Source organism: Lycorma delicatula, chromosome 12 (genome assembly GCF_047948215.1).
Source record: "Lycorma delicatula isolate Av1 chromosome 12, ASM4794821v1, whole genome shotgun sequence".
Taxonomy (NCBI): domain Eukaryota; kingdom Metazoa; phylum Arthropoda; class Insecta; order Hemiptera; family Fulgoridae; genus Lycorma; species Lycorma delicatula.
Window position 1 is genome coordinate 4290224 of NC_134466.1, and position 144179 is coordinate 4434402.

Here is a 144179-nt window from a genome sequence, read left to right on the forward strand (position 1 = left end):
AATGATATAGGACCACGTATTTCGCTAAAAATCCAGTGGTTAAGGTATGTAAAAGATGACCCATTTAAAATATTTTACAAAGAATCACCGAGCGATGAACTGGATTTTAATGTTCTAGATAATACACCAGCAAGGAGAGGAGAAGAAACCATTCAACTCTGTGTATAATTTTAACCTCACAGCTCTACTTAAAACATCACCCCATGCAAGCATAAAAAAAGAAAAAGAGATTGACCTTTTACCACTGATACCACCAACCATGAATTTAAAAAAAAATAATAGATGAGGACGCTAATAGAGCAGAAGGTAGATGAAGGTTATGGTAGATGAACATTCTGATGATTACTGAATAGGAGTATTTTATATTGGTTTACATTATCTTAATTTGATTATAGTACTTATTCTGAAACTTAAAATGTTGAAAGTCATTTTTTCCTGCAGTGTAAGTAAAACTGATGTAAGTCAGTTTTATGTTAAGAAAATTGAAATTTAAAAAAATAAATGAACAATATAAAACCAGTATTTTGGAAATATTTAAAATAAATAACAATATTCCAAAATAATTTTCTGATTTACAAAATTTTTTCTAATAAAGGACTATATATCTCAACCATGTAAGTGTGACTTACACCACGTTTCCTTCCACCAGCTCATACACACTCTTACAAAACAATATATCAGATTTTCTGGTTCAACTTCATTTAACATCACTTCTGAAATTTTTTGTAATTAAACTCTTCACTTTCTTGTGCAGTTTGTAAGAGAATCATTTTGTTCATGATGTTGACTGATTTACAAGTTAACTTGAATGAAAGAGGTTATTTCATTCCCTATCTGTTGCATTAAAATCATTTGACTTTTGTATTTTAAGGACAAAATTCATTCTTCACTTTTTAATAATTTTCAATTAGAAAGTTGAACGAGCAACAGAAAAGAGAAACATAAAAACATGTAGCAAGCACAACTGAAAATGTCACAGTAAAATATTAAATTTGATGTCTTATATGAAGAGGTTTCAAAATATATTAGGTAAGGTAGTCTCGTTATACAACTGAGTATAGTTTATACAATTAGTAAACATACATTTTACTCACAGAGACAAGCTAATTATTTGATCCAATTTTTTTCTATTTTCTCTGTTATTAATCTTAACTTTTACTTATTGCCTACATTCTAAAGTCTATATTATTTACTTATCAATTGATTTACATTATATTCTGGAAGTCTTCAAAAAACTAGCATACCTGCATGTTTCTTGATTTAAGAACCATTAAGTAAATCTATTTCATAAATAAATATATTCGCGTAAGTTACATGAAACTACTGATAAAAGTGGATATTTTTATTTTTTTTTAAATAAGTGACTAAAGTTTTCAGCAAAGGTTAAACATTTAAAAAATGCACATTTTTTATTGGCAGTGTTTGCAGTTAATTTCTCTCATGGAAAAACCTGCCAAGTCTGTTCTGCTGTTAACAATACCTATGGTTATTCTAATCTGTGAATAATAAGAGCGAAGTAAATTAACTCTCTAATTGCTGTGAAAAATTGTGTGAAAAGACATAATCAAATACAGTACTTTTTTAATTAAAAACATGAAATTGTAGAGAATTTGATTAGAGTGATTAAGTACACACAAATCTCTTCACATGTACCAAAAAAAGTAAATATTTAATTTTCAACTGAATGTGTTTAGAGGTGGAAAATTTTAAGAAACATTTTTCTAAAAATATTCATATACATCTTAAAATCTTAAAAAAAAGTAAAACACCCTGCTTGATTAGAGGCTAAAATAATTTTCAAAAAACTTCTGCATTTTGGGTCTGGGGTCTATAAATTTTTAAAAATTTATAGATCCCAGACCTAAAACGGAGAAATTTTTTTAAAGAAAATTTTAATGACTACTTTTTTTAAAATAGTTGTTCATTGAGATACTTCTTTGTATGAACTTGAAAAAATTCTTGAAAAATATTTAAACTGAAGGATATAGAGCAAAAGAACAAAAACATACCCGTATATTTCAATTTTAAGAGGTTAGTTTAGATTTGAAGGAATATTTATATATGCATTGCAGGTAAGAAATTTGCTTTAATAAATTTTTTCTCAAAAAAAAATTTATTAAAGCAAATATAGTATTAATTTAGTATAATACTATAAAATATCAAAATTGTTTTTTCACGACATACCCCACTCCTTGCAACTCATATATAGAAATATTTCAGCAAAATTTGAAGAAAATTTGTTCAGTCAATCTTTATATACAAGGCCAAATCAATGCAACACTTACCAAGCCAAGCCATCAGATGTTGGGGGGAGCGTGCAGTCCAACTATGCACTTCTACCACTATGTACAGCAGGCTTTATAAGCAGGAGCCCAGAACTGCAAGAGCATTCACTAGTGGACCACAACCAGGAGCAGAAGCTGGTCCAACATAGGATCTCATGGTGGATGCCGACATCCCAGCCGGAGTATCATCAGGCCTGGCTGGCCCGGCCCATTAGTGCCAGGAGGAAGTGATGAAGATGACCATCACTTGGGGAGAACTGCCGCGCCAGCAGAAGACATACTACAAGGCTCTGGAGGCCACCACTGCAGTGGGGACCCAACTGCCATTGAAGGTAAGTTAGGTGCGATTCCAATGGAAAACAGCCACAACTCTACCACGACCGGACTGGATCCAACATCCACCTCATCAGACACACAAAGACATTTTACAGGGCTACAACAAGGTTCTAAGATCCATATGTTGTCTGCGCAATTCGGTGACAGTACATACAATTGTTTTTTGGTCTAGATAAACTAGTTGATACCCCACTTTTGACATGATCTTCATACTTTTTCTTTTCTAGCCAGAAAAGTAAAATGGTTAAGTTTAATATTTTTCACAGCTTCAAAAATAACTCATCGTACATCCCAAGTAATCACCTATCTCATATTGGAAAAGTGATCATTTTGAGATCTATAAACTGTTGAGCAGCAGACTCACAGGCCATTTTTGTAACCATTATGGATTGGAAGGCCATTTATGTGTTGTCATAGCCGAACATTTTTTTACTTCAAAATTTTTGTTTTTCATTGCTCACAGTGATACTTCAGAATCATAATTTCTGTTTGAAATTTTTGAGTTGCTGCCCATAGAAGTCTCTCTATTATTAACACCGTACATGAAATAGTGCGCGGATAAGTAAATCAACGGTTACTATATTTTTTTTTATTTTTTGGTTAATGATTAATTCCCCACAGAAGCTCGGAGCTTTTGTAGGATAATACAGAATGGTAACTTTATAATGTCTTAACTGACTGAGGTTCAAATCTGAATCTGTCGAGAAGAAGAAAGGCTGATGTGCTACCATTTTGTCATGGAGGTCAATATAATGGCAATCATTATACATGTATTAATTAAAATAAATATAATAATAATATTAATGTTTTTTTTGTTATTTTTTTAATTTCGGATTTTATTTTCTACAAAGAAAATATATCACAGATATCTATATTTAACCTCTTCTTCAATCATACCTAATATTCTGATATGCATTCAACTCCTTGATTATTACAAATTCACCTGCACACACACACACACACTCAGAAACCACAATTTTTTAATACTAAAAAGAAATTAAGAAGAACTATAGTACATAAGTATATTCATGATACATGAGTAAAATTCAGTTTTAACACAAATAGTTGGTTAAATATACATGTACTTAAATGCAAAAACACTTTGTTAATAAACCAGTAACTTAATTAAATTACATTTGCTTAGCAATCTTCTGTAACATCAATGTATAATATAATACTAAGTTGCAACCAAACAAATATAAACCGGTCTTTCTACAAAAAAATTTTCAGTTTAAAAAATGCATTTGGTTACTCTTAAAAAAATGTTCAGCATATATTTTAATACTCTTGTACAAATAAGGAGTATTAGTGTACTACAGTAGAAGTAAAAAAAAAATTAAAAAACATCCTACATAAGAAAGAAAGCTCATGGGCTCCCTAGCCCCTTCATTCCTCCTGCACAATTTCCATGGGTTTTATTGTACGGAAGTTTAAATTCTCACATGACTTGACTGCCTATATGATAGCCTCTTGATAACTAAACCTGAAAAATATTTAAAGGTTACTTAGACTGCAATAATCACAATTATTTTTTATATTAATTATTTAATATATATTATTTTTAGTGAAATAATAGTAAACAATGTTTCAGTATACAATTCTTAATTTCTCACCAGAATGACAATATCAATTGATGCATTTAAAATGAGACAAGTTTTAAAGAAATTCTACATTTTTCATCTGAACATGACAAATTTCCACCATTAACATCACAGCTGTTGGTATTTTTGCAAAACTGTTTACCTTAGATAAATTTCAACAACACAGGTCATCTAGAAAGAGCGAACTGTTTGTGCATCACCTGCACGCAGCTTCAGTCACAACTGAGTAAGGCAGCTTGTCTCACTTTTTACTAATGCTGCATGAAATCTGACATACACACAAATAATTTTGTGTGTATAAGAAAATTGATAATCCTGTCGACTGTAAGATATGATCAGTCATGCTTTTTAAATGTCCAAGGTGTTAGTTTTGTGGAAATTTATCGTCGAATTACTGCGGTATATGGTGACAGTGTAAAGAATGACAGAGAACATCTTTTTATGATATTCTACCCTACAGCTCTACTACTCTCATTAGAACAGCTGAAAGAGCAGATTGACAGACAAGTTAAAGAGAACCGGTGTTTCATGTTAGACGCACTAAGTGATAAATTTGCTGTATGTTCACAATCTCTTATGTAATGCAAGACAGCTGTTAAGAGACTGGCTAAATGGAATGGACTGGACTGGACTGGTGACAGACTTGTCTGTAAAAAGTAGCTAAACTTGTTATAAAACAAAAACAATTACTTTCTGGACAACCCTTGTATTCTGTTTCATTTATCAGAAATAAAACAAAATATGATATTAAATTTAATAGTAGCATCACTTGAAATGCGGTATATTACAAGTAATATATTATTACCAAATAGGCACACGTTCGCTCTGCGAAAAAAATAAAATTATTTAATTATACATATTTAAATCATAGAATTTTAACAACAAAGAAAAAAATTTTAAAACTACCCAATTTGGTAAAGAAAGACAGCATATTTTGCCTTGAAAAAGAGAAAAGTATCAGATTTTTTTTTTTTCTAAATTGCATCTTAGAAAAAATCCATATTTAATTTAGGGTATAGTATTAAAAATTAAATAAAAAAATTCATTCATATTTTGTTAAGTGTTAACTACTTTATAAAAGAATAAAGAGATTCTGATAAAATTACAAAATAAAAATACTTCAAAATACATCAGAAAGAAAAGACTAATTAAAGAATTAATGAATGGATTTTTTAAAAAAGGTACTGTGCTACTATATGATGAAAAATCTTATTATGTAACATCAGAATATTGACAGCAAAATCTCAATGCCAAGTTGGCCATTTGATATCTAGGAAAGCCAACATATATCATTTATATTACATCAATTCTCAGCAACTTAATTTTTAATGAGCAAATATGTTTCTTTATTCCAGGTAACAAATTTTTGCAGCTAAATACATTTTTTCTAAGTAATTAAAATATTAGCATTCTTTTTTTTTTCTGTCTTCAGTCATTTGACTAGTTTGATGCAGCTCTCCAAGATTCCCTTTCTAGTGCTAGTCGTTTCATTTCAGTATACCCTCTACATCCTACATCCTTAACAATTTGTTTTACATATTCCAAATGTTGCCTGCCTGCACAATTTTTTCCTTCTACCTGTCCCTCCAATATTAAAGCGACAATTCCGGGATGCCTTAATATATGGCCTATAAGACTGTCTCTTCTTTTAACTATATTTTTCGAAATGTTTCTTTCTTCATCTATTTGCCGCAATACCTCTTCATTTGTCACTTTATCCACCCAACTGATTTTTAACATTCTCCTATAGCACCACATTTCAAAAGCTTCTAATTTTTTCTTGTCAGGAACTCCAAGTTTCACTTCCATATAAAGCGACGCTCCAAACATAAACTTTCAAAAATCTTTACCCGACATATAAATTAATTTCTGATGTAAACAAATAATATTTCTTACTGAAGGCTCGTTTTACCTGTGCTATTCGGCATTTTATATCCCTCCTGCTTCATCCATCTTTAGTAATTCTACTTTCCAAACAACAAAATTCTTCTACCTCAATAATCTTTTCTCCTCCTATTTTCACATTCAGTGGTCCATCTTTGTTATTTCTATTACATTAGCATTCATTATACTAGAAATTTTGACTCGACAAGACTTTATAAACATAATACACAATTTTCACAATTGTTCTATTTGCAACAATTGAGTCACAATTCTTGCACAATATGTACATAATTTTAATTTCTTTGTGGCTTTGTGGACACTCCTGTATGAAATTTTTATCTGTTGACTAGCTGCACAGTTTTTGTTCATCTTAACTACTGGCTTTTCTAAAACGAGCGACTGTAGTGAAGCTGACATTTGATTGGGAGTACACATTTGATCATGGAAAATCTATAGCAAAGTCCTTCAGGCACTTGAAAAATTATTGCAATTTAAAATAACCCTCAAGAATAAGTGCACATTGAGATTTATAAAATAAATGACAGCCTTTTAAATTACACCTGTCGCTAACAATCAAAATAGAAAAAGATTACTTTATTGCTATGTGAACGTTACGGCTACAAGGCCAAGCATTTCCAACTCGCCCATTAATGCCAGGCTGGAAGTAAATTTCCCAATTCAGTGGATTTATGAATTCAGGTTCCAGTAGCTTTCTGGCCAACCTGTATCTCAATGAACTTTTCTCAAAAAATGAAAATAATCTTTTGCATCGAGTCACATGTGACTAGATATGGTATTCATTATTACTTCGGAGTCAAAATTGATAAATATGGAGTAATGAAAATTTTAGTACCTTGCTCTATAAAACTAAAAATGAGACGGCTGGAAAAATCCTAGCAATTTGTTTTTTGGGAGTGGAAAGGCGTATTGCTTGTCAATTTTCAACATGAATGTTGCACTTTGAATGCTATGAACTATTGCCAGCTCTTGAGCGAAGTGAAAGCTGCTTACAGGAATACAGCACACCATCAGCCAATCAGAGATGTAATTCACCTTAACAACAATGTCAGGCTCGGAATAAACTGGATGAAACTTACTGAGAAACCTTAGGACAACCCTGATAAAGTCCAGATTTACCCTTACGTGATTTCTTTTTTGCATGAGCTATTGAAGGAGACAATGGGAAAACATCAATTTCAGAGCAACAGTGAAGCAGAGGAGTTGATGTGCAATTGGTTCCTGATATTCTCAAAAAGTGATCCACAAGCTTCCCATGTGTTGGAAAAATATGTAGAACTTCAGGGAAACTGTATAGAAAAGCACGAAATATGTTTTGTATTTTTATTCTGTACTAATAAATGATAAAAATAAAAATCTGGTTTATAGTGGTACAGTAATTTCAAGTTTTTGACATTTTCATTAACACAATCAAACCTATATACTTAAGATATAATCACTTGAAAGAAGTCAATCGATTGAAATAATTTGTGCTCAAAAATCAGAAAAAGAAATAAAACTGAAAAATATTTTTTTAGAAAAAAATTGATAAGATTACTTTCAACAGTACAAAAAAAAATTGTTTTGTTATAAGATTTAAAATTATTTTCAATAAATATACAATATATTTACCTTAATACAGCAAATGTCTTCTGATATATTAAAGAATTAAGCATTTACATTTTTAAAAATAAAACATATATCATTAAAAAATATCTTAAGAATTTATTCAGAACCTTAATAGATATTCAACAGCGATCAATATTGTTCAGGCTTATTTATTAAAGTAAGACAAAAAGTAAAAACATCATTGGGGTAAATTCATAATTTGTGGCTTAGAATGAAAAACCTCCATAAATATAAAACAATATTACTGACCGGTTAATAAGGTCTAAGTGTCAAAATGGTCCCAAGTATATATAGCAACAACAATCATTGGTATCTCAGTACTTCATATATCATCATATGTAGTAATAAGTTTAGCAATACACTGAAATTTAACTTCTACTACTGGTACAACTTTAGCTGTTGAACAAGGAATGAAGTAACACTTAACTAAAACAGAATTAAAAAAATATATATATATATAATAAATAATTTAAACTCTTCCACCAAATTCCATATAAAACAAGCATTGTAAGTTGACAGAGCCAGATTTTGAAATACAAAATTTAACTGAAGTACCTCTAATAAAGGAAGAAAATTCAATCTTTTGTCGAACATAATGTTGAACATAATTAATATATTTTTTCATGCATTCTAAATGCTAAGAAAATAGAAATAACACTAAATCTACTTAAAAAATAGGATAAATTCCAATTGTTTTTCTATAAAATACATATAAAGTCATAATCTCATCATTAAAACAAATCATACTAAAAAAGGATATTAAGGTTATAATATTACACACCTTCACTCATATTAAATTAACTCAAGTGATTTTTAGGTAAATACCTTAAATTACACTACTTTTAGCATCAGTCAATATCAATGTACATTTTATCATGTTATCACTTAACATAAGAGCCTCTACAGAGAAGATTAAACAAAGATAATACGAAATTGTTTTACTTTAGAGAGAAAAAAGATTATTTAGTTTTATTACTAAATACGGAAAATTCTCATTCCTGGAATGAGGCAACTTAACCACTTTATAACAATACAGCCATAAATGATATTCCTCCTAATTACCTTTCAGATAATACTTCAGAAGATGATATGTATGACTGCAAATGAGGTGTAGTCTTGTACAGTCTCAGTTCGACCGTTCCTGAGATGTGTGATTAATTGAAACCCAATCACCAAAGAACACCGGTATCCACGATCTAGTATTCAAATCCATGTAAAAATACCTGACTTTACGAGGGCTTGAATGTTGGAACTCTCGACTTCAAATCAGCTGATTTGGGAAGACACGTTATGTTGTGTACACCCCCCTGCCTTTGACAAACCTCCCAAAGTAAGAAATTGAATGGGGTAGTCAGCGAATCAAGATGGCCAGGGAATCTATCTGTCACGGCCGGTCCAGTGTTGAGCACTAACTAGCGCTAGTAATCATTGGTTCAGCAAAGAAAAGTAGTGATCGCTTCATAAGCAGTCAACGCCTACCAAAGCTTAATTTTCAGGCAATCAAATTGTGTAGAAATAAGAAAATACCCATTTTTTTAATAATTTTCAAAGGTATTTTTGAAAGGGCTGGTATTTTTAGAAATTTTGTGTGGATGTTCCTCTCCACTTGTGCCGTTTGGTGCTGCTACCTAGCGGGAGGTAGATAGCAGATACCCCACAGCAAGCTTGGTCAGGCAATCTGGGTCACGCCACCTCCAACATCATAATGCCGCAGGGAGTGGTCATTATGAGGTAGCAATCTTCTATTATTCTACATCAAAATCCGATCCAGAGCAGTCGTATGCACCTTCAGTCCAGATGAACATTTAGTTTATTAGTATAAGTTATATGTTATTTAATTTAATTATATATTATGTATCAAATTACAATTAATTTCATTAACTATCAAGATGACAATTCATTAAACCATTATTCAACAAGCAACAAGGTGTTGTCTTTATTCTTTACCTATGAACATATACAGTCCAACCTCGCTTTAAATTCTACCAGTGGGTGTTCTAAAAAATAAACAATATGTTCTGTATCTTATACGAAGTAGAAACAAGTTCAGATGTTGAAAATGAATGTTAAAAATAAAATAGTGTTAAATTAAGCGTTGAAAATATTAAAATTGTAATGTTACTGGTAAGACCACAATTTTAATATTGCCAATATTCAGGTTAAGAAAAACCTTCCATTTTAGAATTGTGTGGCACGGTAGTATCTATTTGAACTACAAATCATCAAACAAAATTCCACAGGTGGTTAAATTTTTTCTCTATTAATATGTATAATATATTAAGGTGTAGAGCCTTGTACAGACTCAGACTGACCTGAAATTGAAATATAAAAGTATAAAAATAGAAAATAGAAAAGATGACTGAAATATAGAATTATCTTTGGTCTATATACGATTAACTATTTTAGGAGTCTGGATAAAAATATTTAATGGGTCAACTTTGCATTTTGCACAATCCAGGAATGGAATAGGAAGCCTGAAGCATGTGTACAAGCAAGTTGTTTATAATTTAAAAAATACATCTTTTGCAACATTTATTTAAGCTGCATCATTTTTGCTTCCATTTTGTGTAAAAATATTTCCAAAGGGTTTAGGTAAGATGGGTACCTTTGTTTTAGGAGGGAATTTTCAGCAGAGCCGTTGCACTTCTCTTGTGGGCAGACTGTCCTTACTCACCATCCTTTTCTTTTTCTTATATTTCATCTCTTCTTACTCTATTTGGCTTATATGGATGATCTAGATCAGACACCCACTAGGTCTATGCACGGAAAGCTATCAATGCTTCCTCCACTTGGACAAACAGATCTAGTTAGGAACAGTTGCTTGTGGATCTGTCTTATCTGGTAATAACTCAATAATGTTAGTAGTTTAAGAGATTTTCTGTAGAACTGGATATCCTAATCTTTTTCTTAATTTTTAATGAAATATTTAAAATTAAATTAAATTCTAGTTTCTAATTAAATAAGTAAATACAATTTCAGAAAACTGCCTGTACCTGTTACTCGCTACACAGCTACACCACTACACTGTCCTGACTGCATAACACTATGCAGTTATATGCTGTGTGGTAATTGTACCAATGATCGTATTTTCTGATGATCCATTTGATATCTGTAAATAGATAAATAAAATTTGTATTATAACATTTTTATTACGATTTTATAATAAAAATATTTTTTTAATATAGAATTATAGATATTTTGACAAAACTCAAACTTTCTCATGTCAGTGATCATCGATGGACAAACAGTATAATTCCAATTATCTGAACTAATTGATACGGATATTTGTTTATGATGTGACAGTGTTAATACTTGTTAAGGTGTAACAGGACTTGAGCAACGAGTGAGATACAGTGAGTTGGGCCACTCCCAATGATGTGTTTATAAAGGTTTGGAGAGATATTGTGGTTATTTCCTGTATATCTGCTCTTTGAAAGAGATGTGACTTTTTTATAATGACAGATTTCTTGACATGGGATAAGTAAAGTAATTAATGAGATATAAAAGTCTGATTAAGGTGTTTTTTATTATCATAAGGACACAAATGAATTGTCTTTTATATATATATATATATATATTTTTTTCTCAAATTTCTTTCAGTTGCTTTTTTTTAAGAAGAAATGTAATTATGGGAAAATTATTGGGCAAAAAATCCCATAACTTATCAGAATTCAAATTTCAGAGCAGAGAAATTAAATAAATAAAAGATACATAAAAAAAATATTAATCTTACTTCTATTTAAAATAAATGAGGATTTTTTTCAAGAACAGCTGTGCATTCAGTAGTCTCTGTGAAACTATTATACACTTCTTTTTTACTCATTCCTACCATACATCTTTCTGAAAATATTACATCAACTCAAACAAGTATAACACATATCCAATATTGCACAGGCTAGCAATTCATTAAAAATAATAATTGAAGCCTACTATATTTAAATATCATTATAAACCATATATGGATTTCTGAGAAGATAAGTTTAATTTGGCCACTTTTACATTGAAAACAATGTCATATTTAATAATAATTTAATCTACTACTGCAGTAATAAGTATTAAATAGAATTATCTTATTGCATTATAAAATATTCAATTATTTTGAAGTGTAATTTATACAAACGACTGTAAAAAAAATTCTAGAACTATGTCCATGGGTTTAATTCTACACAACTTTAAATTCTCAAATTTAAATGGGTTTAATTCTTTACATATTCTGTGTATATGATGGCCTCTTGATTATTAAAGCTGAAACGTTTATACAAAATCACTTAGATTGCTTAAATTGAACATCAAAGTAATTAAAAAAATGTAATCAAATTATCTAAAAATCATGGTTTCTTTTCTTTGTAAAAACATGCATTAATTACTGTAAAAACTTATTAGTGAGCTGACATAAAAAAAAATGAACACAGTTATTATTGCAATATAATAATGAAAATAAATCAAGAAAGCATTAAAAAAATTGCTTTCTATTTCTGAACATACCAGTGTGATGACACAAATAGGTTTTTAGTATGGTGTTGAACTAGGAATAGTAAATGCTATTTTAAAACTTTAATAAAGTTTCTTTTTACATCAAAGGAAATACAAAAGTGGCTGTAATAGAAAAACTACACCAATGCAGGATTCGTTATTAGTCAGAAAAAGTAAACTTGATCCAAAATTGATATCTGTTGTGGACTTAAATCAAGAATTAACAGCCAGTGGAATAGATTTACGCATGGAAACTGTTAGACACAGACTTCTTGACAGATGAAAGTTTGTTGGCCAGCTAAAAAGAAGCTTTTAAAACCAGCAATGTGCAAAAAAAGGCTCTTGTGGGTCAAAGCAATTTTACGTTCAGTGGCATAATACTTCCAGTATCCGATGACAAAGTTAAGTCACCAAACACGGGCGTATGGCTATGACATCAAGATGATTATCCCAATGGAAGTTTTCTGAGGAACAAAGACCAAAAAAGCATGTCAAGTCCGATGAAATGTAAAGGTCCGTCCAACTGATTTTTTTGACTAAAATAAACTGTTCATCATGAATTCTTACTGCAAGATTGCATAATCAACAGGCGTACTACCTAGAAGTTTTACAAATGATCGCATGAGGAATGATCGGGTCGATTTTCTCTAATCTTAAGAGAGACAACTCAAGGATTTTATATTATGACAACACACTGATTTACCTATCCAACAGTTCTTGGCAAAACATAGCACTGTTGTGATGCCATAACCACCCTATTCATCAGTCATGGCTCCTTCTGACTATTTCCCAAACCTAAAAGGGCACACAAGGGACGATTTTCGACAGATGAAAAAGGTGAATTGCAAGCCAACCTCAAGGTGATACTCAAAAAGAGGCATTTCACCAGTGTTTTTCAAACTGAAAACTATATTTGTTAACGGGTATAATATCACACGCGGAGGGGGAACTACTCTGAAGAGGATGGGATAAATACAGAAGATTATTTCAGAGAAAATTAAAAATTCCTATTACTTTCTGATTAAACCTTATATGCTTAACTTACATGGAGTATTATGAATTTAAAGAAGGGAAATATAGTCATATACAGAGTGATTCAGGAGGATAGGGCAATACTTTGACAACTCATTCTAGAGGCTAAAAGTAAGAAAAAAGTTCATATAAACATATTTCCGAAAACGCTTCTTAGCGAGTTATACAGAGTGAAACATTTCGCCCGAGTTTCAGTTCCTCCGGGTAAATTAAGGCTTTCTGAAATTCTGGAAAGGTCAATTATGGAGCAAATTCAATTGTTTCTTATGGTTTTTGAGCTGGGAAATCGAAAAAAATAGGTCCCAGAATTGTATCTCTTAGTTTCTAAGATATCACATGTAAAACGACAAAAATAGGATAAAAAAACACATTTTTTTACGTTTGACATACAACAACGTTGTTAAATTTGCGATAAATCATACATTTATTAAACATAAGTTGTAGAGAATTTAATTATAAGAAGATTGATGTAAATAATGTCAACAGAAAACAAATAAAATTTTAAATATGTAGACTTTTATTAACAACAAAACGGATTAATTTTTAACATATTAAAAAAGCTTTTTCGTTATGTGCAGTTGAAAATAACTGGAGGAAGAAAGAATCCTTACTGTTTTTTTGATAACGATAAAATGCTGCTTCTAGTAGTATTTCATGTGGTTTAATAACTTTCAAAAATGCCACCGTTGTGTTCAATGCACTTTTCAACGCGTTGTACAAGATTTTGTGTTGCCAGTAACAGAATCATTGCGTGTGTCTACTTGTTGCTTGTAAACCTCATTTTTCAACCATCCCCACAAACAATCCAACAGAGTGAGGTCTGGGATTTTCACCTCAAATCAGCACGATTTGCTTGTCGTCCAGATAAAATATGAGCGCTGGGAAGTGCACCATTCTCACGAAGATTATTAAAAATTCTAATTAATACTTTACGATTTGTTACAAAACGACCAGGATACCTATGTCGATATTCCGTAACCGCTGCCGCAGCACTTCCATTGCAAAATCCATAGACGAAAATCACGTCGGCATATTCGGCATTAGTGAAGATACGCGGCATTTTTCAAAACAAAACTAAACAGAATTTCAATTTTTTTAACAGACTTGATTTTTATGCACTGTAAAATGAATACAAAATTACACTTCTTAACAGTTTTCTGAAATTTTTACGATAAGAATTCTACGTAATATTGCAAACACGATTGATCAGCGAAAAGTTATTTAACACATTACCATAATTAACCGATAACAATGAGTAGTATTTAAAGAAATTGTGATGAAAAAAATCAGTGTTGCCAACTTGTTTTCCGTAGGTCTAAAATTATTGTACCTACTAGACACATCTCTTTTCTTTTTTTTGTAACATTTTCTTCTAAGTTTTCGTCGGTTTTGTTGAGAGTCGACATGTTTAAAATTTCATTTCTTTTCTGTTGACATTATTTACATGAATGTTCTCGTAATTAAATTCTCTACAATTTCTGTTTAAAAAAATGTACGATTTATTGCCAATTTAACAACGTTATTGTACATCAAACATAAAAAAAAAAGAGTTTTTGATCCTATTTTTGGTGGGGATACAGTTCTGGGACCTATTTTTTTCGATATCCCAGCTCAAAAGCCATAAGAAACAATTGAATTTGCCCCTTAATTGACCTTCCCAGAATTTCAGAAAGCCTTAATTTACCCGGACGAACAAACTCGGGCGAAATCTTTCACTCTGTGTAACTCGCTAACGAAGCGTTTTCGGACATATGTTTGTATGAACTTTTTTCTTATTTTTAGAATGAGTTGTGAATGAACTCTAGAATGAGTTGTCAAAGTATTGCCCTATCTCCTGAATCACTATATATATATATATATATGTATTATATTAGTTAAAAAAGTGAAATCCAAATAAAAATTAACCTTAAATGAATATCTGTATCAGGTTGTTCTTGAATTAACCAAAGTAAATCAAATCTTGAAAGAAGTCTTCTGGTAACTGAACATTCTCTTTGACTGATTTATCAGGATCATAATGCCCATAGGCTGGGTTAGCTGCGACTAATATTCTAACACGAGCATTCAATCTTATCATTATACCGGCCTGAAATAAAAAATAACAAATAAATAGTCTCACCTTACAAAAATGTTTGTTAACAAAAAGTTAATCACCCTAATTCTTGATAAAACAATTCATCGTTTACAAACATTTCTATTAACGTACAGTTTACTTTAAGAATTATCTAATGTGTAAAATATTGTAATCCAGTATTATAGTATTTTAAGAACTACATTATGTAGACATATCTTGTACAAAATACAATTTAATTGCTCAATAAGTATCTATTAACTCTGTTATTAGTGTAGATTCGGTCTGCAATTACCTTAGCTATTGATATTCTTTGTTGTTCCATTATTTCACGAATAGCAGTTCAGTCACGGTCGGCTACTTTAACGAATTCATCAAATACCTTGATCAGCCAACACTAATGAGGCCACCTTCAACACCATTTCACCAATTAAAGGATCCTGTCGGTACGAATAAAAATTAATTTACAAAATTCTGATTACAAATTATTATTCCTTGCTGAAAGAAACACATTAATCATTATTTTCATAATTATTTACAACTTTTATATATTAAAAAAGAAAAATATTTTCCTATAATTTAGGTTTTAGTTGAATCACAACTAATAAACTAAAAAATTATTTATAATTTAAAAATAACAAGTAAAGGTGAAGTAACTACAGAAAGATTTTATTATTTTTTTTTAAATGACTTATATAACATTATTGTCCCGCTTTATATATTCAGTCTTGAGTTTCAACATAAATAGGTGAACATATTTGGTCGATGTAAGTCTCAATGCCATTACTTTCATAGATCTGTCCCAATTTCTTCTGTTTGCACATAATTTCATTTAAATGTGTTATACTGATACCTATGAAATTGTTTTCACAGTCTAACGAATATAACAGGTTAATATTTTCATATTTGTAATGAAACTGTAACTGCATAAACAATAGCGCATTTTTAAAATAACTATTTCAGTGCTTTTTTTCTATAACTAATAGTCTCATATGAGAACTCACCTTGTGGTTATAGCTGTTTCAAAGAATTATATTATGATATTGTTGTATTAGTAAACAGATTTGATCAGGCAAGAGTGTGTTGTCTTTAAGGCTTTTTCACCTTTTTAATTTTCTTAAAAATTCTTAAAATGTATTTTTATATTTAAAAATAAAATATAAATAAGAAAAATTTATACGCTTAAATGGAAGTTATACTACCAAAGTAAAGGTAAATTTAATTAATAATCAACTAAATTTAACAGATGTTCCCTTAGGAAATCTGAATTTCTAGAGAATTTCAAATCAATTTTGTTACAGCACGAACTTCAATTTGTGAACAGAAAATATTAACTAAAGATGTATTGCTTCTATTAAGAATAAATCTTACTTCTTATGGACGTGTACAGCCCAGAGGATGCCAAGAGGTAACTGGATAGGATTTCTGGTCTCATGTTAACCCTCTTATCCTTGCTAATTAATACTTCTTCATTTTGGGTTCGATTGATATAGGTCAAACCCTAATACAAACTTATTATTTTAATATAATTTTAATTCTAATTTAAAGTTTAATAGTAACAGTCTTAAATTTTATAAATAAATTTATTAAACTGGCTTTTCCCTGGTACCAGACTTATTAAAAATGTATAAACTTTATATGCTATTATAACATGGTGTATGTTTGGAGTGTCGCTTTATATGGAAGTGAAACTTGGACAATCGGAGTATCTGAGAAGAAAAGGTTAGAAGCTTTTGAAATGCGGTGCTATAGGAGAATGTTAAAAATCAGATGGGTGGATAAAGTGACAAATGAGGAGGTATTGCGGCAAATAGATGAAGAAAGAAGCATTTGGAAAAATATAGTTAAAAGAAGAGACAGACTTATAGGCCGCATACTAAGGCATCCTGGAATAGTCGCTTTAATTTTGGAAGGACAGGTAGAAGGGAAAAATTGTGTAGGCAGGCCACATTTGGAATATATAAAACAAATTGTTAGGGATGTAGGATGTAGAGGGTATACTGATATGAAACGACTAGCACTAGATAGGGAATCTTGGAGAGCTGCATTCAAACCAGTCAAATGACTGAAGACAAAAAAAAAAAAATAACATGGTGGTTCAGTCTCATATTACATTATAATTTACAGAGGACAATTTCTTAAAATTGGTCAGTTGAACTTTATCATAGTTTATCATTCAGCATAATATTTTTAGAATTTTTTAATATCGCATAATTAAAAATTTCAGGCAAGCGTATTCAAGCGTATTATTAATTTGTAAATAGAAAAAATATTTAGATAATGAATCTGATATCAAATGTTTTTCAAAACAAAAAATTCTACAGAAAAAGTTCTTTAACATTTGTAAAGTTACTTTGAGAGTGCAACTCAAAAGCAAAAAGTTTAATGAGAGTTTCACATGCGATTAATTTTTTTAAATTTTCTAGAGATAAATTCAATGCAGGTTTTATGTCACGTAAAAATATTATATTGTACTTGTAAGTAATGTTCATGTAGTAAATAAGTTCTTTTGCAATATTTATTAGAAAACTCACTTTAAGGACTATAAAATACTCCACTCTTACGGATTAGAATAAAATTACGAAATGATTTAAAATATAACCACTTCAAAAAATTCAAATTAAAATGACGATAGTGTCTACATTTTACTGCTCACCTAATAATACAATTATTTTGGTAAATTTAAAGACACACAGCCCAGCAGTTGTTGTATTTTAAGTGAGCATTGATGTAATAATTTATCAAAAATTTCTCTTTTTAATTTATCTTATCTTTCCATTTTCAATTTTATACAAAATTAATTTTCAATGTTTATCTGTTACATCTTTAAAAGCCTCTACACTTACTTTTTGGATACCTTATTGTTAATGTTTTGCTACCGTAGTACAAGCAAGAATAAAGATCTTTCATTTTGATGCATTTATAATACAAACCACTTTGAGGAATATCTTTGCCAAACAAATTACATCTCTATCATTCCAAGGAAAACAGGAGCAGATAAAGGTGAGAAAATATGTTTCCTTACCTCAGTTTAACTTATATAAAGAAAATACTAGGGAATTTACAGGTGAAAGGAATACGCTAATGAATATATTAGATTGTAACTAGTTTGGATACAGGAATGAGTTCAAGAGAAGTCATTCTGGTGTTCACATTATAAATTTACAAAGCAGAGTTAAGAAGAGCAACAGAGAAGACGTTTAATAATGCGGAATGGAAAATGTTTAAAATTTTAAGAAAATTTAGATGTTACATAAAGAGAAAAGATAAGAGTAGAAGCTGATTAAAGGTAAGCTCTATTCAGAATGATAAGAATGGTAGACACCAAATATAGAAGAGCAGTATAGAAATTGAAGGAAAATTTTAGTCAAGTAACTATTTAAGGAAATAAAATAATGTTAAACAAATGGATCCAGTAATTCAGACATCAAAAGTAAACATGACATACAGAAGGAGAGCTTTCATACAACAAATAAATCTGCTAATTATCAATTGTAGGTCTAAGAATTAAAAACAAAATTCTGAAAACATTTATGCGGCATGAGCATTTAATATTAAAATATCGACAACAGGAAAAATAGAAAAGAAAAGAATATTGAGAAATGCTGTATTACAGGAGGATGCTTTTGACAAAATTCAGAATGAAGAGATCTTAAAAATAAATAGGAGATGGTGGGTCATGTATTAAGACATCCCAGGTTTAGTTAATTTGGTTAAGTTAATTTATATACACTTGTGTATGTGTGTTTGCATGTGCACAAGTGTATGTGTATGTGTGTGTGTGTATATACGAGGGTTATTTTTTTTTCAAGGTCCGATCGGTCATGAAATTAAAACCAGTGAAAATAAAAAATGTTTTATTTGTAATAAGTACTTACACACAGTTACGCTAGCGTTTCAGTCAGTGTTTCACAAAGTGAAACACTGGCTAGGAGACAACTTTGTGAAAAAGCCACAATTCAGAATAAGCGGAGAGGAATGTTGTCATCAGGCATTGTCTTTCTCCACGACAATCCTCGGCCGCACACTGCAGCTGTAACAAAGAAGCTCCTGCAGCGTTTTTGTCGGGAAGTGTTTGATCACACCTATCATATAGCCCGGACTTGGCTCTATCCGATTTTCACCTCTTTGCTCACATGAAACGCCGGCTAGGAGCACAACATTTTAGCACAGACATCGAGTTGCAGACCAGCATAGAAACACGGCTGAAAACACAGGCGGGCTCCGTTCTATGACAAAGGTATTGGAAAGTTGGTACCACACTACGACAAATGTCTAAATCAGAGTGGCGACTGTGTAGAGAAATAGCGTAACTGTGTAAATACTTGTTACAAATAAAAAATTTTTTATTTTCACTGTGGTTTTAATTTCGTGACTGATCGGACCTTGAAAAATAAATAACCCTCGTGTGTGTGTGTGTGTATATATATATATATATATGTGTGCATCTGTGTTACTGGTTATTTCTATATGTTGAGGTGCCAGAAAGCACCTTCTTTGTACCAAAAGACATCTTATCTTTGTTATTTTATTAACAGTCAACACAATAGTCATAAACACCTACTAAATTATTAAAACAAGAGATATAAACAACGACAGTAATAAAAATAAAATGTGTTTATTTATAAAATATTTATAATTATATAATATATTAAAAAAAATATTATATTATAAAATCCTAATAAATATGTAATAATAATAATAATATAAACACTTACACTGTTTTTGCGGTATTAGAAAATACCACACCATCAATAATGAAATTAAAACACCACATATCACTGCACAAACAGTTGCACTTATTGTACAGTCAGGACAGTATAACTGTGTAGGTGGCACACGACGATAAGCTCTATAGCGCGTAACAGGTGTAGGTCTGAAATTTTATTTACTTTCATTAGAAACTAAAATTTAATTTAAGAAAAAGATTAGGATATCCATTTTTACAGTAAAGAACTTCAACCGTTAAGATTATATTGTGTAAATATCAGATAAATCTGATCCACAAGCAACCGTTTCTAACCAGATAACACAGAGTGGAGAAAGCATCAGAACTTTCCACGTCCTCAGCCATATATATCTAGCGGATGTCTGACCTAGATCATCCGTATAAGCCAAATGGAATAAGAGATGAAATAACAAAAAGGAATGGATGGTGAACTATTCATGAGAGAAGTGCAACAACTTTGGTAAAAAGTTATCTCTAAAAAAACAGGTGTCAATATCTTTAGAAGTATTTTTATGCAAAATAATTTTTGTTAATTTATAGTTCAGCTTGATACTCCCATGCCGATTCTAAGGATAACAAAAGGTTATTCTTAACTTGAATACTAACATGCCAATAAAATTCCAATCTTAATGTTATTTGCAATGCTTGATTCAACACCGTATTTTATTTTCAACTCTAATTTTCATCATCTGCACTTGTTTCTACTTTATATAACGTATGCACATTTTTTTAGCACCTGTACAAAATATTAACTAAATATAACCGGCTCTTTCAAATATCTTTAAAAATTACAAAAAAACTTTTTTTAGAATAATTAACAAGCTATTTATTATTCTTCTTTTATTTTAATATAAAAATAAGTTAAAGAATAATTTGTAAATGCCCACCAAACAACTGAAATTATAAATTAAGAATTTTGTCTTACTGAATAGGCTGTTTTTTCTGTTTAGCGTCTAGAACCAACATATGGTATTACTTCAAAGGATGAATGTAAATGAAGTACAGTCTTGTACAGTCTTAGACCAACCATTCCTGAGGTATGTGGTAAATTGAAACCAAACCACCAAAGAATACTGGTATTCAAATCTGTATAAATGTAAATCTTTGAAATCAGCTGATCTGTAATGAGTTCACCTCTAGACCAAGCCAGCGGGGTTTAACTAAATATGTTACACGTTACGGTAATTTAAATAGGTTACTTTTTCTCAATCTAGGCAATACACCATTATTGCTAATAAGAAAAGAAGCATAGACCTTTTCTTAGTTGAATCTTTATGTTTAGAGGTAAATCAATTTCACAGTTTATAAGAGAGTTAAGTTAGTAAAAGATTGTATAAATTAAATTTCCACTTACCAACAATTTAAAAAGTGTAAATCCTAGTACTTTAAAGTTATCTAAAAAGTGTTAATTAATTCAAATCAATAATCGTTCTTAAATTAAACTGTGATGTTCATAATAATTGTTTATAAATAATATCAATTATATATAAACAAATTATAAAATAATTAATTATTAACACGTTTGTAACATTTCATTTAATATTAAATCTATTTAATAATAGTCGCAAACATCTTACAAACATGACGTTACTGTTTTATTGACGTATGAATTAATTTTATACTTGACGACCAACTATTACGAACATTAACAGTTTATTTTAAAAACGTTTATCGATATAAATTTAAATTAACATCTTTTAGAAAATCCCAGAAGATAGAGTAACAGCTCCAAAAGTACAGAGTGATTTTTTACTCCTGTTACCCAATTTTAAATGTAATTTAAGAAAGGGAAATTAGGTGGAATAAAAAAATGTATTTGTTACTTACAAAAGAGATTTAATAAAAAGCTATTGCTTACATAATTGTTAAAGAATATGCTCAAAATGCCCACCCCTTACGGTTATACACGCACGGACTCTTTTCATCATATTAGCAGAAACCTTTTAAAGAGCAGCATTGGAAATATTCGCGATTAAGTCTGTAATACTGACTAAGTTCATCAATAGTGTAAGGATTGTTTTTGAAGGCCTCGGAACTTAATATAGCCCCACAGAAAGCAGTCGGGAGATATGAGGTCTGGGGACCTTGGAGGCCATAAGCCCTTGCTTATTATACGATCATCAAAGAGCTCTTACAGAAAATCCACGGTTCTCGAGACCTGTGGTATATAGCGCCGTCTTGCTGAAACCGGCAATACCGTTCTTGAGGTTCCAGGAGGGACACAAATCGGCGCACAATATTCCTGTATACTTCGCCGTTTACTCTCTGTTCGAAGAATATGGGTCCGACTATACGATGACGAGATATCGCACACTACACACCAATTTTTTCAGGATGCAAAGATTTGTCTTGTAAAGCGTTAGGATTTTCAACCGCCCAAATTCGACAGTTTTGACTCTTTGCAAAACCATCGAGATGGATCCTAGCTTCACCGCTAAAGAACACCGCGTTTAAAAATTCGATTCCGTTATCGTTTACGAGAGACCTAAACCGACGGCGATATTGCAATCGCTTGTTTAAATCTGGAGGCTGAAGCTCTTGGACTAATCGTACGCGATACGGATACGATTCCAATTTTTTTAGCGGCTTTCTGAACACTCGAATATGACAAACAGACTTGCGTGGAAAGTTTTCGTAAACATTTCCGTGGAGAATTGAGCGATCTTGTTTTCACTTTCTCTAAAACGTCATCTGATAAGCGAGTCGGTCGACCGCTACGTTTTCTATCCTAGAAATTGACATTTTTTCTGGCGGAGGAACACTAACAAATTTAATTTGAAATGATTCGTTTACACTCGCGTACGATTTCGTAGCAAAATATCGTTCAAGAATGAAAACTCGTTCTACGATAACAGATATTCTGTTCGTAACACGACCGGAAACGGCACAAAAGTCTATACAGCTCAAGGAGAATCAACTCACACTGCCGTACCGGTTGAAACCAACTTCGTGTCACAAAACAAAATTTCCCTTTCTTAGAAAAAAATTACCAGACATTAACAATCGGGTAACAGGACTAAAAAATCACCCTATACTAGGATTTAATCTTTTTAAATTGTTGGTGGAAATTTAATTTAAACAATTGTATTAATATTAACAGTGACAAACGCTTAGTAAATCAGTAAAAGATTGCCGATATTAATTTTATACTTTGATCCAGGATAAAAATACTTTGATCTAAAAAATTAAGGTTAAGAGTAGATTCTCTAATTATGAATTTTTATTATTTTATTTTAACAAAAATATATTTCAACACTCCACTAACTTCTTTAATGGCAGAGATGTCATTAATATAGATAATTATGAATTCAAATGCTGGTTATAAACAGAATTTCTCATACTTTGAATTCCCATACTCTACATTTACAAAAAGCCATACTTACCATAAGCGTAAGGTAAATACTAATCACGTGTACAGGCAATAATATTTAACATACGCATCTTCGGTAAATTAAATTGCATAACAAAACAAAGATTTTAAAATCAAACCATAATTAAATAAACAAACAATTGCACTTATTTATTAATTTAAATGGTAACGTACTCTTCATCGTCATCAAAGGTGGCCATTTCAACATTGTCTACTCGAAGGGTCATATCTATATCGTAAAAGATTAAAAAAAAATTAAAATAATTTCAGAAAATTAAATTTAAAATAGATTATAAAAATTTATGTAAAATACCTTTTTTTTGTTTTTTTTTTGTCTTCAGTCATTTGACTGGTTTGATGCAGCTCTCCAAGATCCCCTATCAAGTACTAGTCGTTTCATTTCAGTATACCCTCTACATCCTACATCCCTAAAAATTTGTTTTACATATTCCAAACGTGGCCTGCCTACACAATTTTTCCCTTCTACCTGTCCTTCCAATATTAAAGCGACTATTCCAGGATGCCTTAGTATATGACCTATAAGTCTGTCTCTTCTTTTAACTATATTTTTCCAAACGCTTCTTTCTTCATCTATTTGCCGCAATACCTCTTCATTTGTCACTTTATCCACCCGTCTGATTTTTAACATTCTCCTATAGCACCGCATTTCAAAAGCTTCTAATCTTTTCTTCTCAGATACTCCGATCGTCCAAGTTTCACTTCCATATAAAGCGACACTCGAAACATACACTTTCAAAAATCTTTTCCTGGCATTTAAATTAATGTTTGATGTAAACAAATTATATTTCTTACTGAAGGCTCGTTTCGCTTGTCCTATTCGGCATTTTATAACGCTCCTGCTTCGTCCATCTTTAGTAATTCTACCTCCCAAATAATAAAATTCTTCTACCTCCATAATCTTTTCTCCTCCTATTTTTTCACATTCAGTGGTCCATATCTTTGTTATTTCTACTACATTTCATTACTTTTGTTTTGTTCTTGTTTATTTTCACGCGTTAGTTCTTGCATAGGACTTCATGTATGCCGTTCATTGATTCTTCTAAATCCTTTTTACTCTCGGCTAGAATTACTATATCATCAGCAAATCGTAGCATCTTTATCTTTTCACCTTGTACTGTTACTCCGAATCTAAATTGTTCTTTAACATCATTAACTACTAGTTAATGATGCTAAGCGACTATTCCAGGATGCTAAGGCATCCTGGAATAGTCATTTTAATATTGGAAGGACAGGTAGAAGGGAAAAATTGTGTAGGCAGGCCACGTTTGGAATATGTAAAACAAATTGTTAGGGATGTAGGGTGTAGGGGGTATACCGAAATGAAACGATTAGCACTAGATAGGGAATCTTGGAGAGCTGCATCAAACCAGTCAAATGACTTTAGTCAAAAAAAAATTTATAAACTTTCTATTTTTGAATGAAAATATATTTGTCTTGAAAGTAGTAGTCTGTGAAGTGGTACTTAGTTTCACACGCCAAACCAGCAGTACAGCAAATGATACGGTTCGTTTCCCCTTCAACCATTCAATTAGATTTACTATGCAAATAATATGGGGCACCAGCTTTTATATTGATCCTAGGTGCACAATCATATTGTTTAAAAGTAAAACATAATATTTTTTTTATAATACTCATTTTTGTCAACTACTGGTTACCATTAAAGATACAATACAAAAATGGAATTTAAAATATAACTGTAACCAGTATTGATTAAAATGAGTTTATTGTAAAAAGATTTTACAAATTTACAAAAAACCTTTACGTGGTAACACATTCCCATAGCATATTTGAAACGAGTACCCAAATTACAGTTAAAAAAAAGTTGTGTGTCACATGAAAGATATATATATATATATATATATATATTGTTGACTAGTGTTATTGTATGACACTTGGTCCTATTTCATCAAACTATGACTTATTTATAGCATCCGTAAAATCAATAACAATAACACAATGTAATAAAAACCCAGATTATGCTGAGCTGACTGCAGACATATCTTCAAAATAAAAGTATAGACAACACTGTTAGTAGTAATGTTTATAAAATTTAACCAGTTTTACCGGTTTATAGTTGAAATTTGCTTAATACTATACTAATTAACGAGTTATCAAATAAAATAGTTTTATATTAATACATTATCAGTTATAGTAGTTACTTTTATTGGCTGCCAACTTCTAAAAATAAAGACATAAATAATATTATTTTATATAAATAAATGAAATTCAACCTTAACGACACAATTCTTCTATAGTCTCTTTCCTAGTACTTTCCGTAATTCAAACACCTTCAGGAAAAGTTATTCTTCAATATCATTAAAATTAAATTATGTAAAAAGTAATTTATAAAATGTTAAAATCACAACTGGTCAATTGGTCATAGTATAAAGTTAGTAATTTCTTTAAGAAGGTCCAGTTGTTATGAATATTAGTGGTTGGAGGGAGACAGTTTAAGCAACGAACATAAGAAAGAAGCCGTAATAAGAAAGGGAGTCCGACAAGGATGTTCCCTATCTTCGTTACTTTTTAATCTTTACATAAAACTAGCAGTTAATAATGTTAAAGAACAATTTAGATCCGGAGTAACAGTACAAGGTGAAAAGATAAAGATGCTACGATTTGCTGATGATGTAGTAATTCTAGCCGAGAGTAAAAAGGATTTAGAAGAAACAATGAACGGCATAGATGAAGTCCTACGCAAGAACTACCGCGTGAAAATAAACAAGAAAAAAACAAAAGTAATGAAATGTAGTAGAAATAACAAAGATGGACCGCTGAATGTGAAAATAGGAGGAGAAAAGATTATGGAGGTAGAAGAATTTTATTATTTGAGAAGTAGAATTACTAAAGATGGACGAAGCAGGAGCAATATAAAATGCCGAATAGTACAGGCGAAAGGAGCTTTCAGTCAGAAATATAATTTATTTACATCAAAAATTAATTTAAACGTCAGGAAATGATTTTTTAAAATCTCTGTTTGGAGCATCGCTTTATATGAAAGTGAAACATGGACGATCGGAGTACCCGAGAAGAAAAGATTAGAAGATTTTGAAATGCGGTGCTATAGGAGAATGTTAAAAATCAGACGGGTGGATAAAGTGACAAACGAAGAGGTGTTGCGGCAAATCGACGAAGAAAAAGCATTTAGTAAAATATAGTTAAAATTAGAGAAAGACTTACAGGCTCACTTATTAAAAAAGACTCGCATATTAAGGCATCCTGGAATAGTCATTTTAATATTGGAAGGACAGGTAGAAGGGAAAAATTGTGCCGGCAGACAACGTTTGGAATATGTAAAACAAATTGTTAGGGATGTAGGATTTATACTGAAATGGAACGACTGGTACTAGATAGGGAATCTTGGAAAGCTGCATCAAACCAGCTCTAAATGACTAAAGACAATTTCTTTAACTGTCTGGAAGATTGTAACTTCTAACAACAATAATTGTTATCGTAGTACGCAAAAAAAAATGTTAACTTAAAAACTAGATAGAAAAAATACGTATTTTTTGTTGTTTTGCTTAAGGTTCCAATTTGTTTGAAAACTCTCTAGAAATTACGAAAAAATCATAAAAAGTTCAGTGTACGCCTGGTAATGCAGTTTTTAATATTCAATTATGTTAAGTAATTTTTTCCCCTATCTATGTGTTTTAACAGCTCTATTTTGTTATTCATGTAGTTTAATAATTTTAATTACAAAAAAAGGATAAGTGTTTACAACACTTTTTACGTTGTATTTTTTTTTTTTATAAAATCAAATATTTTGAAATTTTAAGTAATTAACTATGATTATGCATTCTACAGAATGGCCGGGAAGTCCTGTAAAGTTAACGAAAAACATGAGTATATCCGTTTAGAACATACGGTATTTTCGTTGGAGTCGTCGGCAACAGTTTTATATCACACACTGACAAAAAAGAATTAAAAAATGTATGATTTATTGCCAATTTAACAACTTTATTGTACGTTAGACCTAAAAAATGTGTTTTTTGACCCTATTTTTAGCGTTTTACACGGGATATCTTAGAAACTAACAGAGATACAGTTCTGTGACCTATTTTTTCGATTTCCCAGTTCAAAAACTATAAAACTATTGAATTTGCCCCTTAATTGACCTTGCCAGAATTTCAGAAAGCCTTAATTTACCCGGAGGAACTGAAACTCGGGCGAAATCTTTCACTGTGTATAACTCTGTAACGAAGCGTTTTCGGACATTTGTTTGTATGAACTTTTTCTTATTTTAGAAATAAGTATTGGCCTATCCTCCTGAATCACTCCGTATAACAAAAAATGCGAAAATTAGACATTGCAGAACTGTCATTTCAGAAACCCTATACGGAGCGGATGTTTGCAAAATTTTTCAAAAAAAAAAGAAAATAAAGATAATATTAAGAAAACTTCACGGCCCTAAAATCGTCAATGGAGAAAATAGACGTAAAAGCTCAGAAGAAATTTACAGAAATTTGCAAATATAGTAACTAATACGTATAAAAAGAAGACACAAATTTTATGGAATCTATACAGAACCGTTAAGAACACAGACTAATTAAGAGGTTAATTACATACTTTAAAAAGAGAAAAACAAAAATCGCACGGTTGACAAGGATTTAAAAATATTAGATATCTCGGAACAAATAATTAAAAGTAGAAACGCATTTGGAAAAATAATAGAATATTAAAAATTAAACATTAAAATGGAATAAAGAGAGAAACACAAGGAAAGAACGATCATTTTGGAAAAGAATAAATAAGTTAAATCGATGGTCCAATCGAAGAAAAAACGCGGCAGCGTCTCTGTCTTTAATCCGGAGATCCCGGGTTCGAATCCCGGTCAGGCATGGCATTTTTACACACGCTACAAATCATTCGTCTCACCCTCTGAGGCAATACCTAATGGTGTTTCCTAAGGTTAAAAAAAAATATTTGCATTGTTAAGTCGTAAAAAATGTATTACTTTCATAGTTGACAGAAATTATAACCGTCTGTTGCTATATTTTATCAGGCAACTAAAGAAAAGTAGATAACTTATCCTTCGAAAAATTATTTGTTAAGGGATATGCAATACTATTTCTTTTACAACCGCTGTTAAAAATTAACGATAGAATTACAATTCATAATCTACGCGAATAATTTGTGCTGAATTTAAATGATAATTTAAACACGGTAAAATAACTTTCTTAATAATGCGTAAATATTATCATCAGAACTTAAATTTTACATAAAATAAAGTCTATGAAAAATCTTTTTACTTATTTTTTTTCGGTTGTAGTTTCCAGATTTTAATTTATATTCTTACCTATCTAAGAATTTTCCCGGAATGAAGTGTTTTCAATAATTATTTTAAACACAAACAATAAATAGAAACAATTTTTTTTCTGGTTCTGTTAACCTACTCACAATATAAAACAACAATACAAATTCAACCGTCACCAAGATTATGTCGACACAACGACTAAAAAAATAAATAAAATATTTATTACGATATAAAAAGAAAGACGTCTGATGGATTCTTTACTTTTATTAAACGTCTGATTGATTCTCTACTTCCGTTAAAGTTTTAATATTATATGCGAAATTCTACGTTAAACTTTAATTTAATTTACGATTTACGAAGAAAAAGGATTTCGTAAAATCAATATTTCCTTTAATTATAACATATGTTATTATTTTTAGTTTACAAATAAGTATGTTTTTTGTTCTTATTTTTACGATCAGATTTAAACATTTTTTTTATAAATTTCCAGTTGTTTAAGATATTTTACGCTCTACCATTTTAATTACGTATTTTTATCGATAAATTATATTTACGTTCAACTTCTAATTATTTTATTTTTAAATTATAAAATTAAAAACATAAAAATTATTTATAAATCTTTCATACGGACTTAAATACTAGTCAGCAGTGAATATCGATGTATTTAGTTGTTGGAGGTTCAATTATCTACATATCTCAGGAAAGGTCGGTCTGTAATTGTACAAGATCCAGCAGCAAGGGACTCTGTCCAGGTTCTGCGATCCGTAGGGAGAATCTATAAACTCCGGCCACCAACTTTGCATTCTATTCCATTCCACTCCGATTGTACAAGACTACAATTCCATGACATCGGGCCATAGTGGAGAAGAATAGCTTATTTTTTGCTTTCTTTCTTTTCCTGTTTAGCCTCCGGTAACTACCGTTTTAGATAATATTTCAGAGGATGATATATATGAGTGTAAATGAAGTGTAGTCTTGTACATTCTCAGTTCGACTATTCCTGAGATGTGTGGTTAATTGAAACCCGACCGCCAAAGAACACCGGTATCCACGATCTAGTATTCAAATCCGTATAAAAGTAACTGTCTTTACTAGGACTTGAACGCTGTAACTTTCGACTTCCAAATCAGCTGATTTGGGAAGACGCGTTCACCACTAGACCAACCCGGTGGGTTTAGCTTATTTTTTGCTAATTCAACAGAATGTAACGTAGAAATTATGAAAATAATGTTTAATCTCAAAAAACTTTGTTTAAATTTAGATCTTTAACTCCTGACCGTAGCGAAACGAAAGCGATTGCAGCTATCGACTTTGTTCTTTTACAAAATTATCTTTCATGTACCCTACAAATGTTGAGCCGTAAATATCATAAACTTTAACGTTTTTAATTTTATTTTTTATTATAATTTTTAACCTGTAACTTTTATTTAATTTTTTTTACGTCACGGGGTTTTTAAAGGTTATTTTATACTTGTTAATTTTTTGGTTTCGTATTAATTTTTTTTTAATAAACAGAACTTCTAATGATGATTTCGATTTATTTGTGAATAGTTTTTGACTCGCAAAAACTTTCCGGAAAAACTGGAATCCAGCGTATTGTATGACTTGACCGGCATAGCCGAAATTATGATGCAGGCGGTCAGGGAAGGAAGCGACTGTCGATCGATGATCTCGTTGAGCGAGTGGATGAGACGATTCGAGAAAATCGTCGGTTCACAATTTCTGTATCGAGCGATTCGTTTCCTGAAATTTCAAGGTCGGCTCTCTACATCATTGCGAATGAGAGACTAAAACTGTGTGCGAGATGGGTTCCCAAGATGCTGTCCGACCGTCACAAAACAATGAGAATGGACGCCTCCCTAACGTTTCTCCAGCGCTACCGCAATGAAGGAAAAACTTTTTTGAACAAAATTGTCGCAGGGGACGAGACAAGGAGCCAATTTGAAACTGAAGAAACAAAAGAACAATCCAAACGGTGGATGCGTTCTTATTCTCCCGGTAAACCAAAGAAGTTCAAGCGACCTTCTCCAACAGGATGTGTACGGCTACTGTGTTCCGGGACCGGAATGGAGTTCTCTTGGTGGATTTCATGGAACGCGGCACGACCATCACTGCAGCCTCATACTGCGTGACTCTTCAACGTCTACGAAGGCGATTCAGAATAAGCGGAGAGGAATGTCGTCATCAGACATTGTCTTTCTCCATGACAATGCTCGGCCGCACACTGCGCCTGTAACAAAGAAGCTCCTGCAGCGTTTTCGTCGGGAATTGTTTGATCACCCATCGTACAGCCCGGACTTGGCTCCATCCGATTTTCACCTCTTTGCTCGATGAAACGCCGGCTAGGAGGGCAACATTTTGGCACAGACATCGAGCTGCAGACCGGCGTAGAAACACGGCTGAAAACAGCCATGTTTCACAGCCACGGAGCACAGGCGGCTCTGTTCTATGACGAGGTATTGGAAAGTTGGTACCGCGCTACGACAAATGTCTAAATCGTAGTGGCGACTATGTAGAGAAATATCGTAACTATGTAAATACTTGTTACAAATAAAAACATTTTTATTTTCACTGTGGTTTTAATTTCGTGACTGATCGGACCTTGAAAAAAAAATAACCCTCGTATTAAATATATATAATTTGTTCATTTGGAATAACATAGTTCTAAAGTTTATAAACAGTATTTTCACAACCGAAACAGTATATTTAATGTTAATTTTATCCGTATAAAATATATAAAAGAATCTTTTATTTTGATCGATACGTACTAATACATTAAACATATCGCGTCAGGGATAGTTAGATAACAAAAGAATTAACCCGGTATTTTACAGGTTGAATTTTACAGAAATCGTAGTAAAATTTTGGTCAGAGCCGCATCACAAATTATAAATTAATTATATTAAAAAAAATTGTATTGACAACTATATTACTTATTTAAATTATAAATACACGAGAAACTAAATATTTACAAAATGAAAAAATAATTCAAATTCAAGAAATAATAACGAAAGTTATTTGATTTACACGTTGAACTTTTTTTTTTTTGTCTTCAGTCATTTGACTGGTTTGATGCAGCTCTCCAAGATTCCCTATCTAGTGCTAGTCGTTTCATTTCAGTATACCCTCTACATCCTACATCCCCAACAATTTGTTTTACATACTCCAAACGTGGCCTGCCTACACAATTTTTCCCTTCTACCTGTCCTTCCAATATTAAAGCGACTATTCCAGGATGTGGCCTATAAGTCTGTCTCTTCTTTTAACTATATTTTTCCAAATGCTTCTTTCTTCATCTATTTTCCGCAATACCTCCTCATTTGTCACTTTATCCACCCATCTGATTTTTAACATTCTCCTATAGCACCGCATTTCAAAAGCTTCTAATCTTTTCTTCTCAGATACTCCGATTGTCCAAGTTTCACTTCCATATAAAGCGACACTCCAAACATACACCTTCAAAAATCTTTTTCTGACATTTAAATTCATTTTTGATGTAAACAAATTATATTTCTTACTGAAGGCTCGTTTAGCTTGTGCTATTCGGCATTTTATATCGCTCCTGCTTCGTCCATCTTTAGTAATTTTACTTCCCAAATAACAAAATTCTTCTACCTCCAAAATCTTTTCTCCTCCTATTTTCACATTCAGTGGTCCATCTTTGTTATTTCTACTACATTTCATTACTTTTGTTTTGTTCTTGTTTATTTTCATGCGATAGTTTTTGCGTAGGACTTCATCTATGCCGTTCATTGTTTCTTCTAAATCCTTTTTACTCTCGATTAGAATTACTATATCATCGGCAAATCGTAGCATCTTTATCTTTTCACCTTGTACTGTTACTCCGAATCTAAATTGTTCTTTAACATCATTAACTGCTAGTTCCATGTAAAGATTAAAAAGTAACGGCGATAGGGAACATCCTTGTCGGACTCCCTTTCTTATTAGGGCTTCTTTATTATGTTCTTCAATTGTTATTGTTGCTGTTTGGTTCCTGTACATGTTAGCAATTGTTCTTCTATCTCTGTATTTGAACCCTAATTTTTTAAAATGCTGAACATTTTATTCCAGTCTACGTTATCGAAAGCCTTTTCTAGGTCTATAAACGCCAAGTATGTTGGTTTGTTTTTCTTTAATCTTCCTTCTACTATTAATCTGAGGCCTAAAATTGCTTCCCTTGTCCCTATACTTTTCCTGAAACCAAATTGGTCTTCTCCTAACACTTCTTCCACTCTCCTCTCAATTCTTCTGTATAAAATTCTAGTTAAGATTTTTGATGCGCGACTAGTTAAACTAATTGTTCTGTATTCTTCACATTTATCTGCCCCTGCTTTCTTTGGTATCATAACTATAACACTTTTTTTGAAGTCTGATGGAAATTCCCCATTTTCATAAATATTACACACATAAATATTACACGTTGAACGGGAAGCAGAAATATTCAGAATTTTTTTATCAGTATTATTTAAAAATTAATTTATAGAACAGTATTGTTTTTATTAAAGAAAATTTTTTAATTGTATTTTAAATAAATCGGTGTGAAAATCTTAGAAATGCTTCGGTAATTTATTAAAATGGTAACAGAAACATATTTTCTCGTAAGCCGAAATATTATACTGTATTTAAATCAGACATTGACATTGGCATTATCTGTGTATTAAATCGATGCTTGATGGTTGATTTAATAAAGTGGATATATTTTTACTTCCTTGTACGAAGTAAAGGAAGTATTGTGATCGCGAAATATTTCGGATTGTATCTCGCATAACTCAAAAACGATTAACTGTAGGATGTTGAAATTTTGGATTTACGATTGTTGTAACATCTAATTGTACACCACCCTTTTTTATTGCAATCTACTATCAAAAAGTGTTCAAAAAGCCCAAAATCCAAAAAAATTGGACCTTTTCTTAAATGCAATAATAAGCCCTAATTGAGAGCTTTTCAACGATATATCATGAGTGGTACTTATTTTCATCGATTCTAGAGTTGTAGCCGAATAAAAATTTAATTAATGAAATATTTGGATCTTAGGAAAAAGCACGTCGGTTCGAATCGGACTTCATCTCTTGATTTATTAACCTCTGACTGAAAAAAGAACTTTTACATTAATAATAATTCAATAATACCAAAACACAAATCATGAGCCTTCAAAACCTAGCACAAAAGATAGGGCTTCATATCTCTTTCGAAAAAACTGAACTGATGGCCATAGATCCTCTGGTAATAGAGCGCATTACGGTAAACAATCAGAAAATTAAAATAATAAAACTATTTAAATATCTAGGGGAAATAATAACTTATAATTTAAATGAAAAAGTGACATGGCAAAACAGGACAAATAAAATGATTAAATCCCAAAAATTAACTCGGTCAACATATAACAAAAAATGCCTTTCTGCTAAAACAAAACTTAAACATTATAAAACTGTAGTACAGCCAGAAGTCACCTACGGAAGCGAGACCCTTTTCAAAATCACTCAGAAAAACCGAATTGAAAAAATTCTGAAAATAGAGAGGAGAATTGTCAGAACGTGTATCGATAAAAAACACCAAAAAGAAGGCCGATGGTGGATTGTGCCAAACGAGGTGGTGTATCGAGAAATAGAGTCTGTTACTGATACTATGCGGAAAAAAAGAATCTCTTTCTTCGGTCATCTCATAAGGACACCGCAAACAAGACCGTCAAGAAATATCATTGAAAAGCTCTGGTTCCAAAAGCTAGAAGTAGGATGGATCAAAGAAATTAGAGAAGATATGAAAGAATTGGGAATTTCCCTGACTGACCTACAGAATAAAACTGGAAAAATTACAAAGCTAAAAGATAAGAGCATTAGATTTAAACAAAAGACAGACAAACGACAAAATACAACGAAAAGGGTGTTTACGGATGAAGAAAAGAAAGCAAGATCTGAACGGATGAAGAAATACTGGGCAGCTCGAAAGAGTAAAATAACACGCTTTTCTCAGAAAAGATCCAACTAAAATTGACTTAAGTGGTCCCATGTTGGCCGTGAAAGCACAATAATAATAATAATAATTCAATAATAAGGAGAAATTTATGCAAAACACGTGAGAGAAATATCGAGAAATTTATTGAGCATCATGTGGACTTCAGTTGTAAAAAAAAAGAGCGATTTTTTTTGTGAATATAAAAAAGACCTGTATGTTACGAAAACGAAAGAAACTAATAACATCGTTAAATATTAAACCGATAAAACAAATTATAATTTTTAAATTCTGAATTCATCTTACATTAAAGAATTCTACTATTAGTATCTTAAAATAAAGAAAACATGACGATCCAAATTCGGGAAAAAAGAAAACGCACTCAAAATTGTCTTTCGTACAATTAATAACAACTATTCATGTTAACCTCAATCAGATATTAATTCTTTTAACATTTTGTTGGTCAACAAATAAATTCAGCAATGGATATGCTTACACTTGATCTATGTTTGAATATATTATAGCAATTTAAAAATTCTACCACCAGTTAATTTGCTTATAAACTATTACTGTTAGTACGCCAGTATTAGAAGTTAGCGACAAATTTGTTTAATGTATTTTTTTAATTTCTTTTTAATATCTCGAACGATTGCTAACTGCATACCAAGTTAATTTTACTTTTAATTTGCCGCTCTAGACGGCATGTATAAAATAAAAAAAACGACAACCGTCACTCCTTTGCCACGATGAACAGTGGTCACGTACAAGGCTTTTTTTTGTATTGTTTTTTAATATACTATAATTTGTCTTTGAACTCCATACATGTAGCGTTTGTCTTTTTCTTTTAACTATTTCAGTTTTAATAAAACTTTCTTTTTTTTAGCACAAGTAACAGTGAATTTCAATAACAAAAAAAAAAAAACATTTTTCAGGCTTACTAGGGAATATAGAATGAGGAATTCCTGTCTTCACAAAACAGGAATATATATTCTAAATATCGATATACCGATTCAAAATGTTTATTATGATCGCCAAATGCATTGTCTAATTAATAAAGATCATTACTTTCATAGAAAATATTATCCTTAATTAGTAATATTAATATAAAAGATATTTTACATACATCACAGTCATTAGAAAAAATAGAAATGATATGTAAAACAACAAATTAATATAGGAATAACCGTAGGATGTTGAAATTTAGGATTGTTGTAACATCAAAACTCTCATCAAAATTATAATATTCCGATTCAAATAACCCTAACAACATTTGAAACAGCAATCTCAATAATTCAGGCATATGTATTTGCTACTCTTGTAACACTTTATTCTAGAGAAGTACCTTATGAAAAAAAATCACCCTACACCACCCGATTGCAATCTACTTCAAAAAGCCCAAAATAAAAAAAAGTTGGACCTTTTCTTAAATGCAATAATAAGCCCTAATTGAGAGCTTTTCAACGATATATCATGAATGGTACTTTTATTTTCATCGATTCTAGAGTTATAGTCAAATAAAAATGTTTAGTCTAATAAACAAATCGTTTATTAGACTAAATAATTTTCCGTTCGCATAATTATAAAAAAAAACTTTTCCAAGGATTACTAGAGGATTTTCCTATAGAAAATTCATGAAACTATAATTAAAATCATTCAATTAAGTGAAGAGTAAGCCTTGAAAATCTATCATTTTTACTTTTCCTGGGAACGAGTCAGATTTGAACTCCTTGAACAATTTATGTTTTTAATTTAAAAATAATGCAGTATTAAAAGCATTAATGTGAAAAAATAAATATATATTTGTAATAAAACATTTTGCGTCTCAGTTTATCTTTTTAACCAAATGAAGTTTTCACCGTCAAAATTAAATTGTATTTAGAATTTTTTCTAAAGAAAAAGCTGAAAACACAGTTTTGTAAGACTTTACCGTCACGCGGCTATTTTATGTTGTACGGCTTACACAAACAACTTAATTTAAAATATTTATCATTTGATTTAAATATATTTCTTTTTTTAATTAATTCAATTTTTTTTTTTGGCTTCAGTCATTTGACTGGTTTGATGCAGCTCTCCAAGATTCCCTATCTAGTGCTAGTCGTTTCATTTCAGTATACCCTCTACATCCTACATCCCTAACAATTTGTTTTACATATTCCAAACGTGGCCTGCCTACACAATTTTTCCCTTCTACCTGTCCTTCCAATAATAAAGCGACTATTCCAGGATGCCTTAGTATGTGGCCTATAAGTCTGTCTCTTCTTTTAACTATATTTTGCCAAATGCTTCTTTCTTCATCTATTTGCCACAACACCTCTTCATTTGTCACTTTATCCACCCATCTGATTTTTAACATTCTCCTATAGCATCGCATTTCAAAAGCTTCTAATCTTTTCTTCTCAGATTCTCCGATCGTCCAATTTTCACTTCCATATAAAGCGACGCTCCAAAAATACGCTTTCAAAAATCTTTTCCTGACATTTAAATTAATTTTTGATGTAAACAAACTATATTTCTTACTGAAGGCTCGTTTAGCTTGTGCTATTCGGCATTTTATATAGCTTCTACTTCGTCCATCTTTAGTAATTCTACCTCCCAAATAACAAAATTCTTCTACCTCCATAATCTTTTCTCCTCCTATTTTCACATTCAGCGGTCCATCTTTGTTATTTCTACTACATTTCATTAATTTTGTTTTGTTCTTGTTTATTTTCACGCGATAGTTCTTGCGTAGGACTTCATCTATGCCGTTCATTGTCTCTTCTAAATCCTTTTTACTCTCGGCTAGAATTACTATATCATCAGCAAATCGTAGCATCTTTATCTTTTCATTTTGTAAATTAATTCTAACTAACGCGCGCGCACTTACCGTATTTCATTTGCGCGGGTGTGGCGGTACTAGCGGCCATTTTAAATACTCTTTTTACAGTTTAAATATTATTCATTTATTTAATTCTACCGGTTACTTTTGACGTTGCAACATACAGACGACACCAGCAGCTCTACATCAGTGCTACATTAGCGCTCCTTGTGGTGAGAGAGGTACTAATGAGGCACTATAGTCACTTAGCCACTAGTTTATTTAGACGATTCATTTTTTTTGGTGGAGGGGGATGCAGTTTTGCGAATTTTTTTTAAATATTATTTTTTAATTAACAAATGTACCTATGATAAACCTTAATTAAGCGAAATATCGAGATACTGAGGGTTACCTTGCTCTAGAGCCTCATCCCCTTGATCTTTTAGGTTGAAAATTTATTGGCATCAAGTCCCATATATATATATATATATAAATACACCATTTACATTTTTGAAATTACATTTTTTACAAAAAAATTTCTCTATATTTTGCGATACTCTTTGGATTATCGGTAAATGTACCTTTAAAGGTGCGATGGTGTTAGGCATACATTCCTTTAGACTTGTCCTTTACATTCAAACACCTTCAGTTTTCAAATGTTGCTTTCTTTATGAAAATGAATAAGTCAAAAGAGCAGACACTTCGGCCGATCTCCTTTTACAGGGTTAATATGCTTTTCACAAGGGCAGCTGTATGTGACTTGACCCAGAATCTCCTGTAGGAACAATCTATATATGCATATTTCAGAGAGAAGAACTATAATTCTGTATGCGATTTCAGTGTTTAGATTACGATGTTTCAACATAATCCACAAAAGCAAACGAATGAAAGCGAAAAGGCGAAGCGGGTGAGATTTGACGAGTTGATTTTTAGCGGGCGAAAGTTGATTTATTTTATTTTTTACTCGGCGCTACTAGATTAAGAAAGAATGAGAAAAAATTATAAACCGATGTGAATGAATTGATAGCATTTAAACGAACAAGCGAAGGCGGGAGACTAAAAAGTAAAAATACATTAATTAAGAAAAATGGTGTTCTTTTAAAAATAAATTTCTCTTAAAAGTAGGAAATAATTTTTCATTAATTGTAATATAATCACAGTAATTTTCAATATTTGTAAAAAGAAAACCATTGTAGCTCACAAAATATTATTGAAGAATTGGAATAAATGTTCGGGGAGGATTAATAAAGCTAAAAATTGAACAAAAATTAAATTGATAAGACAAAGTAATATTTTATGAACGCAACATTTTTACAAATGTTGAAAATTGTTTAGATTATCTTATTATCACAGAAAAATTATTTTCTAGTTTTTAGAACAATTTCGCTTTAAACGAATCCCATTTTTTTAAGATTTTTTGTAATTTATTTTTTTACGTAAATATATCAAAAATATCAAATATATATAAAAAAATCCCCGTTACTTTTAAATCTTTACATGGAACTAGCAGTTAATGATGTTAAAGAACAATTTAGATCCGGAGTAACAGTACAAGGTGAAAAGATAAAGATGCTACGATTTGCCGATGATATAGTAATTCTAGCCGAGAGTAAAAAGGATTTAGAAGAAACAATGAACGGCATAGATGAAGTCCTACGCAAGAACTATCGCGTGAAAATAAACAAGAACAAAACAAAATTAATGAAATGTAGTAGAAATAACAAAGATGGACCGCTGAATGTGAAAATAGGAGGAGAAAAGATTATGGAGGTAGAAGAATTTTGTTATTTGGGAAGTAGAATTACTAAAGATGGACGAAGCAGGAGCGATATAAAATGCCGAATAGCACAAGCTAAACGAGCCTTCAGTAAGAAATATAATTTGTTTACATCAAAAATTAATTTAAATGTCAGGAAAAGATTTTTGAAAGTGTATGTTTGGAGCGTCGCTTTATATGGAAGTGAAACTTGGACGATCGGAGTATCTGAGAAGAAAAGATTAGAAGCTTTTGAAATGTAATGCTATAGGAGAATGTTAAAAATCAGATGGGTGGATAAAGCGACAAATGAAAAGGTGTTGCGGCAAATAGATGAAGAAAGGAGCGTTTGGAAAAATATAGTTAAAAGAAGAGACAGACTTATAGGCCACATACTAAGGCATCCTGGAATAGTCGCTTTATTATTGGAAGGACAGGTAGAAGGGAAAAATTGTGTAGGCAGGCAACGTTTGCAATATGTAAAACAAATTGTTAGGGATGTAGGATGTAAGGGGTATACCGAAATGAAACGACTAGCACTAGATAGGGAATCTTGGAGAGCCGCATCAAACCAGTCAAATGACTGTAGACAAAAAAAAATATATACAAAAAAAAAATAACAATATCCACCTTTACTAAACCAGAAAACGGAAATGTTTTCATTTATAACTCAAATTATGCTATCGTTTTAATAAATTTCCAAATCATTTGAAAAATCTTCCAACCGATTTATTTTAAATACAATAAAAAAATGTCTTTTACGGGAAGAATAATAATCTGTTCATGAATTTTTAAATAATATTAATTAAAAACAACAAAAAACACGATTTATTTGCTTCCCGTTCAACGTGTAATAAAAGATGTGCTCAAAATAATCTTTAACACCGAAATTGTGAAAAATTTTGTACTAATCTTTTATATTTAATGTATATACTTTAACATTATTTTATGAATTTGTATTTAAACAATCAATTTGGATTTCAACATTTTTTACAAAATTTTCGAAGAAAAGTACGGTTTTATTTTCGGTTATGTGGTGGAAGCGGGGTTGAAATTGAATTTTCTTTACGTTTTGAGACATCAGGAAATTTAATTAAAAAAAATAGCAGAAGAGAATAAACGTTAGAGAAGTCACAAGGACAGGAATGTACAGAGATATTCACAAAAAAAATATAACAAACTTACAGGAGATGTTCTAACGGTACAGGCACAAAAAAGACAAAAAAATTCAGCTTACCGGTCGCAAATTAAGAAAAAAATATTTCCAGAATATTATATTAAAAGGAAAACATTCAATGTAGTTCTAGCATTCCACATATCGGATATCTGTTTAATACAGAGTGATTCACGAAGTACGTAACAAACACTCAGGACGTGAAATACTGGTGAAAATGAAGAAGAAAATCATACAAATATAGGTTCGGAAACGCTTCGTTAACGAATATCGGCTGGCGAAAGATTTCGCCCTGATTTCTATGCCTTCGATAAAATTAAGCTAGACTATAATATTGGGATCCAAATTAAGGGAAACTTTGGTCGTTTTATATGAAATCTGACCTGAAAAATTGAAAAACGTAGGTCTCAGAATTGTATTTTTAGTAGTTTTTGAGAAATCTGGGGTAAAAAAACAAAAAGGTGGAGTTAAAAAAAACTATTTTACGTTTGGTGTAAAATAACGTTGTTAAATCGGTGATAAACACATTAAGGTTTTAAACAAAATTTGTAGAGAATTTGATTCCGAGTAAAACAGTATGAATAAATTACACAGAAACAAAATGCAAACAAAAGAATTTCGAGGTCTATTAAAAAAAGATATTTGAAAATGTGACAGATTTTATTGAGTATTCAACGAAACAAAATGTTCAAAATTACAAAACAAAAGAATTAAATATTTTAAAAAAATAAACGAAATTGAATAAAAAAAAAAAATACAAAAATATATTTGATTACATATAAAAAATTATTTTTTAAGAAAAGCTTTTATCGAACTAATATTAATATTAACATTAATAAAAAAAGGAAACAAATTAGAAAAACCCTCTAAAAAGTAAAAAATAAATTATATAAATATCTAATAAATAACCAATAAATAATTATTAAATTTTAAAATGAAAAGTAATGAAAATATTTAGTTAAATAAAAGCGAGGCGCATTTTTTATAATTTATTTAAAACAACACAACATTTATTTTTACAATTAATCTTCATTTTCATTTTGAATAACGACGCGAGGAGGCGGAAAGGTCTGCTGGAACCTCTCCAGTTGAGACTGACAAATAATAATCTGGGAAAATGCACCCGCTCGCTTTCTTTGTACGTGTTCTCACATAGTTGAAGTTCATCTTCGAATTGTGCTTGTAATCTTTCTTTTCCTGTTTAGCCTCCGGTAACTACCGCTTAGATAATACTTCAGAGGATGAATGAGGATGATATGTATGAGTGTAAATGAAGTGTAGTCTTGTACGTTCTCAGTTCGACCGTTCCTGAGATGTGTGGTTAATTGAAACCCGACCGCCAAAGAACACCGGTATCCACGATCTAGTATTCAAGTCCGTGTAAAAATAGCCGGCTTTACTAGGACTTGAACGCTGGAACTCTCGACTTCCAAATCTGCTGATTTGGGAAGACGCGTTCACCACTAGACCGACCCGGTGGGTCAATTTAAGTAACATGTAAATTATGCGACCCGGAGGGCTAAGGCCGCCAGAGCCTCGCTATACCCAGTGCTGAACAGTGCCAGCCCGTACCCACTGGCAACTAAGCTCCTCATTTTTCGGCTGTACGTACTGCCGATTCTAACATATGCTTACCCGGCATGGGGGGCAGTGTTGAGCTCCTCGCTTCAAAAGAAGATCGAGGCCGTCCAAAACATCGCGTTGCGGACGATCTTTGGAGCTCCGTGGTTCGTCAGGAACGCCACTCTCCGATCTGATGCGAGATTTCAATCCGTGTCCGAGGTGGGGGTGGCGCAGGCGCGCAGACTGTTCGGGAGGGCGGCTGTGTCCGAACACAGTCATCTTCGGGACATCTGCCGAGAGGACCCAACTCCGACAGTTGTAAGGAAGCGGCCTCACGCCGTACTGGACGAACCACCGTGATGGTGCGGTGCGGTAGCCGAAAATCGACAAACCAGGCTTAGGGGCCTCCATATCGCATGAGCCATAAACGGAATAGTGCGTCAGACGCGTTTCCGGGGTCGCGAGTTATATAGTTTGAAGACGTCAAACACGGTAAGTCGCGCATAAAACAAAAACGCGGTCTAAATTTAAAAAAAAACTTACAACAAGACAAAATATCCCAGCAATTGCGACTCCTCCGGAAAAGGGGACGCATTGCTCCCTCCTTATAGCTAGTGCCCCGTTGTGGCGTATTCCTGCTAGCCTATTAAAGAGTTAGCACCGAAAGGACTTCAGTGGACGGTCTGAAGGGGAATTACGTCGGGAGGACAGGCTTTATAAGCCTAGCCTTCCGCGGTCGGCCCATGAAATGGGTTCGATAACGCTGGTTTAACAACGGATTGGAATGCAATTAAATCCGTCTTAAATTCACTAAAATAATAATAGACAAAACTTGAAAAATTAGATCCGAGATTAAAAAAAAAAATAACCCTTTTAAAAACAAGCCCGATTAGAATGATCCAGCAGCAAGGGACTCTGTCCAGGTTCTGCGATAAAGTAGGGAGTAATAGACTCCTGCCAACTTTGCATTCCATTCCAATTTAAGTGTGCACCTAAATTCACATAAAGTTTGCAAGTCGCTAGATTTAATATATACTGTAAAAAGACGGTTTTAGTTATATCTTGAATTATAAAATTTCACTCTTCTGCGGAAGTACGAAAACGAGTAAGGTAAAGGACCTCGTTTGAAAAGTTACACGATGGAGACGCGATTAACACCATATACGACCTCCTTTGCTTCCCTTACTTGTGTATTATATTAGGTTACTTTTGATACATTTGATCGGGGAAAGAAATTATACGTGCGGTTTAAATTTAACCGGTCCAAGCCAGAATCAAATACGCTACCTTTAAAATAACCGATACTTTTTAACGCTTAGCGTTATCGGTTAATGGATTTTTATAAATATCAATTAGCTTATAAAACGCTTCCTCGACTTATAAAAAATAAGAAAAAAGTCTTTTAATTTTTTTTTAAATAGCCATTTCTGACTAAAATAGCCGATGTTCGGAAAATGTTAGGTCTAAAAGCGCCTAAATTTGGCTAGGAAAACGAGAAAGATTAGTTAATAGGGCGTATTTCACACGAAAAATCAAGTAACCTTCAAAAATCGATAGAAAAGGGGTTTTCTTCTTTTTTCCTACTGCGATTAAATAAGAACGGCTATGAAAAGTACAAATTCAACAAAATACAGGATTGCGATCACAACATATTAAGATAGCCGCCGTATCGCTCGACCCGATTAAATAAAGTCAAGTTGCCGAATAATATGTATCGGGTCAGAAAAATATAATTAAAGAAACATCTGAGAAAATATTTTCTGTACTGCCGGCTTAATTTTGTTAACAGTTATGCGAGCACGTCTTAAAAACGAAACAGAATTATTATGAAACACACCCGAAACGATTTACCGATAAGTAATCGGTCTGCACACCGTGAGCTCCATCGTCACTCCCCACTCTGAACAGTATTGACATAGTAATAAATAACATGCGTTACGTCGATGATGTAATTCGTGGTATGTTTTTCATAACAACGGGGTTTGTTGAATTATTCTAGCCGTATTGCGACATCGACTAAACTGTTGGTTCTCAAACAACGTTGTTACTGCGACCTTGACCGAAAACTGAACGCATAGTTTCAAATTAAAAATTTGATGTTTTTCTTAATTTTGTCTTACGCGTGGCCTAAAGAGTGAAGTAGAAACACGCATAAGAAAAAATCGGTAAAAACAACAAACTTTTAATTTGAAGCTATGACTTTCACTTAATCTTGCATATCATTATCAAAGCTTGTTGTCATATCCGTTCTCATATACCGTCCGAAAATTAATTTTTAACGTCTAGTGTGTTTAATTTAATAGTGGTACTTTAAAAAGATTTTTTCCGTATTTTTCATTTTCTACTTTTTAGTGTAATTAATATAAAAGTGTTTTTAAACATTTTTTTTTATATATTCCTTATTTTCTACATTTCATGTTCGTAAGTTTATACTTTACAGCTGCGCTAACGCAAAGGTTTGAGCGTATTTAGCAAAAGAACGTATCGGTACATTTTACGGTGGATGAGTGCAAACTAAACATAGGGCTGAACGATTTAATTTTCGGATAACTAAGATCCGGTCGAACAAAACAGTGTGCCCGATAAGTTACACAGTTAGCGTTTACAGCCTAGCAGCAGCAGGCTGCTGCTAGGAGATTGTTAAAAATCAGACGGGTGGAGAAAGTGACAACTGTTGGACAAGGTATTGCGGCAAATAGATGAAGAAAGAAGCGTTTGGAAAAATATAGTTAAAAGAAGAGACAGACTTACAGGCCACATACTAAGGCATCCTGGAATAGTCGCTTTAATATTGGAAGGACAGGTAGAAGGGAAAATTGTGTAGGCAGGCCATGTTTGGAATATGTAAAACAAATTGTTAGGGATGTAGGATGTAAGGGGTATACCGAAATGAAACGACTAGCACTAACTAGATAGGAAATTTTGGAGAGCCGCATCAAACCAGTCAAATGACTGAAGACAAAAAAAAATATATACAAAAAAAAAAATAACAATATCGACCTTTACTAAACCAGACAACGGAAATGTTTTCATTTATAACTCAAATTATGCTATCGTTTTAATAAATTTCCAAATCATTTGAAAAATCTTCCAACCGATTTATTTTAAATACAATAAAAAAATGTCTTTTACGGGAAGAATAATAATCTGTTCATGAATTTTTAAATAATATTAATTAAAAACAACAAAAAACACGATTTATTTGCTTCCCGTTCAACGTGTAATAAAAGATGTGCTCAAAATAATCTTTAACATTATTTTATGAATTTGTATTTAAACAATCAATTTGGATTTCAACATTTTTTACAAAATTTTCGAAGAAAAGTACGGTTTTATTTTCGGTTATGTGGTGGAAGCGGGGTTGAAATTGAATTTTCTTTACGTTTTGAGACATCAGGAAATTTAATTTAAAAAAAATAGCAGAAGAGAATAAACGTTAGAGAAGTCACAAGGACAGGAATGTACAGAGATATTCACAAAAAAAAAATATAACAAACTTACAGGAGATGTTCTAACGGTACAGGCACAAAAAAGACAAAAAAATTCAGCTTACCGGTCGCAAATTAAGATGTCAGGAAAAGATTTTTGAAAGTGTATGTTTCGAGTGTCGCTTTATATGGAAGTGAAACTTGGACGATCGGAGTATCTGAGAAGAAAAGATTAGAAGCTTTTCAAATGCGGTGCTATAGGAGATTGTTAAAAATCAGATGGGTGGATAAAGTGACAAATGAAGAGATATTGCGGCAAATGGATGAAAAAAGAAGCATTTGGAAAAATACAGTTAAAAGAAGAGACAGACTTATAGGCTACTTACTAAGGCATCCTGGAATAGTCGCTTTAATATTGGAAGGACAGGTAGAAGGGAAAAATTGTGTAGGCAGGCCACGTTTGGAATAAGTAAAACAAATTGTTAGGGATGTAGGATGTAGAGGATATACTGAAATGTAACGAGTAGCACTAGATAGGGAATCTTGAAGTGCTGCATTAAACCAGTCAAATGACTGAAGACAAAAAAAAAGAAAGGGATTTACGACAAACATTTGTTTTATAAGTCATTACTTACGTCTTAAATACGGTAACAATATATTTCAAATTTTATAAAAATCAGATGCCAGTCCATAACAACTGTATTATCATGCAATTCTAAACAGATATGAAAATAATCCCGTTATTTAAAGGCTATTCTGTGAAACGAGAATACAGATCTATGATAATTATGTTAATACATTAAAATATGTTTAGTATTACACAAAGTGAAAAGTAGAAAAATATTATTTTAAACAGCATTAATGAAAAAAGATTCTAAAATACGTTTCGCAAGCATTTATACTGTTTCGTTTACTTTCCTTTTCTATCTTCAACTGTGTTCATTTTCCTTCGGCTGATCATATTACCGTACGGAGTAAATTAAAGTTTGGAAACGGGTTGAAACCGTGGATGGTATTTACGTATTAACGCCACCGCAGCTACAGCTTTATTTAAAAACAAAGTATTGTTTTTAAATTTTTCACCGAAATCCGGTGGAAAATGGGCCGATAATGAGTTTAACATAGATTCAAAACAGTCTCTTTATTAATTTTAATAAATGGTTATTTATATTTATTTATTTTATAAATATATTTAACCTACGCTCGCTAACCTTGATTAATTTACAGGAGTGTTTTGATTATTTAAATAATAAATAATTGAAATAATTACTGAATTTATTAAATAAATACGGTGTTAATTAATCAAGGTTAGCGAGCGTAGGTTAAGTTTGGTTAAATTATATTTATAAAATAAATAACCATTTATTAAAATTAATAAAGAGACTATTCATTTTCCACCGAAATCCGATTGACTACTTTGTTTTTAAATAAAGCTGTAGCTGCGGTGGCGTTAATACGTAAGTACCCCGTGGAATACTAGCAGGTAGAAATAAATATGGATCTACGTAGTTAAAAAATTTCTACTTTATGAAACGTTTGAAATCTTTTGTCAGCCATCTTGAATCCGCCATATTGAATATATATATATATTTTAAACAGGAAACGATACGTGATTGTAATGTAATGTATTAAGGGAAAAACAATGGCGAAAACCATTTGTCGATCAACCCTCTCGCCTTTTAATTATGAGCAATGAAATTTTGAAAAACGGAAAAATCGCGATAGAAATAAAACGAGTTAAAATTCCCCCGTAGTAACTTTTTTATTACGTTTTACCTTCAGAATTACATCCAATGACAAACATTATTCGCTAACTAATTAATTAGATTCGCCTAATTAAGGTCATATTTTATTTAGGCACATTTGTTAACGATTAAAAAATAACAGTTGAATAACATTAAAATCTGGAGTTAAGCTTCCCTCATCGCCCCTAACATATGGAAAAAACATCAATCGGTAGGTAAGGATTTTCAAATAAAAATACAAATTGACTGTACCAATAATTTGATGTTTATAAAGGATTAGGACACCACACAGAGAGAGAGAAAGAAAGAAAGAATGAAAAAGAGAGAGTGAGAGAGAGTGACCGAGCGAGAGAGGGGTTTTAAACAAATTATTCAATACTACTTTTTAAAATATAATACAAAAACGTAATACTTTACATTCTATATTAACTATATAATTAAAAAACGAAACATAGGTGACCACTTAAAAATTAAATATATACGTATTTTAATTAAAATCCTTATGTTTTAATAATTATGTATTAGATAGAACAAATAAAATATGTAAAAAAAAAAATACATACCAAGATGTTAAAATAAAGACGTTAATTTTGTCTACACAAAGCAACACATTGATGATACGTAAATTTAAACCTCGACTGGATCGGGTGAGTTAGACTGTATACTGTATGTTCGTTCATCTCCGCGTACAATCGGTGATCTTCGGTTATACACGTCTTAACTTGAACAATATAGATTAATGTTACTGTTCTTGTGGTACAGTTTCATATGAATTACGTAACACACGTGCGCGCACCCTCACATATACACTTGAGATCTATTTAAAACATAAAATAAATGATTAAAATAAATCTTACAATAAACTGTTAAACATAATTTAAAATTCATTTTATGCGTAAATATTTTTATTTATTAATAACAGTTAAATAGCTAAATAAAGGTTTATTAAAAACAAAACAAAAATAGATTAATATCAAAAAATTAAATTAAAAAACCATTTAGAAATCGAACCCAGGTTTTAGAAAATATACTGATATAAATTAAGCATACCACTCTTCTGATCACCGTAGCGGAGTGGTAGCCTCTCGGCATTTCATCTGGAGGTCCAAGATTCGAATTGTAATCAAAATATATTTGATTACATATAAAAAATTATTTAAAAAAAAACTTAACTAATATTTATATTAACATTAATAAAAAAAAGGAGACATATTATAAAAACCCTGCAAAAAGTAAAAAGTAAGAATTAAAACAAATTGAAAATTTTAAACAAAAAAATATAAAATATTAACAAATATAAAAAATAAAAGAATACCTTGTGATCTGGGGGTGTCCAAGTTAAAAATCGATCCAGAGACCTTCAGTACATTAGTCATTTGCTGTACTATCTCTACTAACTGTGTTACGATAACAGTATATTATCAAAATGAAAATGAGACACAGTTAAATATTTTGTTCAATGTTAACAGCTAATTACTATATAAGGACGAAGTAAGACAAAATCTGAACAAACATAGATTAAATTTCAAACATTACTTTTTGTTAGATTAATAAAAAATAAATCTCTCTTTGTGTGTGTGTGTGTGTGCGCGCGCGCGTAAAGTAGTAATCGGCTACGATAGATAAATTTAGAAATAATGAAATCATATCATTACATCCTTATGTACCACTCGTTAATCTTTTCTATAATCTATAATAATTTGTAGTTCAGCTGTTTTTCTTTAAAATAATTAGCTATTGAAGAAGTTACAATCTAATTGTGGAAAATTTCTAAATCAATACCATTTTATTATGGTATTGATATTATAAAAAAAAAGTAAAAAAAATGAAAAAGAAATTAGAACAAACATTTTGGCTAAATTTTTGTCGAAAAAAAATTAATAATAAATCTGACCATGTAACATAAAAACCGACCGTTTTGATCTACAGAACATATCAATGTAAATTTCAAGAAAAGTGAGAAAATATTTGTAAAGTATTTCATATGAATAACAAAGGCAATTTATCTTTCTAAAATAGATAGCTAATTTATTAATTACCAAATGTAGACACAGGCAAACGGTTTTGTTGTTAAACAGAAATCTAAATTTTTAAAACAAAAAACAGAACTTCAATAGAATATTGAAACCCGAAATAATTAATAAGTATAGCACATTTAAATAGAAATAATACGTAAATAAAACGTTTAGTCTACAAAAGATTCAGCAAAACCCCTCTTATAGTGTATCGGTACTTACTCGAAAGCAAATTATTTTAGTTACATATTTTTATAAAGTAATCTGTACTTAATTTTAATTAAAATAACAAGAATAAAAATATATTTGGCTAACCTAAAAATAATCATTTTTGCCAAAATAAAATGTTTAGTTCATTAAACTCCCAAATTCCTCCAATATGTTAACCAATATAATCACATTATTTAATTGTGTACTAATTTCTTATTACAAAATATTATAATTTGAAAGAACTTACCTCATTTACACGTAGAATTATTTTCTATACGGTTGTCAGATTCACGTAAAATATTTAAATATACTGAATCCTCTAAATACAAATAATCAAATAAACAAAATTTGATAACGGTTTTAAAAACAACTACAAATCGTGAAGAAATAAACTTTATTTACTGTATGACAACGTTAATCTTTAATAACACTTGTAATATATTAATCACTTTTAATAGATTAATATCAGAAAGAAAATGTTAAGATAATATTATTATGTAAGATTTTTTGATTTTTTTACATCGCTGAATATAATGGAAACAGCTAATAATATTATAATCAATTATAATTTTTCATCAACGTAACACACATTTTGATCTACGTAGTTGTTTGATGAATTTCGACGCAAACCAACGGGAGAACGTGAGAGTCAAATGCATTCGCATTCTCTCTGCTCTCTCCCCCCTCTCTCTGTCTCCATACGTACAAACTAACCGCAGTAGTAATATTTTTCCTCCCTTCTATTGTTCAGAAGCCATCTTTTTTTTTATATTGTTAGGTTATTTTTACTTTTAATAAATTGAATCTCGTGTATTAAAAGTTATTAAATACGATGACTGAAGTTTCGAATTTTTTTAAAAATATTTTTTGTCCAGATAAAAAACAGTAAAAAATTACCGGATTATTTTATAAGACCACACCCTCAATCATCAATGACAGTAAAAGCCATGAACACTGACAAAAAATTTCCCATTAGAAGATCAATTTAAAAAAATTAATCTTGTATAATTTTATACCAGAAAAAAATCACAAGGAAATTTATACTGATATAGATTCTAACTTTTGGGGTATTCCATTTTATGTCTGCTGCATATACGATGGCAAGTAGCAGTTAGGCAAAGTCATTTAAGTCAAAATACATGAAAATGAAGAGGGATATCGAATACACTTTTTACATCCGCAGGGTCCTAGTATTTCATTCAAGAAATCGAAAGATAATAAAAAATGAGTTCAACTGAAAAATATTTTGCAGATTCTCATGCCTTCAGAGCTTTTTCTATCGACTACTGAAAGAGGACACAACAGTACACCAAAGATGAATGAGTACTTATCAGTTCTACTCGATAAAAAAATGGCAGGAGCACTAAGTTATGTTTGTTATCAAAAAGTGCAAGATTTATTCATAATGTCCATTAGCAGGAGTAAAAAAAGGTAAAAGTGAATTGATCTTGTTAATGTATTATTTATCATTTTGTAATCGAATATTTATTAATTATCAATTTATTCTTTCTAATGAGTTTAGTTGTAATTTTTATAATCTGAAAAAATACATAACATAAGTAATTTTGGATACGTTGTTTATGGTTAGAAGGAACAATGTTTTTAGCAGTTTTGTTAACTTCATTACTTGTCAACCCGTTTGAGTAACAAAATAAATTTTATATGGTTTTAAAGTAGGTAAGAAGTACTTGCTGCTGTAAACATTTCTGATTTTTGCCACCTATCCCACATGCGGTTTTTGGCCCCCAAAAATGACAAATTTTCAAGATCTTACGAATTGGTGGCCATTTTTTTTAATGAAAGACACTCAGTAACGGTCCAATTTTTCTTATGAGAACTACTAGTACCTAAGAGTTAAAAGGCAAAAAAAACAGGCGATGCTCTAAGCCCTTCATTATTTATTTTGGGTCCAAAATTTGAAAAACCAACACTTTGTAAACGTAACTTAAGTAAACATTACAAGATTTGTTTATGTAACAAAATGAATTTTGAGTACACTAAGATGAAGTTGCATCTTACTCTTTCCAAAAAGCCCTTTTTGACCTCTGTATGATGTAAAATAAGAATGCCACAGCTCATGGAAAAAGTGATGAAAATGTTGGAGATTTGAAAATAGTATATTACTCAAGAAAAATTTTATTTTAAATATAAAAAAATATTTTTTGGCTCCTACAAGATGGGTAATTATCATATAGCAAATATCATCAAAATCACAAATAGTGATGAATCATTTGTTGAATTAAAATGGAATACTGCTTTTTTAAAAAACTCATCATTTACGACAAAACCTACATTTTCCGGTATGGTCCTGAGACAAAATCACAATTAATGCCCAAAAAAACATTGTTTCTTCCACTTCAAAAATGGAAGAAAGTGTAAAAAAATTATCGGATTATTTTATAAGATCACAGCCTCAATAACCAATGACAGTAAAAGCCATGAACATTGACAAAAAATTTCCCATCAGAACATCAATGTAAAAAAATTAATCTGCTATAATTTTATACCAGAAAAAAACACTAGAAAATTAGTACTGATATGTTGGAACAACTTGATAGAGATTCTAACTTTTGGGATATTTAATTTGATTTACCCCTTTTGGGGTATTTTGATTGATAAGTATTTTTTAATCAAGAATTAAAAAATACTTGGCAAAGCGAGTCCAAATTTAAAGCCATGCTCAATGTATTTTGATATTAAGAGTATATTAATTTTTAGAAAAAATGGTTCTAGAAAACACAACAGGGAACAAGCATTATTAAATGGAAGTTTTGACAAAGTTTGAGAAAGAGTTGGAAAAAACGACAACTATGGAAACATAATTTCATTCTTCATTACAATGCTCACAGCACTCTGTGAAGCAGTTTTTTAACAATAGACATATTATAATACTGGAACATCTATTTGCTAGATTTGACATTATGTGACTTTTTTCTTTTAGACATTTTAAATCGGTTGATACAGTAAAGCAGAAAATGGAAAATGTGTTAAAACAGCCAACAGAAATTGATCTCTTTCATATCTTAGACCAATAGAAAACAAGATCTCTGGATTTGTATTCATTTTTAAATCAAAACTAAATTGAAGGGGTCAAGCATTAAATTGTAATACATACAAATATTTTATTATTTATATGTAGTAATCTATTCATAAATAAGTTATTTTATAGATACGCCCCTTATGCGAGTTACATGAATTACCATAGTACTGGTAATGGACACATAAGAAAAAGAAGGATGAATGAAATTAGATACTGAATTTTTTTAAAGTTTTTAAGAAACTACAATTTATTTCCACATGAATCCCATATGTGCTGAACAGCTTCCCAAAAGAAACACTTACTAATGAGGCTGGTAAAAACTTTTTTACCAGGCATTTAAATCACAAATACCTGCTTAACTATAATTTCCTAGGATATTTGTTTTTGGAGGGAAAGATTTTCCTAATCCAACTATCTTAATACCTTCTTTCTTATATATATATACACACACACACACACACACACACACACACACACGTGTGTGTGTGTGTGTGTGTGTGTGCAAACACAATCAGTTATTAGTTATAAGGTGTTTAAGGCATAAATTATAATGTATAAACATCTTACTACTAAGATGTTTAAATGCTACCTCATAATATTTAAATATCATATATATCAATATGTTACTGCAATTTTTTTTTTCTCAAGATACCAAGTAAAAAATCAATATCTGAATAGCCCTAATATTTTCTATAGTTTTATTTTTATAATTCCAAAAATACAACTATCATTAGAAGAAAAATCTTGGGAGGAATCTAATATGACAATTGAAACAGATAATACAATGAACAAACTATAAAAAATTTAAATAACATTAACTGTAAAATATGTTACATACAAGACAAAAATAATATAAATAATAATTCAAAAATTTTAAATTAGATAAAAATCAAAATCTAAATTGCACAAAACTCTACAAACCTATCACTGGACACAATTATTAAAATTCAAATAAGGTTGCAAATATTTTAATATCAAACAAAAAATAATAATAAAAAAACGATTTATATATATTTTAATAAATAAATTTATATATTTTTAATACATTTTGTTAACATTAAATTCTTCTGCTAAGTTTGTAACATAAAAGTTAAAACACAAGAGATAAACTTTAACTTTTATATACACAAAAATATGGTGCAATAACTATTAATAAAAACCCTTAATGTTTTTTTTTAATTAAACTTAAAAAAATTGTATATTTTAACTTTTTTGACATAAAAACTTGAAGATACTGTTTTGAGGTCTTAGTATTGATGAAAAAAATGCAATGAGTCATAGACAACTTACATTATTCAAAGTGTCTGTCATAGTTTACATGCCATGTTTTCCAAGTTATTTTTAATTATTATTATTATAATAATATTCTTAAAAAATTATTTTAATTGTATTACTTTAATTAGAGTATATTATGAATAACCTATAGAAAAGTATTTTGCTGATGGGTACATCATAATAATTTTAAAAAAACCATAGTATTAGATACATTTGGACTTACATTTATTTGAAGAGTAATAAGAAGAGAAAAGAATTATTCTTTCTCTAAACTAATTTTTTTAGGGTGGCTAGCTGCATCACTACCCACGAAGTACGGTTGAAATTAAAAGAAATCTGACATTCCTCTTGCCATGTACAATGAACTTCAAATGAAATGACACTCTTAGGCAAAACAATATATGAGGATGTTGTGTGCAGGGCTTTTACAAATATTGCCTCAAGAATTTTACCCCGTTTACATCACATGGCATGACTTGCCAACAGAAGATAAGACATGGTCTAAACTGCAGGAACGACTTTTAAATTATGAACCGAGGTTAAAAGGACATGAAACATCTTTAACTCAAGGTCGATTCTCAACCCAGGGAGCATACTTCTAGACCTAATTCTAGAAAGGGAAGTTATGTTAAGGCTAATCACAATGACAAGAAATGTTTTTCTTGTGAAAAAATAGGCCACCTCTCTAAAAACTTTAAAGTGGGGGCTTACTTGTCGTAAATATAGGTTAAAGGGCCATAAATCAAATGAACGTCCATCTAATGCTGCGGTTAAATCAGGCTTGGAAAAACTAATGGAAGCGTTAACATTTTACGATGGTATCTTATATTCCACAACAATCTGGAGTAGCTGAGAGAGAAAACATAATAGTTTGTGAGGTGGCAAGATTGTGGTTGCATTCTCCACTATATATATATATATATATAGTATATATTATATATATATATATATATATATATATATATATATATATATATAGTATATAGTATATACTATATATATATATATATATATAGTATATAGTATATACTATATATATATATATATAGTACAGAAAATATCCATATATATATATATATATAGATGGAAAAATGAAAATGTTCAGTTTAAATTTAAAAAAAAAATAACTGACATGTAATGAAAAAACAGATTAAACATTATTATACATAATATTTGCAAACGAGGGAATTTATACTCAGGTTATGGATAGAAGACATATTTGAAAACTTATTCTTACCTAAGAATGTTTTTTCAAGTTCATAAAATATTAACTTAATACTGTAAAAAATATTACTATAAAATATTCAGCAATTCAAATCTACAAATGAATCACCCCCCTATCCCTCTCTAGTGTTTCGGTACTTACTTGAAAGAAAATTATTTTGCTTTATTGTATATTTTTATAAAATAATATATATAAATTTTATTTTAGATAAAACGTTTAGTTCATTAAATCTCTTAATTATTGCTAACCTATTCCTAATCTTGTAATTAATATTAACATAAATGCAAATCACTTTATTTAATTGTGTACTACTTCTTAATATAAAATATTATTACTGAAAGAACTTACCTAGTTTACACGCCGAAATTCTTTTCTAATATATACTGAATACGCTAATTACAAATAATCATATAAACGAAATTTGATACTATTTTAAAAACGCCACTACAGATCGCAAAGAAAGAAATATTATTTACTTAATATTAATAACGGTAAATAGATATTATTTACTGTTAGATTTGACAACGTTAATAATACTTATATTAGATTAATAAATAGTTATCAGAAAGAAAATATTACTGACAGTTGTTTATTTTCATTACATCGCTTTATACATTGGAAGCAACTAATAATATTATAAAGTGATACAATTTTTCATCAATGTAACACATATTTTGACACTGTTGCCAAAACACATTCAATTTTGACACTGTTGTCAAGTTGTTTTGACGAACCAGCGGATGTACGAGGGGAACACTTCAACAGTTACGTTATATTTTTCCATTCTCTATACAATCACCACTACTACAAAGTTACCGCAATTTTAATTTTTTTCCACTATATCGTTCAGAAGCCACCTTTTTATTTTATACTGTTAGATTTTTTTTTTACTATTATTTCCTTATTAATCTGCATTAATTAGTTTTAATGTTCGAGTTAATAGTTTTTATATTAAAATACTTTTAAACTATTATCAATATAATATATTTAAAAATGTATTTTTTAAATGTATAATTAATAATTTTTTCACAAAAAAACAAAAGGATTTGTAACTGACAGTTCGATTTGGTTCGCTTTTAATTTAAAAAAAATCTTAACTAGAATTCTACACAGAAGAATTGAGAGGAGAGTGGAAAGAAGTGTTAGGAGAAGACCGATTTGGTTTCAAGAAAAGTATCGGGACAAGTATAGGGACAATTTTAGGGCTCAGATTAATAGTAGAAGGAAGATTAAAAAAAACAAACCAACATACTTGGCGTTTATAGACCTAGAAAAAGCATTCGATAACGTAGACTGGAATAAAATGTTCAGCATTTTAAAAAAATTAGGGTTCAAATACAGAGATAGAAGAACAATTGCTAACATTTACAGGAACCAAACAGCAACAGTAATAATCGAGGAACATAAGAAAAAAGCCGTAATAAGAAAGGGCGTCCGACAAGGATGTTCCCTATCGCCGTTACTTTTTAATCAATACATAGAACTAGCGGTTAACGATGTTAAAGAACAATTTAGATTCGGAGTTAACAGTACAAGTTGAAAAGATAAAGATGATACGATACAGGAAAAAATCGGAAAAGTAAAAAATCAAAAAAGGGAAGAAGGAGAAAAGGAGAAAAAGGAAGAGGGAGGGAGAAAAAGGAAAGAGAAACCGTGAAAAGGAAAATGGAACGGGGTAAAATTAAAATTGGGAAGGGGGAAAGGAAAAGTTATAGGGAGAAAGGTTAAAAAGGAAAGGTTAAATTTTGTGAATTTTGTTAATGCTTTATCTAACTTTCAATTGTATTCATTTATATATATAAGGAACTATATAAGGAGCTGATATATATATATATATAAATCTAGCGTATTGAAGCTTGCCGGGTTTGCTAGTTAAAATTAATACCTTATTTAAAATAGATAAATAATATTTGTTTTAATAATGCGTGATGGAAGATAAAAAAAAAGTTCTTTGCTGCCGGCTAGACAGCCGGCGTTTTGTAAACATTCCTCACTCCACCAACTATGAAAGTTCAAGGTTAACACAGAGTCTAGTGCTTTTATAAATCTCTTATGCAATAGCAGGATGGAGTGTTATCTTATAATACAATTAAATAAAGTCAAAAATTTTTGGATTAAATTGTTTTATTCATTGAGAGCCAAGTATTAATTAAAAACGACGAAATATATTTTTAAATATCTAAATAAAATAAAATTAGGCTTTACATGTATAATAAAGTGAATTAATAAATAGATCTACGGGTGTATGTACGCGCTTACACACCCATTAGATTTGGATATTGTAGACGGGCTGAACCGTGAAATATGGAGGTCGGCTAGATGCGATAACTTTGAAATTTAGAAATAATACTAATCATTCATTACCTCCTTATGTAACGTTCGTGGTTTCTATAATCTACATCATAAAACATGCAGTTCTGTTATTTTTCTTTTTGAGAAGATGACTGAAAGTCATTAGAGACTGCACTATTATATATTTCTTAGATTTTAACCGGGTATCGAATCTGGAACTTTTAGTCTAGCAAGTAAAGTAGCTACCTCTTTAATAGCATGGAGGTCATGTTACATCTAAAAAAGATTAATACTATTTTTTTTTTTTTAATTCCTGATTTGATATTTAAAAAATATAGTAACACTTAAAACAAAATTGTACGTGCGCGCGCGTGCGGGTCCGTATTTAGATGTACTATATCTTGAGCTTGATTACGTATATAAAATAATTATTATATGTAATTAAATAATAAGTAAAAATCTCGTTATAACCCCTTCGTGTATGGTTGGCGGTTGTAGTAATATGTCCATTTATAGATTAAGGGAAAATTTATTCTCTTTAATATTTTATCTAATTATAACTTCGGCAAGATTGATAGTAAATTTTAAAAACAATTTAATATTAGACGGCGTGTAAATTTAAAAAAAATTGATTGTGAATGAAACAGTTTGCGAACTAAATTTTAGATGGAATAATTTTTCATTATAATTTTCTTGTTTAAAATCGATGACGTCATTCCGCAGTGGGGGAAGAAGAGAAGCATTATGAGTGTAACTAAAGAAATTCACCGAGATGTTTTGTCTTGTAGTTAGTTATTGGCGGGAATTATCGGTAGATAGGCGACTGAATACGTACTGCAATTATTGCCTCCAGTTAACATTGTTGCTTAACCTAACTTGTAACGTCATCCAAATTTCATCTTTTTATTGAGATATTCTTTATTACTGATTAAGGTGAGTTTTATTTATTTTTTAAATATTAATACAATTTTTGAAACAATAATTTGCAGTTGTTTTATTCTTTGTTTGTATTACAAATTACTTATTAGATTGAAAATGTTAAATTCCAGTTAATGCCGATTGATTTTTACAGAATAAATTAATAATTTTAATAATAATAAGTAAATAAATTTGCTGTGTTTATCTCTTAATAATTTATCCAAGTAGTTCTAAACAATATCGAAAACATATAACATAAGTTTTATGTTCGGTTGTAATTTTAGGTTATTTGGCCATTATATATTTAACTAAACTGATATAAGCAAAATTTATTTCGTGAGTGATATATTAGATATATTTCGTTCTAGATATATTAAGTTTTAAGTCTGGTAACGAGAATGAATCGTGTTAACCAAGAATATAATTCGCATCTGTATCGTTATAAAGAATATTCTGATTGCTCCTGGGTTCGACACCCAAAATAGCTTACCGTTTCTTCACCGATCTCAGTTAATGTTAAATATTCATAAATGAATGTATAGGGAATAACATAAAAATTTGAAAAAAATAATTTTTGATAGGAAAGAAAGCTACAAATAATCATTTTAATAAATTTGTAAAAATATTTTTAGAAATCTATCGGCGTATTTTTTATTTAACATATATATTTAACAATAATTAATCGTAAGAAAGGAAAAAAAACATCGGTAGTGAGTTTGTAGAAGGCGACCGATATTTATAATTTATGTGAGGTTCTAAGTTCGACACCGAGTAATTATCATATATCTTAATAATTATGCGTACATAATATTTAAAGCAGAAATTATTCGTAAACAGTACGACATATATACAACAAACAGTTCATGACCAAATTTTTATATTTAACATTTCCCGTGTTTAATTTATATTTTTTAAGCTAAATAAAAAAAAATCACAAAATTGTTGAAAATGTATAGTCGATCGTTCTTTTAGAGGAAAACTATTTTTAAGAAATATATAACGACCCTCCTTAGATAGATCGGTTGATAAATTAAGCGACTGATATACCGATAATCCTGGGTTCGAAACTCGGCATCGTTTGGCATTCCTTATCGGTTACAGTTCATCTAATTCTTTATGTACAATTACAAACGATGCGAAAAAAAGAAATTACAAAAAAAAATTGTTTCTTTGGCTGTTCAAAGGAGCACTGAAATTTAAAAAAATTGAAGTAACATAATTTAACGATGTACTCGTATTTTCGAAATAAAATTCTATACGCGTAATTTTTTATTACTACAAACGACGTTATAACTTTTCTTCTCGTCGGGAAAAATATTGGGATCAGAAGTTAAATTTAAGTAAATTTTTAATTTGCAGTTACCGTTTTTTTGTTTTCAACGAGAAATTTTTTAAAGCTTTTTCACGAACGGAAAGGCATTAATAAATTTTAAAAGCTTCGAAAACCTTAACGGTCAATTTTTTTATTACAAAGTTTTTGTAAAAATGCACTTTGAGTGAGAAAATTGAAAAAATACAAACATGTTTAAGTAGCCCACCGCATACAGCGCGAGAGATTGACGGAGGGGGAGAGTGAGAGAGTGACTGGGAGAGAGAGGGGTCGAGTGAGAGACAGAGCGGGTAGTGTGAGAGAGCGAGGGTGATGGAGAGAAATTGTGAGAGGGGTTGGTAGGGGGATCAGTGATGGAGAGGAAGCGAGACAGAGGGTCTCTCTCTCTCTCTCTCTTTTACTTCTCTTCTCTTCTAATACTATTCTTAATACGGAGTGTTAAATAAACGCAGCTCTAACATTGTGATTACAACAGGTGCTGCTATGTTGCCAATTTACCTGCCTTTTCCTCCCCCCCTTGCCCTTTGGCCGCTAAGATCGGCATCATATAATTTGCTGCGTTGCGTCCCATTTACGTAGAATAAATCTTCCAACCTAAACTAGTAAGCAAGAAGAATACAAAAAATTATTTTTAATAAAATTTTTATTATTAATTTTTTTTTAAATTTAATAACGAATCATATTATTTATTATTTTACTATTATTTAAAAAAAAAAAAAAAAAAAAAAAATTAAAATCCTGTTAAATTCTATATTTGACAATATTGGTATTTATCGTTTGTGTATTAGTGTTAAAAACTTAAAAATCATACTTGATAACTTTTTTGTTTATTTTAATTTTGTTAGTAAAATTATTATTATTATTAATATTTATTATTATTATTAATTACTATTATTTTAGTTAGTCAAATAATCACTGATCTTATACATCCGACCTCTCAGTTAACAGGACTTAATATTTTATTTATCCGTAAAATTTACATAAATTATTGCTTGTTTTAAGTACTCGAATTATCAGAGAGATTTTCTTGTTACAAAATTGTGTTTCAAATTAAATATAATCTGAGATTAATGTTTATTAAAACGTCGATTATTCGGACCTCCATATCTCAAACATTTTTCGACTAATTGCGGGGCCTTTTATCCGGAGGTCCCGGGTTCGAATCCCGATGAGGCATGGCATTTTCACACGCTACAAAATTGCCATCTCATCTCATCCTGTGATGCAATACATAACGGTTGGCGCTGTGGAAATGAAAAAAATTGTAGATACTTTGTATGCTGTCAATACGAGTAAAATAAATTAATAAAAAAAAGAACTAGTTATAAATATTAGTTTAATTTCGTTGCTGCGAGAGGTACCCCCACCCTTCATAACAGCTGTGTTGAAGGTTAATGCCGTACACGCATTTACGTAAAGCAATTTTAACAGTATAACAATTAACTAATTTATAATACCGACTAAAATAGAGCCTTTCGGTTAATTTTTTTTCTCACACCACCCGGCTTTTTTATTTTTATTTTTTTATCATTTTTATTTATTTATTTAGTATTTTAAATACACGGATGTAAGTCAATAATATCGAACCTTAGCTCTCAATATCCTTTTTGTTTTTTTTTTTTAATTAGCTCTAAATAAATAAATTTAACTGTATGGAGACTAAATTAATTCTAGGCGAATTATTTTATAAATATTACAATTGCGATTATGTTTTGAAAAGGATTATGTTGTGAGAGTCGAACCCAGGATCTTGAACTTAAGCTTTTTTTTAATATTGATACTCGGATATACATTACGAATTGAAGCCTGATAGGGATATGAACCCGGAATCTTTTGGATAAGAGGGAAGACATTACTACTCCACCTCGGCGACTGGCGAGGTGATTAGTTGATAGGTGCTGAAGTATTAATTACCCGTTTGACTTTCAGTACGGTCAGTTTCTCTATTGCGTTACCGAGGTGACAAATCGATTACAAAAATGCAGTGAGACGCGAAAAATTATAAGTTACTTTGTAATATCTAAGTATAATTTTTGAGATAAATCCATACTAAATGTGTGTCTGCGCGTTTGCGTTCGCGCGCTTTTTTGTATTATAGACGGGCTGGGCTCTACTGTGAAATACGGTAGTCGGCTTGCTGAGATAAATTTAGAAATAATCCTTTTATATCATAACCCCCTTATGTACTCATTAATATTTCTTATCTATATTAAAACAAATGATCCTGTTTTTTTTCTCTCTCTGTGATTAGTTACTAAAGACGATATGGTCTTAAGTTATTGTAAAATTGTGTTCAGATCCTGATAGGGAATCGAACCCGACACCATTGGTGTAGCAGGCAAGCATGCTACTTTGTGACACTAAAGTGGTGACGTAACATTTTTATTTTTAATTACGCTATTACGTTTTTTTTTATAAACTTGTTTTTATATTAAAAGAAAATAGCAATATTTAGTAAAAAGATGAACGGGCGCTCTCTAGTTTTTTTTTATGTCCAAGAGCAATATGCTCTTGGACATAAAATATGCGTGATTGTAAATTATATCCGTAAATTGAATATTAGGTAAAACGAAATAACTGAAAACCTTAACATTACAGTTCAACGTTGGTTACGTTCCTTTGTTAACTTTGTATACATAGGTTTAAGCGAAAATTTGGTTTCAATTATTATTTTGTAAAATTAAAAGTTTTCAAATCTGTAAAACATTAATGTTATACTGTCGGTTGTTATTATGAGAGGAGAAACAGTACAGTGTAGGTAATACATTTTAGTTGGCGCGCTAATTTTCATAATTTATTTTGCAGATTTGTTGTTCGGATGTTGTTTGAATCTACAGAGAAATAACGTGCGTGGCAGAGAACTAAAGCTTATGGAATCTAGCGACATTACAGATGGCGCTGATATGCAGTTCAATTTGGATCCTCGTGTATGTTAGCTAAGTAAAGAATCTAACGGGAAACGGTTTCTTCCTAATTCTTTTTAAAGAATTTGCTAGCCGTAACTCGATTACAAACTGTTTTCGGACATATGTTTGTATGAACCCTTCTTAATTTCAAACTCTAAAATCGGTTCCCAAATTATTTCTCTTTCATCCTAAATCATCTTGTATATATATATATATACATATTTGATTACACAGATTAAAATATAAAGTAAAAATACGCAAATATAAAATGTATAGTTTACATTTTATAAAATTATCTTTTTAAAAACATTATTTATGATAAAATAATTTCTTCACTAAAAGTCTTAATAAAGTTTGTAAATTCGATGCGACGATCAACTTGAACGTTTAAAAAATTTAGACGGGATTACTCTCCTGTTACAGTGAGAAATATAATTTTTGTACTTACGAAATAATTTCATAGAATCGATACACATATATAAAAAAAATATGTCAGAGATTCGAATTAAATTTGATTTGGCTATATTTATCCTTATAATATTTAACAGAACTACGGTTAGGCATAAATATCCTGGAGGTTGGAAATTGAAAGCGCCCTTCAGAAGTTAGATCCGATAACGAAATTATTATGCAGTATAGTGCATCTTCGGTAAGAAATTAAACGATCTTTATAACCCTCAAAATTTACGCGCGCACACGCACCCACAGAGAGAATGAGAGAGAGAGAGAGAGAGAGGGTTTAGAGAATTTTCGCTCTCTCAGGGACAGAGTGAGGTTAAAGAGAGGCTGTGATGTTAGATTACTTATCAAGAGCGACTCTTATTCTGATAATCTTATTCTGTAAATAAGTATGTTTTCTTACCAAATTCTTACGGTATTTAAGTATTTCGTTTTTATTCGCTTGTGAAATATTAAATTTCGTATTTTAAAATGTTTGAAATTTATCGGTAATAAATTATTTTAAACATTATGGCGAAAGATACCAGAATTGGAGGTAGTATAGGTAGACAGAAACTTCTGTGTTCAAATTTCGGTTAGAATTGGCTTTTTTATACGCTTTATTAAAATTTGAAATAAAAGTAAGTGACGATCTGAATGTCGGTCGAATTGTAAATAAAACTGGAAAAATTTTATCTGTTATTATGTAATATTAGAATCTTTTGTTTTTTGTAAATTACTTTACAAAACTGATAAATATAATCGTAATATTTTTTTAAAAAAATATTAAAATTAAGGGAGATTAATTATTATTTTAAATAAAATGTAATAATAGATATAAAATGATCGACAAATCTTGATTTAATTTAATTATATCGAACGTCTATATAAGAAATAGAGATATTAATTTTGTTACTCGACGACAACAATACACACACGTACGCACGCACACATGTAAGCAAGTTTACATCGCGTGATACTGTACTGTCCGACGGTAGCCAATCAGAGCGAAGAAAGCCACCTGCGGTTTGTTCATTCCCCCTCTCGCCCTAACACCTTCCTCACAGACAGACAGATGTCTGTTACGTCATCCCAAAAAAATTAAACGAAAAAAGAATTACCTCTAAAATTCATCTTAGCAAAAATTCCTCAGTCAGCCTATGACCGTTACAGTTTTATTTTATCATCGGCTATCTTTTTTTTTTCTTTTTTGTTTTTTAAGCATTTATTACTATAAAAAAAGTTTACTTATTACTTTTATTTTATTTTATTTTTTTATTAAACTTTTCGCTTTTATCATAATCTATTTTTTTTTAAATCTAGCACAAATTATGTATTACAGTAAATAAAACTGTACCTTCAAAACTAGATTGAACTAACATGCCGGTGTACACAAGGGGTTGATGAAGCTTTCTATTATTTAATAAAATCTAATGTTCCAGCTTGATAAAACTATATGTCTTTATCGGTAATGCAAGAGTTTGCACACGCGCGCGCGCGCAAAGGAAGAAATCTGTTAATACATAATTGCAATTTTTTATTTCTAATAAAATATTAAATAAATTTACTTTTTAACAAATGTTACCATTCGTAATTGTAAATGCACGGAAACAGAATTTTTAATTTACTAAATTCACACGATTCGCATTTACCGGTACAAAACAAAATTCACTATTATTATATAAATTCATATTTTAATTTAAGCACGGTTTATCAAAAATCGGCCTAAAAGGAAAATCGGGTAATATTTGAATAGATTTATAAATAAATATATACACTTATGCAGACTTTTCAGAAAAGTACAAGGTCTTCTAAAGCGGCTTTTTCATTATTGCAATACCGGAAGAGCAACTTAAAATCGAACCTAATCGACTCGAACTGCATTTATTTTAGCGTCGCGTTTAACACTGCTATTACTAATCGTCTGTTTTTATCAGTTTTAACTGTTCCTGCTACAGTCCAGTTGTGTTATTTTTTTTCCTTGAATCACCACATAAACAAATTTGCATTTATTATTTACTGTAAATATTATTTTTTCATAGTAAATCTGATTTTTTTTTTAAATCTCAAGTTAAATAACAGTGATTTTAATTAGAAAAAAAATCTGTTTTCTATTTATACATATAAAAGAAGCATATTTAAGAAATATAAATACTGTAATACACTTACAGCACAAAACTCTTCCTAGCAAGAGAGTTATTTTTTAGATAATAAATAATAAATAAATTATTAGTATAAATAATATATAAGTCCCAGGTTATTTAATTGCTAAATTTAATAAAAAAAATCAAAAGATTCTTAAGTAAATTAAAAGAGTTTTTTGAAGGCACGAACGGGGAGAAAACGTTTTTGAAGTAATTTAGTAAATAATATTTATTTGCGATTGTTATTTCTACGGTTTGTAAAATTGATGTATGCTGTTTAATTCAGTTCCATCTGTTTTATAATTGGATTTCTAATAATGTTTTTATCGCTGTTCTTCTCTTTGTAACTTCGTCTTAAAGTGATGATGTATAAATCGATTACAGTGCTTATTATTGATGTATATAAATATGTTTTTATTGAATTACGATTTTTTTTTTGTCAGCATAATCTAATTTTTGATTACGAGCACAAAGATTAGAACGCCTAACAAATTCTTGCCGGTATCACTTTTGAGTAATAACTGTAAATTCTATTACGCTGGAATGAATCTATATTAACTTTATTAATAATAATTATATGAAACAAAAAAGACACGTATTTCCTTTAAATAAAAATGAACTGAACCGTCTCAAGCTTTTAAATATTTGGCCAAATTTTATAAAATCAGGATGAAATTATATTTAACACTTTCAGCGCCAGGCATATTTGGCAGTGTTATTGCAGTAGCCCACGATAGATTTCCCTTTTTTTTTTTTTCACCAGACCATGTGTATCAATGATATACCCGGTCACAGTTTCACCCCAGGCTGTGTGTATCATATCGTCTCACATGTGTTGTCCAAGTTGAGAAGGTTGTGTATCAATATTCTGCACGCTAGCAATGATTTGTGTGGGTTAATATGTAGGTCTGGGCTAGGGTAAAAGTTCTATGCCTTTGGGTTGTAAGATTTAACAAATCGGTAGCCCTGTCAGCCGCACAAAATCAGCTGACTTTTTGAGTCCATGTGTTTAGCTTGCTAGTAAAATTTATAATGAATTCGCAAGACATTATGGACTTCTTAAATAATAATAGCGATAGTGACTCGAGTAAATTTGCCGATATCTCAGACTCTGATGACCCGATATTTGATATTAACGATGCTGAAAGCGAGTCTTGTGATTTAGAAAGTGAATGTGATGTTTTTGAACAGGTTGAACTTCCTGAGAGAAGAGATGTTAGCAACTCTTCTAATTTTCAATCTAAAACCTCAAAATAATACACAGGAACCACCAAATATAATTCCAGCTGACCATCAACTTGTACAAATTAATAAAAGAGGAAAGCGTGTAATGTGTTATGCACATTTTGCTAAAATATTTGATAGAAATACTGCTGCTAACAAGACACCGCAAGTTATCTTGTGTATGCAGTGTTTTTTTAAAATCCATAAGTGCATAAAGAAGCACTGAACTTCACATTGTAAATACCAGAAATAATAGACTAAAGTAACACTTATACTTTAGAATAGTTAGGCCTATAGCATTTCTTAATAATTTGTATTTTTTTATAGCAGCAATCTACTGCCAATTATAGTAGAAACAATAACTAATAAAGTAACTTTTAAAGCGCTTTAGGGTAACTTACAATTTGTATTTTTCAGAGAATCAGTCGACTACCGATCATAAACGGTAAAAATAATAGTTTGAAGTAAAATACTGTACGTTACGTTTTGTTGATACGTCATGGTACATTGATAGGCCTATAATATTGCTTGTTATTTAATAATTTGTTTTTCTTGAGAAGCAGTGAACTTTAGACTATAAACGGTGAAAGTAATAGAATAAAAAAACTTAAAACTTTAGGATAGTTGGCCTTTGTCATTCGTCGTATCATTAATTAGTCGTGTCGGTTTCTGTATTTTTACATTAGGGAAGAATATTAAACATAATTGTATTGTAGAAACCAGTATACGTATGTTCTTAAATTTACAAGTACCCTGCTATATTTGTGGACCGTTTACCAATTTTTCTCCACAGACCACACGAATATATTTTATACACGCATTAAAACTGAACTTAAATTGATTAAAATGCAATTTTAAGTACATCAAACTACTTAACTTACATCAATATTGCTTGTTTTTGAAAATAATTTGCTTAGGCCCAAGGTAAATTTTTTAAGATAATGAATTGGTCTGACCGAAGGCTCGTTTCGCTTGTGCTATTCGGCATTTTATATCGCACCTGATTCGTCCATATTTAGTAATTCTACTTCCCAAATAGTAAAATTCTTCTACCTCCATAATCTTTTCTCTTCCTATTTTCACATTCAGTTTAGATTTCCATCTTCATTATTTCTACTACATTTCATTACTTTCATTTTGTTCTTGTTTATTTTTACGCGGTAGTTCTTGCGTAGGATTTCATCCGTGCCGTTCATTGTTTCTTCTCAATCCATTTTACTCTCGGCTATCATCATCAAGTCAAATATATTATGAATATGACACTATTTACATTCTTTAAAACTTCAAGATCTTCCAATAACAAATGAAAATTATCTTGTCGCTCTAGAATTATTAAAGGTGCGGTTTGACAATAAATATGTAATTGCTTTTCATAATGCTGAACGCATTTTAAAATCAGGTTCTGTAAAAAAAGAATCTGTAGATACTTTCTCCAATTTTATTAATGAAATATCCTCAAACGGGAACTCACTTAAAGCGATGAAACTTCCTATTAATAAATATGAATTTATCGTAGTTCAGTTTTTAACATCTAAATTGGATCATAACACCTCAAGATTATGGAAACAAAGGTTGTCAAATGAGAGGTTTCCCCACCTTTAGACTTCATTGAATTTCTTTATTCTAGATGAAAACTTTTAGAAATTATTAATTTATCCGTTTCCAACACGCAAGTGAATACGTCATAAAATACAACCAGATCTTTAACCAAATGTTGAACAATACAAAATTCAATTTGTATCGATGTTCATTTTTGTTAATGAAATCGTTACTTATATCGATGTAAAGAATTTTTAAATTTGTCCATAGATAATTGTAAAACCTTTTTGGCAAATAATTGCTGTTTAATTGTTTATGTAAAGGTCATTGTATTAATCAATGTTGTTCAAAGAGTCTGTAAGATTTGTGATAATAAACACAATACGCTTGTTCTTATGGATAAAATTAACATTCTAAGGTTGACGGCAATAAACTTCAAAGTATAACTTATTGTTTGTTTAAAAATCAGTCAAATGAAAATGTAATGCTGTCAACAGCTGTATGTAGTACTACTGATCTACGTGGTAATACGTTTTCATGTAGATTACTGTTAGATTCTGGTCCGCAAGCAAATTTTTTTCATTTAGTTTTGCCCGCAAATTAGATCTTAAACTTAATAAAAATAATCTACTCGTTTCAGGCATAAATAATTTATTAGTTCAATCCAAATCCAGTGTTAAACTCAAATAATAGAAACATTTTGTTCAAGTAAAATGCGTTGTTTTACCAGATATTACTGACAGCCTCCCTTCATCTCTCTTTTTCCTGTTTAGCCTCCGGTAACTACCGTTTCGATAATTCTTCAGAGGATGAATGAGGATGATATGTATATGTGTAAATGAAGTGTAGTCTTGTACATTCTCAGTTCGACCGTTCCTAAGATGTGTGGTTAATTGAAACCCAACCACCAAAGACCACCGGTATCCACGATCTAGTATTCAAATCCGTGTAAAAATAACTGGCTTTACTAGGACTTGAACGCTGTAACTCTCGACTTTCCGAATCAGCTGATTTGGGAAGACGCGTTAACCACTAGGCCAACCCGATGGGTTAGCCTCCCTTCATCTGTATTTGACATTTCTCACTTCAAATTACCTCATAATATATTTCTGTCTGATCCCAATTTCAAGATACCGAATAACATTGATGTACTAATTTTAGTTGAATTCTACTCGAGTCTTATTCTTCCTGGGAAATTCATGTGTAATTTCAGATATCCTATTATACAGGAAACTAAATTAGGATATATAATTAGCGGTCGTCTTCCTAATAACGGTGAGGACAACAATAATGTTACATTTCTTGTACATAACACTCATAAAAATTTTATGTTGATGATCTATACTCAAGAACTTCTGGGAACTTGAAGAAATTAATACTGATGCTTCACTTCAGGAAATGAAACCTCACCATGTTAAAAACATTTTCAAACCGATACTGTTTGAAATAATCAGGGCAAATTTGTCATGTCAAGAGTATTAACATTCAACTAGGCGATTCCTTTGTCTATAATAAAAATAGATTATCTTTGGAAAGAACGCTAAACAACTTTTCCAACCTTAAATATTCCGCTTTCAAACAAAAATATTTAGATTTATATCATTTATCACTACTCAACTCCAATGATTTGTTAATAAACAAATCGAATGTATGTTATTTACTTCACCATCCATTATTTAAACCGTAAAGTTTAACTACTAACATTCGAGTTGTATGACGGTTCAGCGAAAACCACGTCCGTCAACAATACTATAGGACCTGTAGTTCAATAAAATTTAATTTCCATATTGCTTAGATTCAAAGTCAGTAATTACATCGTTATTTCTGACATAGCTAAAACTTATTGCCAATATTAGTTAAATCTAGCCATTCCAATTTACAATGTATACTTTGGCGTGATTCTCCAGATCAGGAGATAAAACACTACGCATTACGTACGGTAACGTATGGGATCACTTGCGCTTCATATTTGGCCACACGGCCAATTCAACTTGCAGTGAAAATGAAAATGAATCTCCACTTGCATGTAAGTCCATTCGAATTTTTTTTTAACCGAATGAATTATCCAATTTTAAGGGGTTGTAAACGGGTAAAAAACCCCAAATTACAAAATAATATATTTCATTATATTTTTGGACAATCTAATGTTTTAAGTAGATTTTATAAGGAAGCTACTTATTGTAATGGATATATGATTAGAATTCCGGAAAATTTCGACATATTTTCGCATTTCACATTCTCCAGACCCTAAAACCATCGTCAGCTCAAAAGTTGATATATATATATATACTGATATATAATATATATATATTATTATTATTATTATTATTATGCTTTTACGGCCAACATGGGACCACTTAAGTCAATTTTAGTTGGATCTTTTCTGAGAAAAGCGTGTTATTTTACTCTTTCGAGCTGCCCAGTATTTCTTCATCCGTTCAGATCTTGCTTTCTTTTCTTCATCCGTAAACACCCTCTTCGTTGTATTTTGTCGTTTGTCTGTCTTTTGTTTAAATCTAATGCTTTTATCTTTTAGCTTTGTAATTTTTCCAGTTTTATTCTGTAGGTCGGTCAGGGAAATTCCCAATTCTTTCATATCTTCTCTAATTTCTTTGATCCATCCTACTTCTAGCTTTTGGAACCAAAGCTTTTCAATGATATTTCTTGACAGTCTTGTTTCCGGTGTCCTTATGAGATGACCGAAGAAAGAGATTCTTTTTTTCCGCATAGTATCAGTAACAGGCTCTATTTCTCGATACACCACCTCATTTGGCACAATCCACCATCTTTTTGGTGTTTTTTATTGATACGCGTTCTGACAATTCTCCTCTCTATTTTCAGAATTTTTTCAATTCGGTTTTTCTGAGTGATTTTGAAAAGGGTCTCGCTTCCGTAGGTGACTTCTGGCTGTACTACAGTTTTATAATGTTTAAGTTTTGTTTTAGCAGAAAGGCATTTTTTGATATATATTGACCGAGTTAATTTTTGGGATTTAATCATTTTATTTGTCCTGTTTTGCCATGTCACTTTTTCATTTAAATTATAAGTTATTATTTCCCCTAGATATTTAAATCGTTTTACTATTTTAATTTTCTGATTGTTTACCGTAATGCGCTCTATTACCAGAGGATCTATGGCCATTAGTTCAGTTTTTTCGAAAGAGATATGAAGCCCTATCTTTTGTGCTAGGTTTTGAAGGCTCATGATTTGTGTTTTGGCTTCTTGAATACTATTTGCTAAAAGAGCGAGGTCATCTGCAAATCCTAGGCAATTTAGTGTGATGGAGTTTTTCTTAGTACCCATTTTTATATTTTTGGGATTTATTTCATACCATTTTCTCATGACAAATTCAAGGGCGCAGTTAAAAAGGAGTGGTGAGAGGCACACACAATCCAATATATATATATATATATATATATATATATATATATATATATGTATAGTGTTTCTAAGATGGTGGGCTGGCTATATATTTTCGTAAACAAAAAATATCCTTTGAAAAAATGACGATTTTGCCTTCTTTCTCCCCCTGTCGGCCATTTTGTTATTTTTATATAAAAATTAGTATGTCGAGACAGTAAAGAAAGAATGCAACTCTATAAAGTTTCTTATGCGAATGTATTCACATCCAATAAGAAAGGGAAAACCGACTGGATTCCGTACATGGCGCTGTTTAACAAATTTCTATTTTTATATTATATAAATCGATGCTTATTTCTTCGTTTAACCCCTACAGGCTCAATGAACAAACTTAAAATTCTTGGTTTTTTTTTAATATGACAGTGAGGTAGATAAATATTTTCGTACGTAAAAAATTAACGGGATTCGTTATCAGAACCTTTCGGATATAAGTCGGTTACGTGATACATTTAATCTGATAAAGTAAAATGAAATGTACATTTTTTTGTCAACCAGAATGGTAGTACTAAAAAAATAACCAGAAAATTGCGTCCTGTTGCCATTGTAAAACGTATTATATGTTGACTGATAACCGCCTCGATTGACTTGACAGTTTCTAATGCAGTACATTTTCTGTAAAAAAAACTCCCTTACATTTTTGGGTCGATGAAATCAAAAGAATGGATCCGCGTTGTACAAAAAATATTTTGTTAAGTTTTGAGGCTGTTGCGTAATTAAAGAATAATGGAAGACGCGCGCGCGCACACACACACATTATTTTTATATAATTCTTACTCATATATATTGTTAAAACATTGAGGGTGACATTTCATCTGAATTCCTTCCTTTTGTACAGTAAATAATTCTGGGTTCGATTTCCGTTTACGCTTGGCATTATCTTACATTTTTATCAAAATTCAAACGTGAAAAAAAAATAATGTAAAAAAATGCACGAGTAGTAAGTAACGTTTGCGGCATCCGTGGCGTGAACGGTAATGTCTTGGCCTTTTATCCTGAGGTCCCGGGTACGAATCCCGGTCAGGCATGGCATTTTCACACGCGACAAAATTATCATTTCATCTCATCCTGTAAAGTAATAAAATAAATTAATAAAAAAAAGAACCGGTTAAAAATATTAGTTTAATTTAGTGCGAGATAACTCGGCTACGTGCTGTCTACAATGCTGTTGCTATGAGAGGTTATTAACCTTCTCTATCAAACAACAGCTGTGTCCAAGGTTAAACTGCAGCTGCCGTCCCATACACGCGCATGTGCGTTAAGCGCATTTTAACAAAATTCATAACTAACGAATTTACAATACTGAATAAAATAAAGCCGTTCGGTTCATTACTTTCTCACACCCTCCGGCCTTTTTATTTTACTTCTTCTTTTTTTTATTAATTTTATTCACAGTACTTTTGAACGAAACTGTTAAATAATATAAAACTGTGTTCTGAGTGTTCAAGTATATTGTTAACGTTTTTTAATATTTATTAACATTAAGTACGTAATTTTGTGCTGAAACCGAGAATCGAAATCGCGACTTTCAACTTGTCATTCTTTTTTTAATAGGTGATACCTAAATAAGTATTTTTAAAATCGAGAATCGAAGACTTTCATTACATCAATATTTTTGATGTAACGTCTAAATTTATTAATTAATTTTTTTATAACGATTACGCGTGCAATTAATAACATTTTTATAATAGAATCTTTAATTAATGATTATTTTTTTAATGCACAAAACTCAGACAAGTATTACACATATGGACTAATGCACTAACTCTAATCAAACCGTAAAAATTAAATTTAAATTTAATACAAAAAATTTAAACTTCTTTAAAAATAATTCCAACATTTATTTTTGAACAAAGAACGGTTAAAAAGTTGTAACGATATAAGAACCGGAAATTAATTAACGAAATTTTTAATTAATTTCGTCTTCAGCTCGACGAGTACAAACCCGACTTGTTCTGCTCGCAGAAACGATAATGCTATTTAAATTCGATAATTTATTATTGTTAAATATTCACAATATTAGGTCGGAGGTTGCGTATGGAAGTATGGAACTGAAATTTTGAAGTGAATTAAAATTTCAGGACTGACCGGGATACGAACCCGGACCTTTCGGATAAGAGAGTAAACATTACTACTCTACCTCGGCGAGGTGATTAGTTGATGCGAGCTAAAGTAGTAATAACATTAACTTATATATTTAAAAGAATCGAAATAAAAAAACACACGCGATAGAAAGTGAAAAGTGTGAAATTTTATAGGATGTGATTTTTAGTAAATTAAAAAAATAAATAAACAATTTAAAAATATTTAAAAAAAAATGCAACTTTACGTTTTCTCATAAGCATTAAACGTATGTAATTATTGAGAAAATACTAATTCTAAACCGAGAACTGAACCCGAGACTCTCAGTTTACTCTTATTTTTTAAATGTGAAACCTGGCTAAACAAACTGCGATCCGGTGTCCAAATCGAGAATCAAATCCGTGACTTTCAGTATCAGTCAGTCTCTACCGCGTTACCGAGGCGACAAAATCGATTATAAAAATGAAATGAGACGCGAAAAATTATAACTATAAATTAGACTGTAGAAATAGACTATAGATCCTCTGATCTATGGCCATCAGTTCAGTTTTTTCGAAAGAGATATGAAGCCCTATCTTTTGTGCTAGGTTTTGAAGGCTCATGATTTGTGTTTTGGCTTCTTGAATATTATTTGCTAAAAGAGCGAGGTCATCTGCAAATCCTAGGCGATTTAGTGCGATGGAATTTTTCTTAGTACCCGTTTTTATATTTTTGGGATTTATTTCATACCATTTTCTCATGACAAATTCGAGGGCGCAGTTAAAAAGGAGTGGTGAGAGGCCGTCTCCTTGCCTCAATCCAGTTTTTATGTAGAAGGGTTGAGAGAGTTCACCTCTGAATTTCACTCTGGACTGGGTATCGGTTAAAGTTAATTTTATCATGTTTACGTGTTTAGGGTGAAGGCCCAGGTTTCTCAGAATATTCAGCACGGATGGTCGGTGTATACAATCATAGGCCCTTTTAAAGTCGACGAAGGTGATTATTAGTTGTTTTTTCCGTCTTTTGTATAAGTCCATCATAAGTTTTAGGGATATTATTTGCTCCGGGCAACCTCTCCATGGCCTAAATCCCCCTTGGTATTCCCCAAGTTCCAGTTCAAGTTGGTCTTTGCATCGGTTGTATATGATTCTCGACAAGAAACCTTTCTTTATTAACTATTTTCTAATTAGTAAATAAAGATACAGAATTTTAGTCCACCCGGTATAAGATTGTTTCATACCGACAAGATGTATTTTTTACACGCTAAATAACACATTTCAGCTCCATTTCTATGTTGCTTACACGTACTGCTTGTAATTTTACGTAAAAAAATGTTACATCGCGTCGAATATTATATTCACCATTCCTGATACTGAGTATATGTATGTAAATTTGACTAAAACTTCAAAGAATGACCAAAAAACATATTTCTGAAAACAATCTTTAGATTCGACACGAGTGAATTTTAAAAAAGCTATACGTTTTCAGTCGTTTACACCTAATTTTCTACAATAATTAACTTAAGATTATCACAGGTAGTTGTTTTATTTTTTTAATTATTAGGCCTATTATTGTGAAAAAAATATTGCTTAATTTGATACTAGAATTAACAATAAATGAAAACAATATTTATTCGAATCGAACGTAAAAATAAACACAAAATTACAACATTAATTTTCTGTTATAACTCGGCTGTTTGTTAACCGATTTTAAAAAATAAAATGTAATTTTGTTCTAAATAAAAGACTTAATAATTTAGCAAAAACATAAATTTAAATAAAACTTATATTTACGGAGACATAACGAATTGAAAAATAAACGTGGCCGATATTTTGGTAATTTGCTAAGATATTTAATTCTTATTTTTTGGTAATTCTATAACTTTATTACCGAGACGCTTACCAAATATTAATGCGATTCGTTATCCGAACTTGAGATATTAATTTTTATATAAAAATAACAAAACGGCGGACAGGGTAAGAACGAAGGAGAAAACACCATTTTCCTAAGGATATAATTATCGGACTGAACTGTTTTAGATGTATGACCCCGCTTTAGAATCCTTATGTTACCGGAAGTGTCATAGGCTGTATATATTAAACATTTTCTAATTTATTTAAAAACTTTACGGTGTATGTGTGTTTATACATATACCCTAAATACATTACACTCCTTTTTGGTCGATCGTGTACAAATAAGCGATTCTTTTTATAAAATATTTTAAGTTATATGTATATGTATATGCTTCTGCTTCGTCCATCTTTAGTAGAATTACTAAAGATGGGCGAAGCGATATAAAATGCCGAATAGCACAGGTGAAACGAGCCTTCAGTAAGAAATATAATTTGTTTACATCAAAAATTAATTTAAACGTCAGCAAAAGATTTTTGAAAGTGTATGTTTGGAGTGTCGCTTTATATGGAAGTGAAACTTGGACGATCGGAGTATCTGAGAAGAAAAGGTTAGAAGCTTTTGAAATGTGGTGCTATAGGAGAATGTTAAAAATCAGACGGGTGGATAAAGTGACAAATGAAGAGGTATTGCGGCAAATAGATGAAGAAAGAAGCGTTTGGAAAAATATAGTTAAAAGAAGAGGCAGACTTATAGGCCACATACTAAGGCATCCTGGAATAGTCACTTTAATTTTGGAAGGACAGGTAGAAGGGAAAAATTGTGTAGGCAGGCCACGTTTGGAATATGTAAAACAAATTGTTAGGGATGTAGGATGTAGAGGGTATACTGAAATGAAACGACTAGCACTAGATAGGGAATCTTGGAGAGCTGCATCAAACCAGTCAAATGACTGAAGACAAAAAAAAAAAGTATATGTATGTTAATCGTTATAATTCAAAAGCTATTACGCTGCGGAACCAAAAAATTTTTTTTTTGTCTCGGGAAGAAAAATATGCGATTCTGATAGTATTTTATTCTGCTGAATTTAAATACGATATCGGATTTTCCCCGTCACCCAAGGTTTCCGACAAAGGCGTTTTTAATTTCAAACGCTTTACTACTTTCTACATTCTTAATTACACAATATTCAAACGTTTGCCTCGCCTAGAAAATAAGAAACGATGATTTTGCGCTTTATTTGGCCTGTGGCGCATCCTTCTTGATGGTCCAACAATAATCGGCCGGCATATTAGGATTCCATTTGCCTTGATACCTCTTTTCCGTACCTGAATTCTCCTGATGAAAGTGTTACCCGTGCTCGTCGCTCGCTGCGCCAAGATTTTCCGGGAAGAAAGCTATGTGCTCGTGCAGGAAGCGTAATTTTAAGGACGTATTACAACCCGAGTTTTTAAAAAGTAGGCGCCTGAATGCACCGATCGCTAGCGGAGAATCCTGATTCGTTAGTATCGATTTCTAGAATTAAATTTCCAATTTAACTTTCGTTATATCGATTTTCATCTTTAAAAAAAAATATATTTTTATACAAGAGGTATTTTGGACGCCTAATAATCCCATTCCAAGACGCCGCTCGCCAGAGGGGCCTGTGCCCACTTCACGCCTCTGCTGCAATTTAGTTAATTACTAGATTCAAATTCTCATATAACCCGTCGAAATAAGATTAAAAAAAATCAAATAAAAATAGATTAATTTTGTCGCTACAGAAACGTTGTTAATAAACTCTCATTTCTCTAATAGGAGTTACTGATGTTACACGTACAAATGCTTTTGTCATTGAATTTTAAGTTGATTTTACATAGGGTACCTCCCTTCCGATCCTGTTATTATGCCAGAAACATAACACAAATAAGTTAGTCTCCAGAACACGTGTGGGGATTTTTCGTTTTTTTTTCACGTCTTTTTCATTTTCTCATTTTCATTCAGATTTCCACGTATAAACCAACACAGGGTCGCGAGACGGGCGAGTATCGTACAAAACTTACACTTACATGGTAAAATACAATAACACACAAGAAGGAATTCACACGTAGGCGCTTGACTGTCAAATGATACCGAGTGTGTATTAGCAGGAAGAAGGGGGCGTATCCCTCACAGTAATATTAACTTACGCTTTGTTTCAACAAACAAAAACCAGTAGCACAAAAAATAAATAAATGAAATGATAAATTTGCACTTATGTGTTAATCGCATTTATAACGATAACTTTTTAAATAAATGCTTTTGATTACTATTATTAAAAAAACAACAAAAAAACGTAAAAATAAATCTGTAGTAAACTTGAGATGAACTTTTTCTTATTCCCTAGATTCAATAAAAATCCGAACAAAACAAAATTATAATCGTTTATTCAAATAGTTTTATATATTACTATAAACAATTACTCGTGAAAAATACACGGTCGATGTAGGAATAGAGTAATAATGTGAATTACAAGCGCCTTCCTCCTACAGCTAAACTCGTATTTTCGTTTGGGGCGCTGAACAAATAACTTCAGCACTGGGAATTTTTAAAAAAATTACAGAAGCGATCAAATTTGACGTACCTGAATGCCTTAAGAACTATTATGAAAGATACCTACGCGTGTAGTATTGCAATTTTTTTTTTTTTTTGTCTTCAGTCATTTGACTGGTTTGATGCAGCTCTCCAAGATTCCCTATCTAGTGCTAGTCGTTTCATTTCAGTATACCCTCTACATCCTACATCCCCAACAATTTGTTTTACATACTCCAAACGTGGCCTGCCTACACAATTTTTCCCTTCTACCTGTCCTTCCAAAATTAAAGCGACTACATTAAATATAATATAAGATTTTGAATTTTTAAATAAAAAAAAATCCCTTTCGGGACGCCGGAAGGCGGAGGTAGATTTCACCGGTGCTAAGTAGGGGATAAAAGAGATTTCTACCTTAACGTTAAGAAAAACTTCAATTTACTCAATACGACAACGGTTGCATGTGAAAAAAAGTTTCACATGTTTAGCGTACGATAAGCCCCATCTTCTTACAATTCCAAAAATATTTTAGTCGTCCTTTGTTGTAAGGGTTGGTCGTATCAAAAATTGTTTCCGCCAAAAGTTTTAGGTAATGTTTAGAGGACTAACGACCGGTTTAAAACGATTCGATACTGTGCCTATTAAGGGAGGTATAATTTTTTGTCTTCAAAACCCCATTTTTTGCACCCCTTGGGCCAACAGTGTTATATAAACACTTTACTTAGATAAGTTTATAACTTTATCCAAAGAATAGTAAGAACTTTAAACAAATTCGATATTTTACTTAATAAGAAACTTATAGCGATATTTTGTTTTTGTTTTTTCGAAAAATTCTCCCATTACTACTTCCACGGTCCGATTTTGCCAATTAATGAACTTGACCGAGATTTTGGGGCGTTATATTTTATTTATCAATTTGTAAGTGGTTGGCGCAAAATTACGGCAGTTAGCGTGTCCACAAGAAAGTGAAAAGTTCATATATATATGAACTTTTCAGCTGACGGTGGTTTTGGGGTCTGGGGGGATGTGAAACGCGTAGATATGTCGAAATTTTCCGGAAGTCGATTCACGGTACCCATTACAATGTAGCTTTCTTATAAAATCTACCTAAAAATATTTTTTTTTTTTTTGTCTTCAGTCATTTGACTGGTTTGATGCAGCTCTCCAAGATTCCCTATCTAGTGCTAGTCGTTTCATTTCAGTATACCCTCTACATCCTACATCCCTAAAAATTTGTTTTACATATTCCAAACGTGGCCTGCCTACACAATTTTTCCCTTCTACCTGTCCTTCCAATATTAAAGCGACTATTCCAGGATCCTCCTCTATGAATCATGAGACCTTGCCGTTGGTGAGGGGGCTTGAGTGCTCAGGGATACAGAGTAGCTGGACCGAAGGTGCAACCATATCGGAGAGGTATCTGTTGAGAGCCAGACTAAGGAATGATTCCTGAAAGAGGGCAGCAGCTCTTTCAGTAGTTGTTAGGGGCGTGAGTCAGGACGACTTAAACGGCCGTATCAACATCACTCAGTCCTCTGAGTACTGCGCAGCTGAAAGCAATGGAAAACTACAGCTGCTTTTTTTTTCCAAGAAAATGTGGCTCTGCATTTTCACATAACAATAATGGAGGCGCCTTCCTTGGTAAAATATTCCGGAGGTAAAATAGTCCCCCGTTCGGATCTCCGGGTGGGGACTACTAAGGAAGGGGTCACCAGAAAATTAAAAAATAACATTCTACGAGTCGGAGCGTGGAATGTTAGAAGCTTAAAAAAGGTTGGTAGGCTAGAAAATTTAAAAAGGGAAATGGATAGGGTGAATGTGGATATAGTAGGAATTAGTGAGGTTCGGTGGGAAGAGGAAGGCGACTTTTGGTCAGGTGATTTTAGAGTAATTAACTCAGCGTCAAATAATGGGCAGGCAGGAGTAGGCTTCGTGATGAACAAGAAGATAGGGAGGAGAGTGGAGTATTTCAAAACGCATAGCGATAGAATCATTGTAATAAGGATAAAATCAAAACCTAAACCGACAACGATTGTTAACGTTTATATGCCTACAAGCGCCCATGATGATGATGAGGTAGAATGTGTATACGAAGAGATTGATGAAGCAATTAAACACGTAAAAGGAGATGAAAATTTAATAATAGTTGGAGATTGGAATGCAAGCATTGGAAAAGGCAAGGAAGGAAATATAGTGGGTGAATACGGGCTGGGCAAAAGGAATGAAAGAGGGGACCGACTTATAGAGTTTTGCACGAAGTATAATTTAGTAATTGCCAACACCCAATTTAAAAATCATAATAGAAGAATATACACTTGGAAAAAGCCAGGCGATACTGCAAGGTATCAGATAGATTATATCATGGTTAAGCAAAGATTTAGAAATCAACTCGTTGACTGCAAAACTTACCCTGGAGCAGACATTGATAGCGACCATAATTTGGTGATAATGAAATGTAGATTGGGGTTTAAAAACCTGAAGAAAAGGTGTCAGATGAATCGGTGGAATTTAGAGAAGCTTGAGGAAGAGGAGGTAAAGAAGATTTTTGAGGAGGACATCGCAAGAGGTCTGAGTAAAAAAGATAAGGTAGAAAATGTAGAAGAAGAATGGGAGAATGTTAAAAAGGAAATTCTTAAATCAGCAGAAGCAAACTTAGGCGGAATAAAGAGAACTGGTAGAAAACCTTGGGTTTCAGACGATATATTGCAGCTGATGGATGAACGTAGAAAATATAAGAATGCTAATGATGAAGAAAGTAAAAGGAACTATCGGCAATTAAGAAATGCTATAAATAGGAAGTGCAAACTGGCGAAAGAAGAGTGGATTAAAGAAAAGTGTTCAGAAGTGGAAAGAGAAATGAACATTGGTAAAATAGACGGAGCATACAGGAAAGTTAAGGAAAATTTTGGGGTACATAAATTAAAATGTAATAATGTGTTAAACAAAGATGGTACACCAATATATAATACGAAAGGTAAAGTCGATAGATGGGTGGAATATATTGAAGAGTTATACGGAGGAAATGAATTAGAAAATGGTGTTATAGAGGAAGAAGAGGAAGTTGAGGAGGATGAAATGGGAGAAACAATACTGAGATCTGAATTTAAGAGAGCATTAAAAGATTTAAATGGCAGAAAGGCTCCTGGAATAGACGGAATACCTGTAGAATTACTGCGCAGTGCAGGTGAGGAAGCGATTGATAGATTATACAAACTGGTGTGTAATATTTATGAAAATGGGGAATTTCCATCAGACTTCAAAAAAAGTGTTATAGTTATGATACCAAAGAAAGCAGGGGCAGATAAATGTGAAGAATACAGAACAATTAGTTTAACTAGTCATGCATCAAAAATCTTAACTAGAATTTTATACAGAAGAATTGAGAGGAGAGTGGAAGAAGTGTTAGGAGAAGACCAATTTGGTTTCAGGAAAAGTATAGGGACAAGGGAAGCAATTTTAGGCCTCAGATTAATAGTAGAAGGAAGATTAAAGAAAAACAAACCAACATACTTGGCGTTTATAGACCTAGAAAAGGCTTTCGATAACGTAGACTGGAATAAAATGTTCAGCATTTTAAAAAAATTAGGGTTCAAATTCAGAGATAGAAGAACAATCGCTAACATGTACAGGAACCAAACAGCAACAATAACAATTGAAGAACATAAGAAAGAAGCCCTAATAAGAAAGGGAGTCCGACAAGGATGTTCCCTATCGCCGTTACTTTTTAATCTTTACATGGAACTAGCAGTTAATGATGTTAAAGAACAATTTAGATTCGGAGTAACAGTACAAGGTGAAAAGATAAAGATGCTACGATTTGCTGATGATATAGTAATTCTAGCCGAGAGTAAAAAGGATTTAGAAGAAACAATGAACGGCATAGATGAAGTCCTACGCAAAAACTATTGCATGAAAATAAACAAGAACAAAACAAAAGTAATGAAATGTAGTAGAAATAACAAAGATGGACCACTGAATGTGAAAATAGGAGGAGAAAAGATTATGGAGGTAGAAGAATTTTGTTATTTGGGAAGTAAAATTACTAAAGATGGACGAAGCAGGAGCGATATAAAATGCCGAATAGCACAAGCTAAACGAGCCTTCAGTAAGAAATATAATTTGTTTACATCAAAAATGAATTTAAATGTCAGGAAAAGATTTTTGAAAGTGTATGTTTGGAGTGTCGCTTTATATGGAAGTGAAACTTGGACAATCGGAGTATCTGAGAAGAAAAGATTAGAAGCTTTTGAAATGTGGTGCTATAGGAGAATGTTAAAAATCAGATGGGTGGATAAAGTGACAAATGAAGAGGTATTGCGGCAAATAGATGAAGAAAGTAGCATTTGGAAAAATATAGTTAAAAGAAGAAACAGACTTATAGGCCACATACTAAGGCATCCTGGAATAGTCGCTTTAATATTGGAAGGACAGGTAGAAGGGAAAAATTGTGTAGGCAGGCCACGTTTGGAGTATGTAAAACAAATTGTTGGGGATGTAGGATGTAGAGGGTATACTGAAATGAAACGACTAGCACTAGATAGGGAATCTTGGAGAGCTGCATCAAACCAGTCAAATGACTGAAGACAAAAAAAAAAATTCCAGGATGCCTTAGTATGTGGCCTATATAAGTCTGTCTCTTCTTTTAACTATATTTTCCCAAATGCTACTTTCTTCATCTATTTGCCGCAATACCTCTTCATTTATCACTTTATCCACCCATCTGATTTTTAACATTCTTCTATAGCACCACATTTCAAAAGCTTCTAATCTTTTCTTCTCAGATACTACGATCGTCCAAGTTTCACTTCCATATAAAGCGACACTCCAAACATACACTTTCAAAAATCTTTTCCTGACATTTAAATTAATTTTTGATGTAAACAAATTATATTTCTTACTGAAGGCTCGTTTAGCTTGTGCTATTCGGCATTTTATTACGTAAGAAAATCGACGGTAAAAACCGCGTCTCGTTAAACGCCTTGGTTTTCAAATTATAAGCAATAAATTTTGCAAAAACGGAAAAATCGCGCTAGTAATGAAACCAAGTAAAACATTCTGTAATAATTTAGTAGCGAGTTACAAACCGATTTTACTTAAGGTGTTTTACTTAACCTTTTCCCATCACAATGATCCGCGGTTGATTAGCGCTCCGCGTAAATATGTTGGTATCTGATCGCCTCCCTTCGTAGTCTTATGCTACCCTCTTGTGAAAAAAATTACAGTTTATTAAAGCGATTTAACAGATTTTGACAAAACAAAAACCGTTACGATTGGATATTTTTTATGCCTGTAACAACAAAACATTTGAAAAGGTAAAAAAATTACGATAATTTAATTGCAGAATTTTTTTGCGCATTTCTACCGCGTTTTTTATTAGCGAAATTTTTTTTTTGCTTAGTATTTATGAAACATAGTTTGCTGATTTTAAAAATAATACTTTCAAGCAAATCGGTTGAAAATGAGGCAAAATATGATGAAAAACTCGTGTCAAAATTCCCACCAGTCAAAAGGCTATTCAGATTGAGAAAAAACAGTTTTTACTGTATACCCTTATTCATTACGAATCGTTATGTGTTACATGTTTACCGATATCATTTGTCGGAAAAGATAGACCTCAAGTAAGTGACATATTTATGATCACAAATTCCTTTTTGTGTGTGTGTGTGTGTGTGTGTGCCGTAATCATAATTTATTATGTTTTTCAATACACTGTTATGTAGCTAGTAAGAGAAGCTATTTTTGTAAATAATAAATAAATCTGTAACCCTCATAGCAATTATAATACACAAGTCACACACACACACACAAGCACATTTCTGAGAAAAAAATGGTCATATTCTTTGTAGTCTAAATAAAACATTTTACATCGTTCAAATTGTGTAATAAAACTGATTCGTTTGTTTCGTTTGTAAAACAAAATAACCGACTTAGATAACATATAAAATGATTTTGTAACAGCGTTTTAAAACTGACGCTGTACATAGCCAGTTTAATGGCTACTTGATCAGAAAAGGTTAAAAAAAAATGAAACGCGGAGAGGGGAAATGCGGCGAGGACCTCACCCCCGGCAAGTGTAGGATTTATTGCGGAACGGAACGGAACGCAAGGATGTCGGAGGGTGCAATACCCTCCTATTTTTCGCAGTATACGGACTTTCGTCCTTTGCTGCTGGGTGATTCTATTTCACTGGCGGTTATTAATAGTAGTTGGCGCGTTTATTCGTTTGGTGAAGTTTGGATTGCGTTCCGATCCGATGGATGGTTTGTCGGTAGGGGCCCGGCGGAACGATTTGCTAATAAGCTTATCTTCCGTGACGCGCTCCATTTCAGCCAAGAGTTGGCTGAAATCCTTAGTTTAAGGTGGCGTCCTCTCATAAGGAAAGGACGTCGGAGGCGATTTTTGGGCCTACTCTTATTTATTTACTTAATTCAATTCAATTTAACTCGGTTTGAATTAAGGAAATGTGGTTGGATGGATTGCTCTGGGGCGTTGCGCCTCAGAGCTATCTCAGTCAGTAGAAGTATGATTTGTGGTTTACTATTCTGAGCGGGATATACCTCTATTAAGTATTAGATGTCTGCCCGCCGTGAGGGCAGGCAGGAGAGATATACATAACGCAGGTTTTATTGCATATCTTATTCTATGCTTTTATAAGATCGAACATTTTAGGATAAGCAAGTCGCATTTTGTGACGCTTGGGGACGGTCGAATGTGTTTATATGGTCCCGTCGTTTTAGTGGAAGCTCGATGTCATTTACGCAGATTTAAATGGATGTATTTCTAGGTCAAATTGACGTTTCGTACGATTCGCGTTTTGGTCTATCTATTAACGGTTCATTTCTGTGACGTATTTGGCTACAATTCCCCCACACTAACATGCTCGTAGAGCTATATACTAGAGTCGGTGGGTCGTTGAAGGACTTACCGTAATTAGGTCTACGATGCGACTGGTTTCCCTTAGTAGTTCCTTTCTGGTTACACGGGTATAGTATAAACGATGAGTCACTACAACGGTCACATATAGAAAGAGTACACAAATGTACAATTTGAAATTTATCGATTAATCGGTCTACTGCGGGCGTGTTGGTTCACTGTGTTTCGGTGTGGTTTAGCTGCGCTATAAATTTTATAATTTGCTCGTTTACGTTTAAAATCTGCAATAGATTTATAAAAATATATTGCGAGAACTTTTCGCGCCTGTACATTTTTGCGAGAGATTCTTATTCCGCTTAAGTACCTTTCGATTATTTGTTTGGAACTCAAAATTATCGGTTTGTTAAATCGCATCGCTTTACGTTCGATAGAATCGTACTCGATAAGGAGACTAGACGCGGGTTTAACTTTCACCCGGGGCCTAAAGGTGTTTTAATTTTTTTATCTAGACTAGCTTACGTGGAAGTCAACCTTGAAAGAAGCGTATCCTCAGTTCAGTTTATACTGTCTTTCAATTTTACCACTGCCGTAGTCTGTTAAGGAGATACATTTAGATTATTTTGTTGTAGAACGGAACGATTTCAAAATTTATTGTCTGAAATAATTTAGGACCGAAAACATTTAACTAAGTTTAAAATGAGATATTTTGATAATTAAAATAAATATCGGTACACCCACCTTTCTGAGAAAGTTTGATTTAAAATGTTAGATCCAAGGCGGATAAAAGAAAAAAACAAAAAAAACAAATAGTAGTAAATTTCAAACGTAACGCAGTAATCTCGTAATTACGTAGATTCACAGTTGTTTATACCTCCTATTATATCTAAGTTTTGAGTAACCAACAGAGTATTACAGATTAAGGTAATATTTCTGTTAGAGAAAATATTGTAATTATAATTTAATAATTGTTTTTTTTTTTTTTTTTTGTCTTCAGTCATTTGACTGGTTTGATGCAGCTCTCCAAGATTCCCTATCTAGTGCTAGTCGTTTCATTTCAGTATACCCTCTACATCCTACATCCCCAACAATTTGTTTTACATACTCCAAACGTGGCCTGCCTACACAATTTTTCCCTTCTACCTGTCCTTCCAATATTAAAGCGACTATTCCAGGATGCCTTAATATGTGGCCTATAAGTCTGTCTCTTCTTTTAACTATATTTTTCCAAATGCTTCTTTCTTCATCTATTTGCCGCAATACCTCTTCATTTGTCACTTTATCCACCCATCTGATTTTTAACATTTTTCTATAGCACCGCATTTCAAAAGCTTCTAATCTTTTCTTCTCAGATACTCCGATTGTCCAAGTTTCACTTCCATATAAAGCGACACTCCAAACATACACTTTCAAAAATCTTTTCCTGACATTTAAATTAATTTTTGATGTAAACAAATTATATATCTTACTGAAGGCTCGTTTAGCTTGTGCTATTCGGCATTTTATATCGCTCCTGCTTCGTCCATCTTTAGTAATTTTACTTCCCAAATAACAAAATTCTTCTACCTCCATAATCTTTTCTCCTCCTATTTTCACATTCAGCGGTCCATCTTTGTTATTTCTACTACATTTCATTACTTTTGTTTTGTTCTTGTTTATTTTCACGCGATAGTTCTTGCGTAGGACTTCATCTATGCCGTTCATTGTTTCTTCTAAACCCTTTTTACTCTCGGCTAGAATTACTATATCATCAGCAAATCGTAGCATCTTTATCTTTTCACCTTGTACTGTTACTCCTAATCTAAATTGTTCTTTAACATCATTAACTGCTAGTTCCATGTAAAGATTAAAAAGTAATGGAGATAGGGAACATCCTTGTCGGACTCCCTTTCTTATTAGGGCTTCTTTCTTATGTTCTTCAATTGTTATTGTTGCTGTTTGGTTCCTGTACATGTTAGCAATTGTTCTTCTATCTCTGTATTTGAACCCTAATTTTTTTAAAATGCTGAACATTTTATTCCAGTCTACGTTATCGAAAGCCTTTTCTAGGTCTATAAACGCCAAGTATGTCGGTTTGTTTTTCTTTAATCTTCCTTCTACTATTAATCTGAGGCCTAAAATTGCTTCCCTTGTCCCTATACTTTTCCTGAAACCAATTAATAATTGTATTATTATTTAATATTGTGTTACATCCGTTGAAATAAATGTTATCGGTAAGTTACCCGTTATTTTATATTTTTAATACATCGATTTCACGCCGATTACATTTCCGCTAATTTATAATTATATTATGTTACGATAATGAGACGTGACATGTATCGGTAGCAGTACTCACAACATATCCCGGGCGATGTTTATTAAACGACTTTGCCCGGCGACAAATATAACAACCGTTAGTTGTTGATAAGACAAAAATAAATTTCAATTCTAATCTTTTTTTTGTTTTAGTAAACTCGAATCAAAATGTGTCGGTACTTCATTTAATGTTATATACGCTGTTTGATTAGCGATTAGTATTTTAAACGAATTAAGTAGCTAAATTTATTTTTAGTTTTCTATTATAATATACTCGACATATATTTTTTTAATATATTTCAATACTGCAGAAAAAACTATATTTGTTTAGAAATTTTTTTTTTCAGTTATACAACTAGAGAAGGAATGTGTAAACTTTATTATCTTTTTGTTTAGTTTTTTCTAATACAGGTAGCATTTCATTTTAATAATTGAATAAAAATATTTTAATGCGGTTTGAAATGTGTTGTTATTATATGAGAATATAAATGAAACTCAAAATTAAAGAGAAAGAGATGAGTTCAAGGGTAATTAGAGGGTACAGATTAACAATATTTGTAACGAAACAAACAAGAAGTGTAATGAAAGCAGCCGGGGTTGAAACGGTACACTACTTGTAGAAGAGGTGTGAATAAAGGAGATGTGACGATGGTACTGACGCGGCAGCTCTTTCTTAAATAATACACCGACTGACGGTTCCAGGTTCGGTCAGGATTTATATTAACATTATTAAGAGAAGGAAGTTCTAAACTGCTGTTGCTTTTCAGACGTTTCAGCCACTTCTCTACTGTTCTCCTTACTTCAACGTTCTATTCGATCGTATTTCATATTTTAAGTCGGCTATTTCAGTAAGAAATATAAGTTGTTTACATCAAAAATTAATTTAAATGTCAGGAAAAGATTTTTGAAAGTGTATGTTTGGAGTGTCGCTTTATATGGAAGTGAAACTTGGACGATCGGAGTATCTGAGAAGAAAAGGTTAGAAGCTTTTGAAATGTGGTGCTATAGGAGAATGTTAAAAATCAGATGGGTGGATAAAGTGACAAATGAAGAGGTGTTGCGGCAAATAGATGAAGAAAGAAGCATTTGGAAAAATATAGTTAAAAGAAGAGACAGACTTATAGGCCACATACTAAGGCATCCTGGAATAGTCGCTTTAATATTGGAAGGACAGGTAGAAGGGAAAAATTGTGTAGGCAGGCCACGTTTGGAATATGTAAAACAAATTGTTAGGGATGTAGGATGTAGAGGGTATACTGAAATGAAACGACTAGCACTAGATAGGGAATCTTGGAGAGCTGCATCAAACCAGTCAAATGACTGAAGACAAAAAAAAAAAAAAAGTCGGCTATACCGACTGATAATGTCTTTTCGTATTGTCAGTTAAGATTTATTTCTTCTCGCTCGATCTTTACCCCGGCTATCGCTTTCAAATACTATTATTTTTTGCGTCGGTTAAATTGTAACTTCTTTTATGCGGCACTGTTTGTCCGCTGATGTTACGGTGTCCGATATTAACACCGTTGATTATATTGTGTCCCCGTGTCACCTGCTTTGAAAACCGTCCTGTGTTGAACGTGAACGCTGTTATTTGTTTGTAATAGGTGCTACCGTTTTTTTTAATTTCCGAACTAAATTATTAAAATCTTATGTTTGTAAGATTTAGACGACCGCTTTAAACGATTATTATTCGAATGAATATTATCGAACGAATATCTTCCTAGATTGATTTTTAAAACGATAATAATAATTACTGTTATTTTGAAAATTACGTTATTAAGATAAAAGTTTAATTATTTGATAATGTAATTTTGAAAATAAAATTTTTGGATTTTCTTAGATAATTATTTTTTTATCGCTTTTGTCTTGAAAAAAATTTCATGCTTTTATAGTATTAAGAACGGTTAGTTTGGTTAACTGGCATTTCTCCCGCTCTAATGTCAGTGCCAAGAAACGGCTACTGTACCTCTAAAACGGTTTTGCGACCTCGTTTCCTTTAAGCTCCTAGTGAGCTATCAGCGTGAGCGGATTAAGCAGGGCGGTATACACCACCCGCTTTGTGTCCCAACCGCTCACTTGTCAAAATTAAAACTAAATCGGGGAGGCGCACCCCTTGTTACAATTAAAACTGTCGAAGTTAATTAAATAAAAAGACAGGAATTTAAGCTGCCACGCCTCGGTCGCTGCATGCCAGCTAATTAATACCTGTCCACCATTAACAGCGCTTGGAGCTTATCTGGCTGGTGGCCAGTCATTATCTCAAAAAAGGGTTCCCACAGCAGCACCGTAGGAATCCGTATTACATTATAATAACCCTTAAAACTACCGATGACGGTTCAACGTCGCAACTTCATCGAGGAAGTACCACACGGTCCGACAATGCAGCCTCTCTCCACACTGACTCGCCGTTTGTGAGCGGCCAAGTTTCCCCCTGACCTCCAGGGTGGCTCGATCTCTGGCCCCCCAAGAGCGGAGCGGTCAAACATCGTGTGCACGTTCGACTGGACCTCCCCGTAGACACACAACTCATCAGCCGCTAGGCAAAACCGAAACAGATATCGTTTTAAATTTACACGGTTGGTGAGCACCTAGGCACCCGCTGCCCTTAAAAATGAATTCGAGGCATACCATTCCCCCAAATCCTGTATAAATCTATACAAGGATCTTCCCTTATTCGTGGTGTCCCATTCAAGCTGCCATGCCTTCATCGCGAGGCCCCATAGCCTCTTCCGCAGACGGGAGTTGGGCAACTGTACGAAATTTTGTTCCGGTGCACTGTGATCACCGTTCCGCTCCGGTTCTAGCCCGGCTCGAAACCGCATCCCAAATGCCTCGGCCTCCCGACCACTTCGCTACTTCCACATGACCGCTCGTACTTTCACCACTAAATCGATTGGGAGAGCCTTTCCCAATACGGTAGTAGCCTCGTAGGAAGTCGTTTTAAATACACCAGTGCATACTATTATGGCTCTACGCTGGGCACCTTAAATTTTGAAGCAGTGCTCTATTTGTTTACAACCTATGCGCCTAAACTGGCGCCGCGTATGCGATCATACTTCCGAAGACGTCTCGGTACACCATGTACAAATGACGGCCCGACAGCCCGTAATCCTTTCGAGCAATCCTACTAACCTTGTGCATCACAGAGACGGCATCCGCCGCAACTTGGCTAATGTGGTTATTAAAAAGCAACTTGTCATCAAAGGTTCTTTTATGTTCTGATTATTTGAGGATGTTTTTTTTTTATTTTGTCTTTTGATTTTAGGTTAATCCCTTTATTATTTTTTTTTCTTGTTTTTTGATGTATTAAGTTCTTTATATTTTTATTTTGGTTTGGTTTATTTTTATTTTTTTAGTTCTACATGGTTTTTGAATTTATATTCTTCTGGTTTTTTTTTGAATCGATTTTTTAAATTTTGTTATTTTAGATATAGATTGGTGGATGCTGGTCGATTAGAATATTTTGTTTCAGGTGGTTTAATTGGATTTTTGAGGTGGTTAGGATTTTTTTTTGATAGGTGTACTTTAAATATTCTTAGGGTTTCCTTTTTTGTTTTTTTGTTCGGGTAGCTTAATTTAAAGTTCAACATTGAAATTGTTATTATGAATTTTTTCTCTGGACATTTACAAAATTTATTTATTTATACATTAAAAACGTATTGTCTTTTTTAAACTGTATAAATAAGAATAAAGTGATTTCACTTGAAAGGTAGTTAGCGGCTCCTTTTTCTTTTTATTATTTTAACCGGATATTATCAATTTTTTCATTAACAGTGAATAGCTTCTACTTTAGCTTCAGATAATTTGAGTATGAGGATTATCCTTGATATTAAGTCGAAATTAATTATAATTTTACTTCTTTACTCTATTTTAGAGAAATTGATCTTTCAATAATTTTTATTTGCAAAGTAAATGTTATATTTAACTATTCTCCTTATTTTCTTCATTCAAGTATTTCTATTTTTCATTCGTGCATAAGACCTGAGATCAGGATTGTCGAAGACATTAACCGTTCGTCTATATTTACTATTTTTGTAGAGAATATAGGTATAATTATTGAGATTTCGATGTCAAAGATCAGGAAGATGGTTGGAACTAGAAAGAAGTGTGTGGAGAAAGATTTTCGTGTTGATGATATTTTAGAGAATCCACATTCGAATGGTGAATTTTTATCTCATCATATCGTAATATTATCATATTATTATAATGATAATTGAATTCAGTAAGGTAATTTTGATTATCTTTTTAATTTTTATTAATCTATTAGTCGGAGGCTAATTATACTTTTTGTACTAAAAAGATTTAATTTTATTTCCCTCATCAGTAAATTGATAGATAAAGGAATAATCAGATTACGTCCACAAAATGTTAGTATCAAATTGCCGCCTCTAGTCCAAGATGATGATTAGCTGAAAAGCGTATTACATCGTATTATTGAGATTGCAATGAATGTTGTTCCGACAATTACACGGATGCCATGGAACCCTGTTGTTAGAAAAAATGATGACCCGTAAATTGAGTCTGCTATTGTAAAGGTTGATTTTTGTAAAATTTTGAAGTATAATCCTAGCAAGATCGTTAATATTAGTGATTTATTTGATAAGATTCTGCGGTGAGCTCGTGTTACTATGATTCCTGATGAGATCAAAATAATTGTATTTAAGAGTGGGATTTCTATAGGGTTAAAGGCTTTAATAGATTTTGGTGGTCAATTTATTCCGATTTCAATTGACGGGGCTAATCTTGAGCGGAAGAATATCCAGAAAAATATTATTTCTGAGATAATAAATATAATTATTCCTATTTTTATTAATGATTTTACTTTATTTGTGTGGTTTCGTTGGCATGTTGCCTCTCGGGTTACGTCTTGTCATCATATTATTATGGACATTGTTGATAAAGTTACACCTAATATTATTAGTTCATATTCCTTTGTCTGTGTTCATTTAACAGTTCCTGTTAGTATTGTTATTACGTGTTTATCGATAAAATAATTGGTCGTGGTCTTTTTGTAACTATGTGAAACGGATGATTTTTTTTTCATAAGGTACTTCTCTAAAGTGTTACGAGAGTTGCAAATACATATTCTTGAATTTTTGAGATTGCTGTTTCAAACACCATTAGGATTATTCGGATATATTATAGTAAATATTACCTATATTCACTAAGGACCAGATTGAATTGGAAAGATTTCCTTGATCGGTTTTCATCATTAAAAAAAAAATTTATACGAGAGGTAATCGATTTTGGACACCACTGATTATGAGACAAGTTTTATAATTCTGATATCCAATGCCTAGCGTTGTGGAAAACCAGTTTTGATAAAGTTAATAAGTTTCAGTGGATAAATTTACGAACTGAAATTGCCTGGTCTGATTTAGAAGAATGCACAGGTTGTTAATGAAATTATAAAAGATTCTGTAACTATTGATGATCTATTTGATGAACTTACATTGTTGAACCAGGTAATTCAAAACCATAGGGTAGGTTGTGGTTCAAGTTCTGAAAAAGTACCAGATACTACTGAAGAGAAGTGGAAAGCAATTTTTAAGGTGTTTAAAAGACTGATATTTCATGTTACAACATTTCTAAAAGGTGAGTTTGTGATGTCTTTGCCTGGGAAATCTGCTCCAGTTGAGAGTTTTTTCAATTACGGGGAATGTTTGGTCTGCAGAAAGGGGTAGACTTTCAGTATCTAATGTTAAACATCTGCTAAATGTTAAAATTAATTTAGAATTTTCTTGTTATGACTTTTATGATGTAATTAAAACAAACAAACCATTTTTGAAAAAAGTCATGTCTAATGAAAAATACAACTGAATAAATATAGTTTAATGTTTCAGTAAACTGTTAAAACGTTTAAGTAATTTCAAAAATATGTCCTGGGTTGGACCCAAAAAAATATGATAAGCCTTTGTATACTTTATAATCTCATATACTGTCATATGACAGTTAATGTACTCGCATATACTGTCATATGACAGTATATGAGAATTTCTTATAAAGATTTCTCTTATTGCTATAGAAAGACACAGATTTTGTCCAGTACTACTGTACCAGTATGAAAACTTTTGCGGTATTTTAAAGCATAATCCTTTCAAAGTTCATAGATATTGATATCAATCATACATATCATCTCCCTATGCTTCAAACTTCATCCTTTGGTGGTACCCCTTTCAATATATATTAATAATATGATTAATATATATTTTGAGAAAACCATTTTTTTTCTTGGTTTTTCAACCAAGATGAAAACATTGTAACACCTTCAACTGTCTGATTTCATGGGGAAAAATAAAATATCATAGCATGTGAAATGTTCTATTTCAGAAAAAATTAAAAATCATAATAGGTCTAATGGGTCACCTTGTTCCTCCATGGGACTCTTGCAGGAGTCCCTAATCCCTTTAATTAAAACTACCTAGTGCCCTTAAATAACAAGAATTAAAATATTTGATGTTTGAATCATTCTCTTTGAAAATAATTTGTCTTAAAAAATATTTAAAAAAAAGCCAGGCAAAGTTTGCATATCCTAGGTTAACACTTCACAGGATATTTAAATATTTAGAGTACTACTGTGAAAAAGGTCAAAATGCTCATTAAAAAAATTTTTATTTACTTGATCAACTGATGATTTTACCTTAAAAATTATGCAGTGTTAAATGTAAAAAAAAATCAAAATTTTTAGTAAAAAATTTCCATCTTAGGAAAATAAATTATTTTTATTTTAGAGTATAATTGCCAAAAAAATTTGGTAATGTACCTTCAATGTACTAAAGATCAACTTTCCATAACCACCATACAAGAAGTCAAGAATTAAAAATGTGAAAGCTATTCCTCTCCATTTTTAATTTTGTTCAAAATTTAATTCCATTAATGTTCCATGTATAGAAATTGTTTGAACATTTTCATAATGTATATTAACACAGATTGGAGATATCAAAATACAGACCCACTTTCCCTTCGTTATGTTTTTGAAACTGCAATAAATAGTGCTCTAGCTGAAAAAGTAAAAACATTCAGATGTTAAATACATTAGCTCACCTTATTACTCAAGGGGCTCTAGCTCTTTGCCACATTCAACTACAAAAATTAAATAATGCAGTTTATTCAAATGGATTTTGTTAAAAAGTATTGACAATAAAAAAAATTCAAATCCACAATACCCATGTTCAGTCAATCTTGTTCCCTGAAGCTACCTACCCTAGCCGCTTAGGAAATACTGGTATTGAGAGCATTCTTCAAATTTATTTTATTTGAAGAAAAGATTAAAAGAATAATTATGGCTGGGAAGTCTAGATTACCTCAGCTCTCAAGGGTCTCTAGCCCCTGATTCCCCTAAAATAATAAAAATTAAAATATTTCAATATTTTAAGCATTCTTTACCGGTGTTTCTACTAAATAAAAAATTAAAATAATTGCATCCAAGATGGAAATATCCCTTTGCTCATAAAGAGTTCTAGTCCCTTATATACTTTCAAAAAATTAAAATTATTTTGTACAGTTTTTTGTCAAAATATGTTCAACCATATGAAAAAATTAACATTCACAATGATATTCATGAGGCTGAGGTTCCCTTAATCCCAAAAGAACCCAGGTCACTTTCCCTTCTAATTTACAAAGATTAAATTATTATAGTACGTGAGCTCTTTTTGAATTTGTGTTCTGTCTTAAGAAAAAGTAAAATAATGTAGTATTGTTCAAAAGGTTCAGGACCCTTGCTTCCAAGAAATTCAATATTCCTAACGCACTAAATTAAAAAACAAAGTTGAAATATTGCTAGATCTTAACCCCTTTATTTCAAAACCGTTCTAAATATTTAAATTGAAAAAGAGATGTACAAAAGTTAAGTTCCCTTTTCTCCCCCCCCCCCCCCAGTGGTCATAGCACTTGTCCCCTCATAATTCACAAAGATAGGAATAATAGAATAAGTGAGCTTTTGACAAAATGTGTTTGACCATCTGGAAAAATTGAAATAGACAATGTTATCCAGAAAGCACATGCCTCCTTCTTCTTCCTAAAGCCTTTAGCCCCCTTTAAGTAAATTTATAATATTGAGATGTTTATTTTTGCCTTTTAGAAATAGTCACAATTCTTTACGCCAGTAAAATTTTTAAGTATGTCGAACCCTATTGCCTTTTATGTTCTCTGTATTGCTTAGTCCTCTTCAAAATATACTTGTAAATTAAATTCTGTAATATTCAAAGTTTATTTTTCAGATCACACTATTTTTCAAGAACTTGAATAATTCTAAATCATGTCAAAGAAACTATGCATTGCTTCTGCCACTATCTTTTGATGAATTGAAATTTAAATAAATCGTTTCTTTGCTTCTAAATTACTAATTGTGAGTTTTCTCATTGTTTGCAATCTTTACATATCTAAGTGTAAACAAAAAAAAAAAACTCATTAATTACAACAGAATCCCACTATTATTACAGGATAATAATATTAAACAGTGCCTGATTGTAAAACACAGTAAATGAGTACTTTAATAATAATAATGAATGATGCTAGTTTTCACATCAGAAACCAGCATTCCTCTTATTATTATTTAAATTATTTGAATTCTCTCTATTTTGATTCCCATTATAGCTAGTATATTTTATATTATGAATTTATTTATTGAATTCATATTGGATCAATAAACAGGATCAAGAGAAGAGAGGGTACTTAAAACATTGGTTTGAAATGAATTTTCTTTTGTTTACTGTTAAAATTTAACAGGGTTAATAATTTAAATTATTTCATCCATTTTTATTTTGAGGTTTGATTTTAGTTATATTCTGCTAACTTTCTTTTTTTTTTCCTGTTTCGCATCCGGTAACTACCGTTTAGATAATTCTTCAGAGGATGAATGAGGATCATATTACGAGTGTAAATGAAGTGTAGTCTTGTACATTCTAAGTTCCACCATTCCTGAGATGTGTGGTTAATTGAAACCCAACCACCAAAGAACACCGGTATCCATGATCTAGTATTCAAATCCATGCAAAAATAACTGGCTTTACTAGGACTTGAACGCTGTAACTCTCGACTTCCAAATCAGCTGAATTGGGAAGACGTGTTAACCACTAGACCAACCCGGTGGGTTTATATTCTGCTAACTGAACATGAACATTTGGTTTCACACTTGGTCGCCCACAACTGTACAATTTACTCAGGATTGGCTACCTAATTTTAATAAAATGATTATCAAACAATCCATCTCAGTTATGTTTTTGACATTAGTCTGTTATTATATTTTAACACACATTTCATATATTTTTATTTACAAAAATATAAATGGCAATAATATTAGAAAGTAACATAGGATCAAAAAATAAATCGACCGCCGATTGACTTTTATGAATTTCGGAGTACGATTAATGTGATAATATTGGGAGGCTGGAATGCTACTCTAGGAGAAGGATATGGAATTGAGAATTTGGACTTAGTCAGCGTAGTAGGATGGAGGCTTTCAGAAATCTGTACAAATTGAATTAATGATTATGAATGCCCATTTTTCTAAAAAATGATTCACTAGGATTTGTTTTTATTTACTGGTTTTTTTTTATAATTTTTTCATTGTAACTATAATTCTATTGTCCGAAAAGTAAAATTTGTGGGTGTTTGTTATATGACAATTTAGTTTGCAACAGATCACACCGTTTTGCTTTAAAGTTCTTTAATAAGGTTCTAAGCTTTTCAAATACTTATTATGGTTATGTATATTTCCATCTGATAATATAATCTCTTGGGCCTCCCTCAAAAAGTCTGAATGAGTTTTCAGAATATAAAATTGGGCTGGTAAATCCTTGTCTGGCACCCATAAATATGAATCATGTAGATCAGTGATTCTCAACCACTGTGCTGCAACACATTATTTTGCCACCAAACCTTTGATGGTGTGCTGCAAAAAATGTAGATGGTGACAAAGCCATACAATTTGATTGGGTGATGCATCAAAGTGGTAACGGTAGAGTTTATTATCTGTGGAACACGTTATGTATTGAAAGAGGCTACCAATTGTCAATGTGCACACAAGTTTGTATGTTTTTATAAATATAATCAGTTCTCATTTTGTGTTCGTTCTGTTTTAAATACCGATATTTTTTCAACCTTTTTTGAATTTAATGCGATATAAATTCATACACCTACACATATTTTTCATTCTTGTTTTAGATTCCATATTTATATATTTGTAATTTTGAATTACTAATTTTTCAATATGTTAATATGGAGAAATTTGTAATTAAAAAACGAAAGAATGACAATGATGAAGAAAATACAACAAAAGAAACTAACAGTAAATTCAGATGACATAAGTAAACCTTGTACAAGTAATAAAAAGTGTATATAATCATCAATACACAGAAAATTATTTGAGCATTGGATTCACGTGGACTAGAGAAGAAAATCTATTCCTCTTTGTCATCATGTGAATAAAACATTAACAAACAGTGCAATGGTACCAAATAAATTAAAATGAAACTTTAATATTTAATATCTAAATATTTTTTTTTCGAAAGATAAAAATTATTACCAAAACAAGCCAAATTTTTTTAAAGAAAGTTAAGTGTTTCAGAAAAGGCTCAGATTGATTTTATAAAGTGTCTGAATTGATCGGTTTAAAAATGAAACCTTATAATATTGCCAAGTTAATTATTTTACTTGCTTGTTGAAAAATTGTTAAAATCATGCTAGGCGATGAAGCAGAAGTTGATATTTCCAAAATACCTATTTCCAATGATGTAGTAAATCGAAGAATTGTTGAACTTTCATGTAACATGAAAATACTGACAAAGTACTTACAAATAAAGCTTTTTTTGTTGCAAATTGATGAAAGTACAGATATTTCTGGAAAAGCTCAATTTGTTTTGTCAACATTTGTTTGCTCTGTTCGTGATAATACAATAATAATAAATTAGTTTTTTGTTGTTGAGAATTATCTAATTATACCATAAGAAAAAATATTTTTTATTCAATAAATTCATATTTTGAACAAACAGATATTTCATGGAATTTTTGTGTTGAAATTTGCACAGATGGCATTCTGTGTATGACTATTTTGATAAAAGGATTTGTAACAATTGTAAAAGAGCAGAATCCAAATATTTTACTTCCCATTGTTTTTTACATTGAAAAGCAATTATCAATGTTAAAAAGTATAGTCACCGATTCATAAATAATAACAATATTTACCTCTATCAAATCAGAAACAAAATGTTTTCATGTAATACAGTTCAATACTTAGGCTTACAAGAAATAATGGTTACATTGCCATTTTTAGTAAATTACTGGACCATTTAAAAACATTTCCCATCCATTTAATTAAAATATAATTAAAAAATTTTCTTTTACAGAAACAGTATTACTCTTGTTGATAGATTTTTAAATAATAATTAATGAAAAATGAAAAAACTTGAATTTTCTGCATCTCTGTTCAACATATACATAAATGTAGGCACATATAATTTTCATCACCTTTTGACTTTTGTTTATACGTAAATATTATTTCATGTGTTTATAATTTTAAAAATACTGGCAAAGTATAACATGACTTTCCTGGCTGTTAATAATAAAAATTAAAACAGAGAAAAAAAAAACATTATATATCTTTTAGAGTTGGGAATAAAATTTAAGGAAAGGTTTTCTAAAATTATTCATATATAGGTTAAGCTTAACAAAATTTACTTAAAATAAAGTTTTCTCTAAATCTAACACCTTTTACTAAATCCTATAATAAGAAAAACATTTTTTTCATTTTTTTTCTGCATTTTAGATCCAGGGTCTAATTTATAAGAACAATATAGACATTTCTTGATGACTCTGTGTATGATATATAAGTTTATAACATTTTTTGAAAAACTGAAGTAAGTTTGAGCAAAAGAACAAACTTTCAATTTTAATTTACACAAAATCTCAATTTTAAGAGGTAGGGGTTGATTTTTAAAAAAAAATATTTTTTGGATTACTCATATATGCATTGTAGGTAATAAATTTACTTTAATATATTTTTCTCTAAAATGCTTTTGAAAAAAATCAAAATTGTTTTTATTGCAACCCCCTTAGAGAAATTAAAAAAAAAAAAATCAGTATATATATATAGAAGGAATATTTGACCTGATTTGAAGAAGATCTGTTTGATCAGTCCTGAGAAGGTAGGTCAAAAGCGCATAAGTAGGTTTTTTTGGTTTAGATCAATTAGTTGGATCCTAAAATGTAAAAATTCACAAAAAACCTGATGCTCCATTTTCGACATGATTGCCATACTTTCTCTTTTAATAAAGTAATATAAACTTTATGATTTCTTTATTTTTATTTTTAACTTAATTAAATTAATTTTAATTAAAAACACTTGAATCGCATTTTTTTATTTTATGAATTTTTTATTACTCCTCTGTTTAAGGCTTATCATGGATTCCCTTGATCCATTCAGGCAAGTGCTGGGGCTATTTATTTTTTTTACACCGACAGCTGTCGGTTAGTATTTTCAGTCTAGATATCAGCTGACAAAAGTGAGTGTATTAGGCAATGTAACATACATCAGAAAGCTGCATGTTTTTGCTAAATCTCAGTATAATATTTTTTAGTAGTTCCTGATATTTATTGAATTTCCAATTGAAGTATCCAGAGATAATGGTGGTTATAATAATTTTGATGATTTTAATGCTTTGGTGGGTTCTTTATGGTGCGATTCAGTGTGCATTTACTTTTATCTTATACCAAAGATAATCAAATGTACCGAGTACCAAATATTTATTAAATAACAAAATGTAGTTTAATTTCAGTTTTGGGTTTTGGTATTTGTGTTAACTATGCTCATAAGTCAATATATCAATATGCACATATGAGTCAATATGTGCATTTGTGTTCAAGAATAGTTCACTAAACCTAAAAAATAATTAACTTTTATTTGCAATAATTTGTTAATTGACGATATTGATAATACATTTTTTAACTGTTCATATGACAATCTATTTATGTTTTATCATTCTCTTTACGGCTTCTTGTTGGTAAAATGTTTTATTTTTTTATTAACTTTCTTACTTTATTTTGTTAATTTAAAACAGAAGTAATTAAATAAAAATAAGAAATCTGTGAATTCTAGTTTTTTTTTTTTTTATTTACCAATTTTCAAGTAAAAATTTTGGTGATTTCAACTTATCAAAATTTTATTCTGAAGTGGAACTTCAGTTAACACCAATTCCAGTCTTCATCGAGTCAAGTTATTTATCTTACGGTGTTCATCTAGTCAAGTTATTCATCTCACTTGATAAGTCATTATTTTTCTTAACTTGTGTAATATAATATTCAGTTGTAATAAATGGATGTAATGTATTCATTTGTTTGTTAACAAATATGTTTATTTTGATTAAGAGCAAAGTATTTTTATGTAGTTTTCTTCATAAAGTTGAAAAAAAATTCTGTGTATGTACTAAAATATACCAGCATGTCAATTCCACTGAAATGCTGGCAATATTCAGCGCCACAAGTGATACATTCACTCTCTTTACTGCAGGGACTGTGTAGAAACATTACTAGTACCAGATAAAGAAACTGATTGAAACCTGGTGCACTTTAAAATGTTTTATTTGTGTTGTAGCCATAATAAATGATGGGATGAATAATGTAAAACAATAAATTATAACCTTTTCTGTGGAAAAAGCAATGGATCGACACTATTTCCATGGAGGGAAAATTACTGAATTACTTAAGTAATGGGGAAGTAAGCTTCCCCTCATTACTTATGTATTTGTGTATTCAAGAGTACATGGCTAATTATCTAGTGTTCTGTTGGTTTCTGAGTAAGAGAATATTTTGGATAAAGAATTTAATAAAATGAAACTTACATATATATCATTATTGTGAATGCATAGTAATATATTTACGTACAAGAAATTACTGAATAACATTGATTTGAAATAGATTACCAAAAATAAGATAGAGTGACAATGTAGTCATACCAACAATCAGATTAACTAACAATATAGCATTCTGATAATTTTTAAATCGTAAATCCAAACATACAGCAAATAGAGAGATAGAGAGAGTGAATTTTAACATGGAAATTATTATTAGGCTATGACTAAAATGAATAGAGCTGACCGTTAATTTAAATCAGTTTAATCAACAGTAAACATGATTGAACACGGTCTAAATTTTATGATATGCTTAATAGTGTTGTAGTGTTATTAATTTTAAAAATATATTCATTATTTTATTACAGGAAAACTGCTATGTTACTGATGAAGATTGAGATATGTATGACCTGACTCCATTAGTTAAGTATGTAGACTTTCCAACTTTTTAATAGTTTCAGTATAATGTGATTTGTCCAACTCTGCAAAATAAGCAGTTGTCTCTGACTTGACATCATGATTTGATGAGAATCTTTCTCCTGCGACACATCTCTTCAGGTTCAGTAAGAGGAAGTAATGTCTGAGAGCTAAATACACAGAATACTGCATATATGAAATTCCACCTGAGTGTCACGTGGAATTTGGCAGCAACTATCCAAGACATGTGTGCAGGCGCATATCATAGTGAAAGAGTACTTTTTGGCCAGTCATGGATGTTTAGCTTGAATAGCACCCTTCAGTCAGTCCAGTAGTGAAGCTTACTACTCTCCAATGATGGTCCTGCCGTTTTCTATGTAGTTATGAACTTCCCACCACGAGAATTCCAAGAAACCATAGCCATGATTTTTCCTGCAGACGGAACCGTTTTTGGTTTCTTTGGAGCACTTTTATCTGTTCTCGCCTGCTATTTGATCTCTGTTTGGTTTCTGGTGTGTATGGTAAATCCATGTTTAATCTATTGTTATAAAACTTTGAAGAAACTCAGTGGAATTTCATTTAAATAATTCTAAATACACTTGAGAAATGTTCAGTTGAATGCCTTTTTAGTTGACTGTTAACAAACACAGTACCCGTTGAGTTACAAGCTTTTTCATACCCAAAACATAATAAAAAATAGCGGACAAAATTTATTAAGATGTTTGTGATCTCAGCAAGGTCATGTACCTTCAGTCGGCAATTATTAAAATTGCATTTTAGATTTTTCTATTGATTTCATTGATTATACTGGTTTTTGGGTGTCTTGAGCATTTATCATCTGGAATGGATGCACAACCTGATTAAATTCAACAGCCCAATTTTCACATGGAAAATGAAGAGGAAAAATCTTTTAAAGTGAAATCTTTTTGTTTACTTTTCTGTTATTTGTTTTTTAATTTTATTATATAGCAAAAAAAAGCATAAATGCTAAATTTTATTACCAAACATATTTACAAAGAAGGGGAGGCATGAAAAAGCATAGGATATCCAGTTATTACTGATTTTATTCACTTAAACATTAAAAATCTGTTTAGGTAGACTTATTAATGTGTTTTTATAATAATGGTAATATAAGTATAGACTTACATTTATCATGCATTTTTATCCATCACCCTTTTTACATGTACTTGGTAACCTTAAATTCCTTCAACACAAAAAAAGAAATGTTATTGTGTTCAAATTTTATATTAAATCTACATCATTCTTCAAATATAAGTAAAAACCTCAGTGATATCAAAGAGGTCAGGGATCCCATTCTACAGAATTAAGCTTTAATGAATTAAAATTGAAATTGTTTTCCGCCTTCAAATTATGAAAATTTAAATAAAGTATTTCAATCAAACCAGTCTTTTTTTATTTTTTATTTAAAAAGAAATGTTTATGATTAACTTTCTCTTGTCCTTTAACTTCTGTTATTAAAATCTGATCGACTCACATTTAGCGTAAAATAAATATTCCGCAAGTTTATTATTCTTGAAATCTATACAAATAAAGTTAACCTTTTATGCACGTAATCCCATCATTATGGCTTTTTGATGTTTTAGTGTTAAAGAGAAAAACTAATCAAAATAAATCCACCCATTAGTTACCTCATTTTTTCATATTTCTATCAGTTATTTTTATTTACTCGGCAAATACATCTAGAATAGCTAAATTAAAGGGAAAAATACGGTAATCATGTCAAAAATGTAAGTTTTTGCAAATTTCTAAGTTTCAGGGACCAACTAGTTCATCTAGACAAAAAAAAAGTCGTTTGTATGTATGTATGTATGTACATGGGTGCATATGTTCATAGGTGTGTTGCATTATTTTTGGCCAAACCAAATTTCTTAAAACTTGGCTCAAATATTTCCACACATGGAACATTAACCGTATTAATCTTTTTTCAAGATTTGTTAAGGGGTGGGGGTTATTGTAAAAAAAAGTTTTTTTGATTTTCTTTAGAGAAAAATCTACTAAAGCAAATTGTTGCCTGTAATGCTACATAAATAATAAAAAAAATTTACCCCAGCTTTTAAAATTGAAATAAATGTTTTTTTGTTCTTTTGCCCTATCTTCCTGGGGATTAAATATTTTTTGAAAGTTTATACTTCATATAAAATTATGGATTCCAGAACTAAAAGGCAGAAAGTGTATTTGAAAATTCTCTTTTTCATGTCTTTTTTGAAGGAGGCGTTTGAGAAAAATCTTTTTAATTAAAATTTGTTAAGCTTAACCTATATATGAATATTTTTCGCAAAAAACCTTTCTTAAAATGTATTTCCCGCCTTTAAGAAATATATATTCTATTTTTTGGCTTTTGACTTTAATTTTTATTCTCAAAAGAATTATTTTTTGTATTTTTCTTCATCGCTAAAAAGGCTATTAGAATTAAAGTAGCTTTGGCATCTATGTTATATTTCAGACCCAAAGCGAGAACCAATTTTTTTTATTCGTTTTATAAAAATTATATTTTATTTTTGCAGTATTTTAAACAATTGTCTTTTAAATTAATTTTTTTTTTTGTTAGAGATCACTTCTTTATAAATAAATGTTTTCTAAATTTTCCTCGCAGAGAAAGGACGCCCCTGAAATCAAAAATTTTTTATTTTAAAATTGGGAATTTTGATGCTTAAATTTTATTTTGGAAATCGTCACAATCAATAAAAAAAGCCCCTCCTCCTACTTGGTCTCCCAGATTTTAAATTATGCAAGAACATATAATGACCGACTTTTAACGCTATTTTAATTTACTTTCAACTTCAAATGTTATTTTATTTTACAATTTTAATCAAATTTACTAGGGATTTAATCATAAACCATGATTGAGATATATTCTATCTTTTATCATGAAATAATTTTGGGAAGCTGTTTATTTATCTAACAGTTTTCAAATTATCCCTCTTGCAGAGTTGTAAAATTTGCATTTTACATCTATTTGGTCTTAGAAATTTTTAATAGGAACAATATTTATAAATTCTGTTAATGACAGTACAAGTAGATGCCCATTATCTGGTTGAAACTAGGGACTCCTGTTAGTAATAATAATGTTTGCTGACCAAAGATTAAGTATCAGATTAACATTGTCAACTATTACTTTTTGTTTTCAGATAATAATAATTAATAAAATAATGATCTAAGAATATGAATAACACGTAAATAACTCTTAGTCTTTTAATACACATAGTTTGCATTTATATGTCCGTCGGTTTAATATTTACATTAGATTATATTAATACATGTTAAGTACCTAAATGAATAAGTACCTTCGTTCTCAAAACTACTTTTAACATTTTCTTTTTCAGAATGGAAGTACTCTGAAACATGATAACTACAAATGTTAGAGCGACAGTACTAGGAAAGCAAAAAATAACACCAAATCGATTATGATAATCCTAGTGGAAACATGAAATATTGCGAAAATTTTATTCATACCTACCTCAATCAATGTTTTATAAAATCAGTACATTCCTTAGGGATCAGTAAATCTTGTGGGGAACTAACGGGTTATATTTCCACTTAGCCAAATGTCTGCAGGTGGATGGTTTCTTTATGGAAATCTGAGTATCCTCAAATGGATCTTTAGTATCTATGTGGAAGAAGGAAAGTGTACTCTGATATTTGCTACTGCAGCATACATTTCTACTGATCAATGTAAAACCGATCAATAATGTGCTGCTTCTATCTTCAGTGAAAATACTGAGATATGAAAAGCTAAAAAGAGTAGAGAAGTCATCCATTAGGTGGAGAGACTTCGAAGCACTCTTAATAGATTTCTTAGTCCTCAAATTACTGTCTCTCTACGGGTAAGTCATCCCTTTCTCACTGTTCATCCCTTGCCTTTATCCTTTCTCATCTCTTACCTGGGGTGTTCTGTGAGTTGCGTGGATTAGATGCCAACTCATAGAGCTTACAGAATTATCAGATAAGGAAATTCCACCATCATTTATAATGAAAGATTAAACGTATTTCAATCATGATTAAAAATTACTATCCGTGTAGGTCTCAACTGGTAAGTTGTAAATTTTATTCCTTTTTACATCACATTGTAACTCTTGAATTTAATGTTGCTTGCTTCAATTCTCTTTCATGCTATTAAAAAACTAAAATTTAAAAATTCAATCTACTGTTATCTAATGCAAAAAATTATATTTTTACGCTTGCTGCTTTTGTTTATTTCTAAATGTTAATTTTTCTGAGTTTTCTGCTTCAACATAATATGCATTTTTTTAATGAAATTTAGTTAAAACACAATTTAAAATATGAAAATTAAATTCTTCTGATGCTTGTAACCAAGATACAAGACCAAGATATAATTCTGATGAAGCAGAGATGTAGGAAATATAATCATTGTAAAATATTAATTTTATAAATAATTATTTTCTGCTGCTAGGATTCAATTTGTTTAATTGTTTATTAATACTGTACATATTAATATTACTAAACATATATTTGTTTATTACTTGCATTAGATTACAATTACTTTCACAGACTGTCAAAAGCTTTCAGTGATTTAAACAATAGTGTAACTTGACATTGCAGCTGCTACGGGGGTCCTTTTACTAACCTTTTCCATGCAGTTGGCAGAGAAGTTAGTTTATGTTGTTGCAGTGAAGAGTGTAGTAGTGTATATGCCTTGAAGTATTCATTTGTTTTTCAGACTACAGTTTTAGATTTTTTTTAAATTTTGTATAACAGAAGATAATTTTATGATTTCTAATGAATGGTCTCTTCACAATTATGCTATATTTTATGTATAAAAGAAAGTTGAAAGGTTAAAGTTGAAATTTTATGTATACAAACGGGTCTGAAATGGTTTTCCTCATCATTATTTATAGAGCTTTCTATCTGTCAAAAGAAATACTTATGCCTTGATTTTTGCTTTGTTTATTTATTATTTTGGTTTTCTGACCTATTTTCAAGGCATTTGCCTTTTTTTAAAGTATAGTTAGAATTTATCACGCAAGAGGAGGTCGGTGGTTTTTTCATCATTTAATTGTTGAATAGTTACCGTTAACAACGTAATCTGATTTAATATTTTTTATGACTGAAGTTGGGGTACAGAATTTTTAGTTTTACACACTGCCCTAAAAACAAATATTCATCGGTGCAATATACTAATATATATATGTTCATACAAATATATAAAATGCATCTCAAGATATGAAAATAGTTCCACGATATCTCTTTTTCTTTTTCCTGTTTAGTCTTCAGTAATTACCTTTCACAAAATACTTCAGAGGATGATTGAGAATAATATGTATGAGTGTAAATGAAGTGTAGTCTTGTACAGTCTCAGTTCGACCATTCCTGAGATGTGTGGTTAATTGAAACCCAACCACCAAAGAAGACCGGTATCCACGATCTAGTATTCAAATCCGTGTAAAAATAACTGACTTTACTAGGACTTGAACGCTGGAACTCTCGACTTCCAAATCAGCTGATTTGGGAAGATGCATTCACCGCTAGACCAACTCGGTGGGTTCCACGATATCTTCTATTAGCCTAAAAGCTGATGGATATATGATCAAAAAACTTACAAAATCACCAATTTTAAAAAATTGAATTAAAAAATTTTAGAAAAATTGAATAAACTACTGTGTCCTGCAAAAAATTAGCGATTGATTATGAGTTTGTGCATATATATGTCTGCCAAGAAAGAAAAAAAATTTTTGTACGTGTTAAAAATGTTGGGAGAGGAAAGAGTGCAGAAAGTAAGAGTTTGAGGCAGGGAGAGAACTATCTGGAAAAAAAAAATCACCCATTGTGCTTGAGAATGTACTCATGGATATTTTAATGAAAAATTTTTAAAAGAACGATGCCTTTGATAAAGAGCTGCTAAATAGATAATTGTTTTGCAGAGTTTGTATTTAAGTTTCTAATTCAGCATCTTTAGTCTTGGAGTATAGCTAAAAGTGTCGCTTATGTTGTGCTTACAATTTGGATAACCAAGATAGATTTTCAAAGCAGAGTTTTACAACTCTGGAGCTTGTAAACATGAGACTATTGCTGAATCTCTGATCTTACAAGAACAGATAATTTTAAATTAGGTTAGAGGTGTAGAACTGTCAACTGTCATAAAGCAGTACTGTCTGTTACCATTTCCCAGTCACCATTTTTGTGGAGATAATGTATTAGTAGTCAACTCTGTATAAGTTTTTTGTCAAACACAACACCAAAGATCTTGGCATTTAGATTCTTCCAGAGGCCAGAGGTTTTTTCCTCTCCTACCTGATTCAGGAAAAGAATTCTTCTGCGGTCGATCTTGAAAAGAAATTTTAGAGAAATTAAAGGGATAGCTTAGATTTCACTTTTTTTGTGGAATGCCCATAGAAATGTGAATTTTAAAATATATCCAAATTTGACATCGTCAGTGAAATTTATGCTCCTAATGTTAAACAGCTAACTCAAGTGCAAAGATATTAAAGAATAGGATTTGAGTGAAAGAGTAGTATCATTTAAAATACCACTTTGCATTCCTTGAATGTTGAGCATTGTAATATTAATTTTTACCTTTATTTTACGGACTTGCAAAAAATTATGACAATGGTTCTAAATGAAGACACTTTTGTCATCATTTAGTGGTGCAATATTTTACCGTTTTTCCAATCGATTGCTTGGATTCATTCAAAATCATCTTGTTCAAAAATAGCTCTGATAACAGGGATTATCTATACACTGGAGTAAGGATTCTAACATAGATTGGTTCATACTCAGTTATCGCACGGTATTGTTGGAATCCCTTTTTCAATAATATGTCTGTAATGCTCTCCAAATGTTTACATTTTTCAATTTGTAATTTATATAATTTTCATTTCTCTCTTAAAAACTTCCAAGTTTACTTTCATTTTAAAATGACAGAAGTGTTCCCTTGTTTCATTTGTAGAAGGAAAGTTAAACGTACTAGAAAATGGTTTCTTGAGAGCTCTTTACCTACAGTCAACATGCGGTAGGTGAGACAATGATTAAATTTAGTGAAATAAGGGAGCCAAAAGATGTAGTTTATTAAGTTGTTGTTTTATCCTTGTTATGTGTACTAAGTATGCCTTCTAAAAGCTCTTTGAAAGTGTCTGGTATTAAAATTTTTTCCAGCAGTTATAAAATATCTGATATCAGAAACAACTGTGGCAAGTTCTCGGCCTGTAATGCCCTGGGACTGGACAGAAATATTTTAAATCTTTTCAAATGAAAGAGACATATCGATAGTTTATAAGTTGTGCTTTATATTTGAGTAGTTTTAAATTGTGTGTTGTGAACGAATCATTTTGTGTTGAGTTGGACACAGAATGTCATTAAAATTTTAATTATTTACTGAGAGCCTTTGGTAAGAGTTTTTCTTGCTTGTGTACAATCTCAGTTTTGTTCTTTTCAATTTCAATTTTCTTTTCATCTGAAATGAACAAAACTTTTAAATTTTCTTGTTAAAAGACTTTAAGTTCGTCCACATTACTGAAAGATTTTCTTTTTACAAGTTATTTTATTCTTAGCTAAGCCACTGACCTTTGTTTCCTTTCCTCTTTGTCTTCAAGTTTTGTTTTTGCTGAAAGAAGCATGTAATTTCTTCTTGTATATATTCTCTTTGTTTTATAAATCTGCAGCATTAGTTTTAAAATTATATCAAACTTCTATCTTTGACCAGTATCTAGGCGATGTTTTTTTATAATAATATTTTATCAATTTCATAAGACACTCTTTAGTGTGTTTGTTATTGTAATTCTAAATGTTTAATCTAAGTCTGTTAGGATGATTTTGCTTCTTTAATTCTGAAGTTGAAGTTTTGAAGACTTTCTCATTACAGAAAGCTATGTAGTTCATGTTGAGACTGTAATATCAGGGGCACTGTTGGAAGAAGTTAGCAGCAATCCCAAATAAAAAGTGAATTATAACTTTTTTTTTTTAAGATAAGTGAGTGAATTGCGACTATAGTAGATTTTAAATTCCACATTTTTTTTACTTTCTCCCGTATCATTTTTTGATAAAAGTGAAAAATATGATTAAAGAAGCAGATAGCTCAGAATATTATTGATGACTTAAAATAATTTGAAAGAGGATATTGTTCTTCCGGAGGAAAAAATTAAAGTCAAAACAGATCTTAACTTCAGAAAATAATGATGTTAATGTTTATTGTTTATTCAATATCTTTGTATTACAAATTTTACAAAGAAAATGAATTGCAATGTTATCAACGTACTACATTTTTCTGTCAAAGCTGTATGATGTTTTGAGTATTTTTATACCAGCAGTGTTTTTAAACTGCAACATATTGGTTTTGTAATTTATAACCACAAAATGACATTTTCATCAATAAACTGATCATATAAAAATATGGAACATTTTCCTCTTTACCTTTCATCATTAGTGTTCTACTACCTTGCATAAATTAGTAGTAGCAATACCTTGTTATTCTCATTTAAAGAATCATCTACTGTAGTGTAGTTTCATCGGACAGGGATCTAATTGCAATAAATAGTACTTGTTCCAAGTTAAAATATTTCCTTCATCGTTTAAAGTAGAGATTACCTTGTTCAAGTTGAGACCTCTGTTAACATTAAACAGTGAAAATATATTTTTCATTTGAAGACTAGCAAAAGACTTAAGTTCTTTTATTCTAATAATATGTATTGCAGTATTACTAAAAGTGATCCGTAATTTTTAAAAATAGAAAATTTAAGACAAAAGATTACATGATCGTATATAGCAAGTGTTATTTTAAAGGAATGTTAAAGTGGACTGCCATTTTGTGTAGCAGATGTATATTATAATAATATTACTATTATGTTATTTAAAGTATTACTAGTAAAGTATGTATGTTCAGATATGTTTGAACAATAAGAAGTTTAACTAATTGCTAAGTAAACTTAATAATTAAATATTTTATTTACTTAGGTAGTTAAAGTTCTGAATGACTTCCGACATGAAATGTTTATAATGATTAATTAGCAGTGATGCTAACAACTTGCCTATTTCATGGATTAAGTTATAACTAATTAGTGATATTGCAGGATGCACATCCAAATTCAGTTTGTATCCAGTTTAATATATCATTACTTTTCTATATTCATGTTACCAATGTTCTTAAACTGTCACGATTCAGTTAATTGCTTTACATAACAAATGTCAACCTGAGAATTGGTGGCTAGCAAGGTGACCAACTGTTTTATTATAACTAAACAATGCGTTGCTGAATAATCTTAAATTTAGAAAAAATAAAAGTGTAGTTACATGAGCTAAGTAATTTACATTTCTTTAATATTAATATAGTATAAGGATTCATTTATTTAGCTCGTATTATGTGAAATAATTACTATTGATTATAGTCATATGGCTTACAGTTAGAGTAGATCTTACTATTGCACAGATACTGGAAATGATTCACACCATCGCTTTTGGTGATGGAAATAATATATTGCTTTCAATCTTAATGTAAATTAGTAATAAATTAAAGATTTGCAGGCTGGGAATTGTTTTATTTATAAAGCAATGTTAAAAAAAGGGTTAAATCTTTATTATTGTAATATTCTAGAATTACATTTATCATATAGTAGTAAGTAATGTGAAGATACCGAGCATTCTCATATTCTCATTCATATCAACCATTCCTATCCTATCCGGCTTCAAATTGAGAAAAAGCTTTTTAAGATCTTTACAGGTTTCAGAAACTTCCATGCCAGCATCTGAATAGAGGCAGTATTGACCTCAGGACGTTTCCTAGAAACAAATTAGGAATTTCCTGCTCTCCAGAAAATAAATGATTTAATGTATGTAATTCTGCAGTATTTGCAGTACAATACTTCCAAGTAAGATGTTGTCAGAGAATATGAGTTATTTTACACTTGGTGACCTTCATGTAACAAACCGCTACATTATCCTCAACTGAATACACTGTGGATACTGAAAGATTCATATTTCCTTATGTATTAATAAAGCAAGAGTACTTTAAAGTACAATGATGTGCGATTTTTAGACATGATGGTGAGGAATAATTGCATTATTTAATAAATAGGGGCTCTTAATAATAAAATGGCCGTCACATATTTGTTTCTAGAAGTAACAGTTACTACTGATAATTAATATCAACTAATTAAAATACTATTACTAATAATAATAGTATCAGTGTTAATTAAGTATTTAAACATTTCACATATTTAAACATACAAAGTTTAACTTGATCGGTAAGTAAAGTATTTAATTATTATGTTTAATTAAATTTCCTGTTATACAAACATATTCAAACATTACATGTTTGAATTCAGTTGAATGGAAATTAGTTAATAGTGACAGGATTAAACTGGGAAAAAAAAGCTTAGTTTTTCAACTACTAAAGTATTGTAGTTAATTTTTTCCAAAGATGTGTTGTTTTCTTTACCTAAATAGATGAAATATCAAAGTATTAAGAAATGAGATTTCTGGGATAAAATAATATTTTTTCTGGGTGCTGCCCCAGGACTCATAGTTTGATAAATCAGATACATAAAGGTTGTAATATTTTGTTCCTGTTAAGCAAATGATCCCAGATATTTGGAGTCGGCATTAGTTTTGCTAGGTTAATTTTTCTGCTTTATGTCACCCTTTCTCTATGGCTTGTAATAGTTGATTAAAGAATAAAAAGTGAAATATTGACAGCAATTTTATTAGAAATTTTACAATTATGTTTCATTTAAGTTCTAAAATGAGCACATCGTATTGTATTACTTACATAAACAATTATTATTTTAAACTAATCAGTCTTAAAATAAATTTTAGTTGTAAATTACAAGAATGTATCTCATATTTTTAACTTACAGTCAGGTTTAATTTATCCACTTGCAGACTGACAATATAAAATTAAAACAAAGTATACTTTATGCCTATACTAAAAACGTGGCTTATCATAAAGATATATTAAAAATTATGATTTACAAAACTAAATAATAAATTACTATACATATGTAATAATTAGATCTAACTAACATTAAGTAAAATCTTTCTTTCTTTTATTTTTGTTTATATTTGTACGAATGATTAAATCTAAAATTCCTAAAGTACATCTATAAACATACTTAAATAAAACTTAAAAAGTTGTTTAATCTAATTCCTATCTTAAATCTTAAACTTTATATGAGCAGCATTCTCTAAATGATGTACTTTACTTATTTTTAATTTATTGGAGAATTATGGTACCTAAACACTAAATACTATGCGCACCGACTTATGATTTCTGCTGATTTTGGCTGACCATTTTGTTTAAATGATGGTGTTTGGTCAATGAAACTGTTTGCTGGTGGGGATGAATTAGGATCTGAATCTTTTATGAGATCATCTTTATCGATACTTAGTACTGGTATATTTTGCTGCCTTGTTAAATTTCTTTGGAAAAGAGGAAAGAGGTATTCCTTTTGATAAGTCAGGAGGATGAGGTAAAGCAAATCGAAGCTTATCCCAAAACCAAGGATCACCCCATTTTAGGCATGTGTTCATTGATACATATGCTTTAAGTTCAGGATCTAAATTATAGTTATACGTGAATCTTCAACTGACCGTGCTATTTGACTTGGTATATAATCACTTATAATCCAATCTCTATAATGTAAACGTAACTTAAATTTAGGTGTGCCATTCTCCAGCCCTGGAACCAAATGTTTTATCACAAAATCTTCATCTCGGTGAGAATAACTTATGAAAGCATCTTACAGCTTATCACGATCTAGTTCATCTTCAATAACAAACCAAAGAAATATCTGATGTGCATAAAGCCAAACTTTTATTTCTTAATTATATTGATAGTAGAGAGCTATAAGAACACCTACTATGAGCCCAAGAACAGCTATAAGAATGCTAATAATTATTACGCCTGCTGTAGATGTAGGACAAATTTCATTTACTGTTAATTCGGGTATAGATTTTCCTCCCAAGCAAGTTACATTATTCAGATTGTCGATCTGAAATATAAAAACAATAGACAGATTAATAATCATATTTAAAAGATATTAAGACAGAAAAAAAATCTTGTAAATTAAGAAGTCGTTTAATAAAAATCAAGTTCATCAAATGCAAATCGCTATAAATCTTAGTTATTTTCAAAAGATATATTTTGTGATTTTTAAATATTTTATTTTTAAAATTATTCTTTGTAAAAAATAAACATATACTTACTAGAAAGTCACTACAAAGGACATTAAAGTTCAGTTTTTGACCATTTTAGGAGATAGTCTGTTTAACACTAGTAAAGTGCATTCTACGTTTTACTAATGTAAAATCATTTTACATTTATAAAACTTCCTATGCATGCACTGACTTATGATTTCTGTTGATTTTGGCTAACCATTTTGTATAATTGATGGTGTTTAGTCGATGAAACTGTTTGCTGGTGGGGATAAATTAGGATCTGAACCTTTTATGAAATCATCTTTATACTTTAAACCGGTGTATTTTGCTGCCTTGTTGAATTTCTTTGGAAAAGAGGTATTCCTAGGCAGTGTATGTTTCTATTTGAACTCTCCATATGTGCCATAGGTTTGGGGTTCATGTCTAAGCCAGCTATACATTTTGAAAATCTGTACCTATAAAGCAACTTGTCGTTATTGACTGATAACTGATTTATCAATTCCCAACAAAAACTAGTGAAGATAAATTAATGAAAAATTGTATTCAAGTTTTTTTTATACTGTGCAAGTGCACATTAAGAAAGGATTTTTTGAAATTCTGTGTTTAAAGGGTTAAAATGGAGTAATGAAATTTACAATTTTTTTAATTTCTCAGTAACAAATGAAGATATCAACTTGATTTTTGGCATGTGCGCTTATGTGTGTGTGTAATAATCTTCTCTTATCTAAAATCCAATGTTTAGATTTTTTGAAATTCAATCTTCAAAGGGATGAAGAAAGTTAAAAAATTTTGAAAAATGATTGCAAATTTTTCCCATTTCTGATTAGACAATATATTAAGTAGATTTGGGCTTGCAATTATTCTTCAGATGATTTCTAAAGACCATTTTTGTTTTTTTTTTTATTTTCGATTTTTTAAGGGATTTGTTCGTGTACTATTGGTAGCTCAACCAATAGCCACGGTTACTGTAGTGCAACCCAGCTGGCTGCACCTGCCTCCAGTTACTTGACCAAAAAACACATAAGAAAAATAAGAAACAAAATATGATAACCTCGTAGTGGTGCTTGTAGGGTAACACTAAGAACCAGACTAAATATGGATGGACATAACTACTGTTTTTAAGATGAAGGCTGATTATTTTGAAACCTGCACTCTTCAAATCGCTCAGAGTATTGGGTCCTGTACTGACTAAATTGTGCTTTGAAGAAATTTACCTACTATATAATGATATTTTTTTGTAAACTGAACGAGGTTTAAGTTTTATTTATCAGTATTATTCTCACAAGCATGAGGAAATCGAAGCACATTGGGGGTCCTGACTAAACGGTTGGGTAAGAAAAGTGAGCCCTGACCAGCTAGTTTTTTTTTACAAAATCTTATTCCAACTTATACCCGAGTAACTAATTGCAGTTAATTTATACAGCCCAGTAAAAATGATGGTGTCTTTTCTTAATTTGAAGTTTTAGTCCAGTACCTTTGATTTCCTATGTTAACTAATGTAAGAATTCAATTTTTATTTGAAGTACATTTTCATGAAATTCTGTAAATTTCAATATACTGGTATAAAATTCTCCAGGCTAAAGGAAATATTTTTTAAATATAAGGGTTCATTATGAATTTGTGTAATTTTTAATTACTGATATGGTGATACTAACCAAATCTATTGCTTCTTAATGTTTAGAGACTGTAACCGACTCTACTTCATTTTATAATGGTTATTTTTTTATTTGGCTTTTTTCTGGGTGAAAAATGCTTCGGCATTATCATCACCTGAATTTTATAATGATGAGTCGATTCTGTTCTCATATGCAATATTTTGATCAAGGACTTATAATTATTTTTATAATATTCAGTACTATTTGTTGAAAGTTTTATGTAACTAAGATCAAACTATGAAAAAACATCCCCTATTACCATCTTTCTCTATTTCATCATATTCTGTTTTCAAATAAAGTTTTGTTGTTATTAAATATTTTTTGTAGCTGTAATTATTGTGATAGTTTCAGGAAAGACTTCTTACATTTCTGGCCTCAGAAAATATGCATTATAATTTATTTTTGTATAAATTTACCTTAATGTTTGGTTTTGAAGTAGCTGAATGATACATATTCAATATCGAGTGTGTTTTCAGAAGTTTTATGATAAATCCGTGTCGATTACCACGAACAGTATGATTAAGAAATTTATTCCCTCTTGGTTATGTCAATCAAGAAATGTCAAGGCTAATCCACCCTTTGTTTTCTTCATTCATTGATCAGGGAAAGACATCATACAAAATTTATCGTACCGATAATGTTCAATAAAAATTATGTATATGAGAAATCTTGAAATCTAATGATTGAGATGACCTTCAAATTTCATCAGTAGTGATTTGTCTAACCTTACAAATTTCAGTGTTGATTTCTTGCTTCAGCTCTTTAGTACAAGGAAAGATCATCCAAAACAATCTCTTTTCAGTCCGATAAATTTCAGTGTAGCTTTATTGAATATGTTTTATTAATTCTCACATTTTATTTATAAATATTCTTATCGCCATATACTTTACCTACAAATTTTTATAGTGTGAATTTTACTTGCGTTAAAATTTAATTACAATTCACATTTGGCCAAATTTTATATTTTCAATAAATTTTAAACTCAAAGAAAAAAAAGCAATAACATATTTAATCATAAAAGGTTGAGCTAAACGGGAAGTAATTGAATTATTTCATTGGTGGAAGCATAACCAACAAGTGTAAATGTTATTTTCTTTCTAAACAGCTTTCATTTTATACAAAATTTCTAATTTCTCCCAGCTTAATTGTTTTTAATTATTCAAAATTTAATTTCTATGATTCTCACATTGCCTTTTATTCAGAGTGAAGACAAGTAATTCGTTAGTATTAAAATCCATATCAATCATCCATGTGAAGTTTTTTTCTTCACTTTTTTAGAAACGTAGTTTATTTACCATAATATACCACATTACAATATATATATATATATATATATATATATATATATATATGTATATATTACCACAATGTACCATATCTACCATATAAATCTTTAAGATGGGTAATAACTAGAGATCGGATTATATGCACTTGCATATTAAGCCCATTTTCACTGGTTATTGCATATTTTCCTTAAAATCTAGTGATGATGCATATTTTTAGTATATTTACAATATTTTTCATTAAGGTACCTTTGTAATAAATGAAATCTTATGTTGTAGCTGGCTAAACCTACTAGTGACGCCTCTTAGAGCGCACTTAGCAGCTGCAAAACAGTACCTCAGATTATTTGTGTTTACAAAAGTAACAAAATGTTAAATAATTGTTAATTATTGAATTTATCGATATGTTATTAAACTACTTACTAATTGTATGCTGACTTTGAAATAAAACTAAAAATTACTATTTTTTTTATTATTTAAAGTCGCATATTTTAAGCATTTTTCATGCATATTTGCACGCATACTTCAAGCTTTTTATGTTGCATATAATCCAGTCTCTAGTAAAAACTAGTCGGTCTGAAATCACTAACTAGTAAGATAAATACTGACAGAACCTGCTGCAGGTAACTTATGGTATTTTAGGACTTTATGATCTATAATAATTGTTAAAATTATTACAGATAAAAATCTGAAATGATTCTTACTTTTTCAAAATGATTTTGAATGAAGCTTAAGAAGTCCTTTGACTGACAGTCACAGGCCCAAGGATTGTTACATAAGGAAATTCGTTGTAATTGGTGTGCATTCCTTAAACATTTTATCGAGTCTGCTTCCAGGTACGTCATGTTGTTGCGGTCCAGTTCTAAGATCTATGAACAGAATAAAAATAGTTTTTAATAAAATAATCATGTGATCGGTTGAAATATCAACCGATTGATGATTAATTCACCATTTAAACCCAAAACTTTTACGCTGGAGTATAAAATGGAAATTCTTCTTTCAGATGAAAGGCTCAGATAAATCTCAACAATAAACACATATTTGTCCTTGAAAACAACGTAGTTAACATAATAGAGACAAACATATACCGGTATAGCACTAGCGCATAAGAAAGACTTTTTAACTGTTACAAGCTTTCAACCTTGAGTACAGTGTTGCCAGCTGTCATATAGGGAGAAATAAAATTTACCTATGCGTGACTTCTACTGTCTTAATTTTAGGATTGCGTCCTTTTTGAAATATCAGTTACACGAGAAAGAACAAACTTTGAAAGGTACGGCTGAAGAGAGCTACTAATTGTACAAGAAACTCTCATGCGTTCAAAAAATAGTAAACTTCTAGTTTTGTAATTTTTATTTTTCAATAAAAGATGTACTTTTTCTATCTTAAATAAACATTAACATTCATTTTCTCATGAAATCTGAAGTCCATAAAAAACCGAAAAAAGTGGCGGTGGGACAAACAAGTACCATATTTTCCTTTTTTAAACAAATTAAATAATTAAATATCACTTTAAAGAAAAATAAATAAATTAAGATATTTTCAAACGTACAAGTTCCGCTTCAACTATTACAGGTGACAAACCTTTCCATAAATATTGTTGATGTCAAGCTGTTGACATAACTTTTAAAAATCGTTGTACTTGATTATTAAATTATTTTTAAAACTCTGAGAAAATACAGTTAATATTATCTAGCACAGACCGAATGAAATTTTCAATAATATATTGGAACTAAGAATTCACTTAATGAAAAAAAAAATTCTCAAGATTAGAAGTAAAGATTCAAACAGTATGGAAATACGCCCAATAGTATAGTTAAATATTGATTAATATTTAAACATTATTGTTGAGGCAATATTAGTCGCAGAAAGATGAAAAATGTTTTTGAAATAAACCAGGTTAAAAGATATTAATACAAACTTGTGAACAGAACTGAAATTACACTCGTAGTTCTTAAGGTAATCACTAACTTCTGTAAATGTAAAAGCATAGTACGGTGGTGAAGATATTTTTGTTGGAGCTTGTTTGATCTCTCCCTTTCCCCCTCCCACTCTGCCTGTCTCTCTCACTCTCTCTCTCTGTCTGTCTGTCTCTCTCTTTCTGTGTGTCTCTCTCTCTCACTCACTCTCACACTCAGACTCCCTCATTCTCTCTCTGTCAGCCTTCATCATCAGCAAATCGTAGCATCTTCATCTTTTCATCCTGCACTGTTACTCCGAATCTAAATTGTTCTTTAACATCATTAACTGCTAGTTCCATGTAAAGATTAAAAAGTAACGGAGACAGGGAACATCCTTGTCGAACTCCCTTTCTTATTACGACTTCTTTCTTATGTTCTTCGATTATTACTGTTGCTGTTTGGTTCCTGTAAATGCTAGCAATCGTTCTTCTATCTCTATATTTGAACCATAATTTTTTTTTAAATGCTGAACATTTTATTCCAGTCTACGTTATCGAATGCCTTTTCTAGGTCTATAAACGCCAAGTATGTCGGTTTGTTTTTCTTTAATCTTCCTTCTACTATTAATCTGAGGCCTAAAATTGCTTCCCTTGTCCCTATACTTTTCCTGAAACCAAATCGGTCTTCTCCTAACACTTCTTCCACTCTCCTCTCAATTCTTCTGTACAGAATTCTAGTTAAGATTTTTGATGCACGACTAGTTAAACTAATTGTTCTGTATTCTTCACATTTATCTGCCCTTGCTTTCTTTGGTATCATGACTATAACACTTTTTTTTAAGTCTGACGGAACTTCCGTCAAAATAATGAAATAATTGCCGATATTGACACAATTTTTCCCCTTAATGGTGTTTTTCATTTTTTCATTTATCAATAATCTGTTACCCATAAGTGCTAATACTGCAGTAAACATTTCAGCCGCTGTATTACATTTACTCATGTTTGAATATTAAAAAAACTTACGTTGCCTTCAAACGATAAAAAAAAAAAAACAGAACGATTTATATATTAAATTTATCAGTAAAAGTTTTAATAATATTGTAAATCTATAAGAAAATCGGATAATGTTAATGACGTGTCGTAGAAAAATTTTTATACGAATATAAAAAACAATATTTTATTTAATTTTTAAATAAATTATTGGGCATTTCATTTTTTTTTTAAATTAGAGATATTTAGTTTTTAAATAAAAACTGTTTATTTAAAGAGTTACTTAAAAGTTACTTTACGAATATTTGTGAGTAGATATGATGATATACGTCATCGTTCTTATTTCGTTTTTATCGTAATTAAACTATACAATTGCATTCTCAATGTATTAAGATTCTCAAAGCGTAGTCACCTACGACACTTACAAATCTTTTTCGTTTGAGAACGGAGAGTTTAAAAAACAGATAATTATAAAAAAGAAAAAAAAAATTATTTTTGACCGTATAATTTCAAGTTTCAGAAAACTGTAGGCCAATTAATACGTAATTCAAAAAGGTATCAAGAAGGTTACGGCTGAAAGAGCCATTAGGGCTTACATATATATTTCAGAGATATATTTATTATTTATTTATTTTATATATGTATAAATTTCTGAGCGTCGTTACTTAACGGTAATAATTTTTGAAACGTAAATAGGAAAATGTACGTTTAAAGTTGAAAATTAAATTTGTGGTTTACGTACTCGCAGGGTGATTGAACGAAAGAAGTTTTAAAGATTCGAAAGCGGTTAATAGTAAAACGTGACAAATAGAATTTTATTTGCGGATGTTGCAACAAATTGTATTATATTTTGAAATAAAATATTAGATATTTAATTTTTAAGTAAAAATTATCGTATTTAATTTTTAGCCGAAGCGTTGGGATATTGAATTTTTAAATAAAATATGAAAACGTTTGATTTTATCGTTAAAATTATAATAAGTATTAGTAGGTGCGAATCTATTATCTTTGTTATTTAATCGATAGAATTATTTATATAAAAAAAGGAGGTGAAGTCTGATTCGAACCGATTTGCCTTCCTCTGTAAGATCTAAATATTTAATTAAACTTTTATTCGGCTACAACCTGGAACCGATGAAAATAAGTACTGCTGATAATATATCGTTGAAAAGCTCTCGATGAGAGTTTATTACTCCGTTTAAGAAAGTCCAAAATCCAATTTTTTTTTGGAATTTTGGGCTTTTTTGGATACTTTTAGTTCAGTCGATCGCAATCAAAACGGGAGGTGCACAACTAGATTTTATTACAGCCCTAAATAAAAAAATTTCAACTTACTACGGCTAATCGTTTTTGAGTTAAGCGTATGTACGTATTGAGGTCGCGCCGAAACTAGTCAAAATGATTCAGGGATGATCAAAATTGATATTTCCGTTGAAATCTGAAAACCGAAATTTTTCGCGATCACAATATTTCCTTTACTTCGTACAAGGAAGTAAAAAGTATAGAAAATTTAATTCGAATAAAATTTACGTAAATATATAAGAGTTTCAGAATTAGATTTTTATTTTTTCGCATTAGATTGTAATGGTTTATAATGGTTTACGTAAATAAAAGGAATTACCTAACAAAAGTTACTCAGATTGGAAAGAGACATCTCATAGTAACCTTGAACGTGACTTTTACCTTATTTTAAGGTTAACATGATTTTTTTACACGGAATGACCTATTTTTGATCCGCCGATGAAAATGTTACATTGAAATATATAATCACACGTATCACCTTGGACCTTTTTTGAAGGTCATACGGCTTAACATCAGAGCTATTGTTTTAGTGTAGTCATTTTTATGGTCTTTTCCTTTGGAGCATAAACGTGTAACTCGTCAGGTCCACCGTTCCTGGGATATTTGTTTAATTGAAACCTAACCACCAAAGAACATCCAAGATCTAATATTAAAATCGTATAAAAGTAACTGCCTTTACTAGGTTTTTAACCTTAGAATTCTCGACTTCGAAATCAACCGATTCACCTTTCTTTCTTTTTCCTGTTTAGCCTGCGGTAACTACCGTTTAGATAATTCTTCAGAGGATGAATGAGGATGATATGTTTGAGTGTAAATGAAGTGTAGTCTTGTACGTTCTCAGTTCGACCGTTCCTGAGATGTGCGGTTAATTGAAACCCAACCGCCAAAGAACACCGGTATCCACGATCTAGCATTCAAATCCGTATAAAAGTAATTGCTATTACTAGGATTTGAACTTTGGCCCGCTCGACTTCAAAATTAGGTGATTTGCATGACGAATTCACCACTATACCAACCCGGTGGGTTTTTTGTAGACGACTGTTATGTTGTGACGTTGCAGGTGAGCGGTAGAATTAAATAAATTAATAATATCTAAAGTATAGTAAAGTATTTAAAGTAGCCGCTAGTACCGCCACATCCTCGCGAATGAAATACGGTATGCGCGCGCGCTTTAGTTAGAATCATCGAATTAAATTAACGGAAAAATATTATATTTACATAAAATGATAAATATTTTAATTAAGTTGTTTTACCTTGCATCAGAAAAAATTCGTGTGACGGAAAAGTACTAAAACTGTGTTGTAAGCTTTGTCTATTAATTTTTAATAGAGCGATTTTCTCCGTAGATGTTTACTAATAATAAAATGGTTTTTGGTCTGCTTTAATAATATTATAATAAAATTTACTTATTCCACGTTTCGTTCTATTTTGTTCGGTCAATCTTTTTATACTTTCCTTTATTATGTTCAGTCGTTTACATAAATTTTCTTAAAATTAATTAATCTACATATATATTTTTTTCGAAAGTTTATTTCTTTTCCAGCACTTTAACGTAAGACTTATAACACTGTGTGTTGCGATTTAAATTTTGTATTTTACATTACTTTTCTAACTGTTACGGTTAGGGAACATGTTTTATTAATTTTTGAAGTAAAAAAATAGTCTGAACCAGACTCCAATTTTCGCTTCGTGTAATTCACCGGGGTTAGTTGCAGGCCATGGTAATGTATTTTGTGAATTAATATGAAACCACGCTTCTTCTGTAAAACATGTCGTATCGAGGATATCAACGGGTGTAACTATTACCAGTAATTTATCCTTCGGTATGATCTGTAGGCTTCAGTTGTTGAACACACATTGGTTTGTAGGGGAGTTGCAGTTCTTTTGTTAGATTTATGATCGGTAGCAAGTCCGATTCTTGCTGCTGCGCTTACTTACACGTTGACATCGATGGACTTTCGGCTATAACGTTCGAAATATCAAGCGGTTTCTGTTCGTTTAGTCTAGGTGATATTCCACTTCGATCAGCGTCTTTCAATACATCTTCTTGCCCGTAATTAGTTATGATATTTTACAGCTCTACTATTTTTTCTGCTGTTTGTCAACATAGACAACTCCTGCTGATTTGGAAATAATATCAGAAGCTACATATACAGCCCGTTCATAAAGTCACGCTTTAATCCCCCATCTACGAAAATATTACACGCGTGTACTTTTTGCAAGCCTAGCGTTTATTTATTGTGACGCGTTAAATAATTATTCGATCGTATTCCGAGCGACAGAATGTTTTTACCGAACAAGTCTGTTATTTTTCGTTTAGAGTCGTAACTTTTTTAACGGGGGAAGTATCCGACGGTAAATTTAATGTTCGTTTGTCGTTATTAAATTGCAGGAAATTCATTACGCGTTTAATCGCTTTTACGTTCTTCGATAAAAGGAATGTCGCTCTGAAAACCGGACTATTTTATAAATTGAGGCTACAAAAACATTCCGAGTTACGTTCGTATAGATTTCTAGTAATGCAAGAATTAGGAGAGCCTGAAGACTTAAACGGTGACCTGACTGCTTCAAATATTTCATTCCAGGTGGTGCGCATGTTCTGGACAAAATTTTTTTATTCCCGTTTCATTTTGGATACATCATCAACCGAAACGGTACGGTATGGAATTCTGAGAATTTTCACGTGTATCGTCGATGGCCCATCACATTCTTAAAAAATCGGTGCGCATTTCGTGAAAAAGTGAAACCGGACGAATCTTCTTTTTCTTTCCTGAAATCGTAGTTTTAGAGCTGTGCTGAAAAAATTAAAGTACGGTAATTAATTAAAAAAACGGGGTAAGGTTTTTTGCATTTCTCTAAGTTTCACGACCGAAGGACTCCAAAAAACAAACTAATTTGAGGGTAATGTTCGTACTTACGTATCTAAGGTTGTTGTCGGGGTGTTTGAAGCTAAATAATTTTTGACTGGACTGGATTTTTGTACAGACTCGTGTATATGAGGCGATTCTTCGGTAAAAGTTTGAGGGCAATATCTCCAACGGGTGGAAAAAATATTTTATCGGACTCAAAATTTTGCAAATGTACCTCTACTTTATATTAAGCTCAGTACTTGCGCGCGTGCTTCTCTTACCGTTTAAAAAAAGAATCGAAAAATCTATCTTTTTATTTATCGCATTTTTATAATCGATTATTTTTTTTTATGTTTTCCTGGGCATAAAGTAGTGCAAGCGACTCGAAATAATACTTTGGAGTTAATATTGCGGCTGGGAATCAAACTTTAAAAATATCAACTTCTTTTAATTTTAAAAAACTGTTTTTTATTTTCACGTATATTTTATCTGTTATATGATAATAAACTGATAACCGATAGCAGAAAACGTATTACAATTTTGTCGTCGGATTTTTCACAGAAACATTAATTGTAAAACGGTATTAAGATACTATTGTAGATTTCATAACTTTGAGTGAAAATAGTTGATTACAGGACAGTTATACTGCCATCTAATCTCACGTAGACTATGATCTTCATGAATCTTTCACCACCAGATTATTATTTACAAGGTCGCCTTAAAAACGTACTTTTTCAAAAGAAAAACCCGCACGCTTCGAACGATGTATTGAAAGATAAAATATCGAAGAGAAATACGGTGAAGCAATTCTAAGGAAATTTATACCAAAAATGAAGAAACGTGTCGATCAAACCGAATATTTTGAACGTTTACTGCTACATATAAACGAAATAAACTAAAAATTATGGTCCGTTTAGTTTTCTATTGCGTACAATTGAATCGCTGTTTTTTCCTTTTTCATCGGGATGCACGACTTTATGAATACTCTGTATAAATTATAAAAATAATAAATTTAATGCGTTACCGCAGCGAAATTTCTTAAATTTAGAACGATTAAACCAAACGGTTTTATTTCAGTCGGTTTGTTATTTGCGTATTGTTATAATTAGTAACGCTTATTTAAACCAATCAGGTTTATTTATCCAACCGCATGCGTAAAAAGCATTCCTAAAATTCTCCCGCTGTAAAAAAAAAAAAGCCACAAAAAGGTGACATATAGGTATGTTGACGGTAGCGTCTCGGCCTTTCATCCGGAGGTTCCGGGTTCGAATCCCGGTCGGTCATGACATTTAACACTTCATACAAAATTTATTTATCATTCATAGTTAAAAAAAATTATAATCCACTTTAAAACTTAAAAAGCGTATACGCGCAGATGCGTTGAATTGTACTATGTGCTGGAACTGTCAATAGTATGGATGGAGAGGAGATACTGTGCTGCACTCTGCAAATCGACTCGGTACATTAAATTTTAAAGAGTAATACGATCTTATGCTGGAACTTTAATTTAATTTTGAATACGTTTAGAATCGTTTTATTATTAATATTTTTTTTTTAAATGTTAAATTTTTTTTGCTTTGAAGCATTATGAATGTGTTTTGCCGTCGATTAGACCATTTAATTTTTTAAAACGTCGCGACTCTTACGGGTTTTATATTTTGTAATATACATTTATTTTCCTTCGTTTAAGTCGGTGATTCTCAACCTCCAAACCTCCACGATCCCCCCCCCCCAAAAAAAAGTTTCTAACGAATACTTCGCGACCCTGGAATCCCTGCTTAATAAAATATAGTTAAAACTATTTATCTGCGTCGATAGCGACGCGTATGAACATCCGCATATGAAGTATACAAATGCGAGTAAATTTCAGGTTCTGACTTGATGCGTTCGTGTTCCTTGTAATTTGGTCTGCTTCCGTAATATTCACAGCGAGAGCGTCATGTTGAAATACGCGTACGATACATCTGCACACGTCATGCTCTCACCGGTATAAAAGAGGCGTAAGGAATTGCAGAACGCGATTGTAGTTTCGAATGCGAAGCGCGCGTCCGGTGCATTTATTAAAATTTTTAAAAGCGTAGTTTCATTGAAGATAATAATAATAACTGACGGTGCCGTTTTTGTTTACCGTGCGGTCAGACGGAGTAAACTGTTCTTTTTTTCGATTAAATTCTTACGCAAAACGGATAAATTTGTGAAAAAACTAAGTGAACCGCCTAAATCCCGTGAATCGATCGGTAAAAAGACAAGATGGTACAACGAGAGTTATTTACAGGCTTCTAGACAACACCGATAAATACAATTTTATTTACTGACGAAGCTACTTTTACGATAAACTGAGTCTTCAATTTTAAATGTTGTAATTTATAGAACGAAGACTGCTCACTTGGTACTGTGGAAACCGGTTTCCAACGTAGATTTCACATTAATGTTTAGCGCGGCATTATTTATGACAAAATTTTGTCGTTCGTTTCTTGAAAAATAATTTGCCGGCTCTTTGGAGAAACATTTCCAAACTAGATCGTAAATGATTTTCCAGCACGACGGTGCAACACCGCTTTTTTCTTTAGTAGTTAGAAATCGATCGAACGCTAATTTCTTAAACCGGATCGGACGCGGTCGACCGATCGATTGACTACCACGATCTCCTGACTTAACGCAACAACATTAATTCGCTTGGGGTCATATGAAAACGATAATATACCGACAAAATGTTAAAAGAATTTCTCGTTAAAATGCGAAATTATATTGAATTTATACTAAACGATCCGGAGATGACACGGAAAAACATCGGAAATAAGTTTGTCGATAATTATTTAAATAATTGTTTGAGAGAAATCGAGAGTCCGGTTTTGGGTAGTGATTTTAAAACGTATTATAAAACACGACAGAAGTACAGTTGTAAATGTGGAAAAAACAGATTTATATATACGTTTGTAGGTGGGGTGTCATAGTGGCCGGACGGGACAGAAACGAAGCGCCTGACGGTCTCTACACGGCTTGGCGTGACAGGTGGCGTGACTTGGGGCAAAGGCCTTCCGTTCATCCGTATTCGGATAGTAGAGTGCCTGAGGATCATGCCAGGCTGTACATACGGTACGCGCACCCAGCGCCTTGCGCTTATCACAGTGTGTAAGTCATACAAGACTACATCTACTGCGGCTTTGCCTGTGCTGTCGGGGGTGATCCCGATGGATTTCCTCATAACTGAGCGTTCGGAAATTTATCGGCGTGTTAAGAACGGTGAGCGTAAGCGTGTAGTTCGAAGAGAACTAAGAGAAGCTACGCTAAGAAATTGGCAGCGACGGTGGGAGAACGAGACCACGGGCCGGGTCACGTTCGAGTTTTTTCCTAATGTTGCCGACCGAATGAGCTTGGAATGGCAGGACTGGGACCATTTTACATCCCAATTCCTGTCAGGCCACGGGAACTTCGACAAGAAGTTGTTCGACCTTGGGCTTAAGCAGAGTCCGCTCTGCGGCGAGTGTGGGGTTAATGAGACGTGTTTTCATGTACTGTTTGACTGCGGGAAGTATGATGTTGTTCGTACATCAGCGCGCGAGAAATATAGAAATATCGGAGTAAATTTTGGGCAGGCCCGCGATATGGTGGGCAGTAAGGCAGCGTGTCGGATTTTCACCGAGTTCGTCCGCGAATTGGGAATTCTCCGCAGTTGAAGGGGGTTAACCACGGCCTGTCTTCTCTAGTTTTAAGTTAGGTTAAGGACTTTTAATCTATAAGGTTTTAGTTTTAGCACTACCGCTGAGGCATGCAGGACAGGATGAATCGCTGTGGACGACAGGTCGGGTTTCCACGCTTTAGAAGACTTCTGGGCCTGATGGTTGAGGTGGTATTACATACCCGAGCGGACTACACCACCATGTATACGAACACATATAACAACACATATCGTACTTGTCTGCTAGTCCGGTAGAACTCCAGTCCGCCTGGACAACACTACACTCTTCCCCAGGCCAGAACAACACGCAAAAATTAAAATAGAAAAACCCAATTTTTTTTTTGTCTTCATTCATTTGACTGGTTTGATGCAGCTCTCCAAGATTCCCTATCTAGTGCTAGTCGTTTCATTTCAGTATACCATCTACATCCTACATCCCTAACAATTTGTTTTACATATTCCAAACGTGGCCTGCCTACACAATTTTTCCCTTCTACCTGTCCTTCCAAAATTAAAGCGACTATTCCAGGATGCCTTAGTATGTGGCCTATAAGTCTGTCTCTTTTTTTAACTATATTTTTCCAAATGCTTCTTTCTTCATCTATTTGCCGCAGTACCTCCTCATTTGTCACTTTATCCACCCATCTGATTTTTAACATTCTCCTATAGCACCACATTTCAAAAGCTTCTAACCTTTTCTTCTCAGATACTCCGATCGTCCAAGTTTCACTTCCATATAAAGCGACACTCCAAACATACACTTTCAAAAATCTTTTCCTGACATTTAAATTTGATGTAAACAAATTATATTAATTACTGAAGGCTCGTTTAGCTTGTGCTATTCGGCATTTTATATCGCTCCTGCTTCGTCCATCTTTAGTAATTTTACTTCCCAAATAACAAAATTCTTCTACCTCCATAATCTTTTCTCCTCCTATTTTCACATTCAGCGGTCCATCTTTGTTATTTCTACTACATTTCATTACTTTTGTTTTGTTCTTGTTTATTTTCATGCGATAGTTCTTGCGTAGGACTTCATCTATGCCGTTCATTGTTTCTTCTAAATCCTTTTTACTCTCGGCTAGAATTACTATATCATCAGCAAATCGTAGCATCTTTATCTTTTCACCTTGTACTGTTACTCCGAATCTAAATTGTTCTTTAACATCATTAACTGCTAGTTCCATGTAAAGATTAAAAAGTAACGGAGATAGAGAACATCCTTGTCGGACTCCCTTTCTTATTATGGCTTCTTTCTTATGTTCTTCAATTGCTACTGTTGCTGTTTGGTTCCTGTACATGTTAGCAATTGTTCTTCTATCTCTGTATTTGAACCCTAATTTTTTTAAAATGCTGAACATTTTATTCCAGTCTACGTTATCGAATGCCTTTTCTAGGTCTATAAACGCCAAGTATGTCGGTTTGTTTTTCTTTAATCTTCCTTCTACTATTAATCTGAGACCTAAAATTGCTTCCCTTGTCCCTATACTTTTCCTGAAACCAAATTGGTCTTCTCCTAACACTTCCTCCACTCTCCTCTCAATTCTTCTGTATAGAATTCTAGTTAAAATTTTTGATGCATGACTAGTTAAACTAATTGTTCTGTATTCTTCACATTTATCTGCCCCTGATTTCTTTGGTATCATTACTATAACACTTTTTTTGAAGTCTGACGGAAAATCCCCTTTTTCATAAATATTACACACCAGTTTGTATAATCTATCAATCGCCTCCTCCCCTGCACTGCGCAGTAATTCTACAGGTATTCCGTCTATTCCAGGAGCCTTTCTGCCATTTAAATCTTTTAATGCTCTCTTAAATTCAGATCTCAGTATTGTTTCTCCCAGTTCATCCTCCTCAACTTCCTCTTCTTCCTCTATAAAACCATTTTCTAATTCATTTCCTCCGTATAACTCTTCAATATATTCCACCCATCTATCGACTTTACCTTTCGTATTATATATAGGTGTACCATCTTTGTTTAACACATTATTAGATTTTAATTTATGTTCCCCAAAATTTTCCTTAACTTTCCTGTATGCTCCGTCTATTTTACCAATGTTCATTTCTCTTTCCACTTCTGAACACTTTTCTTTAATCCACTCTTCTTTCGCCAGTTCGCACTTCCTGTTTATAGCATTTCTTAATTGCCGATAGTTCCTTTTACTTTCTTCATCACTAGCATTCTTATATTTTCTACGTTCATCCATCAGCTGCAATATATCGTCTGAAACCCAAGGTTTTCTACCAGTTCTCTTTATTCCGCCTAAGTTTGCTTCTGCTGATTTAAGAATTTCCTTTTTAAAATTCTCCCATTCTTCTTCTACATTTTCTATCTTATCTTTTTTACTCAGACCTCTTGCGATGTCCTCCTCAAAAATCTTCTTTACCTCCTCTTCCTCAAGCTTCTCTAAATTCCACCGATTCATCTGACACCTTTTCTTCAGGTTTTTAAACCCCAATCTACATTTCATTATCACCAAATTATGGTCGCTATCAATGTCTGCTCCAGGGTAAGTTTTGCAGTCCACGAGTTGATTTCTAAATCTTTGCTTAACCATGATATAATCTATCTGATACCTTGCAGTATCGCCTGGCTTTTTCCAAGTGTATATTCTTCTATTATGATTTTTAAATTGGGTGTTGGCAATTACTAAATTATACTTCGTGCAAAACTCTATAAGTCGGTGCCCTCTTTCATTCCTTTTGCCCAGCCCGTATTCACCCACTATATTTCCTTCCTTGCCTTTTCCAATGCTTGCATTCCAATCTCCAACTATTATTAAATTTTCATCTCCTTTTACGTGTTTAATTGCTTCATCAATCTCTTCGTATAGACATTCTACCTCATCATCATCATGGGCGCTTGTAGGCATATAGACGTTAACAATTGTTGTCGGTTTAGGTTTTGAATTTATCCTTATTACAATGACTCTATCGCTATGCGTCTTGAAATACTCCACTCTCCTCCCTATTTTCTTGTTCATCACGAAACCTACTCCTGCCTGCCCATTATTTGACGCTGAGTTAAATACTCTAAAGTCACCCGACCAAAAGTCGCCTTCCTCTTCCCACCGAACCTCACTAATTCCTACTATATCCACGTTTACCCTATCCATTTCCCTTTTTAAATTCTCTAGCCTACCAACCTTTTTTAAGCTTCTAACATTCCACGCTCCGACTCGTAGAATCTTATTTTTTACTTTTCTGGTGACCCCTTCCTTAGTAGTCCCCACCCGGAGATCCGAACGGGGGACTATTTTACCTCCGGAATATTTTACCAAGGAAGGCGCCTCCATTATTGCTTTTGAAAATGCAGAGCCACATTTTCTTGGAAAAAAAAACAGCTGTAGTTTTCCATTGCTTTCAGCTGCGCAGTCCTCAGAGGACTGAGTGATGTTGATATGGCCGTTTAAGTCATTGTGACTTACGCCCCTAACAACTACTGAAAGAGCTGCTGCCCTCTTTCAGGAATCATTCCTTAGTCTGGCTCTCAACAGATACCTCTCCGATATGGTTGCACCTTCGGTCCAGCTACTCTGTATCCCTGAGCACTCAAGCCCCCTCACCAACGGTGAGGGGCCTCCTCTCTTTTGTTTCTATTTCTTCCTGTCTGGGACTTCGAAGCTATACGTGCTTGCTCTCGAGCGGGCCGGGCTAGTTAGGAGCCCCTGGGGAAGTTTTTCCAAGCCTCTGGTCATGCTGAGAGGTACCTCCACGTGGTCTCCGCTGGGCAACGGCGTCTCCCTTCTTAAAGTAAGGTTAGGGACTGTCTTTGTTTTGTGTGAGAAGGCCGGCTACTTTCCTAGCCGGCCGAGTAAATGTAGAATCGTGTAGTTTTGATGTGGCAAGCCTAGCTTGCACTTTGCTTGAGACGACGGCTAAACTTTGATGAGGCATGGCTGGCGAATTGGTAGTGGCGTTCGCTGGATGGGGTGTAATGCTCTTGGCCCAACGCGGGAGATGAGTTTCGTACTCAGGTGCCCGGGGGTCAGGAGTGCGCACCGGGTCGAAAGACGTGTACATACGGTACGGCTTAGATCCGGTCCCTGCTTGATAAGAGGGGAGGTTTGTTAGCGGGTGAGAGCCCTGCACTCCCGTTAGTGCGGGCCTGACGGCGGCTGGCAGAGCTTTTTCCTCCCCCTACGGAAATATTACGAATAAATACACATAAATAAGACAAAACAATAAAAATCACGAATTAAAATAAAAAATAATTATAGATCAAATTACAAAACCGAGAAGATTACACATTAATAGATAACTCAGCGTACGTATTTATAGCGTATTAAGAAAACAAAAACCGTGTAACCGTAAGAAAAGAATCGAATTCAGTTTTACATCTGCTAAAATAAAGGGTCCACCGATAGATCGACACCCGAACGATAATAATAATTAAATTTTTTTTAAAAACCCGGAGTTAACTGTTTTCCGTTCAACGCGTACATAAATATCTGTTTAGAAGGCATTAATACAAATTATAAAATTGTGAATCGTTTTATAAATATTTTTTTTTATTCCGTATTTTCATGTCGTATTTATATTTTAAATAATAAATACGGGCGTTAATGACACCTATTATTTATTTTGTAATTTAAATTTTGATTTTTATAATTCATATTATAATGACGCGATCAGTATGTACCGATTAAAATAAAAGATTTTTTTTTTTTTTTTTTTTTTTTGTCTTCAGTCATTTGACTGGTTTGATGCAGCTCTCCAAGATTCCCTATCTAGTGCTAGTCGTTTCATTTCAGTATACCCTCTACATCCTACATCCCTAACAATTTGTTTTACATATTCCAAACGTGGCCTGCCTACACAATTTTTCCCTTCTACCTGTCCTTCCAAAATTAAAGCGACTATTCCAGGATGCCTTAGTATGTGGCCTATAAGTCTGTCTCTTCTTTTAACTATATTTTTCAAAACGCTTCTTTCTTCATCTATTTGCCGCAATACCTCTTCATTTGTCACTTTATCCACCCGTCTGATTTTTAACATTCTCCTATAGCACCGCATTTCAAAAGCTTCTAACCTTTTCTTCTCAGATACTCCGATCGTCCAAGTTTCACTTCCATATAAAGCGACGCTCCAAACATACACTTTCAAAAATCTTTTCCTGACATTTAAATTAATTTTTGATGTAAACAACTTATATTTCTTACTGAAGGCTCGTTTAGCTTGTGCTATTCGGCATTTTATATCGCTCCTGCTTCGTCCATCTTTAGTAATTCTACTTCCCAAATAACAAAATTCTTCTACCTCCATAATCTTTTCTCCTCCTATTTTCACATTCAGCGGTCCATCTTTGTTATTTCTACTACATTTCATTACTTTTGTTTTGTTCTTGTTTATTTTCATGCGATAGTGCTTGCGTAGGACTTCATCTATGCCGTTCGTTGTTTCTTCTAAATCCTTTTTATTCTCGGCTAGAATTACTATATCATCAGCAAATCGTAGCATTTTTATCTTTTCACCTTGTACTGTTACTCCGAATCTAAATTGTTCTTTAACATCATTAACTGCTAGTTCCATGTAAAGATTAAAAAGTAACGGAGATAGAGAACATCCTTGTCGGACTCCCTTTCTTATTATGGCTTCTTTCTTATGTTCTTCAATTGCTACTGTTGCTGTTTGGTTCCTGTACATGTTAGCAATTGTTCTTCTATCTCTGTATTTGAACCCTAATTTTTTTAAAATGGTGAACATTTTATTCCAATCTACGTTATCGAATGCCTTTTCTAGGTCTATAAACGCCAAGTATGTTGGTTTGTTTTTCTTTAATCTTTCTTCTACTATTAATCTGAGGCCTAAAATTGCTTCCCTTGTCCCTATACTTTTCCTGAAACCAAATCGGTCTTCTCCTAACACTTCTTCCACTCTCCTCTCAATTCTTCTGTATAGAATTCTAGTTAAGATTTTTGATGCATGACTAGTTAAACTAATTGTTCTGTATTCTTCACATTAAAAGAAAAAATCTTCACATAAAAGATTTATTAACTTATTTTTACGTGTACTTTTATCGTACGGTGTCGACGATTATAGAGATTTAAATAGCAGTTAAAAAAAAAAAATATAACCTCACCGGTAAAAATTATGTTGTTTAATAAATTAGGATCTGCACAAATATTGTTCATTGTAATTTTTTACGACTCAAATCTACGATGACAATAATCTTCATTAAGTTCTTGCACCGGATGAATTTTAAAGCGTTTAAAATGTTCACTTTTTGATGTTCAAATCGCTGAACTTATGTTCTCGTGCTTCTATTCGAGTCGACGAATGAGGATTCTCAATAAATTCTTAAATAATCTCTAACGATTTGTTATTATTTGTTTTAGATTTAGCCCTCCCTGGTTTTCTTCGAATCTTTTGATGATTTTTAATACTGGACCTTTGGAAATAGGGTTACGACTATTAAATATTGGATTGGAATGGAATGGAATGCAAAGTTGGCAGGAGTCTATTACTCCCTACTTTATCGCAGAACCTGGACAGAGTCCCTTGCTGCTGGATCATTCTAATCGGGCTTGTTTTTTTTAAAAAGGTTATTTTTTAATCTCGTTGTTATTCCAATCCGTTGTTAAACCAGCGTTATCGAACCCATTTCATGGGCCGACCGCGGAAGGCTAGGCTTATGAAACCTGTCCCGACGTAATTCCCCTTCAGACCGTCCACTGAAGTCCTTTCGGTGCTAACTCTTAATAGGCTAGCAGGAATACGCCACAACGGTGCACTACCTGTAAGAAGGGAGCAATGCGTCCCCTTTTCCGGAGGAATCGCAGTTGCTGGGTTATTTTATCTTACTGTAAGTTTTGAAATAGGAGAGGTTGTGTAGAAGCTCTTCATCCGCTTCTGGTATGGCTGCCCTTCAGGACGCATCTCTGCTGGGCTCTGTTCCGGACTCCAGTCCGTGATGTTGAGGCGAGTGGTTGGTATTCCTTCTTCTTCACCCTCTTCTTCTTCCGAAGACCTCTTCGTTCTTCTTTGGCCTGCACTTTCCAAGAATTGGTAGTAACCGAAGTTACATACCATTAACCTTGAAATTCCCGATGCCCCGAAGGGCTGAACGGGGGAAAGTGCAGGTTTCTTCGCTCTTCTGTGCTGTCAGTGGCTGCTGGGCTTGCGACTGCTGGGCTGATGGCTGCTGGGCTCGTTCCCTCTTTCTTCTTTCTTGAAAGGAAAGGAAGGTAATAGGGAACTTACAATGGTGACACCTATTCGCGATCGCGGTTTTGGGGCGGCGATTTTCTGGAAGAAGTAAACAGCAATTATTCACTCCACGTAATCATTAACCTTCAGACACACGTGTGTCTGAGAAGGGGTTGGGGGGGACCGCGTGGCCGCAGTGAAGAAACCATTTGTTTTTGTGGTGGCTGTTGGTATCTGCAACAAAAGAAGCAGAACACACAACCGAAAAAAAAAAATAAAAATTTAATTTTTACTTTTCTTTCGACTGGCAGGATGAGACGGCACGTCGAGTCGTTCCACATCCACGTTTCTCCCGTTTCTGAAACAAGAGAAACAGAACAAAACACACGCGGAAAAAAAAAAAGTTTTGACCGCGTTTTTGTTTTATGCGCGACTTACCGTGTTTGACGTCTTCAAACTATATAACTCGCGAAAACTATTCACTCGCGACCCCGGAGACGCGTCTGACGCACTATTCCGTTTATGGCTCATGCGATATGGAGGCCCCTAAGCCTGGTTTGTCGATTTTCGGCTACCGCACCGCACCATCACGGTGGTTCGTCCAGTACGGCGTGAGGCCGCTTCCTTACAACTGTCGGAGTTGGGTCCTCTCGGCAGATGTCCCGAAGATGACTGTGTTCGGACACAGCCGCTCTCCCGAACAGTCTGCGCGCCTGCGCCACCCCCACCTCGGACACGGATTGAAATCTCGCATCAGATCGGAGAGTGGCGTTCCTGACGAACCACGGAGCTCCAAAGATCGTCCGCAACGCGATGTTTTGGATGGCCTCGATCTTCTTTTGAAGCGAGGAGCTCAACACTGCCCCCCATGCCGGGTAAGCATATGTTAGAATCGGCAGTACGTACAGCCGAAAAATGAGCAGCTTAGTTGCCAGTGGGTACGGGCTGGCACTGTTCAGCACTGGGTATAGCGAGGCTCTGGCGGCCTTAGCCCTCCGGGTCGCATAATTTACATGTTCGCCGAAGGTAAGCCGCCTGTCCAACACCACCCCAAGGTACTTAACTGTTTTCTCAAAAGGGATTTTCTCCCCTGAGATTTCCAGCTCTCTGGTCGGTTTTCTTGTCTTGCATGTGAACATCACGGCTACCGATTTTTCACCGTTGACCCTGATTCTCCACATGTCGAGCCACGGTTCCACTAAGTCCAGCTGCCTTTGGAGCCTCCGGACCGCGTAATCCACATTTGCGGATTCGTAGAAATATGCCGTGTCGTCTGCGTAAAGGGCCGTTTTGACCCCTTCCGACAGCGGCATATCGTTCACGTACAAAGTGTACAAGAACGGGGAAAGTACTGCTCCTTGGGGAAGCCCAGCGGCTATTTCTCTGGTAGAGGAAATCGTTTCCCCTACGCGCACGACAAAATGTCGGTCTAGCAGATATGACCGCATCAGTCTGACATAGCGGTACGGGATCGCCATATTGGATTGAACGATTCGCAAACAATACGACCTAACTATATCACCAAAACCCCTCGTGGTTAAAAATGACCTCTCTTATTCACTAAGTGACATGTCGATAGGCAAAGAAAAAACCATTTCGGTAAAAAACAATTATAAGAAAGTTAAAAAAGATGTAAATAACAAAATCGGCTTAGAAATGCGGTAAATTAAGACAAAATCGATTAGTTTCTTATGAGAATTTATTACGATCTGTCGGCTAACAGTTTATTAATGAAACATTCAACGTGGAATATTACACGACACTGAAGTAAGCTTAATTTTTGGTAAGAGACCATCCATGATCGGCTGATTGGCTCGATTAGGTGAGAATTTTTTTAAATTTATTTACTCATTAAATCGGAACGAAAACAATTTTAAAAAAACTTTTAATTTTTTTAAATTAAAATTTAACTTTTAAAATAAATTTTAATTTAAATCGGTTTAATTTCTTTTTATTTAATTTTATTATTTGATCTCGTTAAATTTAATAATTTTTAAAACCCAAACTTTACCCCGCCGGCATTTTGGGTACAATTAACGTACCGATTTTTTATTTTATACCGTTTTTCTTTTCTTAAAGAGACCTTTAAAATGATTATCGCACAAAGGGTGTTATCGTTTAAAATATGTGACCCTTCGGTCAAGGGGTTCAAACTTTGTTTCACATAAAAAAAGTATAGCAGTGCAAGATTTGTTTCGCCATAAGTACCCGGATAAACCGGCTCCTAACAAAACATCAGTAATTAGGTCAGTCGCAAAACTTAACGAGACCGGTTCTGTTAATAACAAGGAACACAAAATATATGCGTCGGCGTTGAATACTGATACAGTCAATGAAATCAAAGACCGATTACTCGCCTCGCCAAATAAATCGATCAGACTTTTGTCTGATGAAATTAATTTGTCTAAATCGACTGATCATCGGGCGACCGAACATTCAAACGGTTCATCGACTTCTTGAGCCCGGCAAAGAAAAACGGCTACAATATCGTCAACGGTTCCGTCGATTTTTGCGCGAGGGAAATAACGTTACGGATTCGTTATTTTTCACAGATGAAGCACGGTTTCATTCGGACGGCTTCGTAAACAGCCAAAACAGTAGAATTTGGAGCGGTGAAAATCCCCACGTTTATCACGAAAAACAATTACACCCGCAGAAATCGGGCGTGTGGTGCGCGATATCGCGGACGAAAATAATCGGTCCTATTTTTTTCGAGTACACCTTTAATGCAGAGCGATATCAGGATATTATATTTCAGTTCATCGCACTCTTGGAATAGGAAGACAGATACTGTTGGCTACAACATGACGGTGCGACATCGCGCTACGCATTCTGATTTCATCGAGGAATTCTTCGGTAATCGTGTTATCGGCCGAGGCTTGCGGCCACCAAGATCTCCAGATTTGACTGCGGCGGATTTTTTTCTACGGGGTTACCTCAAAGAAAAAGCCTATAGCGACAAACCACGAACACTTGAACGATTGAAAGTCGATATTGAACAAGCTGTATTAAATATTCAGCCACAAACTGAAAAAAGTTGCAAGAAACGCTGTAAAAAGAATCGAAGTTTGTATTCAAGAAGATGGCGGCCACTTCCAACATTTACTCTAAATGTAAGGTAATGGATGGTAATAATAAAAATTACATTTACATTTACACATTCCTTTTTATTATTTCAATACCTACCAAAATAAGGTTGGGTTGCGTTTTATACGGGACACTCTGTATATTGTAGACTGCCTTAACCGTGAAATGTGGTCGGGTGGTCGGGTAGATATGAAATTTAGAAATAACACTAATCATTACCTCCTTACGTACCATTCGCGGTTTCTATAATTTGCATCATAAAAGACGCGACTCTGTTATTTTCTTTAGAACTGATGACTATTGAAGCCATCAGAGACTGCGCTATTATAAATTTTCCAGATCCTAACCGGGTATCGAATCCGGAACTTTTATTGTAGCAGGTAAGCAGCTGCTTCTCTAATAGCGTGGAGGTAATGCTGCATCTATAAAAAAAATAATAATTTTATTTCTTTTTAATCCCTGATTTAATATTTAAACTAATATAATAATACTTAATAACAAGATTATATGTGCGCGCGTGTCCGGGTCTGCATTTACATGTATTGTATGTTGAGCTTGATTACGTAATAAGTTGATTATTAGTTGTAATTAAATAAGCGTAAATTTTGTTATAACTCTTTCTTGTATAGGTTAAATGGAAATTTATTCTCGTTCATATTTAATGTAATTATAAGTTCCGCAAGATTGATAATAACTTATGTGATTAAATTAGACAACGTTTGATAAATGGACAACGTATAAAGCGAAAAAAATTTAAATGGAATAATATTGTTGTTTAAAAGTTAGCGGTGTTGTTGTAAGATGTCGTGACGGTCGTTGCCATAGTGGTGGGAAAACAGAGAAATATCAATGCAAGTTACAATTTGTAAGACTGTAACTGACTCGAGCGAACGCTGTTGTTTAACTAACGTCATCCAGTTTACTTCTTTTTGTCGAGATATTACTGATTAAGGTGAGTTTTAATTACTTTTTTTTATTTTATTACAATTTTTAAAACAATAATTTGCAGATGTTTTTTCTGTATAAATAATAATAAAAAGACATGCCTTTTTATTATTTCAATATAAGTTTGGGTTGCGTTTTATACGGGACACCCTGCTTAAAGATTCGTACGTTATATTATATTTTTCAGCATTATATATTTAAAACTCGTGGTTATAAGTTTAAAAACAGATTCGCTTATAAAATATTTTGTATGAAATATCAGTCGTTTCGTTTCAATACTTCAAATTAATTATTAAAAAGGCGAAACAAAATTATAAATGCGTATATAAAAGCACGTGCAAGAAAAAAAAAAATTTTCGTCTCATATACTTATTTATATATAATGTATTGTAAAATTGATGGATTCTATTAATTGTGATTATAAAAAATTAATCGTTTCTTTTATGTGCTATTCTGTTTGCGGAAATGTAATAATAAAATTTCCCCTACGCTCGTACAATATATGTTATTATAGGCTAATTTAATACATCGATACTGCAAACGTAATATTTTTACCGTCATCTATTATATTATGATATTTTTGTAGGACATATGTACAAAGAAGTTCGCGTAAACATCGGTTCAGAACACTTAGTTTTAATTTCATAGCTCTGCTGTAAGGTGAAAGTTACGGGGTATAGCGATAAGTGAAAAAAATTAGGTGCGGGTTTTATTTTGCATTCTTGATGTTTCATGAACCAGGAACCCCAAAACACAAAACAAATAAAAGCGGGGGGGAAATATTTGTGCGTATTTTACGTACCTATGTCGGGATATTTGATGCTTATTAATTTTTGAACGGATGAACCGATTTTGTACAGTTTTGTATACGGGGCAATCTGTTGATAAAATTTTGGGTTCGATTTTCTCAATTTTGCAAAGGTAATTAATTCCACTTTATCGTTAAGCTCAGTACGTGCGCGCGCTTATTTTATAATTTTTTCCCGAAAAATAAAAAAACGGCGAGTTTTTCAAAAATACCGGAACGGGTCTGGTATGAAATCCCGAATAAAACAACGTGTTACTTCCTTTGAATAATGGAGCATCACCAATACACGGATGGATGGAACAAAAGGCGTTCTAATATGGGCTCACAATTACGACGTTGACACCGGTTTCAGTGAAATTAGCGGTAAGTAAAAACCAGTGTTTATCTGCTTGGAATTTATTTATTCGTTTTAAATTACCCGTACGGAATATTTTATGTATTTACTGTTTTTACCAAACGATTTAAGAAAATGTAAATTATATAATCTGCCTGTAATCGACTTTAAATTTTTTGATCGCGATCAGATATTATATTTATTTAATCGTTGTGACGTTCTCAACGTTAGGAAATTTTCTAATTTTTCAAGTTTTCTGTAATTAAAATCAAAATTCGATAGATTTGACTAGTATTATTCGATAGAAAACTAATCGAAACTAATCCGGTACGCTTGTCTGTTCACTTCATGAGAATTTTACTGAATTTTTCTGACATTACTTAAACTTTTTAACCGTCGGTAAATCTTTACGCGTATTATGAAATCGATTGACATCCCTTCCCGTGTATTTTCAGCGTATACCGACAGAAAAAAAAGAAAAATTAACCTTCGACAAGTTTTGATGTAATTTCTTCCGTAAATCTTTTTATTGTTTCCTTACTCTCTGAACTCGCGACCGGGATGTTTTACACGTATCCGCATTTTTTGAATAGAATTTATATAAAAATCATCATACGCTTCTTTTTTCGTAAAAAAATTCTATAAAAATCAAGAAAAATAAAAAGTTGTTCCAGCGAAAAATAATTCTACATAGAAACGACGACTGAAATATTTTAATATGTTATTATTTCCCGAAGAATATAGTATATTAAAGGGGAAAGTAAGATCGTGTCAAAAATTGGGTAACGGGTTGTTTACAAATATTTACGTTTTACGGTCCGACTAGTTCATCTAGACCAAACAAAAATATATATACACGTATATAATTGTGCGTTTATGTAAGTTTGTGTGTTGCACTGTTTTTATTCTTATATTTCAGGATTCACCGACAGATTTCATTAAAATTTGGCTAAAATATTTCTAGAGGCATTTTTATCTTTTTTTCAAAATTCGTTGAGGTGGGATATCGTGAAAAACCCGATTTACATTTTCTTTTTAAAGGTATTTTACAGAAAATTTGATTAAAGCGACTTTGTTAACTTCAATGCGTATATGAATCTCAACAATATTTTTTCAAAAAAACGAACCCCCATCTCTTAAAAATGAAATGTATATTTTTTATTCTTTCGTTCTATTTCTTTCAAATAGTTTTCTTGAAAGTTTATTCTTCATATAAGCAATCTGTCGAGAATTTAAAAAAAATTATTGATCCTAGACTTAAAATGCTGAAAATCTTTTTGAAAATCTTATTTCTTTATTGAAGGGGATGTTAGTTATAGAAATCTCTACTCAAGAAAATTAGAAAAAATCTGATGTGGACACCACATGACTTCCTTGTACGCCCATTAAATTACATATATTTTTTATTTGTATTAAATTTTTTTTTGTACGAATTATTTATTGTAATTTTTTTTTTTATAATCGGACGTTAATAATTGTTAATAAAACAATATATTTAAATTACAAAAAAAAAAGTTCAAAAGAAAGGAAATGAAGTCGGATTCGAACCGATGTGCCTTCCCCTTGTAAGAACCAAATATTTCATTATTCAACGAATTTTTATTATTAACATTTTATCGGGTTATAACTGTGGAACCGATGAAAATAAGTACCGCTTATGATATATTGTTGAAAAGCTCCAAAAGAAAAAGTCCAAAATCCAAATATTTTGGATTCTGGGCTTTTTAGGAGACTTTTATTTAGCCGATAGCAATCAAAAGCGGAGGTACACAACTAAATGTTACAACAGTCCTAAATCCATAATTTCAACATCCAAGGGTTAATCGTTTTTAGTTATGGGGGATACATACGTACGTACGTACAGACGTCACGCTGAAACTAGTCAAAATGGATTCAGGGATGGACAAAATGGGTATTCCCGTTGAAATGTGAAAACCAAAATTTTTCGCGATTACAGCAGTACGAAGTAAATATATTTCTTAAAATTTACTATTGTCTGGTCGAATATAGCTAGAATAATTGAATTTGCTGTGATAATGTCGAAAATCTAATAAAGGTTTTTTTTTGCAAATATTTACGTTTTAGGACCAAATTTGTTCATATAGACAACAATCATATATATATATGTTTATATATATATATATATATATATATATATATATATATATATAGGTCAATCGAGCGAAATCGACTCGTGTGACAATCGCGATGAAAAGAGGTGACTAGATCGAGGTTACTTCCCGCAAGCCGAAAGCGTACTTAGTTATGTATTCATGTAGATCCTCTTTTGACACGGAGAAGGTTCATATTAAGGAAAAAAGGAAACCACTAGATATCAGATTTAAGGAGCTGTATCGGTTATCAGGCAGGAAACCGCAATTATCCCTATCAAACAAGCTGCTTCTGCACAAAGTAATTCTATAACCGATTTCAACGTACGGAATTCGACTCTGGTTACAGTAATATAGAGATTATTTAGAGTTTTCAGAATAAATTTGTGAGATCTATTGCACAGTCGCCACGGTTCGTATGGAACAACAAAATGTACGAGTATTTAGGGTTACCGGGCGTTCGTGAGGAAGTCGATTTTTTTCCCCGTACGGAAAACAAAAGTTCTTAGACAACGTGGAAGATGTAAGACGGTTAAAGGGGGTTCATGTATCGGATCTGGAACCTAACCGTGATACTCAGGACGAGGTCTCTCTTCTCGAATGATTTCTAATGTTATTAGTTCCTACGATACTACTTTCTGTCGTAAGTTATATTTCTTTTTTTTTTTTTTGTCTTCAGTCATTTGACTGGTTTGATGCAGCTGTCCAAGATTCCCTATCTAGTGCTAGTCGTTTCATTTCAGTATACCCTCTACATCCTACATCCCCAACCATTTGTTTTACATACTCCAAACGTGGCCTGCCTACACAATTTTTCCCTTCTACCTGTCCGTCCAATATTAAAGCGACTATTCCAGGATGCCTTAGTATGTGGCCTATAAGTCTGTCTCTTCTTTTAACTATATTTTTCCAAATGCTTCTTTCTTCATCTATTTGCCGCAACACCTCTTCATTTGTCACTTTATCCACCCGTCTGATTTTTAACATTCTCCTATAGCACCGCATTTCAAAAGCTTCTAACCTTTTCTTCCAAGTTTCACTTCCATATAAAGCGACACTCCAAACATACACTTTCAAAAATCTTTTCCTGAGATTTAAATTAATTTTTGATGTAAACAAATTATATTTCTTACTGAAGGCTCGTTTAGCTTGTGCTATTCGGCATTTTATATCGCTCCTGCTTCGTACATCTTTAGTAATTTTACTTCCCAAATAACAAAATTCTTCTACCTCCGTAATATTTTCTGCTCCTATTTTCACATTCAGCGGTCCATCTTTGTTATTTCTAATACATTTCATTACTTTCGTTTTGTTCTAGTTTATTTTCACGCGGTAGTTCTTGCGTAGGACTTCATCTATGCCGTTCATTGTTTCTTCTAAATCCTTTTTACTCTCGGCTAGAATTACTATATCATCAGCATATCGTAGCATCTTATATTTCTAGTTATATTTCTAGTACTGCATATTACTACGATTTCTTGTTCGTTATTGACAGGACTTTATCAGTGCTTATGCTAACTTTGATTTACCGTTGATGTTAATAATAACCGAGATATTTCAAGGGAAACTCCCTTATATCTTGATTATTGTCACGAAATTTACTTACGGTTTCTAATCAACGAAACCGATTGTAATTTTAATTTGAGATATATAAATAAATTCAATATCCGGGGGCGTGGATCGTATTTATCACTTCAAAATTTGTTAAGGAAGCGGGGGGGATATCGCAAAGAAACCTGTTTTGATTTTCTTAAGATACGTTTTAGAGAAAACTTTATTAAAGCGAATCGGTTACCTATAACAAATAAATAAATAATTCCAAAAAAATTAAAAAAAAAAAAAAATCAATCCCTACGTTTAAAAATTGAAATTCAAGTTTTTTGTTCAATCTCTTGTACGTTTGAATATTTTTCAAAATCTTTTATACTTCGTGTAAAGTTTATTTTATGTATAAAGCTATCGAAAAATGTCTGTTGATTTTTTAAAAATTATACACCCCGATGTAAAATGCAGAAAATTCTGTTTTTCTTATTTTAACCTTTTTTGAAAGGGGCGTTAGATTTAGTTAACTTTTTTACTAAAGCAAAAAAGTTAAGGTTAACCTGTATTGGAATATTTTTTGTAAAATTTCTTTTATTTATTATACGTTAAACAGTTCTTGTTTTATAATCGTGTGACTTTCCTTATATCGTACTTAAAAATTAATCTTTATAATTTTTTATTAATTTATCGGTCGCAAATTAAAAAAAGTATAAACTTGAAGAACATATAAACGTTTAAAAGTTAGTATTAAACGTAAAAAGCGTTAAAGCTTTTCATTTTAAAGCTGTGATTTTATGTTGTAATAGACGAAAAAAATTTCTTGTAGGAGTAAATTTATAATTTTACATTAAACTGTAGCCTATAATGTCTTTTTAAAAACCATTTACCAAGAAACGTTTTCTAACGTGTCAGTACATTTTTGTTACCTATATATATATATATAAAACACATCGTGACTGATTCATAATCAACGCCCAGCAAAAAACCACTAAAGATAAATTGATGAAAATTCGTATACACGTTCTTTTTAAAGTATAAGTGCACACTAAGAAAGAATTTTTTGAAGTTCTAAGTGTAAAGACTTAAAATGGAGTAACAGCTAAATTTACTATTTTTTTTTAAATTTCTCTAGAATTTCTAGATTTTTGAAATTCGAACTTAAAAGAAGTTAAGAAAGGGAAAAAGTATCGAGCGATGATCTCAAATTTTTCCAAACTTTTAACGATTTTAAGAAAGAAAAAAAGAAGAGTTATGAGGGCACAGAGATGTTCTGCGCGCTGATTACAAACAGAAGATTAAGATGGCTAGGATACGTTTGAAGAACATTTCATTTGAGCCGAAAAGGTCAGGCGAAGGACACAAGGAAAGAGAGTGCCGAAGAACAGATGAAGAAAAATACAGCTTGTTGTCGAGGCAAAAATCTACTAGGGTTTTAACGGCCATAGCAGTAAGAAAAGAAGTAAC

The 144179-nt window shown here is 31.9% G+C and overlaps 1 protein-coding gene and 1 pseudogene across 6 annotated transcripts; both read right to left on the bottom strand.

The window, feature by feature from the left end:
* Window positions 1-3457: 3457 nt before the first annotated feature.
* LOC142333058 (DNA replication licensing factor mcm7-like) lies at window positions 3458-55323 on the bottom strand. 6 transcript variants are annotated; one of them, XM_075379868.1, is made up of 8 exons: window positions 55208-55323; window positions 47658-47911; window positions 20027-20184; window positions 15604-15748; window positions 15143-15323; window positions 10726-10841; window positions 7982-8158; window positions 3458-4104 (listed from the first exon to the last, which is right to left on the bottom strand). In XM_075379868.1, the coding sequence occupies exons 4-5, from the start codon at window positions 15631-15633 to the stop codon at window positions 15177-15179; spliced, it is 177 nt and encodes a 58-aa protein (XP_075235983.1). In that variant the 5' UTR covers window positions 15634-15748; window positions 20027-20184; window positions 47658-47911; window positions 55208-55323; the 3' UTR covers window positions 3458-4104; window positions 7982-8158; window positions 10726-10841; window positions 15143-15176. The 6 variants fall into 6 exon arrangements, 4 of the variants coding, with proteins under 4 accessions (XP_075235983.1, XP_075235984.1, XP_075235987.1 ...); XM_075379869.1 differs by lacking the exon at window positions 55208-55323 and adding an exon at window positions 49567-49684; XR_012758505.1 differs by lacking the exon at window positions 15143-15323.
* A 56972-nt stretch (window positions 55324-112295) lies between these two features.
* Window positions 112296-112735, bottom strand: LOC142333340 (protein toll-like; annotated as a pseudogene).
* Window positions 112736-144179: the final 31444 nt, after the last annotated feature.

What these genes read in the sequence shown, in the direction of transcription:
- LOC142333058 (XM_075379872.1), bottom strand. Translation starts at nt 15,633, where the DNA reads ATGGAACAACAAAGAATATCAATAGCTAAG. An exon ending in AAAGAATATCAATAGCTAAG is followed by an intron (nt 15,324 to 15,603) that starts GTAATTGCAGAC and finishes TTTTTATTTCAG; the next exon opens with GCCGGTATAATGATAAGATT.